Source organism: Tenrec ecaudatus, chromosome 5 (assembly GCF_050624435.1).
Source record: "Tenrec ecaudatus isolate mTenEca1 chromosome 5, mTenEca1.hap1, whole genome shotgun sequence".
In the NCBI taxonomy this organism is placed as follows: Eukaryota; Metazoa; Chordata; class Mammalia; order Afrosoricida; family Tenrecidae; genus Tenrec; species Tenrec ecaudatus.
This window is the reverse complement of record NC_134534.1, coordinates 64,856,494-64,983,563: the sequence shown is the minus strand read 5'-3', so window position 1 is coordinate 64,983,563 and position 127,070 is coordinate 64,856,494. Positions and strand designations below refer to the sequence as shown.

Below are 127,070 nucleotides of genomic sequence, written 5' to 3'. Positions count from 1 at the left end.
TGGTGTGTTCTTCCATGTGGACTTTGTTGCTTCTGAGCTAGATGGCCGCTTGTTTATCTCAAGTTCTTTAATGCTTCCTCCCCCCACTATCATGACCCTAATGCTACCTTCCAAATCCGGCTAGACCAGAGCATGTACATGAGTATATATAAGAGCTAGAAACACAGGGAATCCAGGACAGATACACCCCTCAGGTCCAAAAATGAGAGTAACAATTCCAGGAGGGTAAGGGGAAGGTGGGGGAGAAAGGGGAAACCAATCAAAATGATCTCTATAAAACCCCCTCCCAGGGGGTTATAGAAAAATGGGTGAAACAGCGGTTGATGTAAGACATGAAAAAAAATTGTTATAAATTATCAAGGGTTCATGGGGGAGAGAGGGAGGGGAGGAGGGAAATGAGCTGATAAGGGTTCAAGTAGAAAGAAAATGTTCTGAGCACGATGATAGCAACATATGTACAAATGTGCTTGACACAATGGATGGATATATGGACTGTGATAAGAGCTATAGGAGCCCCCAATAAAATGAATTTTTAAAAACTACCATGGCCTGCTGAAAGGACAAACAAATCATTCTTTGAAGCTACAACCAAAATGCTCTTTGGAGGCATAGATGGTGAGAATTTATCTCCTGTACGTTGGACATGTCAGGAGAGACCAGTCCTTGGAGAAGGACATCATATTTGGTAGAGAATCAGCAAAAAGAGGGGAAGGTAGACTGACACAGTGGCTGTAATAATGGGCTCAAGGTAGGAACAATTGTGAGGATGGTGCAGGACTGGGCAATGCTTCATTTTGTTGTGCACAGGGTCCCTATGGTTGCAACGACAACAACAAACCTTTATGGGAGTGGCATCTTGCTCCCATAGAGTGACTGGGGTTTAGAACAGGGAACCTTGGACTTAGAAGTTCAATGTTTAACCTACAGCACCAACAGGGCTCCTTAAACCCCAAATAGATCCAAAAAATTTAAAGCCATTATCACAGAAGTGGACATTTTTATTGATGTTGTTTTAGCTCAAACCATCACTTCCAATCACTTAAATACATAGCATTCATACATAAGTACTTGCGTTACATAGAACTCCACATGAAAATCTATGGTCTTCTTCGGATTTCTTTTAAAATAGTTGTGTAGAAAGTGAAGTATTAGTTTAAAAGCAGTGAAGGAGCCATCGTGGCACAGTGGTGAGAAACGTGACTGTTAACTGAAAGGTTAACAAAAACCACCAGCTTGGCAGTCTGCTGCGGAGAAGACTGTGTGGCAGTGCTTTTGTCCTATAGTGTCACTATGGGTTGGCATCAACTTGAAGGCAATGGGTTGGGAGGCGGGGAGGGTTGTTCTGATTTAAAGAGCAGTAGGTCTGTTAGCAGCTGATTAAAAACAAGGAACTGATTTCTCAACGCATCTTTTTTAAAAAAATCAATACTGGGGGACTGGCCCAAGTCCCAACTATTACGTGGACACCTCCCCCTTCCCCCAGAAGAATTTATTTCAAAGGACGGAATTGAATCTGCTGCTCTGGGAGAGGGACATATCTGATCAGAGCACACAGAAGCAGATGAAGGGGGAGTAGGAGAGAGTGGAGCACATCCTGGCCCACCAGGCCTTGAGGACGATGACCCCCAATTAGAGCAGCAAGTCCACAGAGAGGACCACATGGCCAGCCCCACTATGAGACGTGATGCCCCTCACTGACCCATAGCCCTGTGGGGGACAGCACTGGAGACACAGTGTGGGAATTGCGCCCGATCTGATCCCGCCACACCGAGGCAAATCACTGGGGGAGTGCAGCGGAACAGCAAGGGAATGGAGTGGCAAGGTCCCCAGGGAATGCTGAAGGTGGACTTTGGGGCCAGGGCGTGGTGCCCCAACAGACTGGACAAGTAAACACTCCTAAAGGCCAACAAACGATCCTTGAACTAAATACAAGCTTTTCTTTCTTGTGTTTTGTTTTGTTATTTGTCAGTGGTTTGTTGTTGTTTTGTTGTATATTGTTGCCTGGTTTTGCTCTGTCTTGTTTTTGTGTATGTTATTATCTCTGCACGTCTGTCTAAATAAGAAAGGCTGGATGAACAATCTGTAGGAAAAACAACGGGACTGTGATCTGCATGGTTGGCAGTTTGAAACCACCAGCAAAAGCAAGGGAGAAAGCCTGGGATTTCTGCTCCAGTAAACAGCTATAGTCTCAGACACTCCCAGGGGGTCACTATGAGTCAGCATTGACTTGATGACTGTGTTTAATTTGGTTTTTATTTTTATTCTGATGTTTGAGTACTCAATTACAATGGTGTTGTTAAAGATGTATTGATTTTTTTATTTGGGATATTCTAAGTTTCTTTTTTTTAAATCGTTTTATTAGGGGCTCATACAACTCTTATCACAGTCCATACATACATCAGCTGTGTAAAGCACATCTGTACATTCATTGCCGTCATCATTCTCAAAACATTTGCTCTCCACTTAAGCTCGTTATCAGGTCCTCATTTTTTCCCCTCCCTCCCCGCTCCCCCCTCCCTCATGAGCCCTTGATAATTTATAAATTATTATTTTGTCCTATCTTGCCTTGTCCGATGTTTCCCTTCACCCACTTTCCTGTTGTCCGTCCCCCAGGGAGGAAGTCACATGTAGATCCATGTAATTGGTTCCCTCTTTCCAACCCACTCTCCCTCTACCCTCCCAGTATTTCCACTCACACCACTGGTCCTGAAGGGATCATCCGCCTGGGATCCCCTGCGTTTCCAGTTCCTGTCTGTACCAGTGCGCATCCTCTGGTCTAGTCAGACTTGCAAGGTAGAATTCGGATCATGATAGTGGGGGAGGCAGGGAGGAAATGTTTAGGAACTAGAGGAAAGTTGTATTTTTCATCGTTGCTGCATCACACCCTTTCTGGCTCGTCTCCTCCACCAGACCCCTCTGAAAGGGGATCTCCAGGGGCCGACAAATAGGCTTTGAGTCTCCACTCTGCACTCGGCCCCACATTCACTATGGGAAGATTTTTTTGTACTAATGATGCCTTATACCTGAGCCCTTCAACACCTCGTGATCACACAGGCTGGTGTGCTTCTTCCATGTGGGGTTTGTTGTTTCTGAGCTAGATGGCCGCTTGTTTACCTTCAAGCCTTTAAGACCCTAGATACTATACCTTTTGATAGCCGGGCACCATCAGCTTTCTTCACCACATTTGCTTATGCATCCAATTGTCGTCAATGATCGTATCATGGAGTTGTGCACCCAATGATATGATTTTTTGTTCTTTGATGCCGGTAACTGATCCCTTTGGGACCACGTGATCACACAGGCTGGTGTATTCTTCCATGTGGGCTTTGTTGCTTCTGAGCTAGATGGCCGTTTGCTTACCCTCAAGCTTTTTTTTTTTTTACCCTCAAGCTTTTAAGACACCAGATGCTATATCTTTTGATAGCCAGGCACCACCAGCTTTCTTCACCACATTTGTTTATTCACCCGCTTTGTCTTCAGTGGTTGTGTTGGGAAAGTGAGCATCATAGAATGTATAACCACTACCCCACCAGGGATCAGAATAAAAAAGGGGCTTTCAAATTCATCATAACTAGAAGTGAGTAAGCAGAAGAAGCACTGGATTTCCAATCCACTTCCCCTCACAATATAACATGGCAGCCCCATATAGTAAGCAGACTGTCTCTGGGTTCCCTGGCTCGGTCAATTCAAGAAAACCCCCTGCTGGCCCCCATAAGAGCTGTAGCTCAGAAATGGTCTTCCTTGACCACTCCACCCCCATGTTAGTGCTTCTTGTCCACTTCCAGTGAGTGACAAGTATCTTTCTTTACCAGAGTACTGGAGCGATGACTATAGATCAACATGTTAACCTGACTTGAACGGTTAAAACCTTGTCACTTGATGCCCCCCTGGGGTACACATTGGACCTGATTTGGTTTTCAACAATTTCTGTTTGTTTTGTTTTTGTTTTTCATATTGGGGTTTATCTCTGATGTATTTTGTCATTGTGGGTCGCCCTCTTGAATCTTCATTATGGCTCTTTGTCTTGGTATATGAAACCCAGGATTGATGAACCTATAGAGACAACACATAGAAAAAGGGCTCCTGGGGGATCCAGTAGGGGAGAGGGGAGTAAAAGGGAGCTGACATCAAGGAGTTCAAGAAGGAAGAAAATGTTTGAAACGGATTGTAGTAGCAATTGTACAATACTGCTTGATGTGATTAAACTATGGATTGATATGACGTCTGTGTGAGTTCCCAATAAAATAATTTTGAAAAAATAAAGCTACTTCAAATAAACCACACAAAAAAGTATCTTTCTCCTCTTTCTTAAAGAACAAAAGAATTTAAAACAGTAGTCACTAGAGCCTATCGGGTCCCCCTTTTCCCAGAACTTTTGCAGCAGCAGGCTCAGTCAGTACTGTCAGATTCATTGTTGCAGCCTCTAAAACCCAGGAAAAAGCTGGACATAGGAAACTTTTACCCTATCAACTTCCAAAGCCCAGACTATAAACAGTACTGATTCAGAACATGATATACCACAATTCTGTATACTCACTGCATCAGGCATTTGTAGATGCGAAAGATAATCAATCTGTTCCCTTTTCCCATTGGAACTTTGAACAGAGAGGACATCTAGGGGGCATGTCTTGGGTTACACCGGCCATGGCCTTTTATTTTTAATATTTATTTTTATGTTGCCATTGTTTGTTTTTTAATTTACACAGTAGAACATACACCAATTCGATAATTGCCGCACAGACAATTCAGAGACATTAACTACATTCTTTGAATCATGTAGCCATACTCACCTCCTTTCCTGAGTCACTTCTCCTCCTTGTTATGAACTCATGTCCCCAAAGCTTCTCACGAAACTTTGAGTGACAGTTGCCTCTTTGATCCCAAACAAATAGTTCTTTCTTAGAGCACAATGCTCAAGATAGACATTTTTCATTAATTCTACCAAACTGCCGTGTTTTTGCTTGTTTTTTTTAAATCATTTTATTGGGGGCTTTACAACTCTTGTTACAATCCATACATCAATTGTATCCGGCATATCAATACACATATACTCCATCATTGTTTTCTAGACATTTACTTTCCATTGAGCCTTTGGGATCAGCTCCTCACTTTTTCCCTCCCTACCTAGTCCCACCCCAACCCTCGTGGCCCCTTGATAGATTGTTAATTATTTTCAAATCTCACACCGTATTTTTTTTTTAAGAAGACTTTTGAGGATATTTTTTGTTTCATGTTTAAAGATTCCCTGAGGATCGTGGTGTCCCGGTTCATCCAGTCTCAATGGCTCAAGAAAGTCTGGATGCCACCCACCCTGGGTCAGGAGGGTTCCATCCCGTCTTTGAGCACACTGCTCGGTCACGGAGCCCAGCACCCCGCGGTGCTTATGGGCTCGTGACCAAGCGGGCAGGGGGCCGTGGAAGCCAGTAAACCTTTCCACGTCCTCCTCCGATTTCTCGCTCTCTCTGCTCCCGGGAAATCAAGACCAATGGTTGTATGTTGGATGATGGCTCGCACGTTTTTACAGCCCCGGGCACTACGCAATGAGCTAGGAGGTCCAACAGCAACTCTGAACACATTCGTAGGCCAGTTAACGGGGAAGGCCCATGGCATCATGACCTTGAACCTCCAAACCAAGGAAGCAAGTCCGCCCAGGCCCGTGGTGGCACAGAGGCTACCTCAGGGACCGCTCTTTCCAGCTGGTGTCGCAAAGTGGGTCTCGAACATTTGCCAACTCATTTTTTTCAACAAGCGTAAAACTTACTGACAAAAATCCCACTAATTAGCTTGCCCACCATTACCTTCAGACAATGTGAATTTTCCACCGCCATAACCTCAAATTCAGTGCCCGTAAGCAATAACTTCCGCTTTCCTGGAAACTATTCCTAAACTTCGGTCTCCAGACGTTTTCCAGTGTTTATGGGTGAGGTCACAGGATGGGTACACTTGTGGGCTCGCCTTGTTGCTTTCAGCGCAGTGAAGTCAAGGCTCCATTCACGTTGTTCACTGGATGGAACTTTGTTTTCTTTCTGGCTGAGTCGTAGTCTCTTGCATCTACTCGCCCGCTCCCTGTCTTATTCATCCATTCATCTGGCGCTGCGCGTGTAGGTAGGTGTCTCTCGCCTGGTGGCTGTGGTGAGGAGCGATGCCTGGCTGCTTTCAAGTTCCTAGCAGCGGAGTCGCTGGCTGGGCCATACGGTAGGTCTATTTTTAGTTTTTTGAGAAAAACCACTACAAAAACTTTCCACAACAGCTGTGCCATTTTGCATTCCCGTCAGCAAGGACTCAGGCTTCCACCTCCCCCACAACCTCGCCAGCATTTGTTACTTGTTTATCCAAGATCTCATAATGCGGGTGCAATGGTATCTTTTTCTGGTTTTCATTTGCATCCCTCAAGTGGCGGAAGACGTGGAGCATTCTTTCATGTGTTCAGTGGCCATTTGAATGTCCTTTTGGGTAAGCTGTCTACTCAAGTCCTCTGCCCATTTTATAATGGGGTTACTTGCCTGTTTTATTGCCCTCCTGGTGTCGTGGATATCTGAGGGAGGAAGAAGGAGCTCTCTGTTCGTGGCATTGACTACATAGAAGGAAGTTTGTTTTTTTTGGGGGGGGGGTTGTTTATTTGTTTTGGCAAGGAGTGGTTGCCAATGTTTTATATATTTTTTAGATTTTTGTTTTATAAGGACTTTCTCAAGATAGTCTCCTAGTTAGCAGTTTGTCCTTTTATTTTGGTAGCCTTGTGATGAACGAAAGGTTGTAATCTTTATAAGGTCCCATTTGCTTATTTTGCCTTTTGTCTCCTTGTGCTTTTAATAGTACAACAGATAACCAAGTGTTAAAAGCTGGCTCCGCAGTCGTGTCCTGTTTTTTCTTCTAAGAATTTTTTGGGGTTTGTTCTCCTCCTTAGGACCCATTTTTAATTTGTTTTCATGGATGGTGTAAGACATGGATCCTGTTTTATTTTTCGGCATGCAGAAATCCAATTTTCCCAAACACTATTTATTGGAGAGACTCTTCTTTCCCCATCAAATGGACGTAGCACCTGTCAAAAATCAGGTAATCAAAAACGAATGGCTTTTGCTGGATTCTCGACTACTCCATGGGCCTGTTATTGTACCAGTACCGGCAAACCATGCTGTCTTCCGTCTCTACATATGCTTCTGAAAGCTGGACTCTAAAACGACTTGATGTGTTTGAGTTATGAGGTGGGCAAACAGTATAAAATATACTGTGAAATGCGAAAGAGCGAACAAACACATTTTATTGTTTCACTTTTGCGACCAAATCCATTTTAGAAGAAATGCTAGCAGAATGGTGCTTGGAAGGGAGGGTGAGGCTGATTCTCTTCCTCTGGGCAAATCGCAGCAAATGGGCCCTCGTGGTGGGTAATGTAGAGGGTTAGCAAACACAAGGAAACCCCCGAATGACAAGAACTGACACAGCATCTGCAACAATGGACTCATGATATGAAAGAGCACGAAGAAGACATGGCGGTCTGTGATACTGACTTCATGAAACGTTAACAAGGCGCAAGGGACCCGGCCTGTAGGTGGAGCTCAAGGCCCAGAGAGGGACTGCAGAAGTCCAGATGACGCAAGAAAGGTCATTTACGTTGCTGATAACATCCATCTTTCATCACCCACTGATAATTTTCTTCTGGCTCTTCAGATCTGTTCTCCGGGAGCTCTGCATTCTTTATTCCAAGCTACAAAACGCCATCCTCTTGAAGACGCATTCAAGATGTAGCAAAAGCACCCCTAAAGATGGATGTTCAACACTGTCTTGAAAAAAAGAGGATCTGATGCTTTAAAGTAGAAGTCAGCAAATCAAGCCTGAGGACCAAATCTGGCCTAAGTCTTAATTTTGTAAATCAAGTTTTATTATAATATAACTACACCCTCGCGTTTATATACTGCGTCTTCCTGATTTAATGCTTTACAGAGTAAAGTCGTTGCGATGCGCTGGAGGGTCTCCAATTTTACCCACATGCACATGTGGAAAGAGTGGCTGATCCCGACTTTAAAGCAAAAGTGAAAGAAACAAAATTAAAGCGCCGTATTGGCTCAGCGGTTAAATACTTCAAGCGCATCACCAGGTCTTCTCTCCCACAGAACCATGGGGTGGGTCCAAATGTTAGCAGGCAAGCACTTCACTATTTAATTTAAATGTTAAATAGATGATCTCTCCATTTAAAACATGACTGGGGGGAGGAGACGAACCAGTCAGGGTGCAGCGTAGCAACGAATAAACATACAACTTTCCTCTAGTTCTTAATACTTCCTCCCCCCACTCACATATCCCAATTCTACCTTAAAAATCTGACTAGACCAGGGGATGTACACTGGTACAGACAGGAACTGGAAAGACAGGGAATCCAGGACAGATGATCCCTTCAGGACCCATGATGAGAGTGTCCATACCGGGAAGGTGGAGGGAAGGTGGGGTAGAAAGGGGGAACAGATTACAAGGATCTATATATAACCTCCTCCCTGGGGGATGAACAACAGAAAAGTGGGTGAAGGGAGACGTCGGACAGAGTAAGATATGACAAAATAATAATAATAATTTCTAAATTATCAAGGGTCCATGAGGGAGGGCAGAACAGGGAGGAAGGTGGTTAAATGAGGAACTGATACCAAGGGCTCAAGCAGAAAGCAAGTGTTTTGAGAATGATGATGGTAACGGGTGTACAAATGTGCTTGACAAAACGGATGTATGTATAGATTGTGAAAAGAGTTGTAAGAGCCCCCAATAAAATTATATTTTTAAAAACATGACCAATTAAAAAAACAAACAAACAAACCATGGCAGTTGATATACCTCAGTAGCCAGAACTAGGAGAGCTCAATGGGGTCACCCTGGAGAACTGAACTGGGATCTGGCACCTATGAAGACAGGGAGCTGAGAACTACTTCCTGGTTTTGTTTTTTTCAAATGTCTTTTAAGATGTTTTCACATTTTAAACTGTACACAGATTATTTTCACAAAAATAAAAAGGTACTTTATAAAAATCACTCTATTTGAGGTCTCTGGAAGGCCTCAAGGGAATGTGGAACTGCAACTGAAACAATGGTAGTAAATTTGGGGTCTCAAAAAAAAAATTTGGGGTCTCCTTTAAAACAAAACTTAACTTTTGGATCACAGTGAAATCTACTTTCTTGCCTGAATATATTTTCTTGACTTAAAGATCTGGGGAGGCTTCGGGAAGAGGAAGCACAAAAGATGGAGATGGTGTTAAGTTAAAGCCCAAACCAAAAAACCAAATTCACTGCCACCAAGCAGACGCCGACTTCTAAAGACGTCGAACAGTGCAAGATATGACAAAATAATAATTTATAAATTATCAAGGGTTCATGAGGGAGGCGAGAGAATGGGGAAGGAGGGGGAAAATGAGGAGCTGATGCCAAGGGCTTAAGTGGAGAGCAAATGTTTTGAGAATGATGAGGGCAATGAATACACAAATATGCTTTACACAATTGATGTATGTATGGATTGTGAAAATTGTTGTATGAGCCCCCAGTAAAATGATTTTTTAAAAAGAAGAGCAGTGTGTATACCAAAGTATATACATCTATTTGGTGTTTTGTTTTGTCTTTCAACAAGTACCTACTCTTGACATTTAAAACAAAAAGTAAATAAACACAGCAAAACATTGTTTTTAACCATTTTCTTTTACTGTCACATGGCAAAACTCATATGAATAATTTTTTTTGCCATTTTGACCAAAATGGATCTCCTGACTGACATTGTGGGCCAAAGCCAATGCTGGCCTGCTTTGAGCTGTGATGTAGTCAGAAACAAATTTCCACTATGAGGCTGCTTATATTTTAGGATTGTAGTTGGTCATCCCTGCGGAAAACATTTTTATATTAAAATAAGGGCCTTTACAAGAATTATTACCTGAGCAAGAAATAGTTCCAGATCTAACAATGGAATTAAGACCAAGAATGACAACTGCTTGTTCAGTTGCTGTAGTTGGTTAATAAGAGTAACCCGGAAGCAGGTCAGAACAATCTGGGCCCTTTCCCTAGCCCCCACCTCCTCCAACCTGTAATGTCTACTGGCAGCAGCTGCCACTGAGTTGATGCTGACCTGTGGCCATCCTATGGTAGCACTGTGCTCCACAGCGTTGTCATCCTTGTGATTTTTAAGATACGGGTCCTGCCTTACTCCCTAGGCACCTCTGGGTGGCTTTCAAACCTTTCAAGTAGCAGCCTAATACTTAACCTTTTGTACACCCATAGTCTCTCTGTAAGGCCTAAGCCCCCAAAACCAAACCTACTGCCATCAAGTTCTTGCTGATTCACAGCAAAGAACTCTACACAACGTGTCTGAGACTAAATCTTTCTGGGAACAGCCAGTCTCACCTTTCTTCCTTGGCATGGCTGGTGGATTTGAACTGTAGATCTTGTAGTCCAACAACTGACCTGCAATGCCACCAGGTCCGGAGGTGACATGTGTTTGTTTTTCTTTAGTCATACCATGGAAGATTGTCCATTCTTGGATTGAAGCCTGACTCTGAATTTATAACTAAAAGATCACACAAACGTAATGCTTTGACCTTTTTTACTGAGAGGTCTTACCCCTTTCTTTAAAGCTAGGTTAACAACAACAACAGAAAGCATCTAGAAGGCTGTCTTAACCTTGAAAGCCAGCTTCTTAGGCAACGTTTTCAGTTCCCCTGTCCCTTCACTGTTAACTTTATAGAGCTCTCTGGGTGATAAATAGCCATGTGATAACGATTATCTCTTCACATAAGCCTTCACAGAAAGTGGTTTCATTAATGGTATTCATGTTTGCTTTTCCACTGCTGCCCTGGATAATGCCTTTGGTCACTGCCTTTGTCGCATTGTTCAGGAACAGAGAGCTACACACGACGGCCCTGCAGAGAAGCCGGGTGTCAGACAGGAAACATAGGTGGGTGAACAAATTTATGAAGCTTTTGGGACATTGAAAGATTCAGGAGATATTTTGCTAGCATTGGCATGGTTAAGCTAACTGGGTGTTTGGGATTTTTGAAGTAAATAAAATCAATGTGCAATGGGTCAGTAATCCCCCCTCCCAAATTCTAAAACTCAAGTAAGTATCCATTTGAATTAGAAATTTCATAGTTATTTTTAATTATGGGTGGTGGGTGAAGCCAGTTTCAATCATAATAGCTGTGGAGAGTATGAGCTGTTACCTGCAGAAACTGATTATCTGATAGGTAAGCCCTCTTCTAATTCACAATAAAAGGTTAAATAATAAAAAAAGGTTAAATAATAATAATGACTGAAAGTTACAGGCCATTAAGCACTATTCATGAGTTCTCTAACTGAAGTCTTACAACTCTGTGAAGACGCAAACTAGCTCTTTCTACTATTTACTACGCAACTGTCCTCAAGTCAGTCTGACGCATGGACACCCTGAGTCGAGCTGAACTGCTCCCTAGGCGGTCGGTCCATGGTTGTAAATCTTTACAGTCTTTCTCAACAGAGCAGCTAGTGGGTTCAAACTGCTGATCTTGTGGTTAGCAGGCCGAAGTGTAACTCACTACGTCACCAGGACTCCTTTCTATAGCTCGGGGGCATTAAGAGAGGTACAAACGTCAAGTAAGTTGGCTAACTTCACCTCATTGCCATCAAGTCAATGGCGACTCCTAGAGACCCTATAGAAAATGGCAGAACTACTCCTGTGGGTATCGAAACTGCAACTCTTTACCGTCGCAGAAAACCTCCAAAGCCAGGCTCCTCACCCGACCTCCCCATGCCAGTCTATCACTGTCTGCTGCTCTAGACGAGAATGTTTGACTTTCGTGGGGATTTTAGAGTTCAAGAATAGCTTTAAGTTAACCGTTTTGTCTGTTTGATTTTAACCCTTTATTCAAAGGTTTAGGTATGTCCCCTGAACACTGCTGAGAGCTGCCATTTTTGTGCCTTTCCTAATATAAGCATACTCACCTTCTGATAGTTTGAACAAAACGGTGTCAAGTCCATTAAAAGTTCGCAAATGGCCAAGCTCAACAGACAAGTGGTCTTTATCGACCTGGAGCATCCTAGGAAGAAAAGGGTCAGGAAGAGGAAGAGGACACGGAATGTGAGACACTGCCTTCTCTGTCACGAGGCCAGAAGAACTGAATGGTGTCCAGCTACCATTACTGAACATTCGACTTAAAAAAATCGACAAAAGAATACCAATCAAAAGTGGGGATGGAAGAACAAAATGTCAAATACTCTTGTAGTTCATGTTTTCTAGAGCCATGGAAACTGGAGCTATTGCCCTGTATAGTCTTTAAACATTAAACAAAAAAAGATCCCCTGACGTGTTCTAAAGTTCAAACAACAGTTTTGCTTAATTAGTACAGAATGTCTTCTTTACACTGGGCATGGTGTTCGATTATAGAAATATCTATATGGGATCAAACTGACAACAGCAACTGAAAAGGTTCACTAGCACCTCCAGGGATGCTGACTGTGAACCCAAGTAAGAGCAAATGCTTGAGAACCTCATTCAATCTTTTATCCATTTATCACTGACGCTGCTTATGATCCAGTTGTGAGGATTTTTGTTTTCTTTTTATTGAGGTGTAATCCATACTGAAGGTTGTCTTTGATCTTCATCAGTAAGTACTTTAAGTCCTCTTTGCTTTCAGCAAGTGAATTGTGTCACCTGAACATCTCAGGTTGTTAATGGGTCTTCCTCCACCCGTGATGCCCCCCTTCTTCTTCACATAGTCCAGCTTCTCGGATTATTTGCCCAGTATACAGATTAAATAAACGTGGTAAAAGGAACAACTCTGACATATACCTCTCCTGATTATAAACCATGCAGCACCCTCTTGTTCTGCTTGAAGACTACCTCTTGGTCTATGCATAGGTTCTATATAAGCACAATTAAGTGTCATGGAATATCCGTTCTTTGCAATGTGATCCATAATTTGTTAGTAGCCACTGTGTTAGACCGGGTTAACCAGAGAAACAAACCAGAGGTACTCATATGTATAGGAAAGAACTTTCTATCAAAGAGTAATTGTATATTAAGAAAACATCCAGTCTTGTCCAGATCAAGTTCATGAGTAAAATACTACTCCATAAGTCTGATACTAGACCATAAAGCCCTCTTTAGACTCAGAGTCACAAACAATGACAGAATGCAGGAGGGTCACAGACAGGTGGGTACGCAATCTTACAGATTCAATAGTAGAGGAAGCATCATAGGGCTCTGGCAGGGCACTGGCGTGGCTCCAGCGGCTCTCTGCGTGACTCAACAGCAGGAAAGTGAAGGGAGGGAGAGTGTGTGGCCAGCCTTCAGGGAGAAAGAGAGAAGGAGGCTAGTCTCGGAAAACCATTTATCTCAGTCACCCTCCAATCAAGCTACAACCTGATTGACAGCCTAAACTCTGCCCACATGTTCCTATGGGAGTCAAGTTGACATAAAAAAAATTAACTCTCACGTCTACATAATCCAGTGCTTTTGCATATCAATGACACACAAGTAAATATTCTTTTAGGTAAATTCAATCGGACAGGTGCAATGATTCCCTTTGTTCCACATTCACTTCTGAATCTACCTTAAATTTATAGTAATTCCTATGTACTATTATTGCAACCACTTATGAATTATCTTCAGCAAAGTTTTACTAACCTGTGATATTTGTATTGCCTATCATTTCTGCATTCTGTGGGGGTCACCTTTCTTTTGAATGGGCACAAATATGGATCTCTTCCAGTCAGTTGGCCAAGTAGTTGTCTTCCAAATTTCTTGGCACAGCTGAATGAGCACTTCCACTGTTGCGTCTGAGAGAACATCTTAACTGGCAATGCTTCAATTCCTGGATCCTTTTTCCCCCCAATGCCTTCAGTTCAATGTGGACTTTCTGATTTAGGATTATTTGGATCAACAATCAATGCCTTTGGAAGCAGCCCTCAAGAAATTACAAAATGTATCCCAATGAGCAAATCTGCTGGCAAAAGACTTTAAGGAGGAAGGTGTGCCTGACCCAAGCCATGTTATTTTCAGTCAACTCATGTGCATAAGAAAGCAGGTTAAGTACTGACGACCAGAAAAAAGTGATGCATTTGAGTTATGGTATTGGTGGGAAATATTGAATTCATCCTGGATAGCCAGAAGAATGAGCCAACTTGTCCTGAGGGAAGCACAGCCAGACAGCCGCTACAAAAACAAGGTGCCGAGACCTTATTTCACGTACTTTAGACCTTAGCAGGAGGGCCCAGTACCTGGAAGGGCATCGTGCATGCCAGATTGTCTGTACAAAACTTTTTAAAAACCCAACTCAAACAAAATTAATTAACACAGCAGCTTCCACAATGGGTTCAAACATAACCATGACGATTGTTGAGGATGGCACGGGAACTGCACGGGATATGACTACTTTTTACACAGAGTTGCTGAGTTCAAACCAACTCGATGGCACCCAACAACCACCACCACTGCAAAACTCAGCTCAGAAGCTTACAGGACAGTGAGTTGATTTGAATGGGCAGGAACAATTCCGGGACAGAGGCTGAGTGTGGTGGCCCAATCTGAAGAATGCCATCAATGTCACTCAATATACATGTGGAACAGATGAATTCGTGTATGTTCTATGTCTAGATTTTCAAAAACTCAATTTTCTAACCTATGTGCCATCTGGTGAACTGCTAACATCTTTATTTTCATTCCTGACTTTGTGTGGTTTTTATCATGAAAGAGAGGGAAAGTGAATATTTTTGGTATAAAAAAAAGGTGCTAAGTAAAGATGATGATGCCTAATTGCCTAATTTAAATAAATTCAATTACCCTAAATAATTTTGTAGGCTTTCTGGTCTCATAAAGCTTTTGTTGTTAATTTTTTTTAATGTATTCATTTTTAGGTGAAGGTTTACAGAGCAGATCATGAGTATTACAGTCAACAGTTCATCCACCTTCTGTTTCAACATATCCAGTGCGATCTCCTCATGGCACCGTCCTTATGATACAGCCTCTCCGTGTTTCTTGTTTTCATTCCTCTTTCTTCCCCAATCCTCTGGACGTTGTCCTTGGGTTAGTGCTGCCCAGAGACCTTAAATGGTTGCAATCTGCTGTCTTTGAACTGTCAAATTCAGCAAAGAAATCCGTTACAACTAATGTAGCATGCTTGTCCTATGCTGCCAGTTTATAATTGGTTTGTATTTTAATATATTTCGGGAACCTCTTATATGGCATTTGAAATCTCAAATCCATTGCTTCACCTAGAGTTATTCTGCAATTTAATATACCATACCATACATGTATATATGCTCCATAACAAACATCAAGGTATTTGTATATAGGAAAGCATGTTTATTACATAGTAGACTTCAAATGAATTGAAGATTAATATTCATACATATTATTCTGTTTCTACAATGCTCTCAAAGATATGTCACTATTATTACTTTCAAAATACATATGTAGAGTTACTCATAACATAAATTGGAAACATAACATGTCTACTTTTGTGAATTTTCTAATATTTAAAATTTTTTTGAATGTTCTAATATTAACTATAACCCATTGCTAATATTAACTAGAAACTTGTATGTCATGAGAAAATTATCTAGAAAATTTCTGAACTTAGACACAGAAACACAGGTATGTGAGCATGACAAAGAATATAAACAACTATGGACTTATCCATGACATCCCTGTGATTAAAAAAAAAAGACAGCCTGGCTAATCTTGGTAAACTAACATTGAGACATAAACGTAAACAAATTTCCTCATCTCTAACCTTGAAGGGAACAGGTGTCATTTGATTATCTCTAACCCTAGAGAAAAACATTTTGGAAATTTCTTTAAAAAGAATTAATGCCAAACTAGTACCAAAACTCATAAAACTTTGAGGAAATGTTTCACATGGTGGTGGGGGATGTTCAGTTCAAAATCTGAAGGCCAGGCAGAGGTGAGCCCAATGCAAGGTCCAGGACCAGAAGCCCAAAATGTCTAAAAGTCCACAGCAGGTCTTCTTGCTTCTACCAAAGCTCAGGCGGTTCTGCTGTGCCAGTGAAGTGATCAGTGTTAGTTAGACCTGTACAGTGGTTCCGTGGAATACCGAAGGAAAATAAAGGATGGAGATTTAAGTCACAGCCTGTACTGAGGTGCGGGGGGCGGGGGGTGTCTTACAAATACCCTCAAGTAAACAAAGATGCCTACCCTTCCCTAAGGTCTGATCTTAATTTCGCCCTCCTCCTGTCGATTAGTAGAGAATGCCCTCCAAATTGGGCCAGTAGCCACAAGTTTACAGAGTTCCGAATTACATCACATAAGGAACTATGGTCATAATTGACTATAACTCAGACAGACATTATATCGGTCTTTATTGTGTGAAAATGAAAGGTGAAAATTTCACAAATAAACTCTGAGTTCCAGCTACTCTTTCTTTTCTTTTTTGGTGGCGGTAAACACAAACACACGCCCGTTCACAATTCCTAAAGGAATACGGTCCGAGAGCATCGTCACATTGCCTCGCTGTATTCTCACTAACTCCGCCCAACCGAAGCACCAACCGAAGCACTCGGTTCCTGGAAGTTCTCCTCTGCACTTTATATTAACTCTATCTTTATATTAACTCTATCTTTATATTAACTCTGTCTTTAAATTAACTCTGTTTTCTGAGAGGACAACACGTGCTCCAGGCAGACAGGAATTTATCGGGCCTGTGTAGTTGAATGATGGCTTCATGGGTTGATTTCAGTTCAAGTTTCAAAGGTTATTTCCTGGCATTAGAGTTAGGAATTCTCCCAGTCTCAACGGATCCATGACATTATGTTCAATGGAACTAGTAAGGGGGAGAGATCAGCAACACTAGACTTACAAGTAAAGCATGTGTGTGCTAAAGGATGGGAAGTTAACGCAACAAAAATTCAAGCACCTTTCACCTCAGTGAAATTTTTAGAAGTTCAATGGCATGGGACCTGTCAAGATAAACATTCTAAGGCAAAGAATAATTTGTTGTATTTGGCACAATATCTGATGGATCTCTTTCGATTTTGGAGACAACGTACCTCTGTTGACCACGTGGCTAGCAAAACTGTTAGCGGTGCGTGGGGGCCAGAACAAGAGCAGGCTTCAGGTTGCCATGCAAGCTGCGCTGCCGCAGAGGCCAGGTGACCCACTGGAGCCTGCAGTGGCAGTGGCAGATAGAGATGCTGTTTGGAGTCTTTGGCAGACCCCTGTTGGTGAATCACAGCACAGACCTGTCGGGTTGCAGAGAAAAATCCTGCAGTTCTCAGCAGATAATGCTCCTCTTTGAGAAACAGCATTTGGCTTGCTACTGGGCCTTAGTAAAGTTTGAACTCTGAACCATAGGCCACAGAGTTACCACGTGACCTAAGCTGTCCACCACAAATTGAGGGTTGTCTGACCCCAAAAGTCATAAAGTTGATGTGCACAACAGCCACATCAATACATGGAAATGGTATGTACATATTTACAAGATATGACTGAGCAAATCCTAAAGGTGCACACAAGTTACATGAGGCAGTGGCCCAAATGCTTAGTCTCCACTCCTGTTACATGACATTCTCTTTCCCAACCTGCACCCAGGACCTCCTGGGGACTTCCTCGTTGCCACCACTAGGAATATGGAGCCCTGCCGGTGTAGTGTGATCCACATAGCTGGCAATTTGAAACCACCGGCAGCTCCGTGGGAGAAAGCTCGCTGGGAGAAAGACTGGACTTTCTCTTGGAAAACCACAGGGGGTCCCTAGGAGTCAGTATTGACTCAATGGCAGTGAGTGAGTGTTAATAAGGGTGAGTATCCTGGAGTAACCCTGCCAATCCACTCCCTCCAAGTGAAAGGGGCAAAGAGAAGGCTTATTAGAAGGTAGCACCAGAGAGGAGGCTGACAGGAAGGCAGGCTATCTTGATGGCATCCTATTGGAAATCAGAACACACAGAAAACATCTTTTTACTTTGGAACTCACACTCTGAGGAAGTCGCATACAGATACTTTACGTTAACTCAGGTTTCAGGATAGCCACAGGTAAGCAAACAGAGTAAGATTCTTTCAGCCCTAGGCCAGTATCCGGATGTCTCTGTTGACTAATGACATAGATCGTGAGACCTGGCCTTGTGGTCACTAGCAGTCAGGAAAATAAGACAAGATTCTCAAGGTTATGTGGCTTTTTTAGGTGATGTCCACACCCAACCTGTATGCCTTTGACAATGTAGCAAGTTATCAACATTCCATGGAGACTGTATTAAATAAAACAATTGAGCCTAATTGCATTAAGTAGTTTAGGTTACATTATGATTACCGGTAGTTGGGGTAAGAGAGGGGGCTTTCTATGCCCATAAAACAGTTACACTCTCACAAACGCACAGGGGAAGTCCTACCCTGTGCTCTAGGGTCGCTATGAGTCAGCATCGACTTCATGGCAGTACGTTTAGTTTGTTTTCTTGGTATGATCAGTTGACTGAGAGAGCGAGCGAGTGCCATGCTTACAGATGGTTCTATCTAATATGTGCATAACATTCAAATGAGGACTGCACCAATATTAAGACCCCTTTCTGGGACTTCCCTAAAGTACAGCAGTAGAGGGAAATCCCCCCATGGGCAGGATTTCAAGCAGTTCACATGGTCCTTTCGTTTTCTTGAAACAAGAAATGGCCAGATATGCAACTGTATACCAATGGTTTGGCTGGGATAGTTAGAAACTCTGAAGGAACATGGTTGGAAAGTTAACATGAAGGCATTGGGTAGAATGTGGCTAGACCTCTCTGAATGGGCCAAAGAGTGGAGAGATTTGCATCTTGTCTATATATTCACCAAATGATGATCTTGACAGAAGAGGATTTTAATAATAATGTGGGTAGGATGTTAACACAAGTCAAGCTCTTTTCCCAGCCACGCCTGTCATTACCCAAGAATTAAGTGACCATGGTGGAGAGATGGAATTCCACTCACAAAGATCAATTCGACCAGACACTGCTTAGAGTCCAATTTGCCTGAGTAGAGACCAGCAGTGAGTTCCTGATATGACATCATTCCTTGGGGTGATCTGCTATTCGCCTGGCATCAGGCTGATTACTTCCTAGATGCCTACTTCCCTGTACAATCAACCAATACACCTGCCATCCGGTCTTCCAACTCATAGTGACTCTATAGGACACGTAAGAACAGCTATTTTAGGTTTCCAAGGCTGTATATATTTACAGGAGTACAAAACCTCATTTATCTCCTCTGGCAACTGGTGGGTTTGAACTGCTGCCCTTGTGGTTAACAGCCCACAGTGAAACACCATCAGAGTGCCTTTAACCCATGTATCCACTAAAGTGGTATCAACAGCATTGCCTTGGATCAAGGTACCCATTTCACATGAAATTAGGTGGGGACATGGGCCCATGCTCATGGAATTCACAGGTTTCACCGTGTTTTCCCTCTTTCAGAAGTAGTTGCCTTAGTGGACTAAGAACAGACTGTGGAGAAGTAATCAGCTGTCACTTTGGAGGAATTCATTGCTGAAAACCTTATGCACAGCATCGAAACACTGTCAGATCCTCAAGGACTACTGCATCGAAGCAGAAGACTGACAGAAGAGGATGACCCTCCTCAGGTCAGAAGGCACTAAACTGAGTAAGAGCTACCTTCTCAAAGTAAGAGTTGACCATCACGATGTGAACTAAATCCTTTAGGACCTTCCTTTGCTGATGAGGCACAACTCAAAAGGAGAACAGCTGCAAAACTCAACTGATAATTTGAACATGGAGAGTATGAAGTATGACTCTAGAAAAACTGGAAGTTGTAAAAAATGAAATGGATGCATAAAGCTTGATATTCTAGATGTTCGTGAGCTAAAATGGACTGGTCCCAGTCATCTTGAAACAGAAGGTCACCTGGTTTGCTATGGCAGGAATGTCACAATCAAGAAGTATGGCATTCCATTCATCATTAAAAGGGACATTTCAAATCTTTAAAAAAAATTCATTCTATTGGGGCTCATACAGCTCTGATCACAATCCATCCATCCATTGTGTCAAGCACATTTGTTGTCATCATCATTTTCAAAACATTTTCTTTCTACTTAAGCCCTTGGTATCAGTTCCTCATCAAAATCTATCTTGAAGTACAATGCTGTCCACATTCAAGGAAATCCAATCAACACAACTATTATTCAAATTTATGGCACCAATTACTAAAGTTAGTGATGAAGAAATTGAAGACTTCTGAACAATCTGAAGGAGAAAACAACGGGACCGACAGTTCCGGGGGGACATGGGAGAGGGGGCAGTGGGAGGAAAGGTAGTGGTGCTAACAAATCTAGGGACAAGGGAACAACAAGTGATCCAAATTGGTGGTGAGTAGAGTGTAGGAGGCCTGGTAGGGTGTGACCATGGGTAATGTAACAAAGAGGAATTACTGAAACCCCAATGAAGGCTGAACATAATAGTGGGACAAGAGGAAGTACAGGAAATAGAGGAAAGAGCTAGGAGGTAAAGGGCATATATAGAGGTCTAAATAAAGGCATGTACATATGTAAATATATTTATATATGAGAATGTGGAAATAGATCAATGTGCATATATGCACAGATTTAGTATTAAGAAAGCAGATGGACATTGGGCCTCCATTCAAGTACTCCCTGACTGTAAGAATACTTTGTTCTATTAAACTGGCATTCCATGATGCTCATCTTCCCGACACAATCACTGAAGACAAAGTGGGCAAATGTGGTGAAGAAAGATAATGGTGCCTGCCTATCAAAAGATATAGCGTCTGGGGTGTTAAAGGCTTGAAGGTAAACAAGCAGCCATCTAGCTCATAAAGCCCACATGGAAGCACACTAGCCTGTGCGATCACAAGGTTTCAAAGGGTTCAGGTATCAGGCATCAACAGAACAAAAAATCGTATCATTGTGAATGAGGGGGAGTGCGGGGTGGAGAACCAAAGCCCATCTGTAGGCAATTGGACATACCCTTACGGAAGGGCTGTGGGGAGGAGACGAGCCAGTCAGGGTGCAGTGTAGCAATGATGAAACATACAACTTTCCTCTAGTTCCTAAATGTATCCTTGCCACCGCCCCCCACCCCCTTATCATGATCCCAATTCTACCTTACAAATCTGACTAGACCAGAGGACGTACACTGGTACAGATAGGAACTTGAAGCACAGGGAATTCAGGGCAGATGATCCCTTCAGGACCAGTGGTGAGAGTAGCGATACTGGGAGGGTGGGTTGGAAAGGGGGAACCGATTACAAGGATCTACATATGACCTCCTCCCTGGGGTATGGCAGAAAAGTGGGTGAAGGGAGACGTTGGACAGTGTAAGATATGACAAAATAACAATTTATAAATTATCAAGGGTTCATGAAGGAGGGGGGAGTGGGGAAGAAGGGGGCTGATGCCAGGGGCTTAAGTGGAGAGCAAATGTTTTGAGAATGATGAGGGCAATTAATGTACAAATGTGTTTTACACAATTGATGTATATGTAGATTGTGATGAGTTGTATGAACCCCTAATAAAATTATGTTTTAAAAAAGAAATGGAAAATTTCTACCAAGGTATCAGTATGAAATTCATCAAACATGCAATCATGATTCATTGATAATTATTGATGATTAAATGCAAAAGTTGAATACAAAGAGGAAGAACAGTTGGAAAATATTATTTTAGTGATAGAAACAAAGCTAAATACAATTTTGCAAGACCAACAACTGGTTCATAGAAAATGCCTTTTTTCAACAAGACAAATGGTGAATATACAGGTGAATTCCTCCAAATGGAATACAAAGTAATCAAACTGACTACATCTGTGTATGATAAAACGGAGCAGCTCAATATCAGCAGCTAAAATCAGGCTAGAATCTGACTGTGGAACAGACCATGAATTGCTGATATGAAGGTTTCCATTTGAAGCTGAAGAAAATTAAAATAAGTCCACAAGAGCCAAATACGGCATTCATTTTATTCCACCTGAATTTTGAGGGCATGTCAAGAACAGGTTTGACACATTGAACATTCATGACAAAATAATGGATGAATAATCAAGAACATTATTCATGAAGAAAGCAAAAGTTCATTTATTTATTTAAACTGCATTGTTTTATTATCATTAAATACTATGATTTTAATATCATGAAATACAAGTACAAAACATTGTACACATTTTTACTACATGAAAATAGTACATTTGTATTTTTACCAGAATGTGTATCATCTAGCATTGGCCACAACATTAACAGACTTACATAGAAACTTATTGATTCTATAAGCTTTATCACAAATAAAAAGCTCACATCTCCTTTCCATCGCAGATTGGCATTCACCTTACTATTCCTGTTAAGCTGCTTTGGAGAACCTTTAATAAATAAAAAACGGCCTGAGCCGTGAGTGCTAAGCAGATTATCTTATTTCACATTGGTTGAAGTCTCCTATGTTGGCATCGCTAAGACACCGTGCACTACTTGGGATAAGAAAATGTGTGGTCTCCGTAGCCCTCTTCCTATTTAGAAAGGCAAATTACTATTTCCTGTAAAGTTCAAAGTTTTATGAGAATTAAAGAGTAATCCATGGACCTTATTTACACAAGGCAAATCCATGGTCACACTATCATACAATTTTACATGCACTGAAGAAAATCAAGCCTGAGTAGTCAAACGATCTTTCCTATCTCAAAATTGGCTTCACCACATAAGGAAAGAGCAAACCGTGCTAGTGCCTAAATTTCAGTCTCGGGTCATTCCAACTCAGTTTTTGTATGACAGGCAAATCCAATGAAGGCAGTATTTATTTTATTGGGAAATATGAAAAAGAAAACAACATACTAATATTTTCATAAAATATTAGAAACTAATTTTATGAATCTTAAAAGTGCCATTTGCCATTTTTAAAAGTTGTAATCCTCATTCTTGCTGCTAAAAATTATTCCAAGTTATGTCAATCTTTAAGAATAAATTTTGGGGTATTTAAAATAATGTATGCTTGGTAAACTGAAACACATTTCCAACTGCCAGCTTTATGCTTTCTTTTTGGGAGAATCATCTTTGTTTCTTCTCTTTACATCCCAATTATAAGCCCTTACCATATTGACTTCTGTGGTAGTAAATTGGTCTGAAGAAAGTCAAGTCTTCCTTGAGAGAATCAAGATTCTTTGTGGCAGTTGCTAAATTCTTTTCAACAGTGCCTGAGCTTCAGCTACATCATATCCCAGCCCTACCTTAGCTGCCGGCCGCAGACACACTATCAGGAGGAGGGACAGAAGCTTTGCAGTGCAGGTTGTCTGCCAATAAGAATCTGGTCTCCAGTGAATTGGTGGACTTGTTTTCTTCCACATGTATTTGAGAATTTCAAAAGTCTGCTTAATTTCTGTAATCTGTCCTTTTAGTCTCTTTTTCTTTTGAACAAGATTGGGTTGCATAAATTTATATGTTTGGTATTATTCATCCAACTTCTTTAGTACTGTATCTGCAATCTCATTCCCAGATGTTTCATGAAAGGTTCTACATCTTCCACAAACACCGCCTCAGGAATTCATTCCCAGGTGGAGCCGCCGCCCGCTCCCTGTGGCCATTTTTCTTCAGTGGTACAACCATCCTTAGCAGCCGCCATCTTGGTGAAGTGAGCCAAAAGTTCATTTAAACACAGGAAAGAAAGAAAAGATTTAAGTGAATGTCAGGATTAAATTATTGATATGATGTATGACATGCAAATAAGGTGCCAATAAAACGGTTGGGGGTGTGGATATCAGAAGAGACTCTGAAGCGTGGCCCTAATTGTAGAGTAACTAATGAAAATGGAAGAAAAATAAAGTAAAAAAGATGAAGAAAAATATGAGGTGGAAGCTCAAGAAGATAAAGCCAAATATTGTAATGAAATGTGAAAAGACCTAGAGTTAGAAAATTCAGAACATACCCAACATATCTTTTTTTAAAAATTATTATTTTTAAGCATTTTATTATGGACTCATACAACTCTTATCACAATCCATACATACATCAATTGTATAAAGCACATCTGTACATTCTTTGCCCTCATCACTTTCAAAGCATTTGCTCTCCACTTAAGCCCTTTGCATCAAGTCCTCTTTTTTTTTCGCCTCCCTCCCCGCTCCCCTCTCCCTCATGAGCCCTTGATAATTTATAAATTATCACTTTGTCATATCTTTCCCTGTCCGGCGTCTCCCTTTACCCCCTTTTCTGTTGTCCCCCAGGAAGGAGGTCACATGTAGATCCTTGTAATTGGTTCCCTCTTTCCAACCTACTCACCCTCTACCCTCTCAGTATCGCCCCTCACACCCCTGGTCCTGAAGGTATCATCAACCCTGGATTCCCTGTGCCTCCAGCTCCTATATGCACCAATGTACAACCTCTGCTCTATCCAGACTTGCAAGGTAGAATTCAGACCATGGTAGTTGGGGGGGAGGAAGCATTTAGGATCTGGAGGAAAGCTGTATTCTTCATCGGTGCTACATTGCACCCTGACTGACTCATCTCCTCCCCTAGACCCCTCTGCGAGGGGATCTCCATTGGCTGACAAATGGGCTTTGGGTCTCCACTCTGCACTTCCCCCCTCATTCACTATGATAAGATTTTTTTTTCTGATGCCTTATACCTGATCCCTTCGACACCTCGTGATCACACAGGCGGGTGTGCTTCTTCCATGTGGGCTTTGTTGCTTCTGAGCTAGATGGCCGCTTGTTTAACCCAACATATCTTAATCTGAAGGAACTCAAGAGAAAACTCAAGCATCAAGTTTCAATCTTGAAAGATTCTGTGGGCAAAATATTGATTGATCCAGAAAGTATCAAAAGATAGAAAGAACACACACAGTCACTGTACCCAAAAGAACTAGTCAACATTCCACCGTTAGAGGCAGTAACACGAGCAAGAAGCAATGCAGTTGAAGGAAGAAGCTCGAGCACCACTGCATGCACTAGCCAAAACAGAGCGCCAGCAACTGATGGACACTAATTGAAATGTTTCAGCAAGCTGAAGAAGCACTGGAAGCACTCACTTCCCTATGCTAAGAAATTTGGAAGAAGCAACTTGGCCAACTGACTGGAAGAGATCCATATTTGTACCCTTTCCAAAGAAAGGTGACCCAACAAAATACTCAAATTATAGAACAGTATTATTGGTAACACATGCAACTAAAAGTCTGCAAAAGATGCTTCAACAAGTGCAGCAGTGTATTGAGAGAAAGCTGCCAGAGGTTCAGGCTAGATTCAGAAGAGGACTTGGAACAAGGTGATATCATTGCTGATGTCAGATGGGTCTTGGCTCAAAGCAGGGGACACGAGAAAAAGGTTTACTTGTGTTTTATTGACTGTGCAAAGGCATGCAACTGTGTGGACCACAACAAACTATGGATAGCCTGGAGAAGAATGGGAATTCCAGAACATTTTACTGTGCTTATGTGGAACTTGTATATGGGTTAAGAGGCAGGTATGCCAAAAGAACAAGGGAATGTTTCATGGTTTAAAAACAGGAAAGGTGTGAGTGATGGCTGTATCCTCTCACTACTCATTCAACCTATATGCTGAGCAAAGAACCACAGAAGTTAGCTTGTATGAAGACTGGGGTATTAGGATTGGAAGAAGGCTGATTAACATGAGATATGCAGATGATACAGCCTTGTCTGCTGAGAGAGAGAGCTTGAGGCACTAGCTGATGAAGAGCAAGGATTGCATTTTTCTGTATGAATTACACTCATAAGGAAGACCAAAATCCTCACTTCTGGAACAATAGGTAACATCATGGCAAATGGAGAAAAAGGTGAAACTGTCATGGACTCTGCTTAGATCTACAATGAATGGTCATGGAAGCAACAGTCAAGAGATCGAAGGACACATTGCACTGGGTAAATGTGCTATACAATACCACTTCAATGTGTTGAAAAGCAAGGTTGTTACTTTGAGGACTAAAATGTGCCAGAACCAAGCCATGGTATTTTCAAATGCCTCATATGCATGTGAAAGTTGGATATGAAGAATGGATGTGTTCGAATTATGGTCTTGGTGAACATCAAAGTACCATGGACAACCAAAAGAATAAACGAATCTGTCTTGGAAGAAGTAGTCCATATTGCTACTTAGAGGCATGGATGATGAGAATTTGTCACGCATACTTTGGACATGTTGTCAGGAAGATCAGTCCCTGGAGAAGGACATCATGATTGTTAACATAGAGAAGCAGTGAAAAGAAGCAGGCCCTCAACAAGATGGACCGACCCAGTGCCTGCAAAAAGACACACTTGTGAACCATTGTGAAGCTGGTGCAGGGCGCAGGGCTGGGAGGTGTTTCAGTCTTTTGTGCATAGTGGGGCTATCAGCTGGAGCCAGAGCGATAGCACCTAACACCCCCCCCACACACACACACAATTCACATGTATTTTCCCTCATTCTGACGCAGCTGGCTCAACAGGATAGGATGGTGTATAGCTTAAAAACTTTTTATTGTGAATTAGGTTTACTAAGCGGATACTATTTTACATTTACTATCCATTTTATTTAAACTCATCCATTCCAACTCTCTCAATGTCCCATCCTTTTTCTTGCCTTCTTCCTGCATTAGGCCTGTTTCCATCCCTCCTTCATTCCTAATCTCTCAACATTGTTGTGGGGTGAAGGCTACCTTTTTCCTCGTAAATTGTCGGTTATTCTACCACAGAGGGAAATTCAGTTCCACATCTGAAAGGTAAAGGTCATTGTCTCAGGGATCTTACCTGTCTCTATCTTACCAGTAAGCCTGGTCTATTTTATGATTTGGAATGGTCTATTAAATTTTCTATTTCAGCACCAGCTAGATGGAAATATCTTGTAGGGTCCAAGCAATGTTCTTCTGAGGGCTCTATTTGTTATCAATGAGCTCCCAATATATGGTGTTGCTTCTTCCATAGCCAGGATTCCTTCAGTCAAGAGGATACATCTACTGGGTAAATCTCCTCCACAATACCTCTTTAATATATCAAGGAGGGTAGTGAGAGTAGTACCACCCACTATTAACCTTAGGGACCCACTTGTAAAACGTTTGTTTGTTGTCCCTTCTATGCTATTTTCTACTTGTGAAGAGATCTTATTTCCAAAGGGAGAAGAGTTCCTCCCAGTAGACACAATACTACCATTTTGAGATCCTCAGGCTTCAGATCAATATGTAAAGTTCCAGGTGAGGCTGCCTGTCTTTTCTAATGCAAATGTGGTGACACTATGGGCTATAGGTAGAGCTCAGCTTTTCCATCTAAGACTCTTAAACGGTTGCTAGGTGCTTACCTAGTGGGCTCCAACCCATAGCAACCCTCTGCACAACAGAACAAAACACTACCCGTTCCTGTGCCCTCCTCACAATTGTTCCTTTGCCTGAGCCCATGGATGCAGCCACTGTGTCAATCCATGTCATTGAAGGCCTTCCCCCTTTTCACTGGCCTTCCACTTTACCAAGCATGATGTCCTTCTGCAGGGACTAGTCTCCTGATACGTTGTCCAAAGTATGAAAGGTGAAGTCTTGCCATCTTTGCCTCTAAGAAGCACCCTAGTCATACTTCTTCCAACAGAGATCAGCTTGCCTTTCTAGCAGTCCCTGGTACTTTTGACTGTTCTCCAGCACCACTTTTCAAATGCACCGATTCTCCACCCCCCCCTTCCTTATTCATTGTCCAACTTTCATGTGCACATGAGGCAATGGAAAGTATCATGGCTTGGGTCAGGTGCACTTAGTCCTCAAAGTGACATCCTTGCTTTTCAAACCTCTAAAGAGATCTTGTGCAGATTTACCTAATATAATACATCTTTTGATCTCTTGTGCTGTTTCCATAAGCATTGATTGTGGATCCAAGCAAGACAAAAATCCATGGCAAATTCAACCTTTTTCCCTTTTATCATGATGTTATCTATTAGTTCAGTTGTGAAAATTTTGGCCTTCCTTACATTGAGTTGTAATCCACAATGAAGATACAATCCTTCATCCTCATCAGCAAGTACTTCAATTCCTACTCACTTTCAGTATGTGTTGTGTCATCTGCATATTGCTAATAAGCCTTCCTTGAATACTAATGCTACACATTCTTCTTTACAGAATCCAGGTTCTCTGATTTGCTTAGCATACAGGTTGAATAAGTATGGGGACAGGATACAACCCTCACCTACACTTGCCTGACTTTAAACCATGCAGTATTCCCTTGTTCTGATGACACAACTGTCTCTTCATCCATGTACAAGACCCACATGAGCACAATGATGTGTTCTGGAATTCCCATTCTTCTCTCAAAGCTATCCGTAGTATGTTGTGGGCCACACCATCTAATGACTTTGCATAGCAAAAATAATTTCTTCTTCACCCATGGTAACTATAGGTGAAGTTTGGTTTCTTTTCTTTTTAGTAGTTTTGATATAATATTCACATATACACTTCCACATATTCTGTACACTTCCATAGTTAAATCACTTCTAAAGAGTTGTTGATACATTATCACAATTAGCTCTAAAGCTCCCTCCCCACTGACATCCCCTCAGGCCTTAGTATTCTATCACTTAGTTTAGCCAGCCTTCTTTTTGCTCCAAGCAATTCCCAAATTGTGGTTTAACATCCCTTACATTCTTTTTAGTCATTACAGGTAAGACCAACCAAAGAAACCATCTAACAATCAAAACTTTCATTTTCTCATATTGCTTTCTTCTTCTCATACAAAATCCCTTGTTTCTATGAGTCTGGGGCCATTGCAATGAATCTCACTTCGGAAGCCACTGAGGAAAAAGACATGGAGCCACATCTGACCCCCTCAGGCTAAATAGCCACACACCAGCACAAAGGCAATTGCACCAAGGCAGAGATCACTTCATTCTCTACCCTCTTTTACCCTATTCTGACACCAACCATTCCTCCTTCCATGGTACTCTACTTCTCTGGTGGGTTCCACAATCCATTGCAATGGCCGTACATAACCCACAGACAATATTCACAATTGTGGGAATTGATAAGGGAAGTTAACATGGTACCAGAAGGCAGGATCAGAATACATTTAGGAGATATTCACTGGTCCACAGCAACCAAGTCTCTCTGGTCCTCAACCTCTCACTCATGTGGTCCCTTGGCCTCTGTCTCCATGGGCCAGGAAGCCCAAGTGCCACTCTGCCTCACCATCTCAGTGCTGTTCCTTTGCTCTGTCTTGGTGTGGCTCTTTTACTCTGTCTCCTGGTCTCTGGGCCATAGACTCTGTTGCCTCCATCACTTCATACAGGGATCTCCCATGTGCTCTACTGATAACTGTTTTTTCTTCCTGGTCCTGGGATTCCCACTTCTTGCTTCTGAGATGGCTCTCATAGCCACAGGAATAGCAAAACTGACCAGTTCTCAAGTTACCATCCTCTACTCTTTATTTGCATGGCCCCACCTAGTCATTTGGTGGGAGTTACAGAGAAATGGTTAGAAAAGCCAATTAAAAACTTGCACTTCACCAAAGTTGGTATGACTGATCATTGATTACTAAGGAAAGTGTTGTTATTAAATAGTGGAGGTAAAGAATATGTGTTTAGGCAGGGTTCTCTAAAGAAACAAAACCAGGACACTAATAATTTTGTATATATTTATATAGCTAGATGACATAAATAAAGTTAATCTATAAAGCAGTATAAATGGTTTAGTGCAACTCACTTCTGTGAGACAGCTAGTACACCAGCAGTCATTTCAAGTCTTGAAGACCGAGGGGTAGTCCTCCGTGGAGCAGTTCAGGCTATCCGACCACAGGCAGCAAACAGCAAGCAGGTCACCAACAGTCCGCCAGATGACAGGGTCCAACAGTCCCCAGTTCGAGATGTTCCTTCCAGTAGCGTGGCAAAGTAGGTCTTGAAGGAACCACAAGTTACAGCGACACAGTCCATGGGTAGGTGTCCCACAGATAGTGTAGCTTGCAAATGGAGGTACAGAACTAGCAAGGCAGCTGCACACTCATCCCACGATCAAAGAGCAAGAGAGAAAGAGGCAACATTCGCTGATCCATTTCTCTCTCCACCCTTCAACTAATTTCACACATGTTCATTGGCTATGTTGGTGCAACAAACCTACCTATCACAGTCTTGAATACAGGATGTCCCTTTCTGTGATGAAAGTCATTAGAAAACTTACAGTCGTCACATAGGACTATTAATGGCCCTAACTTTGGGAATGAAGGTTTGAGAACCATAATCGAGGTCAAAGGGAATTAGGAATTAATGAGTAGGGGAGTAAGGCAGTTCCAACTTCCAGCTACAACCAGGTGACCAAGTGCAGAAATGAAGACTGTTCATGATTCTTTCTTGTTTTGTGTGTGTAAGCCTATCTGTTTTCTTCCTTCCCCTATCTCACTACATTTTATTAAACACAAGATGTAAAGGAAGCTAGTGTATTTTTGCAGAGAATACATGTTAGTTTTATCACATTAGGTACAGTATGTATTTGTTTTATTAGCACTTCATTCACGTTAGACAATTCAATAATCTCAATATTATTACCAATTGTTACCATACTCAATTCTAGAACATTTTCTTCCTTGCACTCATTATTCATGTACTTTTCCCCTAATTGTGGCAAAAATATACACACCTAAAGTCTCCAATTCCACTTTTACTTGTGGAATTCAGTGCCATTGATTATACACATGTTGTATAACCATTAGTGATATCCTTTTTCAAATTATTCTACCACCCTTGAAATAAACTCAAAGCCCCCAAAGCAAGAACTTTCCTCTTCATCCACAGTAACCATTGATCGTTTGGTTTCTTTTTTTGCAGTTTTCTTGATAATAGTACTAGCATAGCATACACTCCTATCGCTAAATTGCTTTTAAAATGAATTGTATATACATAATCACAATCAGTTCTAGGGCTCTCCCCCCTTCCAGGTATAGTATGTCTTTATACAGACATCTGTATAGTGTAAGATGTGTGTAACTGCCAAGTCAACCAGGGGTGGGATGTCATCTTCTTGTCAACTTGACTAGGCTATGATTCTCAGGGGTTTGGCACACACTGGACTTTTTCTGTAATGTCATGTCCTCCATGTTATTGATCAATATGTTGAATGTTTCCTTGGCGCTGTACCCTGCATTCAGTATGTAAATGGATCTTCCTGCAAGGCTCACTCTCACTCCATCCTTCACTCTTCGTCACTGGATCTCTGGTTCTTGGAAGGTAAGGCTGCCATCTGATGTTAAGATTTGGTACCTTTCAGCTCCTACAATGGTCAATTCCTTAGGTCTATGTCTATATTTTCATATACTTCACTGGCTTTTCTCCTCTAGAGAATCTTATCAAATTAAAGATCAAAAAGAGTTGACATTACTTCTTGAAGGGAGGAGGGAAAGGATGTGTTCCAGCAAAATTAGAATTTTTTTTTTCCGTCCTCCCGACCCCACTCCTCCAAAAGCTTCGTTTGTGCGCACGCCCACCCAAAAAGCAGAATGTATTCTTATAGTCTATAACCATTGAAGATTACCTTGAGTAGGTCTATTCTGACTCCTAAACTGGAAATTAAGTCAACTACCCAGCCAAGATGGCCTTGCTGGCCTGTTTTCAAACAACACAAGGAATGAAAAATGCTAACACAGTAAGTATAGCTTGGTGTCCAATGGGATTCTTGATATATACACTCGATGTAAGATATAACTGTTGGATTGGGAGCCTTGATTCTAGGAACTACATATCTTTCCTAAAGGACAAAGCCCCAGCTGAGATTTTGATTCAGTGCATTAAAGCATTCAGGGAGATGATCCTATCTTTGCAGAGTACTGACTCCACATTGATACAGCCATTGTCCCATCAGGAAAGCACTGATTTTTCAGCCCAATTGCTTTTGGATGGCATGTTCCTGTTATGATCTGTTCATCTGATGGCTATGGTCCACGCTCAACACCTGTTGTTTTTCTTTCTACTTGAGCTCATTTACCCCCTCCTTCCCAAATCCTTGATAATTCATAATTTTTTTTCATGTTTTACACTGACCACTGTCTCCCTTCACCCACTTTTCTGTTGTCTGTCCCCCTTGGGAGGAGGTTATATGTCAATCATTGTGATCAGTTTTCCCTTTACTGTCACCTTCCCCTCTCAGTGTTGCTACTCTTATCGGTCCTGAGGGTTTTATCTGTCCTGAATTCCGTTTCCAGCTTTTATCTGCACCAGTGTACATGCTCTGGTCTAGCTGGATTTGTAAGATAGTACTGGGGTCATGATAGTGAAGGAGAGGAAGCATTAAAGAACTAGAGGAAAGTTGTGTTTCATCGGTGCTATACTGCACCCTCACTGGCTCTTCTTTCCGAGCCCTTTGTGAAGGGATGTCCAATTGTCTACAAATGGACTTTGGGTCTCCACCCTGCCCTACCCTTCATTCACATCGATATGATTTTTTTATTCTGGGTCTTTGATGCCAGATACCTGATCACATGGATACCTCAAGACCATACAGGCTGGTGTGTTTCTTCCAAGTGGGCTTTGTTGCTTCTCAGCTAGATGGTCACCAGCGTTTATCTTCAAGCCTTTAAGACTCCAGATGCTATATCTTTTGATAGCCATGCACCATCAGTTTTCTTTACAGTTGCTTATGCACCCATTTTTTGTCTTCTGTGATCCTGTTAGGAAGGTGAGCATCACAGAATGCTGGGTTACTAGAACAAAGGGCTCTTGCATTGAGAGAGTACTTGAACAGAGGCCCAATGTCTGTCTGCTACCTTAATACTTAACATACAAATATATGTGCATAGATCCATTTCCCTATTTACGTATGCACATGCCTATATTTAGACCTCTATGAATGTCTTTTGCTTCCTAGTTCTTTCCTCTATTTTTTACTTTCCTCTTATCCCACTATCATGTTCGATCTTATTTCAACTTTTGTTAATTCTGCTTGGCTACTGTGTTAGACAGGGTTCTCTAAAGAAACAAAACCAGGAAACGATTTTCTATGTATATAAACAGCCCGAAGGAATATAACAGGTTATCAGTCCACACAGCAGTACAGAGGGGCCAGTTCAACTCACTTCCATCAAAGTTAATATACTGAAGTCCTTCAACTCATGAGGGCTGTTACATCTAAGGTCAAGGAAGCGGACAGCTGACTCTTCCCTCAGGCAATGCAGGCAGTCTGGCCACAGGCAGCAAACAGCAGAGCGAGTAACCAACCGACAGAAGCTCAGGAGCTTAGCGAAGCAGGCCCGGATAGGATATGAATCCCAAGCAATATAAGATAGGATCCGACAGCCTCAAGTTCAAGCAATGCAGACACCAGCAGTGTGATGAAGCAGGTCTCAAAGGAACCTCAAACTATAGAGACATAATCTACAGGTTGGTTGTCCCATAGTGTAGCTCATAAGTTGAGGCAGAGAACTAGCTAACGCAGCCACACTTTGGTCCAATCACCAGAGAGCGAGAGAGGGATGGGACTTGCTGAGCCATTTCTCTCTCTGCTCTACAATCGAACTGCAACCTTATTAATCCCACATGTTCCTATTGGCCAGGTTGATACAATAAACCTATGATAGATTCATTGCACTTGATCAAGCCCCACCAGGCATCCTACACCTTTCTCACCATCTATTTTAGATCACTTGTTCCCTCGTCCCTGGATTTCTTGGTTCCCCCCTTCCTTTCCCCTGCCTCCCGCTCTCCTGTGCCCACCCTGGAAGCATTGACCTGTTTTCTCCTCCGGATTTCAACACCTGGCTTTCTGTGTCATGGGTCTCCTGGTAAGATGCTATGCTGTGTGGAATCCATGCTTATTAATCAGGCACTCGTCAGTGATGTTGATTTATATAATCTGTAGGGCAAAAGGTAAATAATACCTCAGTGTTCTGAGAATTACTTGCCCTTACAAAACAGTCCCAATAAAATGAAGTCTATCTCATAAAAACTGGCAATGTTTAGTGCTAATTCTTCCCCTTTGGTGTAATAGGTTACATGTTGGGGTGCCAATAGCAAGATCAGCTTTTCTTCAAGGGACCCTACTCTCATGAAGATTGAGCCTCACAATTTGATAAAATGAAAAACAAAACTTTTAGAAATATTTCATTTCAGAAACCCAAAAGCGGAGTTCTACTTTGTCCTATAGAATCACTGAGTTAGAAACAAATTATTTTTTTTTAACTGAGGCTATAATCTCAGAAACAATTTTTCTTTTAAACTGAGGCTATAATCTATAAATATTTCTTCTTATGTCCCTTGAATTGCAAGCTTTTCTCCTTCGGCTGGTGAGAACACTCTTCACAGGCTCAAGTTGTCTCTGGATAATGCTCCTGGTGCCTCTACACAGCCACGGGTAGTTTCCTCATATGCTGAAGATATGTTGACAACTCTTTTTGTATCATTGGAGCTCCCTTGCTGCAAAGTTCTCAACCCCCAGTACTCTGACCTTGGTTCTCCTGGAAGCTTGGTCTCCTCCACTCAGGCCACTGGGCATCACCTAGTTACTCTTCCCTCTCAAGAGCTGGCCTTATTCAATAAGATGGCTGACTTCAGTGTGTTGCTTAATGTGGATCCCAGTTACACACAACAAGCAGATTACGGCCACAGACACACAGACCATAATAACGCGAATGTTAGTTCAAACCAAACCCCTTGCCATCAAGTTGATTCTTACTCTCTGCAGCTTTACAGGGCAGAGTAGTATACTTCCACAGGGCTTACAAAGCTGTAAACGTTTCAGAGACCCCGCATCTTTCTCCTGCAGAATGACTAGTGGGTTCTGTTGATCTGTTGGCTAGCAGTCAAATTTAACCACTGTCACCAAGGTTCCTTGAATATTGAATAGGTCCAGGACCCTATGGTCTAGCTTACATGTGACCCCCTCTAACAGGGGGAGTTCATTATGACCTTTCAGGTCTCATGTGTTCAAGAATTCTCAGAATGAGCGTTATTCTCATGTAGTCATCTAAGTAAAAGACCGTATGGCCCTTTGGGGAAGAAGCTCAGGGAACTAGTATTGCAGGGTTCTCTGAAAAAGGGATTCTGTTGGTTGGCTACAAGTTCAGGACTTTAAAACCACCAGCCACTCTTCAGGAAAAAGATGAGACTTCCTGTTCTAGTCGGAAAAAAATTATAGCCTTGGAAATCCAAAGGGGCGGAGTGAATCAGTTCAGACAGAATCAGTTGATCTTAAGTAACTCAGTATCACCTTATTGTCCCTGGTGACAGTTGTCCTCTGATGCTAATCTCTTCTGAACTCATATAGCATCCACTCTAGCCCCTTTTACTTCTTTGATCCTTTTATTCCCTTTTAAGGCAATTCAGGCATTTAAATTTAGCTCAGCTATGAGCATTTCCTCTCTGATTCTAAGGTCGATTCTAGCAGGGGCTTGCACCATACCCAATGGTACTTGCCAGGATGTTAAATCATATACCCCTAGTGTGTGTAACCAAGGTAATAAAACTTTCCTATCCAGTTTCTTGCTCCAGCTCTCTTGGCCAAGCATCTACAAATCATGTTCTCCATGTACTCCCTGAATTCCTGCAGGTACATGCTGGTGAGTTAGTGCCTAAAAACAAAGGCACTCCTGACAGAGCCCTTGTTTCATTCCAAGGCTTAAAATTAGTCCAAATGCCATCATGAGTACTCCACACTTTCTGACTGCTAAACTGCCCAAGTAAGTGAAGTCCAAGGAGACAGGAAAGGATAGCAGCCCTGAACAATCTCCTGGGTGACTTAGAAAGCAGGAAGGTGCAGTTGACTTCCACGAAAAGACAGATGAATATATATACATTGACTAGAGGAATAGACAAAGGTGGATAAGGGTAGACACAAGTTCTCCAAGATATGCAAACAGGAGACATTTCTTTTGTCCCCCAATTCAGGCCTATTGGATCAACACACGACCCCTCCTCTCCTCATAAAGCATTTGACAGGTTCTACGGAAAGTACTGTTGATCCCACCTAAGAGCTATCAGCTTTATGGAATAAGAACACATTTTCAGATTCAGTCTGACAGTTTTAATGGTGTGTCAGTTCATTTCCCATGTCTCTTCTCTCTTAGACTCATATGCCACATAAAACTGTTTCCTCCCATTAAATCGTGTGATAATTTCCCCCTAGGACACGGGATAATCCTTGCAGTACGTTTTACCATCCTTCACTTCCCATATGAGGCTCAGCAAGTCCTAGAAATGTTTTGGTGTGACTTAAACCTGTTTAATGACCTGGAGTTTAGCTAGGAAGGCACGTGAAGGGAGAGGAGGACCGCCTTACAGCGCAGCTTCTCATTAAGCGTCATTAGCTGAGAATAAGGACGTACAGAACCCAGGTACACAACATAATCAAATTTCAAACAAAACACTGGAATCTGACCTGATGCATGTGATTTTTGTAAACAAAAGCAGTTCATGCTTTGGTCACTTGACTTGGCATTAGTTGGCGTTGTTGGAAAGCAGTGTTTAAACCTTTTGCAGCTGTGTTTCTAACCTTTATGCTAATTTTCTTAGTTTTTGTGGCTTTTTGTACTGTTTTTAGATAAAAAACATGGGTCCTAAAAAATAATTTTTTGAAAAGAATCATAAGGAACTGGTTAACCGTGTCATTAATATTGTTGACAATTTAGTAAACCCTTTTAGAAAAAAATTAAGGAAATCCCAACAGCAGACCACATTAGATTTTTTTTTTTTAAAGAGAAAGCCAGCCATTAGTGAAAAAAGACAAAGGGGAAAAAGCAGCTACCAAATGATTTTAAGGAAGGGAATTCCCTTTCCAAATAATGACTCTCTCCATACCTCCTCTCCACATGTGTCCACAGACCCAGATCCTCATCGATCTCAAGAGATGGGCCACATTGTAGTTGTTAAAAATGTATTTATTTAAATTATTTAATGCTGAACTTATTTACTTTGAAATTTCTGTGTAATGCTTTGTATAAAAAGGCAAGGTTAGGGTAAAAACTTGGTAGTCGAGAACAGATGAATCTATTTCCAGTTATTTCTTATGGGAAAAATTGATTCAGAACTTGACTGCATCACATCTCGACACTCCTTCTGGAATGGATTAGCGCCCAGGTCCGGGGTTCTACTGTGTGGGTCACTTCTAAAAGCTCTATTTCAGAGGTGGCAAGGGAACCACAAATCTGGCATGAACCATCCAGATTTCTCTAATCATGGTCTATTTCCTACAGTTTGATTCGTTGTGTGCTAGTCATTATTTTTAAGTACTGTGTACACTCCAATATAAGCCAAGGCACCCAGCTATAAAAATATATAGCGCCTGGGGTCTTAAAGGCTTGAAGGTAAACAAGTGGCTTCTTACTCAGAATCAACAAAGCCCACATGGAAGCACACCAGCCTGTGCAATCACGAGGTGTCAAAGGGATCAGGTATCAAAGAACAAAAAATCTTATCATTGCGAATAAGGGGGAGTGCAGATTGGGGACCCAAGGCCCATCTGTAGGCAACTGAACATTCCTTTACAGAAGGGTTGCAGGGAGACAAGCCACTCAGGGTCCAACGTAGCAACGATGAAACACACAACTTTCTTCAGTTCCTAAATGCTTCCTCCCACCCCACTATCATGATCCTAATTCTACCTTACAAATCTGGCTAGACCAGAGGATGTACACTGGTAGATAGGAACTGGAAACACAGGGGATCTAGGACGGATGACTCCTTCAGGACCAGTGGGAAGAGTGGCGATACCAGGAGGGTGGAGGGGAATGGGGGAACCAATTACAAGGCTCTACATATAACCTCCTCTCTGAGGGATGGGCAACAGAAAAGCAAAGTGAGGATGATGGACAGTGTTAAGATATGAAAAAATAATTTATGAATTATCAAGGGTTCATGAGGGAGGGGGAAGGGGGAATGGGGGGGGAATGAGGAGCTGATGCCAAGGGCTTAAGTGGAGGATGAGGGCAACAAATGTATAAAATGTGGTTGACACACAATGGATGGATGCATGAACTGTGATGAGTTGTATGAACCCCCAGTGAAATTATTTTTTTTTAAAGCCAATGAACCTAATTTTACAACAAAAAACTGGGGGGCTTTTTCAGCATAAAAAATGTGCTGAAAATACAAGGCAGTTCCAGCACTAACCCAGGATTTGAATGCTCAACTGAACATAAGCTAAGTCAAGCATCCCAGATGCCCTTGCTAGACTCCATTTGGAATTTTCAGACTCCATCTTTGCCCAACACTGCGCATAGAAACAGGAAAGAGCTCCTGTAACCATGACTGCACAAACTGTACAAACAAGAAAACTTAGTTTATGGGAGACATTGTCATCTAGTGGCATACCTCCTGTGTCTCCTGCAGGTTTCTTTTAATAAATGCTTTAACACAATTTTGACATTCTAGTCTTCAATTTTGACTTTCTTCTTGTCCACACCCATCTTTGAGAACACTAGTCCGAAACTACACCTTAATCCAAGCTCAAGGTTTGATATTCCCAAACCACATAGGGCATAATCAGATTGTAGGGTGCAAGTCTGAACCAGGGTTAGTGTCTTCTCTTTACCTACCTTTACCCTGAGGACACAGCTCCTTTGGGCTCCAGAGTTTTGTTTTTACTAATGGGATTTTAGTTCAGAAACTTCACTGGGGGCTTAGCTTTCTGGGTAGTCCCACACTGCCCAAACAGATCAGCGCTGATACATTTTATAATATTCAGCAACTGAATTGTTTAAGAATGCTGGAATATAAGCACAAATCTAGATGCTAGGTGCTCAGGACACATACACAACTGATACTGTGTCCCTACTGTTAGTGAGCCCTTAGGACCAATGACTGGTAGGGAGATGGGAAAAGGACGGGTACGTATTTAAACTTGACCTTCAGGTAGAAAAGCACGATGATGAACATTTTAGTACCAGGAAAGCATATCAAAGTACAATGAAGTCTTGAGTTATACTACTTTGAAAGCACCAGCTGCTGTGTGGGAGAAAGGCTTTCCACAACAGTCGTCAGTCTAGGAAAGCTGCAGGGGCAGTTCAACACCATAGACAGCAGCGAGGTACCAGGCATGTGGATGACACTACACAGTTGGGCTAGTATAGTGGTAATGGCTGGAGCGCTGGCAAGAGGGAGGCATTTCAGAAATATGTAAAGGGAGAGTCAATTGGATGCAATGATGGAACTATGAGTTGCATGGAGTGGTATCTGGTTTTCCATTTGGATCAACCGAGTAAGTGTGGCATTAGTTGTGAAAGGAAAGGTAAAGATATATAATTTTATTAGCTTAAGTGTGGAAATGGGTAATAAAACTCTTAAAATGCTGAGTGTTGACACTTCCGCAGGATCTATCATCCACCTACATTTGATTTTTGCCTGCAAATATAACCTCTGCCTTCGTTTATTTCAGTGTCCCTTTAGTAAAAGATTCCCATGCTCTCACTTTCACAAATATCTTACCTGAATCAAACACTAAATAGAAATCCCCAAAGCAATTCAGAAACGTCACTAGCAGGCATGCCCAACAGTACCAATATAGAACTGTGGCCTTGTAGCCATGCACAGAAAGCCGCCCTCCATTGGGACATTCAACCCAAATCATTGTTTAAGTTTTGTTGTTTAGGTAATAGGAATAGGAAGTTAAGTAGTATTTCAATAAAATTGCTTAGCCACAAGTAGTTTACAACTAGTGGAGAAAATGATCATCTACTCTGGAAGGAAGAACTTACACACTCTGATAAAGGAAAGGAGTGTCATCACAGTTGAAAGAAAGAATGGGTCATGCATTTACTCAGTCAGTTACTTATCTAGTTGTTTAGGGCTGCAGATAGAATCTGTTGAGATCATATGCATTACAGTAGCAGTCACCCCAACAAGAAGGTGCTCCGGGGTAAACAGGTCCTGTACAGGACAGAAAACTTACAAAACCAGAGGGGTGGTAGACTTCTTCCTGCAAGGAATGTCTGGGATGTAGATTCTCTTCTTCTCTTTCTTTCCATCGGTCTTCTCATAGCTTCTTCTCATAGCTTCGGGAGCCATCAACAGCTGTGTACTCAGAAAGGCATCCCAAAGTCTTTTAACAGTGTGTCCCTGTTATATTAATTGTACAACTCGAAGCTTGGCAACACCAGACTCAAGGTAACTGAGTAGCCAGGTGTCTCTATTTCCATCTTCTCTGAAAACACCAGTCTTGAATCAGTACTTAAAGCACGAGGAAACACTAAAATAAACTACCCACACTATTAAGACAATCTGTTAAATAATAAAAGGCATTAGTGATTATCTTCGATCTGTTGCATTCATTTTGGAAACGAGTATTTTTTAATCTTTTGTAAAGAAAAATAACCACAAAATAAATGTTTACATTGTAAACTATAAAGATTGAATTTAAAACCAAATTTAGTATTCAAGTCTATAGAAAATAACAAATAACAGCTTTATTATTAAAAAGTTAAAGAATTTCATAAAGTACACAGAGCAATTTATATGTAACTAACACATTGATACATATTTTTAAAAATATATAACACAGGTTTGTCTCAATATTAACATTTATATTCTATTTAAAAAGTAGTAACTGCACATATTTTGCAACTTCAATTTATAAAATATATACACCCACCCTACTCAAACCCTCATGTATAAAGATTAAAATACATAACCTGTATTTCTGAATATTGAGAAAAAAATGGTACCCACTAAAAACTCATTTTTACTTGAACATGTACTTTTTGCCCACTAGTTACTAATTATCCATTCAAATTATTACTTGACAGGTCTGACAATTGAGTTGAGTTGCACTTACATAGACAAATCATGGATAGATAAAGTTATTTGCATTTCCATTTCCATGGCACATGAAGGGAACTCTTTAGGAGTCCTGTTTCAAGCTTTACGAGAGGCACAATTATTCCACCTTTCCTTATGTCAGAAAGTCTGACAAGTGATGAAACAACACTAATTCAAAGCCCAGTAAGTTTGGAAATGATGCTCTTACCTTTGGAAAAGTTTCAAATTATTATAGGAGGAACCACCTTCTCAAAATTCAAACAATACAAGCCAAGAAGTACAAGATTTGACTCTTTCTCAGTCAACTAACTATGCACTCAAATGGTAAAAGCTGGAGACGTCCTTTGAGGTATGTTAAAAGCATTCTATCTTCTACTCTGACATTCCTTCCATCTAACAAATGACTTTAGATGCTGTTTTACTGACAAATAGTTCCTCATAAAAAAGATATTCATGGTAAGAACAAATCCAGAGACCAAAAAAAAAAAGATATTCATGTTATCATACTGAAGTATTCAGATTACAATTCACAACTTCCTTGGGATAATAAATAATCCAATAGATTGTGACTTCAAATTGAAGAACACAGAGCACTCTGAGAAATACGTTTAAATTCCATTGGTGACTTTTATATATAATGATATCCACAAATCTTTAAATTAGTATATATGCTGAGAAAGTAAACATTTTTCATAGACCATTTCCATTATCCGAAAATGCTAAAAAATAAATGAGAAAAAAACTTTACTAAACAAATTATTGGGGCAATAATTAGGTTTTTGAAGATAAACCATTGCCACTGAATCAATTCTGAGTGATTAAGACCCTACAAGAGAGAGTTGAACTGTCCCATAGAGTTTCCAAGGCTATAAATATTCATAGAAGCAAATTGTCACAACTTTCTTCCATGGAACAGCTGGTGGATTAGAACTGCTGACCTCAGAACAGCCAAATGCTTAACATTGTTTCAGTAGGATGCCTTTTTGTGAAACTACTAACAACAAAACATAAAAGTCCAGTAATTTTAGTATTTAACAAATAAATTACAGTTACTAGCTCATTTATCAACAATTATTAGTCAGATTTGGTCATCTACTGATGACCTGAAACTGGGTATCAGACACCCCATGCATTTTACTTATAAAGGGCAGTTTTTGTTTCTGCTTGTAAACTGTACTGCAGTCCTAACAGTCTTCCTTCTCTGGATTCCCTAGCCTCCAAAAAAAAGAACCATTGAGATTAAAGATGGGAGAATAACTAAAGACTGCTACATTCAAATCTGAGAAGAAACAAAAGGAAGGTAAAAAATAAACAAGGATGGGGGAGTGGGGTAAGGCGTGTACCTCAACGATTGCCAAGAAAACTGGAACAAGTTGGTACAATTCAAGCCTCCTTCACAGACCTCCTTCACACAAAAGCATCACAGGCATTGGCATAACACAGAAGGGTACAGTAACTGATTTTGAGAACAATGAGTTGTCAGAAAAAGATGGTTAGCCTTAGTTCATTAAAATAAACTTACATAAGTTTAAGAATTCAGCTAAAAAAATGTACCAAAAAAATTGATGAAAGATCGAGAAACAAAAGCAGCAGTAACCATAAAGGCTGAGACCTAGTGACACTGAATTCTTTATTAAAAAAGCTTTTAAACACACAGTACCTCTTCTATTTTTAGCAAGAAATTTTAACAAATTTTAAATATCTCAATGTTCAAAAACAATGTTTTTTAAAAAAATAACTTGATTACCAGTTACACACCATTTCCATTATCACTAGTCATTTTCATTTCCCAATTCATCTTTGATGAAATCTGGGAACAAATTAAGCAGTTACCAGGTCCCTGTTTTAGAATCCAAAGAAATAATTATCCATCACGGGAACCTAATGATATATATCATATATTTGCATATTGTTTGAAATTTCCTAAGGGAAAAAGTAAAAAAACCAAAACTATTCTAAATTACATTATAACAAATATTTATATACCTAGTTAAAACAGTAAGGATTAAAGTCTTTCTCCATCCAGTACAGCAGCTATTTTCAGCATTTTCTTCTGGGGATTAGAAATGCTTTATTTCTTTACTATTTAAAGTAGGGTATTACATATTAAAAGTAAGTACTTTAAAGGTAAATATCAATTCCTTAAGAAAAAGGTCATCAAATGTTATTTAAAATTCTCTTAAAAGAAAAAATAGCTACAATTTCCTTTCAAAAATCTATAGCTTTAGATACCTAACTTGACATTTTTAAAAAAGGACACTGAGTTCATGATCTAAATATACATAAATAAGGAACTGAATGTATCATTGTCTTAATAGAATTTGGCAAACCGGAGGATGGCCTAAAATAAATAAATAAATAAAGGGGAAGAGAGTGCGTCTTATACTAAATATGTAAGCATAATCCTGTAGGCCTGTGTGGCAAACAGTGCCCCAGGGCGGGGAGGCAGGGGAGAGGGAAATGTCTTGTTCCTATGTACAATTTCTTGGTATTCTCACCGTCAGTCAGCAATACAGAGAAACACTCTCGTAACAAACCATTATTCACCCTTCCTAGAGCAATGATTTAGACAAATGGCTTACATCTTTTAATATTTAAAATTAATAACTAAGTGCAAAAGTCTTTCCAGAAATTCCTAAATCCATGAATAAGTTTTGTGTGCTTATGCTTCTGAATAGATAAAATTCCTACATTTTAGATATTTCACTGTATTTTCTTCTCTTTAAGCCATACAACTACCAAAATTATTTGGTTTTCCATTACTTTTGTCTGCTTCATTTTTATCTATTTTATGGTATCTGTAACTAGCGAGAGAGGTATGTTAAAATACGGTCATTCGTAATTTTAAAATTTTTTGTTAATTAAAAAAAGAATCTCAATTGAGTATATCTATGACCTATTAATAGAAAGTAAAGCATTATTAATCTCCGACCTGGTATATTAACTGCTTTGGTGAATAAGCGTCACAGGTAATTTCTTTGTAAAATTATTTTAGTAAGAGGACCATCAGTCTGGAAAATTACTTGGTTTCCTGGAAAATGATCTATCAGCAGTTTTGAACAATTACCTAAAATATGAAAATACATAACTCGCAGCTGTAAATTTCATACTAAAAAGCAGCCAAAATCTAAGAGTAGTTTCAAAGCCGTCTAAAAAATTTCTGTCATGGTTAAACAGGCCAACTAATGCAGCTGAAAGAGACCACTGTGAAACTTAAGCATATCTAGTCATGATGGAACAAAAATGTGTATCCTTTTTAGAAAGAGGGAGTTGTTAACTAGTCGTTTTATAAACAGTGCCCACAATTTGGTGGCTTGACTTGGTTTGTTTTCAAGTTTATTTCTACAGCAGACATATTTTTGAAGTCTACCCACCCCTGAGTTCAGCAATGGTACTTTTTAGAGTGTAAAATTACATGCCCTTAGTTAACAACATGTACAAAGCTATAAAATGTCATATACAGAGATTAAAAACAATACTTTCAAAATTCCGTGCCAATTATTGATTGTATGACTGGGTTAGGATACATGTTTTAAACCTCTCAGGCAATTAGCTTTATTTTTAAGCCCAAATTGATTCATATATTTACTGCAGGATATTTTAAAAAGAGCTCAACAATAAGGCATTAGTAAAAATAACATCGTAGTAGAAACAGAGTTTGCATATGTGAAAAGGTAATTTATAAAATACATTAATAGCTTTTTAAAAAGAGAACCTAGTTGCAGTATCATTAAATTACTTAGTATTGAGAATTGGACCTTTCACCAACTTTTTGTTTTCCTATAGAAAATTTTCTCTAGCTATAAGCAAAGACTTTTAAACAACAAAAACTAAACAAAACAAATCCCACCAGAAAAAAAAAATGATTGTGTGAGACAAATATGCAAACATACCACTTTATAGTGTACTCTTTGCCTAGATTTTAAAGTAAAAATGTCCACACTTTTGTTAAAACATTAAGCCTCTGTCAAAAATGTATTTCTTACTTTAGGGTACAGGATTGAAGACAAGGTGATACTTACAGTAAAGAAAATTTACAAGAAAAAAACTTGACAAGTTTTCAATTAAAGTACTGTAACATTCAAACTTGACTTAAAACATAAGAAACAAGATTGCAAACAAAAAAGTTTATGGATTTTTCGAACATAAATAAATGAAATAGTGTTTAGGCAGTAGGGCTCATGCTGATGGCTAGTAGGAAGTAACAGAGTGTAATCTACTTGGAAAAATCTTTAATGTACAAATTACAAGCCCGAATTACGGACTGCAGCAATTAAGTCATCACTGCCATGTTTCTTACTTCCAAAATAAAGCCTTGATCAAACCATTCATACCCTCTCTTCCTCATACCTTTACTTCAGAAATTCAGAGAACTAGATACAACAATGAATTTATTTTCACCATAGGGATAACATACTGTACCTCTCTGCCAATGTCACTTCACACCCTGTCGTGTCAAAACCAATGGACAGCAGACAGCAACAACTCAATAAATACGCAATGATATTTCATACAGTCTTTTTAGACGCATGTTAATTCATGCTGCTAACCTTAGGATCACAGTGCATAGAATCCAAATATAAACAGTTGGGGTGACTTTCAAAGTATTATTGGATCCCTCACTTTAAGTATAATCCCATTATAACCACTAAGTTCAATTCATAGGTCCTTATCATGCATTCATCTTTTGGTGGCAGAAGTATTGAAAACCTTTCCTCTTACAACGTCCATTGCCGGCAATGAACGTCCCACAACCGTCAAGGAAGTCACTGTTATTGCACAATATGTGAGGACCTGGTACTTTTCCAAAAGCTTAAAAAAATAAAAATAAAAAAATGGAATTATATTTGACATTTCCTGACACCTGCATTAATACTGTATGACTAACAAAAGCATGTCAGTTGCCTGGATTGAACCAGCGATCAACATGCGCCCAGAACGCACACAAGTAAAAATGCAGTAAAAGGAAGTAGTCTTCATTGCCTATAGGTCACTTCCAGTCAAAGGTTAAAGTTCAAAGACTGAATGATCAAAGTGCTCATTTTTTTCTCAGTAGGACTATCTTCTGCTAGGAGGATGATAGCAACAAGTGGCATCAACAAGTATCATCTTTAAGAAAAGGGAAAAAAAAAGAATTAAAAAGTCAAGTAAGCATAAGTTGAAATTATTCTACAAGGTTTACATATATGACTTGCCTCTTCCAACCCCTGGAAATAACAACTCTAATTTGTATTCTATTACGCTATATAATAAACAAATCAATAGTAAGGAAATAGTAGCTCACACAAAGCTTAAAACAATGTGTTATTAGTCTATTCTATTTAAAATTAAATATATAAAACCCCATAATTTTGCGGGGGGGAGCCCTTTTTTGCAAGGGTGAAGAAATTGAATTTGTTTTTATAGAAAGAAAAACTAAAACACTTGTGTATTTCAAAGTTTGTAATGATAATTACAATTACATAATCCTAAGAGAATTATTTTATGGGTAATGGGATAGTTTATTGTGCCAACCTGACTGATAAACACATGTGGGGTTACATGAAGGGCGGAGGGATAAATAGCTTGGTGAGCCTCAGCTAGCCTTGCCTTAGGGTCTCCTGCTTTCTGGTGGTCATACCAGGGTGCAGCTGCCTTAGCCAGTGCCCTGCTTCAGCTGGCAAGGCTCACTTCCTGCAAGACATCCCTGAAGAGAAGCCACATGGACCTACTCCGATGCAGCCCTGGGTGCTGGAGTACAAGTGTGGAGACTGCTGCCAGTGCTGAGATGTTTACACATTCACTGGCTCAGCTTTCCTCCTGCAGTCGGCATCATTCCATCTGTTTTGTGAGACGGAGGCGGACTTTGTGGATTGGTGTTGGGCATATGGGTTAATGTTGGACTTGTGGGCTGGGCAGCACTGGGTTGGAATGTTTTCTTGATGTGCACTAAACTCTCTCATACATGAGTTTCTGTGGGTTTGTTTCTCTAAAGTACCCAGACTAACACAGGTAACAATTTAAAGTTGTCATGTAGATGGAAATAAATTTCCCTGAACTCTGCCATGTTATTGAACATAGGCAGACGAGTAACACATGTGATATCTTTACACTATGAAAGAAATATCTTTACTAATGAAGCAAAGTCTCCAAATCAATTAATCAATAATAAATGTCGTTAACTTCCCATTAGAAAACAAGGTTTTCAGCCTGAATCGATACCAAGCAAAGGAGATAAAATTTTTAAAAATTTTAAAACCACCTCACAGAATTTTAGTAATGCTGTCCGGAAACCTAAGCACATAATATTTAGGTAACAGACAAAACTTTGTGGGGTTCATTACCTATTTTTCAAAGTTTAGTTTCCAAAACATGTCTGGAAGGGTATTTTTGTGGACTGTTTATTCTTTAGCAATAAGACTGCTGACATATCGCTTCTCGGCCTTTTGCCTAAGATCAAGTGTAATAAGACTGCTGACAACTATCCAAGAGTGATAAGAGCTCTTGAGAAAAATTTAAAAACATTTTACATACTATCCCATGTATTGCTTATAAATACATATTAGCAATATATTGCTAATAAAGTTTATTTCCACAAAGACTCAGTAAAAGGAAAAAACTAGTAAATCTGATTCCTCTGGGAAAACTAAAGAATAGTCCATGAACCTATACTGTATGGGTAACCTAAACAATGAACTAAGCTTTAAAAACAAAACCTTTACAAAGAAAGCAAGTCGATAGTTTATAAGATCCATGTAGATGTATTATTACTTTGGAATCTGCAATAGAGGACATGTGTTTGTCATGGGTGTGAAAACTAACAGGAAGATGTGAAGAGCTTTCTCATTGCAGTCATTTCCCCAACAGAGTATTTTATAATACAGGCCCAGAAGTTAATACAAAATTAATGAAATAGAAACCTCTATGTTAAAAGACTGCACTAAAGTCTAGCAACTAAATTATAATGTGCTGAATCACTGAAAATAAAAATGATGATCCACATGGCAATGTAAAAAAATATACTTTTAAATGCAGTATTGCCTATTTAACCACCAAGCTTGTTATCTCCAAAAACATCATGTTTGATACCATAAATATTACACCGAGTAGTATAAATTTGCACTTGGCTAAAAACTGAAAGCTTGGCATTTAATTGAAAATGCCATTCTAGGGGGAACTGATTACAATGAGCTACATGTGACCTCCTCCTCCCTGGGGGACGGACAACAGAAAATGCCATTCTATTGACATATGGGGTTGCCCTGGGTGGAAATGACTTGACAGCAAGAGTTTTTTTTTTCCTTCATTACCACAAATATATCTTTAACAGGTTATTAATGGTTCCATTCAGCACAATAACTTTTCCAAAATATAATACCAATTACTAAAACAATTAAGCTATTCTCTGTAGCCCAATTCTCATCTTAATCAAATAGTTAGAAATTTAGCCTATAACTGATGTAACACCTGAGATAAGCTTACCATATACTTTCTAAAAGTGGAGTCCAATTAACTCTGGTAGCTGGATCTATAACACTTGTAGAATTACAAATAACCAAACTGAAATATTCTGTGACTCACAATATATAGTCAGGAGCATAGAGCACAAATCCTAAGTGCACAGATAAGTATGCAAACCCAAGGCATGTCCATTCTTTCCTTAATATGATGGTCATAATAGTATTTAAGGAGCAAAAACCCATTTGTTAGCAGAAAGAACACAGTTTAGTAGCTAGATGAAGAGAATTATTCAATAACAAAGCTGGCCTACCAAAATTAAAATTCTGTTGGAATAAACAAACTCATTTTGGGTCAAGACAAAGGTAAGGGCATAAGAAGTGGTAAAAGAGCACCAAATGGTGCTCTACTCAATTGATGTATGTACGGATTGTGATAAGAGTTGTATGAGCCCCTAATAAAACAACTGGATTTAGTGTCTTCCCAAAATAATGAGATAAAGACAGAAAAGTAGTTGTGGTAAAATTGCTTGGGGGAGAAAAGTCCCTCATTGTAACAATTTAATTTTTTTTTAAACTGGAAAGTCCCTCCTACAAATTAGTCTCGGATATACCATACAAATTACCAGTTTCAAAGCGGTGACACATCTACCAAGGCTAACTTCACTGGGCTTCTGAGAAACATGAATGAGAGAGAACGCTACTAGAAGATGGTCATTTCGTTCTCTCCAGAGTAAAAGAACTATCACATCATACTGGAAACACGTGCCTGGGCATTCCCAGGGACAGAAGACTAGAAGAAAATGAACACAGCAATAGTTCAGTAGTTATGAAGTTGCATGTCATCTCCAAGAAAGGCAGAATTAATTCCTTTTGTCTTTGAAGAGTTTAGAAAATTTAAGTTTTTCTTCAATGAAACCATTCAAGAAATATCTAAGAGTAGAAACATAATAGAATTGCTATCTATCAAGAAATAGAGGGCAAGGGTTAGAGCGAGTAAAAGCTTCAATCAGTGGTTCTCAAACTTCCTAATGCCGAGACTTTAAAACAGAACTCAAGTTGTAGTGGCCCCCCCCAACCATATAATTATTTTCGTTGCTACTTCCTAACTTTAATTTTGCTACTGTGTTGAATAGGGAGACCCCTGTGAAAGGGCCGTTCGACCCCCAACCGCTGGCTTAGATGAAGGAATTTAAGGGAATGATTTTGTAATCTTAATATGCGGCTTGCATGAAAGGGTTTACAACTATGGAGAGAACTACAGGGCAGGAGAAAGGGACCGATATTAAAAATCTGAAACAATTTTAAGTTCCTGTCTTCACACAGCCCTCTAACCCCAGCTGATTGTCTAGCCGGTTGAAACCAAATTGTAATTTATGTTTTCTTAAAAAAGCATAACCCTCTACTCCTTCCAAAGTTACAGACTATCTAAACCCTAAACTAATGTTTTGTTGTTGTTGCTGTTGTTAATTCTAGGCTAATTTATTTCTTTAGCCAATAATTGATAAAAGCCTTTTTAAGTGTTAGTCTATAACTGACTATTATCAATTCACTACATCTTTTTAAACAATGCTTTAGGAACCAGGGTTTTGTTTTGATCTGTACTTTCCTTTGTGGAAAGCAATCATTTATAAAACTAAAGACCAAGTCCAGGAACTCACTCACTGCCAGGAAATGGATTCCGACTTAAAGCAATCCTCCTGGGCAGGGCAGAACTGCTCCCTTGGGCTTCCCAAGACTCTGAACATAGATGCAAGCAGACAGCCTCCTTTGCGCCTTGGCGCTGTTGCTGGTTTTGAATCACAGACCTCGTGGTTACCAGCTCTGTGTGCCGCCTGTTAACCACCAGGGAACCAAGCCAAGGGAATATGTGGATTCTAGTTGACTATATAAATTTAATTATAATTATAGTTTCAGTAAATAATAATGCCTACTTTGCATCTTTAAAAAATTATTATGGTTGTTCTCTAATACAGAATTCTGAGGTCTCATTTATGCATAGAAATGGATGCAGACTTTTTTTCTAAGGAGATTCTTGACCTGCATCATAAGCTAATTCTTCAATCCATCAGTATACTGAGGTGGACTGTCTATACATTTATATACCATATATACTTGAATATAAGCTGACCCGAGTATCAGCTGAGGCACCAAATTTTATCACAAAAACTGCCTAAAAATGTGCTGAAAAACTCAGCATATACACGAGTATATATAGTAGTTATTTCAGAGCCCAGGTGAAATGTGGCTGAGTGTTCAGTTGCCCTGGTAGGCAGTCCGTGTAGTCATTATGGCCTAGGAAACCCAAAGGGGACGTTGTCCTCTGTCATCCAGGTCGCCGTGAGGAGCTGACTTGAGAGCACATGCCACCGCCACTTACTAACCTGAAGTTTACCTGTTTGCACAATGTCTTTTGACTTCTGTTTTGAAAATAAGGATTTTTCAGGAAAAAATTCTGAAAACTAACTTTTAGAAATGTGCTTTAGAGAAATTTTATATTTCTAATCTTATTGTGTGATATTTCCCTCATTTTTTATTTCCGAGGAGGTAATAAATACTGAAAGTCTTCTTACACAAAAGTCTTCTCATAAATCCTTTCAATTATGAGGGTTTCAGAAAGTACTGATACAAAATTATAGACCTTATTACTCAACAATAATATCAAAATTCAAAGCTACTATTTTACTGACATTGTATCCATCTGGGTCTAAAAGCTTCTGAAGTGCTGTTTACAAAATAATAACCCTCTTCAAAGAAGTATGTGCGCTCAGATTTATACCACATCAAAATGGCAGTTTGGGCATCCTCAAGGGACTTAAGCTGTGGTTCCTTTGAAATGTGTTTTGGTAGCAAAACATCCGGAGGGGCAAAATGAGGACTATACGGTGGAAGGGGTAAAGTTTCCCAGCAAAATTCTCATTGGACAGCCCCTTCTACCCTCAAAGAATGCGTAGATGTGTTTGTTGTCACAATGGGGAAAATGCCTTGGTATAACTTTTCCTGGTCTTTTCCTCACCAATGCAGTCTTAATTTGCTTACAATTTCTTCCTATGAAGTGCCCTGGAATCATCCCGTGCATCCTTCAAGAATATCTGTTATGATTACCCATTAGAGAAAAACAAACAAAAGCAGTTGCCATACTTTCTGGACTGACTTTTCTGCCTTGAATTTAACTGATTCAGTAAATCCTCTGCTCTCTGGATTGTACTGGTAACTTCAAAATTCATTCCCAGTAACAACTTGTTCCATAAAATGCTGTTCAGTAGCACTGATCTTGCTTAAAAAACTGGAAGACAGATTAGCTCTTAGAGCTAGCTGATCTTTACACAATGCTTTCGGCACCAATCATGCTGAATGCTTGAAGCCAAGACATTCACTAAAATTGAAAATGCAGGAGGATGTGAGCTCCCGACTTCAGGAGCCTTTGGATCAATGGGAATTCTACAATCACTTCTGTTAATTTCTGGACTTCACTCAGTTTCTTAAAGGTTGATGGTCTGTCTTCTCTCCGCTCATCCCTGAGGTCTTCCCACCTTCCTCCACAGTGCTGATCCATATAAAAACTGATGTAAAGTTTCAAGGATTCGGAAAGATGTCCATTTAGGTTTTGTTAAAAATGTATATCAATCAGCCCTGACCTCAAATAATTTTCTTACCATGACACAAAAAGTATCTTCTTTCAAGGCACTCAAGTGAGACTAAGACAGGTGTATTAATGAAGAATTTGCCTGATGCCATTCACTCATCACAGAGATATTTTCAACACGCTATGTTTAAAATTTGCTACCATAGTAGCAGTACTTTTTGATTTACCCTCATTTGGGCCAAATTTAGAAGAACTTGGAAGCTAATTACAGCTTTTCAAAATTTCTCTGCTTGGAAGTAAATATAGAAAAAATAGGAATATACTCAAGTGCTGGTTGTGGAATGGGGTAAGAAGAAAAAAAGGGGTGTGTGCATTTATATATGTTTATTTTATAGATTTAAGAACTTAGTATACCAAAATAAAGATGATCTGTGACACCTGAATGTCAAAAACAGAAAAGGCTTTTTTTGTACAAGCATGGTTTGTGTTTTAGAGATGACTTAGCATCTGGTCTAAAGGCAAAAGGATGTGAGAAGAATGAAAACCCAGCATGGTAATTCAAGCAGGGAGTCATTTAATTAAAGTATGGACATGTTCAAATTTTTAGCAGATCCTCAATGCCCAGAAAGGACTCCTTAAGCCTGCTTATCTAAAAATCCTGGAGCACAAGTTTTCAAATAACCAACTACCTCAAAGTTATATGGGCAGCTTTTTAAGCAAAAACAAACAAAAGCAGCATTCCAAGCACAGCAACAAAGTTTATAAGTCCCTCAAAGCAGAGTAACCAACCAAACCTTAGAAGAGAGTTCCCCAAAAGAATGTGTCCTCAAAAGATGGGCACACAGGCACGTGCGTCTGTGTGTATCATGAAGGAATTCATTCCTCATAAATAACATGTGCAGAAATAACAATTTAGAAAGAACGAACAAGAGTAGATTATAGTATAATGATGTCCCATTGAACATTTCCAGCAAAAAACTTTTCTAGTATTAAAATTTTTCTAGAATGAACTCAGAAGTTTACTAACCAAGACAAAGGGTTTGATTCTGAACTTTAAGCTTATTAAACTGCTTTCTCTAAGAATCATAGTACCTTGCCATAACACCAGTCATTATGCAAATACTTTTATTCTTTAGCATTGCATTATAAAACTTCTATTTCAATAATTAAGTTTTAAAATTTATAATTATTTTAATGAATTGATCCTTTTGCCTATTATATTTCATTTATTTTTAATTAAATGATAGCCATGGTCTTTATTTTTAATAAGCTGTCAAGATTCTCTTCTCAATTTACTTTTACCTTTGTATCAACTTGTTTGCCCAATTAAAAAAACCCAGTCTAATTTATAAAATATCTTAAGAAACCTTTTCCATATTTTAAAAATATAACATCTATTATATCTTCCCTTCTTCTTTTCAAGTGTTTAACAAATAGAAATTAAATTGCTTACCATGATACCACCACTTCGTTTTCTTTGGATTCTTGTTACATGTTCGAACATAAAAAGAATTATCAGGTGGACGTCTCTGAAATCAAAGAGTTTAAATAGATAAAGAAGACGTAAAAGTAGAAAAAAATAACATGGGAAGTATTTTAATGAAAGTTTTTTAAAAGTTTAAGCAAATTTTTTAGAGATAGCATATCAAACTATAAGCTGATACAAGAATAAATATATTCTCAGAAACGTACAGACTCTTGATGCCTTTTTTGTTCAAATATATGATTGTATGGGGGTGGGTTTCAGTGAGGACCTAGGGAATACTACCAGCCAAGAGTGGTAGCATCAAGTGGTTCAGATAATTTTAATTGTTTACCTTGTTCATTCCTAGAAATGATTTAATAACTACTATTTGTGGGAAAAAATAAAAAAGGAAATAAAACAGAAAAAAAGAACTAATTTATCTGAGAAACTATAACATAAATCTCTAAAGGATTATTGTGTTATTATGAAAATCTACTATGAAGCAAGGGATTCAGTTTCCAAATAATGTATGAGGAAAAGGGAGAAAAATATATAAGGGTTAATCCCCAAAAACACCGAAATTTCCTCCCCCACAAAGCTATATATTTATTTGTTTTTTACAAAACAACCTTATCACCTTCAAAGTACTTTCCATTACACTTAATACATTCGTCAAATCTGGGATTCCATTCTTGGAAACATTTTCAAACTCATCTATTTGAATGACTGACAGCACCTCTCTATTTATTTTTCTTCACCTCTTCTACATCATCAAATCTGTCCTCTCATGTCCCTCTGCATTGCAAAAACAAAAAGAAGTCGTACAGAGAGAGGTCAGGTGAATAAGGTGGATGGGGCAAGAGAAGAATCCTGGTTTTTTGTCAAAAAGTGGCACACTGAGATGGCTGTGTGAGCAGGTGCACTGCTGTGGTGGCAAAACCAGTCCCCCCTTCTGCCACAAATCAGGTCTTTTTCATCACACACTGTTACACAATGTTCAGAACCTAAAGAGAAAGCTTGATTTAGCAGTCTGACCTGGTGGAACGAACTCCGAATGCATGATTCCCCACATCAAGAAGACAAATGAGCATTGTCTTGATCTTTGGTTTCACTTGATGAGCTTTTTTTGGATGAGGTGACGATGGAGTCTTTCCACTAGCATGACTGATGTTTGGCTTGGGGGTCCTATGCATAGCACCATGTCTCCTCTCCAGTAATCACCTTGGGGGAAAAGCCTGGATCTCTTTGGAGTTGTACTTTCCAAGCACAGCAGGTTTCCACTGGATGCTCTTTTTCCTGGCCAGTCAGGATCCAAGGCACAAAGTTCACAGCAACCCTTCTCATTCTCAAATTTTCTGTTAAAATTCGCTGAACCGAGCTCCAAGTTAGTCCAGATAACTTCCCCATTTCTTCAATGGTCTGTCGTCAGGCTTCATGTACAAGTGCATGAATTTTGTCAACATTTTCATCCATTGGGGAAGTTGACAAATGTCCAAGACGAGGTTTGTTATCAACTGTCATTTCACCTTTGTTGAAATGAGAAAACCACTCGTGCACTACACTTTTCCCCACAGCGCTATCCTTGTAAGCTGTGTTCAAAATCACAACACTTTCTGAAGTATTTTCCCCATCAGGAAATAAAATGTCACAGCCGTGTGCTACTCTCTTAAATCAGCCATCACAAAAACCAGTTCAAGTGAAACTGCTTTTACGAAAAAATTCACTGTGTCTAGAGAGAACCTTCCCAGGAGACGCCCAGGTGCATTAACTCAGAGGGAGTTGCTTGATGCTTTCCTGGGGGGGGGGGTTACTACAAAAACTCCCCCAGGACTTTTTTTCCCCAGTTTTGGGGGGGTACCCGCTCATATATGGGAAGCTTCAGAAAAGTTCATGGAAAAATAGAATTAACAGATACTGTTAAAAGTTCCATAGACTTTTGGAAGTTTCCCTGCATTGGCATTTCTGAGACTCACACGCCGTAGTGGGAAATGTAGGGCAGTAGCTCTAAAAGGGAGCTACATAGACACAGCATCATCATTGACAATACATCTTAAAAGACAATTTTTCTGAAAAACTTAAAAGAACAAATGTGACTCTACAAATTTTCAAAAAATACTAGTGGAGAGCAAATGCTTTGAGAATGATTGGGGCAGGGAATATGCGGATGTGCTTTATACAATTGATGTATGTATATGTATGGATTGTGATAAGAGTTGTATGAGCCCCTAATAAAATGTTTAAGAAAAATACTTAAAATTTATGCTACAGCTACTGAAGGTAGGTGGCTTGTAAACTATATCTCACAATTTTTCCCTTAGCTTTCATTTTGCTTCCTTTCAGAAACACCCTAATAATTTGAATATTCTTATCAATAGAGACTTTAGTGTCTGGTCAAATTATCTCTTCAGACTTAACACTAGTTAACCAAGCAAATGAGATTAGCAGGTAGAAACATTTTTCTATGGAAGACTAGGGAAGAGTAATGAATTTGATAAGGCATCATTTAAGGGAGGTCTGAACAGAAAGTATTACCTCAAGTAGCAAGGAACCCTAGTGATTACCAGTTACTCTGTGATCCACAAAGTCAGAAGTTCAAAACCACCAGGTTGGTCCTGGGGAAAAAGGCGGGGATTTGTACTCTTGTCAAGAGTTAGTCTGAGAAACCCACAGGGGCAATTTCACCCTGTCCCACAGGGTCGCTATGAGCTGGCATTGACCCAGTGGCTATGAGTTTGACCTAAGTAGCATGCAGGAAAATAAGCACTTCCACAAATCATGTCAGACTCATCATCTGAGTTGAGCCTCACAATGTCCTTGTGAGTTAATATGAGTAGCAATTTAACATCAGAGAACAAACAGTAAGTTAAAACAACTACCCCAAGATAACCTTATGACACAAGTTGAGAAAAGAGCCCTAGAAGCTCCCAAGCTGACCACTCAAAGCTGTTAACCAAAAAGCTGGTGGTTCAGATTCACCTACTGATTCCAATGGCCAAAGATCTTCTAATCTGCTCTTGTCAAGGTTACGGCCTTGCAAATCCTAAAAGTGCATTTCTTCTCTTTAACACGGGACCACTCTGAGTCAAAAATCAACTTAATGGCACCTAGCAACAACGATAACAATTCGAAAAAATTCCTGAAAATTTGTGATGATGAAACTAGATGCAGGGCTATTTCAAAGGAGAAAAGATAATCTTCTCTGTTGTCTTTCAAAAGTTATAATTTGTGATCAAGTGGAATAAATCGTTACTATGTTACAGCAAGTAATTTCATAAATTTATTTTAACTATCTATTGATTAGAACCTAAGAACCATCAAAAAATAAGTTTCTGAGAAGGAAAAAATACCTCCTATTTGCTTAGGTAAAAAATATAATCAAACTGGTAGATGATTAGATATATAGGTTTCTTAGATAAAGAAGATTGTTTTAGGTGTGGAATACAAGCTGGAAAAACTGGACAAAGTGTGTTACAAGAGCACTGTTAAAAAAAAAAAGCACTGAAAATTAAGCGTTGTCAAAAAGCTTCCATCTCCACATTAGAAATTACCTTTAATCTACTGACAGACTTGACCTTCAACTTGATAACCACTCTTCATTGTGAAAAAGAAAAGTGAAATAGACTAAACCTCCAAATTCCATATTACAAGTAATTAAAGTTTAAGTTCAAAGAGAGTCAACTACTAAAGTTAAACCAATAGAGCCACGTCCAGCACGGAGTACAATTTACATGTTTTAATAGATATTTAAAGGTAGATATTTAAAGATATTTTAGATAGATATTTTAGGTAGATATTTAAAGATCTTCTTATACCTTAGTTAGATCTCGGGCCCCAAAGCCCATGAACGGCTCCTCTTCATTCGTGTCACCTGGCATTTCAGCCAATAAACAGAGCATACAGTAGACACCTAATTTTAATTATATTTCACAGAACAAATTGCCAGAAATCTGACTTCCAGATTATCACTTTTGATAACCACATTAATATAATTACTTTATTTAAAACATCCCATATCAGTAATTTAAAATGTAATGACTAACCTTATATTCAGTATGCAATAACCACTAGTAGCAGATAACTAAATGTGAGGGGAATGATGAAGGTTAGAAAAGGAGGAAGGTGGCATAGAGCATATTCTCTCGCTTCCAATGGTGAATCCCACATTTACATGAAGAGCGAAGTTAATCATCAAAAGGCAAATGGCAGAATTACATGCAGGCTTCACTGGTGTTCACCCGCATAACTTCTCTATTACACTTTGTGTTACATTCTCAATCTCTATAAGCATTAAATATAATAGTAATATAAAACCCTTGCTTACACAAGCAGTTCTGCTCTACTCTTAAAAGTTTAAAACTTGCGTACGTGCGTGTGTGCGTGTGTGTGTGTGTGTGTGTTGAGGAAAGGAGAAGACATGGAAGTCACAAATAAATACAATTTAACCCACATCTGCCATGCTTTTAAAAAAAGTAACACCAAGAAACCTCTATGGATCAAAGGCCTCAAGAAATGACTTTAGGAAGCAGTGGTTTAGTGTTTCAAATTCTAGATAATCGACCATTAGAAATGGTTTGAGTCTTATATGCTCTTAAAATACTAATTTAATGCAAAAAATGGCAATCTGTCAAAATTGAAGAACTGAGGAAAAACTGCTTGCAAAACAAAAAATCCTAGTTCCCTACTTTCTAAAATAAATGTATTTCTAACAGAAAAGAGACTTTAAAGTGTAGAAACATGAAGAGTATGATCCACTAACCCTCAAACAGGGATAACACAGGACTAGAAATGTGCAAAGAGAAGTCAGGCTTTAAAGAGTATTCTAAATTTACGTCAACTGATTTCTCTATCTTTCTGGGGTTTCTTTCTTTTCTCCCCACCACACACACAATCGATAGTAAAGGAAAACAGAAGAAAGTTCGTTAAAAGACTGCTGCTAAGCTCATCTTCTTCTTTCAACACAGGAAAGTTCTGGTTTCAAGGAAATCCACTAAAAGAAGCTGATAAAGTAGAAGCTAGCAAGGAAAGAAGGGAGCTGTGGGACTTGAGCCTGTGCTCTCCACACATCTGAAAAGTGTCTTGTGTACTTTTGTCCTATGCATGCTACAGAGATAAAACCCCAGATTATTAAACAAAGTCTGTACAAATATCCCGTCTAAGAAAAAAATATATACATATAAAACAATGAGTGACTTCTGGCCAATTTAACATTTAAATTGCTTGGTTAGAATGAAAGATCAAAATGATTTTCCAAAGTATTACTAAGTATAGCATTCCCTACAATTTTATAATCAAATCGTAAATCCTTTCTTAAATACAAATAACTATACATTGAAATAGTTTACCTACCTAAACTAAAGGAAATATTACCTGAAATAATTCTGAAAAGTCCTACCTTCTCTTTGCAGCTGGAAAGCATGCTAATAATGCTAAGACAAACCGACTGGACTGAGAGCGCTGGGGACCAGTCTTCTGTTAGAATGGATAAACAGATATGACCATTGCTATAAACATGAGGATGAACAGGAATATTTTCACCAGTAAACATGACCTAAGAAAGAATAAAATTCCATTAACACTCAATATTCTAGGTTCCTAAAAATGTAAAAATTTTCCACAGGTTTAAGTATTGATTTTTAAAAGCGAAAACAAAACATAGCACCAGGAACAAAGTAAACACCTGTTTTTTCTCATTAACTCAATAAACAGTGATTTTGCTGTCTGAATAACCATATACAAAAGAAAAAAATCTACAGTTACTCCAGAATATTTTATTTCATATTTTAGCTTGTTCAGAAAAATCCCCTTTAGAGTATATTTTTAACATTACTATGCACTTTCATTCTAGAGACAGCTACATTTACAAGAATGGTTCTTCAAAATCTACTTAGTGCTGTGAGCATATAGAAATAAAACACACTGAAATTCCAAAAAAGTATCAATTTTGGGATAATGAGTTACAATTGGAAGGAATAAACCTACCACCTTAAACAATGGTACCACTTAAGGTGCCACTATGCAAAAGGACGTGTTATATATTTCACCTCCATAATAAGCTCATATATTATGATGAACACAAAAGCATTACTACTATTAATCAGCAAATAACTATGTCTCTGGATGGAAAAAATAAGGACAGAGTAAGTCTCCCAACTACTACCGGTCTTTATAGTTTCTTTTGCTTAGTTTTTCTAATATTTTTTTCTTCTTCTTCTTGCCTCAGCACTGTTTCGTAAAGCAAAAAAATCTATTTTTTATTTTACTCTATTAATTCAAATACTCCAAGAGCAGTGTTTCTTAAATATATTCACATAAGCACCTGTAGAGAGTAAATTCACATGCTTTATAATCTGTAATACACACACCAAGGTAGCTCAAAGTAATCACAAGCCTTATGCTTAAGAATTTATACATACAGCTGCTGCTGCTGCTGGGTGCCATGGAGTTAGTTCTGATTCATAGCGCCCCTATATACAACAGAACAAAACTCTGCCTGGTTCTGTGTCACCCTCACAACTGTTCTTCGGCCTCAGTCCACTGTTACAGCCACGCTGCCAATCCATCGTGTGATGTCCTTCCTCTTTTCGCTGTCCCTTCCTTTTACCAAACGTAACGTTCTCTCCTGAGAACATGTTCTAAGTACACGCAGTAATTGAGTTGTCGAACTCATTCCTTCCAACCTCATGTTAGAAGACAAGAAAGTTTGAGAACTGAACATATTTTTCCCATAAAATAATGGGGGGGGGAACTGACCCTGAGGTCCCAGAATTACACTCATAAATTCATTTTTTCAGGAATTAAAATTCACCATGGAGGTTTCTAGCCTTCTCATAAATCACTGTCTCGGACACCTGGTCTCATACACTATTACCATATTAGCTACTTTAATGACATTTTTTTGTTTCCAAAATGTTGCTAATGTTGACCTAGCCGCCAAATCCGACAAGCAGCGACCTATGTTGCAATGACCTTTCTTCTCACAGCTTTTCCTCTTAGCCTTCCTGCTGTTCGCACTTTCTTTGGAGTCATGGGTACGATTTGTAAAATAAAGTGCAAAGAAAAAAAGCACAGTGATAAATGTTTTACTGCACAATCAAGCACTTTATGTTGTCAGGCTGAGAGCAGCGCTGGAACTGAAGTGTCACCCTCTGTGCCCGCAGCTAGAGGCAACTCCAGGTGCCATTCACTCGGGGCTCACACTGATTCGAGCACCACGCACACTTATGAACACCAAGTACACTTTTTTTAATTATGCTGTTTCTGTGGTCGAAAGTTTGAACTTGGAGCCGTGCAACAAGGCAATACTGTATAAGCTACTACTAAAAGTATATATATGCAAATACTCCACGAACAATATATTAATATAAAAACACAAATTGATTTAAATAACATCTTTTAAATCATTTAAATAATTTTAAAGATATGCATTTATTTTGTGATTCAGCACTAATTTCCAAGCTAGCCATGAAAGGAATCAACAGAAAAGGTGCGACTAACTATTGGTCTTTCCTTGTCCAGGGAAAAGAAGATTGAAGAAAATCAAAGGCAAATTAAGACAATTTTTTCAAGGGACCAATACAATAGCCGCACAATCATCAGCCTCCATGACTCTAATACCAAAAGAATGAGATGGTACCTGGCTACCACTAACAACCGCTCTGAAAGGGATCACAGGTGGTTATAAGTAGAATGGTAGAAAAATGCGGAACAAAATTCGCAGTCTTAAAAAAGACCAGTTTTATTGATCACAGAGAGTCAGGAGGATCTCCCAATGCTAAGGCCCTCCGTTGTCATCCTTCAAACCTGGAACTGAACTCACTCTCATGGCTAAATTTTATGGAGGACATGACACAAGGGAGGTATACCCTACATACAGCAACCAACGATTCGGGATGAAGAAGGGCAGCACTTGGTCAGGATAAAGCTCAGAAAGAAGAGCTAGGGAAGAAAGATGGACAGCAATAAGAAACACCCGGAGGGAGAGGATGGGTGCTGTTTTACCAAGTATGAACTTTGGATGGAACATAGATTTGCTTTGTAAACTTTCACATAAATCGAAACAAAAAGAAAATTAAAATCTCCTACAAAACCCTATGGGTCAATTCTACTCTCTCTTAAAAGGTCACTCTAAGTCAATAGTACACAACACAAGAAGGCAAAGTAAAAAAAATAAAACTAAATTAGATTTCAAACAAAATTTAATTGACTGAGGTCCTCAGGAGTTTGTTTTTTTAAAAGATAACACCCGAAGTTCAGGTCTAAAATACAAATTCAATGTGCCCACGTACACTGACGGAGAAGCTATATGTAACTTTTTTCGAAGCTCATTAGATTTAAGCCAGCAGTTACTAAAGCAGACTTACAATATCTCTCCTAGCCTTGCAAACTGCTTCCCCCCCAGGGAGTACAGCAGAATCTCACTAAAGAGAAACATTCTAACCCCTAAGGTATGACAGAATTGATTAAATATATTGCTCTAGTTCAGTGCTTCCCCCAAAATGGCAGTACTGGCCCCTGGAGGGTCGCTGCAACGATTCAGGGAGGCTGCAAAAGCAGACGTCTTTTACTCAGACTATGGGCTATATAGTACCAAAGTTTTTCATTGCCGGGGAGACACCGAGTAATTTTTATTTCAAGGGAGTAGTAGGCCAAATAAGTTTGGGAACTTTTAAGCTCACATAAAATAAGGATGGCCAGACTAAGGTATCTCATAATTGAAAGTGGAATTTTTACAAGGTGGATTTTTTTCTTAAATCTGGCTAATTTTTTTTTACAATTTTAAAATTTAGTAAAGTATTCTTCACACCAGAGGGGCCTTTTCAAATATTTCTAATACTACTAATTTAAGGGACTTAATTTTCTTAGATGAAGCTAATATAAGATGGCAAAATGAATTTTCTTTTTTCAAAGAAATGACTTTATACTCTTTCAATTTTCTTCTTTAAATTCTGGTCATCAACATTTAACCAAACCAACACATACATGCACAAAAGGTAAAATAAAGAGTTGGCAAATAAACGTATCAAGCCTCAAAACAGGAGACTATTGAGCTACTAGCTGTTCTCAATTGTAAGACCTCCTGAAGGAGTTAGACTCCGTTATGGCTGTGTTGTAAGCACTGCACTTATCTCAGTGCCGCTTTCAGGAGTCGTCCAGTGGATCCCAATTCATAGTGACCCCACATGGCATGAGAGAACTGCACCCCTGGGTTGCCTAAGGAGTAAATCTTCAAGTCTTTTTCTCCTGCAGAGCTGCTGGTGGGTTTGCACTGCCTACACCTGTCAGTTAGCACAGACTTTGCCCGCTTATTCACCATACTAAAATATAGCTTTTAAAAAGCACATCGCTTTCTTTGGTCTTATTATTAATGTACGGAAAGGAATTAAGTGTGCTGCCTGTAACGAAGCTGGTCCCTAAGGTATGTAGAAATAAATGGCTGCACAAAGATCTTACACTTCTATCTACATTGTTTAAAATGTCTTTTTTAACAATTATGAAGAATAGCTTATTATATCTTATGAACTTGATATTCCCACAATAGATGTCTAGATCAGGAGTTTATTAATGCCAAAAATCTACTTTGGGATATTCATTTAGCCACAAAAAATCATTAAGTGTCAAAATATGACGCTCTCCTTTGGCAAAGGAAATCATTGTCTCAGTAAATATCAAGAAAAATAACAGACAATAACCAAGACAAAGGTAATTCCAGTGACAAATTTGTTGAGCCAAAGGACAGTATTACAATTTTTCCTGCTCTCCCAAAGTAGAGCATTCCCATGAAATCTTTCACAAATCAAAATGGTGCAAAGTAAAGAAGTAATTGCCATTAATTTATATGAGAGAAAACTTTGAGTCTCAGACCCAAAAGCTAACTTATCAAATCATACCAAATGACACCTGAGACCTAAGACAACTTCAGTAGAGTAAAGGCAGGAATGGGACAAAAGCACTGCCTGTATAAAGCAGAAATAACCTATGTGCAGTGCAGTTCCCGGGGAGGGAGCTTGACCAAGCCATTCCCACCGTGTCTTTAGCAACTGGCTACAAAACAAATGCTAACTGCTTGTTTCCCTTTTTGACTTTTTGTAAAAATGAAAAATAATCTTCTGATTTCTTTCTATTAGTGAAACAGGTACTTTAATATATGCTAAGTGGTACAGAGAAAATCTTTGAAAAGCAGGAGATAACGGGTTTTCGGGGCAGAAAATGGTTACACACGAAATCACTAGACACCGAGTTAAGAATTATGCATAAATCGAAAAGTAAACCAGGCGAGAAAAGGGTTAAGGGTCAACAGCAGAAAACACAAAGCAGACAGTCCATTCACAGAAACGAGAGCCAGAAAATGAAGTAAGGACAGAAAAGGTTTCGCAATCTGGGGGGGATAAAACAAAAATTAAGTCCGATCTCAAAAACCCTTCAAGTGGGACTTTTTATACATGCTGCATGCAAGGCAAATGCACCAGCCTGAAATGTTTAGGGAAGAAAACAAGTTTAATTAGTTGCATATAGTGCCTAACCTTCCACATACAGAATTTTAGAAGTCAGTCTAAACATAGAAAAGCTGCGCTTACATGCCAGAGATGAATTCCTGAAATGAAATAAAAATATTTGTTTGAAGAGTTTATTCACATACACGGCTCGTGAACACAGTTTCCACCAACAGTTTTGGAGTTAACTCTGACATCCTGAGTTCTCTACATGATGTAATGGAAAAAGTAATTAAGGCTGAAGTTCTTCAAGCGTGTGCTTTTACCTATCCTCATTTATTTATTAAATAGTCACTATAAACCAAAGGAGAAAATGAAGATTTCTGTTATTTTAATGCAGTCAGAGAGGTTCTGAAAATATAAGAAATTAAGCTATTTCCAAAAAGTGATATTATAAGACAAATGAATATAATTAATTTGAAGCCATGGGGAATAAAGAATTTTGGAACTTATTCATACTAGTCACATAGCTTGAATGGCTGATGGAAGATTGCACATATTCCGCACTGCATGATCCACGAGTACAAAATAATTAACACATGTTAAACAAGTTCTTTGATGGAAATAAAGATCTGAAAGGAACTTAAATCTAATATATGGGAATCATGCTTGAAATTCTCTGTGTTCGCAGCCCTTAGGGGATCTCTCAACTTCTGAACATCTATCAAAGTGGCTCGTTTTTAAGAACGGGGAGTGTTAAGAGAAAACTAATGCTCAGGATTCCCCACAACTTACAGGGAAATAGCAGATCCCATAGCCAAGCTCCAAATTTCAAGTAGTACAACTTCTGGGTAACTTTGGGGTCAACTTTGTATTGTGAATCTATTCTGTACAAAAGCCTCAGCATTGTTGGCAGGAATAAAATGTAAAGATTAGGCAATGGTTTTTAATATAAAATTCATAGTACAAAGATTTCCAAACATCAAGCCCATTACTGAAAACCTTTCCAACACTGAGGTCTTATCAAAAAGAAGGTTAAGACTATGTTCATACTACTAGTCTGGAGATAGAAAGCCAGACACTTTAGGTACAGTGTCAGACTTGGTCAGAATGTAGTTGAACACAGAATTTTTATCAAAATAATGTGAGTGCTGTTTTTATAAGCCACATTGTTTTCATAAGCTTGCTCTAACAATTATTTTTCACATGCTACTGAAATTCTTTTCCGTTAGCTTGGTTCACTAAGTTTAATGCAAGACTTTGTTTTGGGGCCGACTGGTATGAAGGTTCATTTCCCAGCAGTATACCCTTCCTTATTAGTTTCTCACACAGCCCCTCTCTCTCAGCAGGATTCTCTCCCTGCTCTGTAAACTACTTCACAATGGGGGAAGAAGTCACTGTTCCACACCCAGAAATAGCCTTCACCAGAGCAACTGACTCCTGTGCAAAAAATGCTCATCAGAGAGGTCGCTCAGGTGAAAACAGCAGGCCCAAACCTCTCTAAGGAGGCCCTGGGGGTGTGGCAGTTACACACTGAGTTGTTAAGCACACACCTCCGGGCGTAGTTTGATACTGCCAGCTGCTCCGCAAGAGAAAGGTCTTCCTGTTCCCATACAGAACTCATGGGCTCAGACTCTCCCAAGGACAGTTCTACTCCGCCCTAAAGAGTTGCTGGGTCAGACACGACTGGACGGCAGTAAGCTGAGAGAGCCCAAACTCCACTAATGACTTCCCGATCATGTTTTATACCTTTGTTAGACAAGCACGATCAAAAATAGCATTTTTGGAATATTGCGTGAGGATGAATTCACTTGTGGAAATGTCACTAGATATGAGAGGTGTGCACATAGGTATGTGTTGCCAGAACTTTGGAAACAATTTTGTCATTTCTACTCCTATGTGAATGAGTGTGTTATTTACATGGGAAAAATACAGTACTCATATGAGCAAATGTTTTTCTCTAATAAAAAATGTAATATTACAGGATGAACAACTATAAAAATGAACACATGTTATTATTGTAATAGAAATCAGATATTTGATTATATTTGATATATAATATAAAACCAAACCAAACTCATTGCCATTGAGTTAATCACTCATAGAAACCCTATAGAACAGGGTAGAGCTGCCCCTATGCATTTAAGGCTGTAAGCCTTTACAAGAGAAGAAAGCCTCATCTATCTTCCACAAAGCCACTGATGGCTTTGAAATGCTAACCTTGCAGGGAGCAACCCAATGCATAACCACTCGTGATATACCGTATAGCCTAACATAAATAATAAATGTACCTAGGGGTTACTATTTTAGCATAGTTTTCAATGTTAACCTCCTCTACTAGTATGTGTCAATATCAGGCTTTCCCTGGTTCTTCATAATCAGCACCAGTATGCAAAAAATTCCTGGATATGATGTAATGAATCCGGGCAAATTCCCTAGGGCAGTAACTGTTTTCTCTCCTATACCCTGTGCTGTTCTAGCCTACCAGTCTTCATTTCTTGTCTCCCCTACTAACTATGGCCCCCATTAATTGGGTTCTCAGATTACTGTTGCCTTGACAGATGTCTTAAATGCTAAATAGTTAAGGCAGTAAAATTTGCTTCCATTTTCACCTCCTGCAATAGTCTTCATGTAACCAGACTGAAGCAACTACAGCATATGGACACAAATCTCAGAAAGGCCATATCCTTTCATGTCGTGCCCCATTTTTCAGTTGTGTCCTTTAAGGCCCAGTGCCAGTAGGCTTTTCTCCGCCCTACTTTCATCTAACAGCCTGTTCTACTAGACTGTGCTATAGGGTCACGATGAGTTGGCAATAACTGATTTCTCATTTGCTCCTTAAGCATATAATTCATACTTAAATGTACTGTCTTTATAGTTGCTTAGGCCCAAAACCATGGCCTTTTGATTCTCCATTCATATCCCACATTCAATTCTTTAGCGAATCCTGTTAGTACCTAAAATTTATGTCCCGAATATGACTACCTCTGTAATCTACACACACACACACACACACACACACACACACACACACACACACACACCCCTCCCTTGGATTATGGCGATAAGCTACCTGGTCTCCCTGAGTTGCGCACAGCACTGATACTGAGCAGAATGATTCAATAAGCATTACAAAAGCATTTGGAAAATAAGGGAAGGAAGGGGACTCTTGGTTTGACTGCATTATGCCAATATTAGTGTTTTACAAACTGCACATTTGCAGCGAGCCTTTGTCAAGTTAGTCTATTGCTATCATTTTTCCAACTGTATGTGCTCACTTTGTGTCCGTAGTGTTTTCGTAATTCTCACAAGATTTCAAATTTTTCATACTGCTATCGCACACTTAACATAGTACAGTATTTGTCTACTGGAGTGTAAGCATAACTTTGAAATGCATTGGGAAAAAAACAACATAGAAAACTGATTGTGGGAGCAACTGCACAAAACAGCTTGATGTGACTGACCTAAGGAACGATATATCTGTATTAGCTCCCCACAAAATGATTTTTGGAAATAAAAAATAATTGTATGCCTTGCTTTGTTCTAACATTTGCTTTACTGAGGTGATCTGGATCCCAATACTCAATATCTCCAAGGTATGTCTATGTAAGAGTGGGGAAAAGGGAAGAATTTAAGATGAGCAGTAGACAGTAACTCAAGGGAAAGGAACAAAGATTTTTTTAATCTTGTTATGAAGAAGACTGAGTTGAGATTTATTAAATTTGATATGCTTTTAGGTATTAAAATAGAGCTTCCAATAAAACCAACCCATTGCCATTGAGCTGACTCTGACGCATAGCATCCGTAGAGGACGGAGCAGAACTGCCCTGTGGGGTTTCGAACACTGTAATCTTTTCAGAAGCAGACTGCTTCACCTTTCTCCTTTAAAGTGGTTGGTGGCTTTGCATCACCAACCTTTCAGGTAGCAGACAAGTGCTTAACCACTGCACCAACTGAGTTCCCCGAGTCACCCAAAAGGGGTGCCAAAGTCAGTCCCAGAAAGAAAAGCTTGTACGCCCAGTTGTAGGCCTGGGAGGAGAGGTTTAAAGTGGTTGGAGAGAGTGGAAAGAATAGTGACGAGACGGAGAGAGACGGAGAAAGAACCTGACTAACACAATCAGGAGAGCAGAGGGAAGAAAAAACAAAATCACAAAGAATGACAATGCTCAAACTTAATAAAGAAAAAGTCCAGAGAAAAGTTTGAGGGTACCAAAAGTTTGATGCTTTCAAACATTAATAGTCAAAAATGATGCTGAGAAGAGGGCAACTAAGGAAAATGAAGCTAATTTTCTAGATAGGAGAAAATAGCAGTTTTAGTTTCGATTACAGTACATGGAAGCTAATTACAGAGAAATACAGCAAAGTTAATAAAAACACACGAACTTCCAAAATCTTAGCAATTTTCTGCGCACATTTTACAGCTTAAGGAGTTCATGTGATAGCTAACTCTATGTGTCCACTTGGCTATGCCATGGTGCCCAATTGCTCGGCTAGACACTAGTTTAGGTGTTGCTGTTTGGGTATTTTTATAGATGTGATTAAACAAAAGAGAGTACCCTTGAATGATGTAGGTAGGCCTCACCCACATATACATAAGCATTAATCCTCATATCCAATTTGGTTCGGTTGCTCTAGAGAACCCAGACAGTATCCATTTACTCCTATGCTTTGGAAAATTACCTCTGCATATCTATAGTACAATGCAATATTGACTTTTACTTATGTTCCTACAGTCAAGTAAAAACTGGTTCAAAGTGGTAACGAAATATGATTTTCCTTCAAATAGCAAACTTTATTTAGCATTTAACATATTGAATTTCATTATTTGGAAAATTTCATATCTAAAACATCCCATTACCTAGCAATATAAATAGATAAGCCTTGAAAGCTTTATCATGTTGGCCAACAGAGCTAAAAAGCCTCAAATTCTAAAATCAAAGTACACTTGTCCCGTGACAACCACCAGGGATCAGGGGTGCAGGGGCACAGACAAAGCACCCCCATGCCTTCAAAAATCCTTGTGTATTTTCTGACTCCCCCAAAACCTAGCAACTAATAGCTTATTGTTGATTGGGAGCATTACCATTATAACAATTAACACATTTTTATGTTAGACAAGGAGGTTTCAAAAGTTTTGTGTAAATGAAATGAAAAAAGAATTTAAAATTTCAACAAACCATATGAAGTTCCCTCATATGTATTATATCCTGCACCCACATAAAGACTGCATTTTTAGCATAAGGTAAAATGTTTGTCCCCAAAAGTACAGTTTCCTCGCCTGCTGGTGTAGCTGCAGTAATGGCTTCCTGTTCTTTCTGTACAATGGTCCTTACACTGGATTTCTTTATCTTGAAACAGCAGGTACCCACAACTGCAAACCTCAAGCTATGATAAGTCTGAAGCAATTCAACTTTTCCATGCAGTGTCATGACTTCCAGCATCACTTTGTTATTTCATATGGGTCCCAAGGTGTTATTCAAAGTTTATGGTATTACACTGAGCCCGATAAAAATGAAAGAACCACGAGAGATCACTTTGTACTGCAATAAGCAATTTACTAGAGAGATGAACTGCTCACAGAGATGATCAGAGTCACAAGATTTTTTTCAAAATCAGCATTTAAGTGGACTTATGTGGTTCAAACCCGTGTGGTTCAAGGGTCAATTGTACTTTGTAATAATACTCTGGCCAAAAAGTATTTCTAGTAATTCATCTACCGTATCATCAAGCCAGATGTCTGGAAGTCATCCTAAATTCTCCCTTCCACTAATCCCCAAAGTTTAATAATTTACCATAGTTAAGTAGGACTCAAAAAATGCTCCCCTAACACAATATTACCCCTTGTCCAAGTATTAAGTCATTAACTAATTCGACTGAGCCTCCTATTATAATTATCAAATTTTTGGCTGACATCTTGTAATGTATTCTGAGTCCTCGCTACACTAAAAGACTGCAAAGAGAGCATGTAAATAAAAAATCAAATAACTTTCAGCAGAACATACGCCTCTTCACCATGTCATAATATTACTGCCTTACCTAGGAAGAGCTACCTCCTGTTAATCCAAAATGCAAATGTCCCCACAACCTACAGGCGCAGATTCCCGTTCTCCTTTCAAACTGTATGAAATGCTTTTAAATGCTTCCTGGAAGCATAACAGCAGCAAAGCCTTGATCTCCAAAATTGCAATGTTTCTAAACCTTGATTATACTGCAATTAAAATTATGAAGGAACAAATCCATCTACCTACTTACAATAAACTTTTTTAAAGTTTTTAACTTAGTCAACATTAGTAATTTATCATTTTGCCATAATCTGTAAGTATAATAAGTTAAAGAACAAGATAATTACCTGAGGAGAGTCAAAAGGATATCGACTACTAAATTTAAATAAAAGTTGAAACTTTTCTCCTTCATATAAGGTACCTGGTGCACCTTCCATGTCTACAATCCACCTAGAAAACAAAAATAAATAAATAAAAACTTAACAGTACCGATGGCTAGGGAATAATGAGTACTTCCTTCAACTATGCCAATTATTAGGGCAGGAAACATTCATATTTAATAGCACATTTCTATAATAGGTGGGCATTAATACCCACCCTCTTCGTCTTACGCTCCAGAGTTAAATAACTGCATTAAGGACTGACAGCTGGCAAGGAGTAAATCTAAATTTTTATCTAGGTCTGAAATAAAGCAAAACAAAAACAAAAACCAAACAATGCAAGCTCCAAAGACTGTGAACTTTTCATTTATGCTATTTTAAATTAAGGTAAAAATAGATATAGTACTTGCCAATTCAACATCATTCACATACAATACTCAATATGCGCAATCACCACCACTAGCCATTTTCAAATCATCGCACCAAGACTATCTAACTCAGTGGCCCCTGAGCAATGATTCCACTTCCCCCGTTGTTGTTGTTGTGTTCAATAACAACAGTTAGCTGGTTTCAACTAATAGAGATGTAAGACAGTAGAACTGACCCATATGGTTTCCTAGACTGAAATCCTGACATATTTTCTTATGGGAGCCACAGGGTGAGTTTGAACTATTTATTGACTGGCTTCAGCAACAAACTCAAGAGCCCAAGCAGAGTTCCTTCCCAATCCCTCAAAGTCACTGCTATTGAGCCAATTCCAACTCACAGTGGCCCTAGGGGGCAGAGCAGAACTGCCACTGCAGGTTTCCAAGACCAAATCTTAAGGGAGTGGAAAGCCTCATTTTTCTCTTGTAAAGCAGCTGGTAGTTTTGAACTGCTCACCTTGCAGTTAGCAGCCCAGTGCATAATCCACAGGGCTCACTTTCCAACCCTCAGGGACCATTAATAAACTCTATCTATATATTTGCCTATTCTAGATACTTCATATAGGTATGCTCATATACTATTTCTCCTGTGACTGGTTTCACTCAAAGTATGTTCAAGGTTCATCTACATTGTAGCAAATAACAAGGTTTCATTTCTCTTTATGGCTACTATCCCATCACATTTTTAAAATGCATTCATCTGTTGATAAATATTTGCTGGTTTTCAACTTTTGGCTACTTTTGAGTAGTGTTAGAATGAACAAACACTACCTGGTCTACAAATTTCTGTTTCCTAGTCTAGAAATTTCTGTTTGTGTTGCTTCTTTCAATTCTTTGAGTTCTTAACTGGTTGGTACAGGCAGTTCTCAGGTAATGAATACTTAAACACTCACACTTACTCTTTAATGTGTGGTAAATTTGATAGAATTTTCCAATGGCTGAAACAACCCCATTGGTAGGAAAAGTTTCATCACAATCACCTTTCACTTGCTGCTTGAGAAGCTTTTTAATCACTAAACAGGCTGGGAGCTTTTTCTGGTGCTAAAGTCCCACTGCAATCAAATAGATTTCAGACCCATAAGGAGTCTCCATGGGGTTCCTGAGGCTTTGTAAATCTTTATGGGAGCCAAGAGTCCTATCTTTCCCACTTAGAGCACTGGGGATTGAACAGCTGATCTTACATTAGCAGTCCACCATTTACCCCACCAGGGCTCCTTTTAGAGTAGAACTGCCCTTTTGTTTTCCAGAGGCTGGAAATCTACAGGAGAAGCCTCATCTTTCTCCTGAGGCACAGCTGGTGGGTTTGAAGTGCTGGCCTTATGGTTTAGCAGTCCCACTTGTAACCCACTAGCGGAAATCCACCTTTCTTCGATGTAATGTTAACTATGAACACTATGGACCGCTCCTAACTTATCTACAAATCTGGCTTACAATCTTAAAGACACACATAGGAAGGCTTGTTTGCAACCTGGAGACTGTCTGAGGTAGAGTAACAATGTGAACTGTTTTTTCAAGACTATGTACAAAACAAGAAAGGAAAATGGTAGATAACACCAAATTAATAAATTCCTTTCAGATAGGAATTATTCCAGAAGTAAGTGTTAACAAAGGCTTAGGAACTGTAACTGTCAGATCTATTCTTCTATCAGTATTTTAGAAGAAAAAAAGAGAGATCAGAAATAGGAAGTTAAGCTGTGTGAGGGCTACTCGGGGCTCTGAACCCCATTTTCAATTTCTGTTTAAATTATTTTTAAAAGCCCAAAATAGACTTCTTGGCATCTCTGCAAGCTTGCACAGTTTCCATAGGTAACAATCGCAAATACAGATTTATATTCATATTCTGTACACTATCTTTAAAAGGTGGGAAGTGGGGAGGAGAAAGTCAATCATGGCAAAGTTGTCAGGGGCAACTTTTAAAAACAAAAGTGAACTGATGAGTTTCTAATTAGGGCTGCCAATTAGAATCACTATTCTTGCAACCTCATATTTTGCATGTATATGTTAATGACTTTAAGTACAGAGGGGAAAAAAGGAGAGACTTCAATCTTGAGGATTCAATTCATCACCCCATCCACATACTAAGCAAGTGAAATAATATATGTACCTAGTCCTTGAAGCTATGAGCAAAAGCACACAGACTATTAAGAGTAAGGCTAACTGTTTCCGATTGAATGTTAAGTGCCATCAGTGGTAAAAAGATATGATGATAAACCCAAAAGGAATTACTTTTTAGTGAAAATAAATACCTGGCCCAGCGTCAGCTGTTTGCCCCCACCAATTTAAACTTCCTCGATTGCAATGTACAGACATTCATAGTGCTCTTAAGGAAGACTGATGCCGTTACATAAATAAAAGACCGAGCACATTCACGACATGAAAACTAGTTGACAGGAAGTTACAGACGAGGGGTTTCAAAATGTCTATGGAAAATAGTGTTAAACAGAATTTATAATTTTAAAAAGTTTTTAAAGACTGTATGACACTAATTGAATGTAGTATTTAGAGCAGAATGTATCTGAGAATGGTAACGGTCACTCCATATTGGGGGGGGGGGTGAGGAATGACAACAATAATAATAGTAATATTAATAATAAATACAATAACAAGAGTTCTTAGGGGAGGGCAGGGTTAAAGGGGAGCATTTACCAAATAGTGCAAGAAAGAAAATGTGTTTAAAATGATGGTGACAACATTTGTACAATCATGCTTGATCTAAATGAACTATGGGTTGTTATAATATCTGTGGAGCTCCCAATAAAATGAAAAATGAGAAAGCAGTCACTCCAGTTCAGCCAGAATAAAAAGTTAAATGAAACTCATGTATTTTTTTTTTAACTCATGTATTTTAAAACTGACTTTCTATCCCAAATCACTGTCAAACTGATTAATCATTTGGGGGCATATTTTGATATTTGGGGCCATATTTTTAATGCTCTCAGAAAATATCTTACTGGTACCTTTATTGAAAAACATGTTGAAAGCAAGTGCTCTGGGGCACGCTGTGCAATTGGTAATGACAAAGTCTTGGGTTTACTACCTGAAACCTGCAAAGCACCGTTAATTTCCTAATGCTCTATCATTAGATGTATCATGTTCATGTTTTGTCTTTTTAAATAGCTTCAATCATGAGTTCATAAAAGAAAAAGATGTTTGCATACACAGCACACAACTCTCCAGGTATAACTGCCTATAATGTTAATCTTTGTTCTGAAAATATTTTTCCTATGTTAATCTTTGTTCTGAAAATATTTTTCCAGTACCAAAATATTAAATGTGACAAGTAAAACAAAACAAAATGAACTACACAAAACCAGAAGATAAAGAAAAAATTCTGTGAGCCCTTTCTAGACTCCTCATAAGATGCTAACACTGCACTGGAAAATCAAACCCAACAAACAACCCATCTGATGCTCTTTAGAAGCACGCTTAAAGGCCTCCAAAAATGCCTTTTATTTTCTTCCCTGAATATCATTCAGGGAAAACATAAGGACATCTTTATAGCTCCATTTAAAAGATACCATTTAGGACACAAAATGCACCACAAAGTTTTGAAGTATGACTTATGTATCCAGGCATAGCTTTAAAATAAAAGTAAAGCAAGCATCTCTTTACTGTTCGCACAACCTTTTACTAATTAAAAATTAACATACACATTGTAGAAAAATCTCTTAAAGTGCAAATAAAAACGCCCATTAAGGTCTCACTGCTGTTTGGAGTGGGCGTAGTGACTCTGCAGTTTCCTATGGCACTAAAGAGGCCGCATGGAGTGAACGGTTGCACACTGGGCTCAAACTCACCAGTCGCTCCATCCAAAAAAGACGAGCCTTACTCCTCCAGGGAAGATTTAATTTAGTCTTAGAAACCATAGGGAAGAAAAAGAAAAGGAAGGAAGGAAGGAAGGAAAACCACAGATCGCACTGTCCCATAGAGTCGATGTCAGTCAGAATCAATTTGATGGCAGTGGATCTTTTGGTGTATGTCACTAAACACATTTTGAAAATATGGTTTATGGTTACATAAACTAGAAGTCCAATAGGTCTGCATGTGTACACATTAAAAAAACACATTCAAACCAGTACTGTCTGATTCTAATAGTTGACGATTTAATGGGCTTCAGAAAGTTCACAGAAAATTCCCTGATCTTTACATTCCATTCTCCATAAAAATTTGTGAAGCCCTCTTGCAGGTCCCAGAGTAAGGAAGAGTTGGGAGAAGTGAATGGGCTGTAATCTCAGTCACTCTCAGTTCATAATTCTTTTTTAACAGCTTTATTAGCACTTTATCACATGTCATACAATTCAATAATTCAATCATAGTAAGAAGAGTGGTATAAGTATCACCACATTCGATTCTAGAACATTTTCTTCTGCCTTGTACTCATTGTTATTCATGTAATTATTTGTTTTCTAACTGGCAAAAATATACATAACAAAGCATTCTCGAATTCAACAACCTCTACATGTATTAATTCAGTGCCAGTGATTATACCCTTCGCTTTGTACAACCATTATTGCGCAACCTGTTCCATATTATTCCACCATCATTGACATAAACCCAATGCCCCCTAAGCAACATCTTTCTCCTTCTCTTTCACCCACTGTAAACATAGGCCAAGTTTGGTTTCATTGGTTTTTTTCTTTTAATAATTTTCTTGATCTAGTATTCACGTATCATACACTTTCAATGTTAAATTACTTTTCAAATGAGTTGTATATACATCATCACAATCAGGTCTAGTGCTCCTCCACCCTAATTCTTATAATTATCTATTATCTCTGTGACTCTCTCATTGACAGAAGTACTTTTCACACATAATGTCTCCTAATCACAAAAATGGTCATCTGCTTTCCCCTGGAGGAAAATGCTTGTTTTGTTTTTGCTTATTTTATTAAGGCAAGGTACATTCCAATAGTCTTCTTAGGGGAATCATGACTATACACATTTTTTTTTTTGCTTCAACACAGGACTATAAGTGATAAATTCAAGTGATGCCTTTTGACTATTATCTTGACAAACATTTCTCTATTTCAAATTAAGATCATATATTCATATATCACTTTGGTAAAAAGAGAAACAAAAATAAGAACTTTTAAAAACGTAATGCTTACTGCGTGATTGAATTCTGAACACTCTTTTCATTCAATGTCATCCCAGGAGGCGGGTCATTTTGCAGAGCCAACAGCTCTTTCTGCAGTCGTTTCTAGAAAAAAAGAGCAAATAGCAATTTGAACTTAATTTTTTTACAACGTAACATCCCACTGAACAGTGTAAAATCCTCCAATAAAATTTTATCTAAATAGTCATGCCTATTTCTTCATGCCTTCTATATATTTGATGTGCTTCATATTCAAAATTTTCACGTTGTCTTAAAATGCAATTTGTCAAATGTTAAAATATTTCTAAATACTCTAAATGAGTCATTCAACACCCATTCCTTCAGACCACGTATCTATTTGTCTGACGACATACATATGTGGGTGCTCCCCCCAAGACAAGTATTTTTAAAGTTATATATTTAAATTTTCTTACAAAACATCCTGAACACATTCAAAGTACTCTCCATTACACTTAATAAATACATCTGTCAAATCTGCGATTCCATTCTTGGAAACATTTTTCAAACTCTTCTGTTTAGATGGATGACAGCCCCTCCCTAATGTTTTCTTCACCTCGTCTACATAGTCAAATTGCTGTCCTTTCATGTCCCTCTTCATTTGCAGAAGCAAAAAGTCACATAAAGTGAGATCAGGTGAGTAAGGTCTGTGGGACAAGAGAGGCATGCTGTTTTTTGCCCAAAAACTGGTGCACTGAGATGACTGTGTGAGCAGGTACATTGTTGTGGTGGCAAAACCAGTCCCCCTTCTGCCATCAATCAGATCTTTTTGGTGGTACACTGTTATGCAATCTTTTCAGAACCTCTTAATAGGAAGCTTGATTAACAGTCTGACCTGGTGGAATAAACTCCAAATGCACTATCCCCTTCACTTCAAAAAACAAATATGCATTGTCTTGATCTTTGATTTCACTTAACGAGTTTTAGGGGTGAGGTGACAATGGTATCTGCCACTGGCTTGATTGGTGTTTGGTCTGGGGATCCTAAGAATAGCACCATGTCTTGTCACCAGTAATGATCTTGGGGAAAAAGTCTGGGTCGCTTCGGAGCTGTTCTTTCAAAGCACAGCATGTTTTCCAGGTGACGCCCTTTTTCCTGGTCAGTCAGAACCGGAGGCACAAATTTCCCAGCAACCCTTCTCATTCCAAATCTTCTGTCAAAATTCGCTAAACCAAGCTCCAAGATAGTCCAGATAACCTCCCCATCTCTTCAATCGTCTGACACTGATCTTCGAACACAAGTGCACGAATTTTGTTAACATTTTCATCATTAAAGAAGTTAGCAGATATCCAGACCAAGGTTTGTCATCAATCAACACTTCACTTTTAAACAAGAAAACCACTTGTACAATTCAATTTTCCCCCTAGTGCTGTCCTTGTAAGCTGTGTTCAACATCACAGTTTCTGCAGCATTTTCCCAAAGCAGGAAACAAGATTTCACAGCTGTACGCTGTTCTCTTAAATCAGCCATCACAAAAAACGAGGTACAAGAAAACTGCTTTTATGAAAAATTCACTGTGACCACAGAGCTCCTTCCCAGGCAAAGCCACTGTGTGCACTAACTCAGTGAGTTGCTGGATGCTCGCCTAACAGGAAAAATGGGTACTATGAAAGCTCAACCCAGCAGAGCTTTTTCCTGGTTTTGGGGAGTATTCCTTTGTATTTCTAGTCCCAGAAAGTTTTTGTTTTTTAGGTTTTTTAAGGAAAAGAGTTCTTTATTATTTTCCTCTAATGGTCTTTAATGAGAAAATAATAGCGAAGCTTGATTATATGAAGATGTGGCATCAGGAGAGGAAGAAGTCTTATTAAAAACTTGTAACAATCTTAGTTGCTTCAAATTAAGTACTTGAAGTACCAGCTGATGAAGATCAAGGATTACAGTCTTCAGAACGGATTACAACTCAATGTAAAGAAAACAATAATACTCACAAATAAACCAACAGTATGGAGATAAAAGTAAAGTTGCGAAGGATTTTATGTTGTTTGGATCCAAAACAGAGCTCATAGAAGCAGTGTTCAAGAAATCAAGCAACATATTACATTGGGTAAATCTGCTAGACAAGACCTTTTTTAAAGGGTTGAAAAGCAAGGAAGTTACTTTGAGGATTAAAGACACGCCTGACCCAGGCCATTGTATTTTCAATTGGCTCAAAAGCACGTGAAGGTTGGACAAGGAATAAGGAAGACCAAGCCAGAACCGATGCTTTTCAATATGGATGGTGCTGGTGAAGACTACTCAAAGTACCAAGGACCGTCCAAAGAACCACCAGGTTGCCTTGGAAGAAGTAGAATCTGAATATTCTAGGCAAGGACACTGAAGCTTGTCTCACACACTTTGAACATATTATCAAGGTTCCCTCCAAATAATGAAACTGTAAAATCTCTCTGTGTAACACATCTCAAGAGAAGCATTAGTCCAACGACCACACATTTAGGAAACTGCTAAGGAATTTCTTTAGATCTTGGGAATTATGCTATGCCATGGAAGACAGCCAGTTTCAGTTGAGAGGGTGAAAAGGAGGACCAGGGACATAGCGAAGCAAAGAAGGGTCTATTGCTGCCATTATTCTGAGATCTCCTGAACATAGAGATGAAGGGTGCTAGAGAAAGAGAAATGCTGTCCTCACCTTCCCATTGTTTTCTTAAATGTTATAGCTAATCGTAACTCAACTCCAGCTCCTGGTAGCCACACATCTTGAGTGATTCCCTCTCACACTGCTCCAAGGCTGGTCTTGGAGACCAATAGAACACAAGAGAAATGCCTGTCACTCCTTGGTCTTAAAGCAAGCAACCAAGGCCACAGGGGTCCTATAACTTCTCTAAGAAACAAGTTTTCTGAATGTGAACATAGAAGAGTTAAAAGCATCTAAAAAGAACTCAATGTTAGCATTCTGTGATGCTCACCTTCCCAACAAGATAGCTGAAGACAAAATGGGTGCACATAAGCTAATGTGGTGAAGGAACATGATGGTGCCTGGCTATTAAAAGATATAACGTCTGGAGTCTTAAAGGGTTTAAGTTAAACAAGGAGCCATCTAGTGAGGAAGCAACAAAACCCACATGAAAGAAGCACACCAACCCTTATGATCATGAGGTGTCGATGGGGTCAGGTATCAGGCATCAGAAGACCCAAACCAAACCACCATTTCAATACAAATGAGGGTGCTTGGAATAGAGACCTAAAACCCTTCTGTAAACAATTGGACATCCCCTCACAGAAGTGTCACAAAGATGGGATGAACCAGCTAATACACCAACATTGCTCTAGTTCTTTTTTTTTTTTTTTTGCCGTTTTGCTAATTGCTTTATAACCACAAAGGAGTACAGAGGAGGTCCTGTACCAAACAACACAAAAAGGTTCAAAGGTGGAGGTGTTCGCTTAGCAAGGCTGAAGAGTCCAGTCTCTGGTATTTGGAATTTAGGCGGCAGTCCTTGGTTTTGGATGGATCACTGGGTGTGTGGGCACAATCCATGCTTTAACCAGATTTGAACAGAAGGATGGCCACTTGGCCCAGGTAGAAGTAACTGAAGTGCTTAGTTTCATGTGTCACATAACTACCAAAGTTTCTGCCCACAATGCAGTGCCAAGTGTGATTGTACTTCTTGTCAAACTACTTCTTGATGTGGCCGCAATGTCCTTCTCTATGTTGTATTTCTCCAGCGCCTGAGTCGCGCACTCCACCGAGTCCTGTCGCATCTCCTCCGACATGTCGGCATTTTTGATCACGGCCTTTCGGTCGCACATGGTTACCGTGAAGCTAGCCGACTGCGACGGTCCTCGGGGAGGGGGTTAGAGCGGCTCAAACACAGCGAGAGCCGTCGCTACCGAAGCCGTGGCGCATCTAACTGCTCTAGTTCTTTAATACTTCTTCCATCCCCCACTATCATGACCCCAGCTCTATCTTACAAATCCAGCTAGACTAGAGCATGTATGTACACTGATAAGAGATAAGAGTTCTTGACACACAGAATCCAGGACAGATAAACCTCTCACATTCAATAATGAGAGTATCGATACTATAATAGGAGAAAGGTGGAGGAGGAAGGGGGAACCAGATGGTAATGATCAATGTATACCCTCCTCCCCCTCCCCCATCCTCATCCCAGGGACAAACAGAAACGTAGGCGAAGAGAGACAGTGGATGGTATAAGATATGAAAATTTAAATAATTTATAAATTATCAAGGGTTCACGAGGGTCGGAGAGGGAAGAGCTGACATTAAGGACTCAAGTAGAAAGAAAATGTTTCAGAAATGATGATGGAAACATATGTACAAATGTGCTTGATACAACTGATGTATGGATTGTTATAAAAGTTCTAAGAACCCCAATATAATGATTTTTTTTAAAAAAAGAACTCATGTAAAGACTTCAAAAATTAAACTTCTTATTCATTTGAAGATCTGAAGAACTGGTATAACCATGCAGCATCAATCACCAGGAAACATGAACACATGAGGCATGTGCCTCTCAACGTTGTGGACGAAGTGTTACCAAGATAGATGAGAAGGCAACTGGTAAGAGAAACAGTACCACTAGGTTGCAAGACCATGTCAACACTTGCTTACTTTCCCAGAAAGTGGCGAAAACAGCAGGTAAAGAATGCGATAACTGCAAGAGGTGGGATTAAATAGAAGAGCTAACTATTAAAACACCTAAAGAGCATGAACCATGCATAAATCATGGAAAGGGAAGTGTTGATGAAATTAGTTGAGGGGGATGGAGAGACCAATTCATACATCATGTTTATTTGTTCCATAGTTAGTGAGGCACAGGTAAATGAACTGCATATATAGCCAGACCCCAATTTACTATAGGGTTCTATTCTGACCACTTTGTTGTAAGTCGCTGTGACCAAGTCAAATATCTCATTCTATGAGGCCAGCAGCACTGATACCAAAGCAAGATCACCAACAAGAAAAAAGGAACTACACGGTAAAAACTATGATCTATAACAAAGTAAACAGACACAGAAGGTAACTTAGATAACTGAAACCTACTAAAAAGAAGACATTTTGTGTACATCAAAAGATTTCCTCAAGTAAAAAGAGAAACCACAGACTAGGAAAATCTTTTTGGCAGACACAGCAGAGAAGGAACTAAAATGTAAAACCTATAGAAAACTGCAACATCTCGATAAGAAAAAGATGAATAATTCAGTTTAAGAGTGAGCAAAGGACATAACAGCGAGTTCACCAAAGATGATATTCAAATGACTAACAAACACCAAAAAAAAGGTCATGATCATTTGTCATCCGGGAGATGCAAATCAAAGCAACTATGTGATATCACAGACATAAGAGTCAAATGAGAAAAAAACAACAGTGAAAAACAAATGCTGAAGAAGGTGCAGAGATTGGAACTCTCTGAGTGCTGGTGGGACTGCTAATAAGTACAACATCTGTGGAAAGTGATAATGCACTACCTCAAACAACTGTGATGAGAAAAATCCATATAATCCAGTTAGACGCTTGTTGGATACACACCTGAAAGAGTAGAGAGGCACCATTCTAACAGACATAGGCACATCATGTTCACTGAGGAACAACTGCACAACTGCACAAACTGAAAAAAGACAACCTAGATAAATGTCCACCAAAACAGATAAGGAAGCTTTGATACATACACACCATGCATCCATACTGTGCATGGCAAAGAGACTGATGAAAACAGGAAGCACATCATATCACAGCTGGACCTGGAGTACACTAGTCGACCATAAAATATTGTATGAGACCACTATTCTAATAACAAAGACTTGTACACCAAAGACAAGACTATGGAGTTCACGGGAGAGGGGTGTTAAACTGCATTAGAAGGATGACAAGTATTGAGTGAAAGGGAGTCCGGAGTGCACAAGAAGAAGAACAGTAAGGGGAGAGGAATGGGGAAAACTACTGAGGACAGGGGAAGAGCAATTTGACCTGCTGAATGTAAACAAAAGTGAATGTAAACACCCCACGTGTAAAGACAAACAAAAAACTACATATACATCTTTATGAGTATTAATACAAAAATTCTCAACAAAACCGGATGCTGATATTATATGTGGTCAAGTCAATTCAAACTCAGTGATCCCACAGTACAAAGTAGATGCCCACAGGAGTTTTCTTTAAACTTTAAAAGTGAAGATTTTTAGTTTTTTTTCCTCCCATTAAGTATTCATGGGATGCCTTCAACCTACTGACCTTTTTGAGTTTGCAGCTAAGTACTTAAGCCATTTCACCCCAGAGCGCCCAAAGAAATACTACCAAACAGAATCTAACAGCATATTAAAAATTATTATAACCAGGACCAAGTGGGATTTATCTCAAAATTTCAAAGCTTGGTTCAACTAAGAAAATCCCTATGAACCAGCACACAGTTCAAAATAATCAAAAACACCTTTAATAAAATGGTGCTTCATCCTGGCCCAATCAGGCCTGCTCCGAACAGCCAATGCACAGAGTGGACCATACAGCTGATCCCACTACGAGACACGCCTTCCCTTGCTGACCCATGGTCCTACGTGGGAAAACACTGGAGACTGTGTCGGGATTGGCCTGGTCTCACCCCACTACACCAAGGCAAAACACTAAGGTCATGAGGACAGACTTTGGGGCCAGAGCATTGCTACCCCATAGGACTTAACTGGAGGACACTCGTAGGGGTTAAAATACAAACCTTGAACTTCTTACACGGTTTTTGTTTATTTTTATTATTTATTTGGTCATTGGTTTTCTTTGTTGTTGTTGATGTGTTCTCTTTTGTCACTTTGTCTTGCTATGCCTTGTTTTTTGGTGCATATTATTATCTCTGCAGGTCTAGCTAGATAAAATAGGCTGGATGAACAGTCTGGAGGAGAAAACAACGGGACTGATGGTTTGGGGGAGACATGGGAGAGGAGGTGGGGAAAAGGAGGTAGTGTTGATCAAGCCAGGGGTAAGGGATTAACACGTGACCGAAAATTAGTGGCAAGGAAGGTGTGAGAGACCTGGTAGGGATTCATCAAGGGCAACGTAACTGAGAGAAATGACTGAAACCCAAATAAAGATTGAGCATGACAGTGGGACTAGCAGAAAGTAAAAGGAAATAGAAGAAAAACTAGGAGGCAAAGGGCATTTATAGAGGTCTAAATACAGGCATGTCCATAGGTAAATATATTTATATATGATGGAGAAATAGACCTACATGCATACATTTATAGGTTTAATATTAAGGCAGCAAGATGGACATTGGACCTCCACTCAAGTACTTCCTCAATGCAAGCACACTTTGTTCTACTAAATTGGTATTCCATGATACACACCTTCCTGACACGATCGCTGAAGACAAATGTGTGCATAAGCAAATGTGAAGAAAGCTGATGTTGCCCGTTTATCAAAAGATAAAGCATCTGGGGTCTTAAAGGCTTGAAGGTAAACAAGCGGCCATCTAGCTCAGAAGCAACAAAGCCCACATGGAAGATGTACACCAGCCTGTGTGACCACGAGGTGTCGATGGGATCATGTATTGGGCATCAAAGAACAAAAAATCCTATCATTGTAAATGAGGGGGAATGCAAAGTGGAGACCCAAAGACCATTTGTAGGTAACAGACACCCCCTTACACAAGGGTCATGGGGAGAGACGAGCCAGTCAGGGTGCAGTATAGCAACAATGAAACACACAACTTTCTCTAATTCTTAAATGTTTCCCCCCCCCCCAACAATGATGGTCCCAATTCTACCTTATAAATCGGGCTAGACCAGAGGATGTACACTGGTACAGATAGGAACTAGAAACACAGGGAATCCAGGACAGATGATCCCTTTGGGACCAGGGGGAGAGCGACGATACCAGGAGGGTGGAGGTAAGGTCGGGTAGAAACAGGGAACCAATTATAAGGATCTACATATAACCTCCTCCCCAGGGGAAGGACAACAGAAAAGTGGGTGAAGGGAGACATCAGACAGTATAACATAACAAAATAATAATAATTTATAAATTATCAAGAGTTGATGAGGAAGGGGGAAGTGAGGAGGGGGAAAAATGAGGAGCTGATACCATGAGCTTAAGTGGAGAGCAAATATTTTGAGAATGATGAGGGCAATGAATGTACAAATGTGCTTTACACAATTGATATACGTACGGATTGTGATGAGTTGTATGAGCCTCCAATAAAATGATTCTTTTAATAAATAAAAGGGTGCTCATATCCTGATTTCAAAATGATCAGGGAATCCACAGCTCTCAAAATAATCTGGTACTGGTTTAAGGACAGAAATATAGACCAATAGAATAGAACTGAGACCAGAAATAAGCCAAGTTATCTATGGTCACCTGACTTACAAGGTTGCCAAATCTATCCAAGGGGGATAGAATAATCTAACAAATACAGCAGTAGTATACACAATGGCCAAAAGGTGGAAATAGCCTAAACACCCACCAATATATAAGGAAATAAACAAATGACAATATATGCAGTATTTTTCTCATAAAGGGAAATGAAGTTCTGATACATGAAAAACATACCATATATACATGTGCATAAGCTGAGTTTTTCAGCAAAAAAAAATGTGCTGAAAAACTGGGGCTCGACAGCCTGGCCCACCAGGCCGTGAGGATGATGTTCCTGAGTAGAGCAGCCAGTCCACAGAGAGAACAACATGGCTGGCCTACTATGAGACATGATGCCCCTCAGTGACTAAGGGCGATACAGGGGACAGCACCGGAGACACAGTGTGGGAATTGCACCTGACCTGATCCCACCACACCGAGGCAAATCACTGGGGGAGTGCAGTGGAACAGCAAGGGAATGGAGTGGCAAGGTCCCCAGGGAATGCTGAAAGTGGACTTTGGGGCCAGGGCGTGGTGCCCCAACAGACTGGACTGGAAAACGCTCCTAAGGGCCAGCAAACGATCCCTGAACTAACTACAAGCTTTTCTCTTGTGAAATGTTTTGTTCTGTTCTTTGTCAGTGGTTTGTTTTTGTTGTTTTGTTGTCTGGTTGTATACTGTTGCTTTGTTTTCCTCTGTCTTGTTTTCGTGCATGTTAGTGACTCCACAGGTCTGTCTGAATAGGACAGGCTGGATGAACTATCTGGAGGAAAAACAACGGGACCGACAGTTCCGGGGGGACTTGGGGTGGGGGGGTAGGGGGGGGTAAGGAAGTGGTGTTAACAAATCCAGGGACAAGGGAAAAACATGGGACCCCAAATGGTAGAGAAGGGGGAGTGGCAGGCCTGGTGGGAAATGATCAAGGGTAAGGTTGCTTAGAGAAGAGGTATACTCTAGCCCAGGTGGCGATGAAGCATGGTAGTAGGGCAGGAGGAAAGTCAAGGGAGATGGAGGAAAGAGCTAGGAGTCAAAGGGCATTCATGGAGGTCTAGACAAAGACATGTACATGCAAATATATAGAGGAGGATGGGGAAATAGATCTGTGTGTCTATATTTATAGGTCAAGTATTAAGGTGGCGGAAGGACCTTGGGCCTCTACTCAAACACTCCCTCAATGTATGAATACCTTCTTTTATTAAATTGGAACTCTATGATGCTCACTCTCCCGACACAACGGCTGGAGCCAAAGTGGGTGAACAAGTAAATGTGGTGAAGAAAGCTGATGGTACCCGGCTATCAAAAGATAGTGACTGAGGTCTTAAAGGCTTGAAGATAAACAAGCGGCCATCTAACTCAGAAGCAACAAAGTCCACATGGAAGAACACACCAGCCTGTGTGATCGAGTGGTCCCAAAGGGATCAGTTACCAGACATCAAAGAACAAAAAATCATATCACTGACTGCACACCTCCATGATAGGATCGCTGAAGACAAATGGGTGCATAAGCAAATGTGGTGAAGAAAGCTGATGGTGCCCGGCTATCAAAAGAGATAGTGTCTGGGGTCTTAAAGGCTTGAAGGTGAACAAGCGGCCATCTAGCTCAGAAGCAAAAAAGCCCACATGGAAGAAGCACACCGGCCAGTGCGATCACGAGGTGCCAAGGGACCAGGTATAAGGCATCATGCAAAAAAAAACAACAACGATATAAGTGAGTGTATATATGTGTATATGTATATATATACCATATTAAATGAAGGGGGAAGTGCAGAGTGGAGACCCAAGGCCCAAGTGTCGGCCAATGGAGATGCCCTCATAGAGGGGTTTAGGAGAGGAGATGGGTTAATTAGGGTGCGAGGTAGTATCGATGAAGAACACAGCTTTCCCCCAGATCCTGGATGCTTCCTCCCCCCAACTACCATGATCCGAATTCTACCTTGCAGGGCTGGATAGGACAGAGGCTGTACACTGGTACATATGAGGGCTGGAGGTACAGGGAATCCAGGGTGGATGATACCACCTTCAGGACCAAGGGTGTGAGGGACGATGCTGGGAGAGTGGAGGGTGAGTGGGTTGGAAAGGGGGAACTGATTACAAGGATCCACATGTGACCTCTTCCCTGGGAGAGCGACAGCAGAGAAGGGGGGAAGGGAGACTCCGGAAAAGGGCAAGATATGACAAAATAACGAGGTATAAATTACCAAGGGCACATGAAGGAGGGGGGAAAGGGGAGGGAGGGGAAAAAAAAAAGAGGACCTGATGCAAGGGGCTTAAGTGGAGAGCAAATGCCTTGAGAATGATTGGGGCAGGGAATGTATGGATGTGCTTTATACAATTGATGTATGTATATGTATGGATGGTGATAAGAGTTGTATGAGTCCCTAATAAAATGTAAAAAAAGAAAAGAGGAGAAAAAAATGATTAGGGCAAAGACTGTACAGATGTGCTTTATACAATTGATGTATGTATATGTATGGATGGTGATAAGAATTGTATGAGCCCCTAATAAATTGTTAAAATTTAAAAAAAAAAACATCAAACATGTGGTGAAAGAAATAAAGGGAGAGATTGTCAATAAAAAAAACAAACAAAAAACTGGGGCTCGGCTTATACAACTCGTAGTACCCCAGTGAGGTGTAACATCTCGTGGGTGATTGCCGTTCCTCCGCTGTTCATTCAAACCCCTGCTGACACTACAGGGCTTTGAATGTTTGTTGACTCACATCTAACTAATCAGAGCCGTCCTATGACATGGACAGCTTCAATTCGCAGAAGCACCCTTAGTGATTCACTTACGCTGGCAGCTGAACTGGTAAGGACGTGTCTGTGGCTGCGCTCTGTCTCTCCCCTCTGGTCTCTGTGTTAATTCACATCCTGCATTTCCCACCCTACGCTTATACTCGAGTCAATCAGTTTTTTTCTGGTTTCCCAGGTAATAATTATTTACCTCGGCTTATACTCGGGTCGGCTTATATTCGAGTATATACAGTAATTACCTTGAAGACACTAGGCTAAATGAAACAAATTAGACACAAGTCAACAAATATTGTATGATCTTGTTTATATGAACTATATAGAACAGGCAGATGCATAGACACAAATCTTTATCATTAATATCGAGTACTATTGCTAACATTAGGTGTTGGTGAGCCAGTTCCAATTCACAGAAACTCTATGGAACAAAAGAAATACTGCCTGGTCCTTTGCCATCCTCACAACTGTAGCCAATGTGTCTGTCAAATCCATGTAATTGAAGGTCTTCCCCTTTTCATGCTGACTCTCTACCAAGCAGGATTTCCTTCTCTAGGGACTGGCCTCTCCTGATAACACATCCACAGCACTTACAGTAAGTTTTGTCTCTTCATCCTCACTGCCTAAGAGCATTCTGGCTATAATTTTTTCAAGGCAGATTTGTCTGCTCTTCTGGTTCACCCACAGTTCTTTCAATATTCTTTACCAACACCATCATTCAAATGCATCAATTTTGTTTGGTCTTATTTACTGTACAGCTTTTATATGCATAAGAGGTGAAAATACCATTGACTGGGTCAGGTGCACCTTAATCTTCAAAGTGACATCTTTGTTCTTTAACATTTCAAAGTTTTGTGCAACAGATTTGCCCAATGCAATACATCCTTTGATTTCTTGACTGCTGCTTCCATGAGCACTGACAGGATCCAAGTAAAATGAAATCTTTGACAACTTAAAATTTTCCCCCATTTATCACAATGTTGTCCAGTTATGAGAATTTCTTTACAACCTTGAGTTATATATCCATGCTGAAAGCTGTGCCACCCTTACAATGATTAATACATGTCTGAACCCAGTATTGGAGCCAATGTGTTATCCATCTAGCTAAAGGGTATTTTTTTTGCTGACCCAATCAACATTTTCAACTGCCTTATATGCATGTGAAACCGGGACAGTGAATAAGAAAGATCAAACAAAGTTGATGCCTGTGAATGATGGTGTTGGTGACTATGAAGGGACCATGGTCTATAAGAACAAACAAATCTGGTTCTTTATCAGCAAGTGTCGGGAAACCTCATTTTCAGCAAAAATGGCTGTCATCTGCATATGAAAGGTTAATCTGCCAATCTTGATGTTATGTGCAGCTTGGACTTCTTCAGTATCATTGGTTGTTTGTTTGGTTTTATTTCAAATCATTTTATTAGGGGCTCGTACAACTTTTATCACAATCCATACATACATCAATTGTGTCAAGCACATTTGTACATTTGTTGCCATCGTCATTCTCAAAGCTTTTGCTTTGTGCTTGAGCCCTTGGTGTCAGCTCATTTCCCCCCCTTCTTTCCCACTCCCCCTTCCCTCATGAACCCGTGATAATTTATAAATTATTATTTTGTCATATCTTACATTGTCCTACACCCCCCCCCTCCTCCACTTTTCTGTGTTCCGTCCCCCAGGCAGGAGGTTATATGTAGATCCTTATCATCGGTTCCCCCTCTCTATCCCACCTTCCCTCCACCCATTTGGTATCGCCACTCTCACCACTGGTCCTGAAGGGATCATCTGTCCTGAATTCCCTGTTTCCAGTTCCTATCTGTACCAATGTACATCCTCTGGTTTAGCCAGATTTGTAAGGTAGAATTGGGATCATGACAGTGTGTGTGGGGGTGGGGTAGGGGAAGAACAGAGGTAGGAAGCATTTAGGAACTACAGGAAAGTTGTGTTTCATCATTGCTACACTGCACCCAACACTGTACCTCTTTCCTGTGATTCTTCTGTAAGGGGATGTCCAGTTGCTTACGGATGGGGCTTGGGTCCCCAATCTGCACTCCCCCTCATTCACAACGATTTGATTGGTATCGTTGGTTCTTGATTTTGTGCTACCTCTGGAAAAGGCTAAGTGGTACCCAATTCATTTCAATATAGTAACTATGAGGTTCTTCCATTTTGTTTTCTCTTGCAACATTCAACATTTTCATCACAGAATCCTTTTGTTTCATTCACTTTAGCTGTTTTATATAAACAAGTTTCAACCAAGAATTCTATACCCAGCAAAACCCCCACCCAAAAAATGAGGGCGAAAGTAAGATGTTCTTGTTATCATGACACTTACCCTACAAGAAATGCTAGAGTCCAGGAAACTCTTCAGGATGAAATAAAAGGGCACTGTTACTCAGGGGTACACAATTTGGGGTGGGGGTGGGGAACCAGCAAAGGTAATTTTTAGGGGGAAATATAGTTTTATGGTAATTTTGGTTTACAAGTTTAGTTGTGTTCTACATAAAGACCAATGTATAAAAGACACAAATGTGTTACAGACTAGGCAGTACATTGTTAGGTGCAATCCAGATTCATAACAACCTTATGTACAAAAGAATGAAATGCCCAGTCCTGCCTCATCTGCATAACTGTTGCTATGTGTGAATTCTATTGTTGCAATTGCTCTGTCAATCTTTCTTAATGAGGACGTTCCTCTTTTCCTTTGACCCTCTACAGAGTATGATGTCCGTTTATAGGGATTGGTCCTTCCTGGTACGTCCAAAATACATGAGACAAGGTTTCATTATCTGCCCTTCTCAGGAACATTTTGGCTGTACTTTTTTTTTTTTTGGCTGTACTTTTTATGACAAATTTATTCATTCTTCTGACAGTTCGGGATAGATTTGAAGTTTTCACTGACTGCATTACACAAAGGCATAAATTCTTCAGTCGTCTTTATTCACTGCCTCACTTTTGCATGCACAAGGAGACTGAAAATATCACAGCTTGATTCAGGCACAGCTTAATTCTCAAAGTAACACCTTCATTTTTTTAATACTTTAAAGAGGTCTTCTGCAACAGATTTGTCAAATTTAGTAAGTCATGCGATATCTTGACTTCAGTTTCCTTGGGTGTTGATTGTGGATCCAAGCAAAATGAAATCCTGGACAACTTCAATATTTTGTCTGTTTATCGTGATCTATTGCTTTTTAAATTTTTTCCTTATGTTTAGTATAATACATACTGGAGGCTTTTAATCTTCATCAACAAGTGCTTCACATCCTCTTCACTTCCCGCAAATAAGGTTATGTCATCTGCAAATCACATGCTGTTCACTAATGTTCTTCTAATCCTGATGCCACATTCTTCTTCATATAGTCCAATTCTCGGGTCATCTACTTAGCAGACAAATGTACAGCAAACATGTATCAAAGGGCATAAATGACACAATTTTTGGGAATAGCATAAAAGTTAAAAACATGATACAAAAATTTTTTTGTTATTGAAGTTAAATTGTTACCAATTTGAAATAGGTTCATTTATTTATGATGATAAATACCATCTGAAAACACATGAAAAGGAGAGGGAAATGAAAGTGGCACAATATAAAAAATATAATGATAAAGTAGGTCAATTATGTATATTTAAGGGGACAACATATATGAAGCAAATACTAACAGAAGTGAAGGGGAAAATGTTCACTTCTACAATAGACTTCAATTCATGTCTTCCATAAAGAGAACATGTACAAGAGGACAAATAGAAAACAAATTAGTTGAACAACATGGTAAGTCAACAAAAATAAGAGACAGCTATAGAACACTCCATCTTTTTCAAGGTGAATGGCTCATTTTCAAGGACACACTGTACAAAAGGCTAAGTAAAAAAGTATTCCCAATAGATGTAAAAATCCTCAGAACAAAATATTAGCAACCTAAACCCAAAACCACATTAGAAATACTATAAACCATAATCAAGAAACACTAAAAAAAACAAACTGACTGCCAAAGAGTCAGTATTGACTTATAGTGAACCTGAAGGACAGGGTAGAATTGTCTACGTGGGTTTCCAAGACTCTAACTCTTTGCAAAAGTAGAAAGCCTCCTCTTTTTCCTGCACTTGGAGTGGCTGGTGGTTCTGAACTGCCCTTGACACTAAGAAATTAATACAATACAGTAGGAAGGTGAAAAATCAATCAATGTAATACATAATAAAAGGAAGAAAATGAACCACATAATCATTTCAATGAATGCAAAAAAGTATTTTTTAAAAAACACAACATAAATGCTCACTAAATTAAAACAGAAGGGAAATCCCTTAATATGGAGCATTTATGAAAACCCCAAAAGTAATATCTCCCTTAATAGGGAGAGAATGAAAGCTTTCCCCATAAGACCAAGAACAAGACAAGTATTGTAACTGAAGCTCTAGTCAAAGTAGACAGGCATGATTAAAAAAAACAGAAGGCATCCAAACTGGAAAAGGACGTCATATATATTTACTGATGACAAACCCAACATATAGAAAATCCCAAACAATCTACACGAAGGCTACTAGGGCTAATGAGGGAATTTAGTAAAGCTCCAGGAACCACAAAAAAATCAGTTGGTTGGACTATACAGCAGTATGAACAATCAGAAAAGGAAATTAAGAGTACAATTTCAAATGCAACAACACATAAAAAGCTTGTAGAGTAAAAACGATAAAACATTGCTTAAAAAACCCCAGCAACTTTAGTAAATGAAAAGCCATCTCTAATAATGTACAAGACAACATTATAGCAATACTGCCCAGGGGAATCTACAGATTCAATGCAATCCATAGCAAATCCTTTATTTGAAGAAATAGAAAAGGCAATCCTAAAATTGCTATGGAAACACACAGGACTTCAAATAGCTAAAATAAGTTTTGAAAAACAAAATAGGATTCATGCATTCCAATTTCAAAACCTATAAAAGCTTCAATTATCAATACATTGTAGTACTAGAACAGTGGTTCTCAACCTACCTCATGCCGCGATCCTTTAATACAGTTCCTCATGTTGTGGTTGTGACCCCCAACCATAAAGTTATTTTCGTTGCTACTTCATAACTGTAATTTTTGCTAGTTATGAATCGTCATGTAAATATTTGATATGCAAGATATATTTTTGTTACAAATTGAACATAATGAAAGCATAGTGATTGATCACAAAGCAAGTTGTAATTATATATTGTGAAATATTTATTTCTAATTACAAGTAAAGGAAAATTTTGTCTTGAAGCCTGGTGTAGCCTGGGTCTTCACACCAGGTACTCACTGACCTGTGTGGGCCTATCTGCATGTGGGAGGTCCCACCTGGAGACAGACAGAGGTGTGGGTCTCAGTTCCTAAGACCATCGTAAATGTTTTCCAGTGGTCTTAGGTAACCCCTGTGAAACGGTCGTTCGAAACCCAAAGGGGTCACGAACCACAGGGTGAAAACCGTTGTACTAAAAGATATATATATATATAAATATAAAACAATGGACTAGAACTGAGATATAGTGAGCACAGAAATAAACCCATACATCAATTGCCAGGTTGTTGTTTTTTTTTCCCAACAATGTCGTTCATTTTATAGGTAAAGAATATTCTCTTCAATAAATGGGACTGGAACAACTGGACCTCCATACATAAAATAATGAAGTTGGACCCATACCCAATTCTCTATATAAATATAGGAAAACTACAAGTTGAGCTGCAATCTGAAAGACCAGCAGTTTGAAACCACGAGCTGCTCCTTGGGGGAAAGATGGGCTTTCTCCTCTTTTATAAGCAGTTAACAATCTCAGAAACTCACAGGGAAATTAAACTCTGTCCTGTAAGGTTGCTATGAAACAGCATCAACTCACTGGCAGTGAGTTCAGTTTTGAGAAAATCATAAAACTCTTAGAAGAAAACTTAGAGGTAAAAGTTTGAGACCTAGTTCAGAACTACCATATGGACCCACAAATTCTAATCCTAGATATACCCAAAAGACTTGAAGAGATCAAAGAAAGTCTTACTATATCAATACTCACTGCTCCACTACTTTCAATAGTCAAAGGTAGAAACAACCTACCTATTCATCAGATGAATAAAAATGTCATCATACACTCCCTCAACGCAAGAACACTGTTCTAATAATCCGGCATTCTGAGATGATCACTTTCCCGACACAGTCACTGAAGACAATGGGTGCATAAGCAAATGTGGTGAAGAAAGCTGATAGTGCCCGGCTATCAAAAGATATAGCATTTGGGGTCTTAAAAGCTTGAAGATAAACAAGTGGCCATCTAGTTCAGAAGCAACAAAGCCCACATGGAAGAAGCACACCGGCCTGTGTGATCACAAAGTGCAAATAGGATCAGGTATCAGGCATCAAAGACCCAGAGCAAAAAAGTATGTCAATGTGAACTGGAGGGGGCGGAGGGAGTAGTGCGGAATGGAAACTCAAAGCCAATCTGTAGACAATTGGATATTCCCTTATAGAAGGGTCACAGGGAGGAGACAAGCCAGTCAGGGTGCAGTTATAACATCACAGCTTTCCTCTGGTTTTTTAATGCTTCCTCCAACGTTACAAATCTGGCTAGACCAGAGCACGTACATGGGTACATATAAAAGCTGGAAACACAGGGAATATAGGACAAATAAAACTCCTTGGGGTCAATATTGAGAGTAGACATACCAGGAGGGGAAGGGGAAGGTGGGGGGAGAAAGAAGAACCACTAACGATGATCTACATATAACCTTCTCCCAGGGGATGGATAACAAATAAGGGGGTAAAAGGAGATATCGGACAGTGCAAGACATGAAAAAAATAATAATTTACAAATTATCAAGGGTTAATAAGGGAGGGAAGCAGGGAGAGGGAGGAGAAAAACTGAGCTGATACCAAGGACACAAGTAGTAAAATGTTTTGAAAATGATGATAGCAACAAATGTACAAATGTGCTTGACACAGTGGATGTATGTATGGATTTTGATGAGAGTTGTACAAGCTCCCAATACAATAATTTATTAAAAAAATTAGAGTAAAAATGTGGTTCAAACATACAATACTATCCAGGCAGTAGGCGAAATGAAGTTTTGATACATGCTATATGGATGGAGCTTGAAGGTACAGTGTGAATTAAGCCAAATTTTATAACAAATATACCTCTACATAAAAAGGCAGAGAAATGTGTAGACAGCAAAGTTCATTTGTATTTAGTTATCAGGAGTAGGTGAGGAGGTGAAAGGAGGGGCTCATGTTAATAGAAAAGGTGCACTGATTAAAGTAGGGGCTGCATGGCCAATCACTGTAACTGCTGGTATAAGTTATACACCTGCCGAAAATGTTTAGCAAACGTTATGTGATAAAATGTTAATAACAACAAAGTAGCTACTGAGGTTACTAATATACAATCAGAAACCTCATGAAATTTGTTTGGTTCCTTGCTCTGGAGCAGTGGTTCTCAACCTTCCTAATGCTGTGACCTTTTAATGCAGTTCCTCATGTTGTGGTGACCCCCAACCATAAAACTTCTTTCTTTTTTTAATCGTTTTATTGGGGTTATTTTTTAAAAAATCATTTTGGTAGGGGTTCATACAACTCTTATCACAATCCATACATACATCAATTGTGTAAAGCACATTTGTACATTCATTGGTCTCATCATTCTCAAAACATTTGCTCTCCACGTAAGCCCCTGGCATAAAATTATTTTCATTGCTACCTCATAACTGTAATTTTGCTAGTTATGAATCATAATGTAAATATCTGATAGGCAGGATGAATTAGGCGACCCCTGTGAAAGGGTTGTTCAACCTCCAAAGGGGTCACAGCCCTCAGGCTGAGAACCGCTGCTCGAGGGCATTCCCACGAAAGACACGGGTGCCATTATAGAGTGGGGCTTGAGCTCTAACACAAGAATGTTTTCTTTCTGATAGGAACTCAGATGACCTACCAGATGTTTAAAAACCAGAACTACATGATGTTTCTTTGAAGGAAATGTTGTGGGACCTCAACTAAGCCAACTACCATTTGTCAAAAGTAAGACTTGCAGCTGTCAAAAAAAAATTCAAGGTTTCTAAAAGAAGAATGCAGAAGAAACAAAAGTTACTCAGACATAATTACTATTAATGTGAGGGGTCTTTAAACGGCTTACAGAAATTCTGCTACCCACTTTTCCACACACTCTGAAGCCGTCTCATGTTTTAGCATTTTTCTTTTACATGCTGCTTTTTCCCATTATTAAATTTCTAATATTTTCTATATTACTACCTCCACTTAGTTTAAATAAACATCCTGATGATAGGTAACAGTAAACCTACTTTATTTTCCAATGTCCAGTGCATCAATTGAAAGTGCCCTTCCTTTTACTAAGTAAGACAGTGCCTGTTGAGATAGTGAAAGTCCTAAGCGTGCTGGGATAGCGATCACTAGGCTGTCAGACCACATGTTTTATCTTTGTGTGCCGGGGAGAGTATAGAAGACATTCCACAGGAAAAGCTGACAGAATGTGCACACCTTGTGAAAGTCAATAGTACCCGATGTCAGTTTTCCTACAGGTGTTTTCAGAAGCCCCGACTTCTCAGTCTTAAATGGATTATATTTAAGAGCTAAGGTTATTGTTGTCGTCAAAGGAATAACATGTAGCTTGTCTTTGTCTTGGCCTTTGAGATAGCAGTTTGGGTACGCAGTGTATATCCTTGAGTATAAGCCAGCCCAAATATAAGCCGAGGAACCTAATTTTATGACGAAAACTTTTTGACTAGAGTATAAGGCTAGGTTGGGAAATGCAGCAGTTACTGGTAAATTTCCAAATAAAAACAGATACCAATATAATTATATTAATTGAGGCATCAGTAGGTTGAATGTTTTTGAATATTTATTTCAAAGAAAATCAGTAAACTAGCTCTATAAGTGGAAAAGTGGGTAAAAAAAACCCCAATGTGGTACCAACAATAACTTTAAAAGTACAAAAACCTTAGCTCAATCAGCAACCAAGCTAAAACACAGGAGTTAAAATCCGTCAAAACTGGATTCCTCCTCATCTGTATGTCCAGCTTTAGCTGGTGTGAGCTTATCAGCATAGACACTGTCCTCATCACTGAGTTCGCAGTCATCACCATCACTGCTGTCGTTCTCACACAAAGCGCTGTCTCCACTGCCATCCATAGCATGACTAATATCACATTTCTCAAAGGCACACTACACCATGTTCTCTGGAATCTCTTCCCATGCATCATGAACCCATGCTGCTATCAATTCTATGTCTGGTTTCATCAGATGTCGACTTTTGTCAGTCGGGCTTGACCAGATGACATCCATTCATGCCACATCTTTTGCACATAGTCGTTGAAAGGTTTACTTAAACACACATCTAGGGGCTGCAATACAGATATAAGCCCACCTGGAATAACAGCCAAAGTCATAAGCACAGTCAACCCTGGGTCCAGTTAGAGGTTAATAAGAAAATAACAAATAGCAGACTAAGTACTATAAATAAACATACTGTATATCCAAGACCAGAGATATGCCAGTACTTGTATTCAGCAATGCCTGTAGGGAGCAAGGGGGCATGACCAATGACTGTAAAGGCTACGTCATTGGTGACAGCACTGGAGAAGAGCGGCCATATCAGACATTCATCTGACAAAGAAGCAGTGCACCCCAGGTACCAGCACACAGAAATGGGCAGGTTCTTGCCCAGTATGGCACGGACAACAGAGGCTCCTGGCACCCTCAGATAAGCAGGAGAGACCTAAGAACACCTGCACTGCACCGGAGGACAGGTAAGTGGAACCCTCACTTGAATATAAGCTGATGGGGCTTTTTCAGCATTAAAAAATGTGTTTTAAAAACTCAGCTTATACATGAGTATCTACAGTATTAAGTAAGTAAAAGCTAACCACCATCCCTGGTTTTCGTGGTGCTGAGTTTCAGCCCTTTACTCCGGTTTCCTTACATTGAGAGGATGCTGTCTAGACAGATTCCCTCCCCTCCATCCTGCAAAGTGTTTACATAAAGACTTTTGGAAATTAGGTTGTATTAATAGATAAGCAAGAGACATTTGTCTTTGATGTCTTTGTTTCCATAATTTCCATAATGTTTCCATCTTTAGATTATAGTACTCAAGTCTCTAAGCCATTCATTATCCTACGCCTCCTTCCTTTTCTTCCTGTACATATTTTTCTCTCTTTAAGTTGAGGTGCGTGGTATCAGGTCAGTTGATCTTGCCATCCTTTCCACTTTTGATCCAAATCAGGGATTTATCAGTGTGAGGTTTGTGATTTCAACTGAGAGCATGTTTAAACCCCAGCACAGCAGTTCTCAACCTGTGGGTCGGGACCCCTTCTGGGGTCAAACAATCTTTTCTGATGGTCACCTAAGACATATTTCTGATGGTCTTAGGAAGAGACACTCTACCTGTCTCCAGGTGGGTCTGCCCACGTGTAGATACACCCACAGTCGTGTACCCGGTGTGAAGATTGTTTGTTACCCATACTACATCATGCTTCAAAACAAAATTTCATTTATATGTAAGTAGAAATAAATATTTCCCATTATATAATTACATATTGTTTGCGTGAATTACTATACTTTAATAATGCTCATTTTGTAACAATGAAAATACATCCTGCATATCAGATATATTTACTTATGATTCATAACAATAGCAAAATTAAAGTTATGAAGCAGAAAGGAAAATAATTTTATGGTAGGTTCACCACAATCTGAGGAACTGTATTAAAGGGTCGTGCAATAGGAAGGTTGAGAGCCACTGGCCCAGCAGCTCAGGTGATCTCTGAGGATTAGTGATTAAGTAAAAACAATTCCAGGAGACTGGAAGGTGTAGATAGGGTTGACAACAATTTGCCAACGAGTTTTAGGATTGGGCCTGCTTGGTGCTCATTTATGTCTACTGTGCCAGACTGAAATTGTGCTAAGAGGCTTTAGGTACAGGATACAAGCATAGATAGGGTAGAGGTAAATTTGGTTTGATGGTGAAGTTGAAGGATAATCCAGAGGCTTGGAAAGAAAAACTATTTTGATGGAAGTTAAAGATGAGTAAACAGGTGACCGATCACAGGTACCAGATGTTGGTGGATCATGAGACAAGCACTGGGCATTGTTTTTTTTAAAAAACCATTACTTAGACAAGTGGTTCTCAATCTTCCTAATGCTGCAACCCTTTAACATAGTTCCTCATGTTGTTGTGACATCCCCAACCATAAAATTATTTTCGTGGCTACTTCATGACTGTAATTTTGCTACTGCTATGAATCGGGCGACCCCTGGGAAAGGGTTGTTCAGCCCCCGGCCAAAGGGGTTGTGACCCACAGGTTGAGAATTGCTGGTCTGGAGGTTTAGGGGTCTGGTTTTATGGAGCAGACCCAACACAAGAATGTCAATTAATCAATACCATTGACTTGTATGTAGAAACTGTTAAATTGGTGTTTTGGTGCATATGTCTCAACAAAATAAAATTTTTGAAAAATTTAAAAGGCAAAACATACAAATTGGACTTCAGAAGTAACAAAACATTGCTCATTAAATGTTTTCAATTAAGTGAAGAGACAACATAGAGCATAAGATAAAATATTTAGTAATAATACAGCTGATAAAAGTTTATTACTCTATAAAGAACTCATACATCAAAAGGCAAAAAAAATGTTTTCTTTAAGAAACATGGGTAAGAGACTTAAGTAAATATGAAGGAGTGCCAAAAAGTTTTTGGGAAAATGGAATTTTCCCTCAAAACTTTCTCAAACTCCCTGAGATTTCTCCTAAGACACACAAATAGCCAATAACACATGAAAAGATATTCGGAAGTCAATTTAAAAAACAAAGAAACTCTTTGCTATCAAGTCAATTTCGATTTATAACAACCCTCTAGGGCAGGGTAGAACTGCTCTTGTGTTTCTGAGATGTTTCCAGGGAGGAAGCCTCCTCTTTCTCCCATGAGGTGGCTGGTGGTCTCAAACTGCTGACCCTGTGGCTAGCAGCTTAATGTGTAACCATGATGCCACGAGGGCTCCTTTAGAGACATGCAATCTAAAACCACAATGAGAGTTTGCTTCATATCACTAAAAGGCTGTTATCAGAAAAGACGTGCTGGTATGGTTGGGAGCATACTTGGAACTCTCATCAGTGGCTGGTGGATTGTGAAGAGTGCTACAGTGGCTGTGGGAAACAAAACTGGCAATTTCTCCCAAAAAATTAATCAAGGAATTACCATGTTGTTGTTGCTATTGTAAGGTAAGGACCCACTACGAAATGCTATACACAACATAATGAAACACTACCCAGTTCAGTGGCCACTGTGTCACTCTATCTCACTGAGGGCCTCCCTCTTTTTCAATGCCATGCTACTTCACCAACCAAGGATGATGTCCTTCTCCAGGGACAGGGCTCTCCTGACAACATGTCCAACGTAAGTCTCATCATCCTTGCCTATAAGGAGCACTCTAACTGTGCTTCTAAGATAGCTCTGTTTGTCCTTTTAGCAATCCATGGTCCTTTGAATATTCTTCGTCAGCATGACAATTCAAACACATCAATTCTTAGGTCTTCCTTATTCACTGTTTTTAACTTTCACGTGCATATGAGGCATGCTTCCCAGTATAATTCCACTCCTAGTTACATACCCAAGACACGAGAGGTGGGACTCAAACTGATTCTTGGACACCAATGTTCATTGCAGCATTATTCACATTAGCCCAAAAGGAAGCAGAATCCAATGTCCATTAACAGATCAATGTATAAACAAAATGAATGTACATAATTGAACTTAAAAATTTTTAAAGAAACAGAAAGCTTTAACAAAAATGCTAAAATGTGTAGCTATTGTTTTTCAACATATCCTCCAAGTCTTATATACTTTTGAACGTGGTGTATCCAAAGCTCTCTTAAAAACTTCCCTGAAGAATTCTGTACTTATTCTATGTTTGGCATTCTCAACAGACTCAAATTGTGTTCCTTTTAAATGTTGAGTTTGGGGAACAAATTAAGTTTGAAGGAGCAAGGTTAGGGCTGAAGGGTAGGTGGGATAAGGTTTCCCAAATGACATTTCTAATATAGCCTGGCTACCAGTAAGAAGGTACATTCTCTTGTGCATTATCTTGATGTGTGTGGGGCGAGGCAGGGGAGGGGGGGAGGACATGATCAGCCTTTTTCTCATTCATTCAGTTTTCAATTTTCTTTGAACTTCTTCCTAATAAGCTCCCTGACTGTCCTGTGTTCTCCATGAAAATCTATCAAGATTATCTTTTTGAATTCCAAAAAAAAGGTCACCAATAACCCGGTTTTTAATGTACTGTAATGAGGGGACTTGTGTTACCACACATTTCACACAATAAAATACATGTTAAGAACAAACAATTGAACAAATGCCTTTTTTGTATGCCTCATCCCACCTAGTTTGGTGGAAAATTATATGTTCCATAAAGTATTTGTTTATCAAACTCTAACGTATACCTTACAAAACGGTCACGATTCAATGGTTACCATGAAAAATCTTATGTCATCAAATCTAAAACACAAAATAACTCAACCATGACAGGACTAGGGAAGAATTACACTAACTGGGCATAGGTCACAAGCTCAAAAGTCATTTCACAAAGGCTTCAGTCACTCCAAAAACCACTCCCTAAGGCCTGCCTACTCCACTTGAACTGGCCAGTGTTGTGTCCTTTACAGATGTTGCACATCTAAACTAAATCTACTGCTATTGAACTGACTCCAACTCATAGTAGTGACCATATATTTGAGATGGTTTCTGAACGATAAATCTTCATATGAACAGACAGTCTCAACTTTCTCCCACAGAGCCGCTAGGGGGTTTGAAACACCAACTTTTTGGTTATCAGCCCAACATCTAGCCTACACTGCCTCTAGGAACCCTTGTGATGGCGCACATAACTTCTTTGACATAACTAAACACCTTGAAGGACTGCGTTATTGGGCCTAGGGCTCAAATTCAATGAGCACCAACACATTCCACATAATGTTCTATACATTGTTGAGTATGGACTGGAGTCTTAAAAGTTTGTGAGTGGCCAACTAATATGCAACTATTGTTCTCTACCTATCCAAAAGAAAGGAGAGTGGGGCCTCCGGCAAGATAGCAACTGAGTAACACATACCAGAGGGACTCCGCAGAAATCAGTGCAGGAAAGTTACAAAGAGAGAAATTCCACACTGTTGGGTCACAAGAGGAGCATCATAAAGATAAGTTGGCACAACTCCACTAGGTTTTGAGGGGCTGGGGGCTTTTGGCTTACCACAATGGAGGCCGGCTAGGGTTTGACCTTAGCCCTGGCACTGTCTCGGCCAGATCTGCGATCATTTGGAGCCTGCCCAAGGGTTTTATCTCAACACAGCCACAGCTTGCTGCCTGAGCAGGGTTTAAACCTCTCCAGCCCCATGGTCAGGGACCCGAGCTCAGCTACATTGTTACTTTTCCCTCTCTTCTCTCTTTCCCCCCACAATCTCAGCAAGCTGTTATTTTTTTCTTTTTCTCTACCCTTTCTCACACAAACCACTACCCACCTGCAATCCGCTCCACTTAGTCTAGGGCACTTACACTCGCCCTCCACTCAGCTGGGGAAGCTCCACCTTCTGTAGTGTAACCCCAGGCTGGGAATCCCTTCTGGGATTCACCTTCCTCTGGGGAAAACCCTGCCCACCTGGGCTCTGCAGCATTTATCATATGGCTGGGGAAATCCTTCCCAACTTCTTCTGGACAAAATCCTGCTTGCATAGCTGGGGAAGCTCCTACCTATCCTCCATGGTACCACGTGACTAAGGGAACTTCCTCCGACCTGCCATAGTGCCTCCCACGGCCCAAGGCAACTCTGCCAACACTCACCAACACTCCACATTGCCGCAGGAATCTCTGCCCAACCTCCACAGCAATCTCGCTGACCAGGGCAATTCCGCCCACCATTCGCAGTGCTCTATAAGGAGGGCACACCCACCTGCCTCTGTGGCACTCCCGTTGCAGTAGGCAGCCCCACACGCCCTCTGTGGCGCCCCAGGCTGCCATGGGCCACACCATCAGGGCTTTTAGTACTCTTCAACTCTCTAGAAAATGGCACCTGGCTCCACTAAAACAAACCAACGCAAACAGCAATCAGCCCCAATGACACTACCGAAAAACCAAGAGTAACTAAAGGCAATGTCAAAGAAATTCTGAATCTAACATGAATAGAAGAAACAGACAGTGATCTGCCACAGAAAGAAATTTTCAGAATGCTGCTTGGAGTCAAACAGGATATGAGGGAAGCAATACAGAAAAAGGATGAGGGTGCCCACCTGGGCGGCCCGGCCCAGCCATGATCAAGGCTATCCTCATCTTCAACAACCATGGCAAGCCGGGCTCTCCATGTTCTACCAGCCCTACAGTGAAGATACACAACAACAAATCATCAGGGGGATATTCCATTTGGTATCTAAGAGAGATGAAAATGTTTGTAGTTTCCTAGGAGGAGGATTGTTACTAGGAGGCTCTGACAACAAACATATATAGACATTATGCAACATTATATTTTGTCTTCTGTGTGGATTCTTCAGAAAGTGAACTTGGCGTTTTAGATCTAATTCAAGTATCCGTGGAAATATTAAACAAGTGTTTTGAAAATGTCTGTGAACTGGATTTAATTTTCCATGTAGATAAGGTTCACAATATTCTTGCATAAATGGTGATGGGGGGAATGGTATTGGAGACCAACATGAATGAGAGTGTTACACAAATTGATACACAAAATAAACTGGAGAAATCTGAGGCTGGCGCAGCAGGAGCTCCAGCCCGTGCGGTATCACTGTAAAGAATATGAATCTTCCTGAGACCCCAAGCAACATTGGTGACATCAGCAGAAAAGTGCCAAACCTGCCCTCTTTTAAATAACAAAATTAAAAGGCTACTCTCAGGTAAAATCCCGGGGGTGGGGAGGGGGGTGTCATCCAAGTTCACCACGCAGTTGTTTACCAAAAATAGAAGAGTCTTAACTTTTGTTCTTGGATTTAAGTCAAGGTACTGTATAGAAATTGTACAAAATCAGTATGTGAAATTCAATGTTGCTTTTCTTGCTCCATGATTTTAAAACAATTGAATAGTTTTTGTGTTTTTGATGTTGTTTTTCCTTTTTTAAACTGCATTCCTATGCCCACCTAAAGGCATGCCTCTATGTATTGGCTATTACAGTATTTTGAAAAGTGTTTGAGATATTTCCCTAATTTATGTACAACCCAAATGTTGGTGTTTTGTATGGATCACAAGTACAGCATTCCTTAACTCCTTCTGCTCTTCATCATCATTGTTATTTAAAGAACCGAGTATGCATTGCATGAAAACATATGACCTTTTCTCTTAGTTTAAAAAAACTCCAAGGTAACTGGACTAATAAAACACCTTTCTGTTTGCTTGATATCTACTTTAGCAATAATTTTTTAAGCTCTTCGGATTCAACAAAGTAAATAAAAGTATATTTAATCACTGTTAAAAAAAAGAAAAGGATGAAATGATGGAGGAGATAATGACCATACACCAAGGGGAAATACAAGAGCTTAGGGACGAGATAACAAAAACCAGTAGCAGACTCACGGACTTCACCAACCAACGGGAGGAGGAAGAGAACCACACCAGTGAACTGGAGGACAGCCAAGCAGATTTTAACAAACGCCAACAAAATATCCCACAAGAATCAAGAACTACAGAGCAATATCCCTAAATGAACACTGACACAAAAATCTTTAACAAAATACTGGCCAATATAATCTAAAAGTACATAAAACAAACAACCGACCATGACCAAGTGGGATTCGTACCAGGGATGCAGGGATGGTTCAACATACAAAAGACCATTAATATCATTCGCCACATTTACATGAAAACTATAAGAACCACATGATAATATTGATACATGTGGAAAAAGCATTTGACAACATGCAATACCAATTCCTGTTTAACACACTCAAGAAGATAGGGGTGGAAGGAAAATTCCTCAATATATACGACAAGCTATATAAGAAAAACCAACAGCCAATATGGTAGTCAATGGAGAAAAGATCAACACAATGCCACTGAAAAAGGGGACCAGATAAGGATGGCCCTTGCCCCCACTCTTATTTAACATCGTATTAGAGAGGTCTTAGCTAACATCATAAGGCAAAGAAAACACATCAAAAGTATTTGCCTGGAGAAGGAAGAGGGAAAACTATCATTATTTACAGATGATATGATTTTTATATATGGAAAATCCCAAAAGCTCCACAAGGAGAGTACTGGAAGCAATAGAGGAGTTTGGCAGAGTGGCTGGATACATGCTATACACATCAAATAAGACTACAGAACAGGAGATCAAAAAGGTGGTACCCTACACAACAGCCAAGCACAAACAAATATCTACGGATATACCAGACTTAAAATATATATATATTTGCATGAGGAAAACTAAATAACACTATTACAAGAAACCAAGAGTGACCTCAACAAATGGAAGAATATCCCATGCTCGTAGATTGGGAGACTCAATATAGTAAAGATGTCAGTTCTGCCCAAGGCACTATAAAAGTTTAATGCAATTCCAATACAATTACCATCATCTTTCTTCAAAGAATTAGAAATACTGGTTACCAACTTCATATGGAAAGGGAAGAAGTCCAGAATTAGCAGGGAACTCCTCAAGAAGGATAGAGTGAAAAGGCTTGCTTTACCTGACTTTAGCACATATTATACAGTCAAAATGGTCAAAACAAAACGGTATTGGTATAATGACAGAGAGACCAATGGAAAAGAACTGAAAACCCAGAAAAAAAATCATCACCATAAAGACAACTGATCTTTGATAAGGGACCAAAAAAAATCAAACGTTAAGCAGATACTCTCTTCAACAAGTGGTGCTGGAAGAAATGGACATATACCTGCAGAAAAATGAAGCAAGATCCTTATCTCACCCTACACAGATTAAAATCAAGGTAGATCACAGACCTCAAAGTAAAACCACAAACTATTAGGGACATTAATGAGGGAATTGGGACCAACCTGAGAACTTTGACACAGGGGATACATAGGCTATTGAAGATAAAATACCTGTGTAGATCGAAAGAATTCGCAAAGAGAGTGATAAGCCATGGACTGGGAAAACATCTTTAGCAATGACACATCAGACAAAAGCCTTATTACTAAAATCTACAGTACTCTGCTGGCTTCCAAAAAGAAAAAGAAAAACTAACTGCCCACTGAGGAGGTGGGCAAAGGACCTGAACAGAAGTTTCACAGAGTCTGAAATCCGAATGACCAATAAACATCTGAGAAAATGTTTCCGATCACTAGCCATAAGAGAAATGCAAATTAAAACAACAATGAGCTACCACCTAACACCCTCAAAGATAACCCAATTAAAAAAATCAGAAAGCAACAAGTGTTGGAGGGGCTGTGGTAAGATAGGAACTCTCATCCACTGCTGATGGACCTGTAGGTATGTACAGCCACTATGGAAATCGATCTGGTAATATCTAAAACAGATGGAAATTGAGCTACCGTGTGACACAGCAATCCGCCTATTGGGCATTTACCCAGAGGAGGCAAGAAACAAAACATGGCCAGACATCTGTGCTCCAGTGTTCATCGTGGCACAGTTCACAATTGCAAGGAGTTGGAAACAATTCAAATTTCCATCAACAGATGAGTTCATTAAAAAACTTTAGTACACAAAATAACAATCTATAAATTATCAAGGGCTCGTGAGGGAGGGGGGAGCAGGGAGGGAGGGGGAAAAAAAGAGGACCTAATGTAAAGGGCTTAAGTGGAAAGCAAATGCTTTGAAAATGATTAGGGAAAAGAATGTACGGATGTGCTTTATACAATTGATGTATGTATATGTATGAATTGTGATAAGAGTTGTATGAGCCCCTAATAAAATGTAAAAAAAAAAACTGTAGTACATACATACAATGGAGTACTACACATTGCTAAAAAGCAGTGATGAACGCATGAATCACATCAACACTTGGGAAGAACTGGAGGAAATTATGCTAAGCGAAGCTAAGCACAAGAGGACATGTACCACATGAGCCTGCTGAGGTAAGCTTAAAAATGCAAAGGGGGCATAGGGACAAAGCTACTGTAGTACAAACATTCCTGAGGTGAGGTCCAGGTAGTATGGCAGGGGTCAAACCAAACCCAGGGATACATATGGTAACCAACTAAAATGGAGGGGGGAATAGGGGGGGAGGTATGGGTAGCAGGGGAACAAGGCACTATCTCCACAAGGAAAGAGGGATCAGACTTCAACCTGGTGTTCCACGATGGGAATGTAACAGATCAGCATAAAGCAGGGAACCAAGTGAGGTCTGAGGGATTGGTCCCAATCGCAACTAGGAGGACAGCCCCATCTCCCACAGAAGAATTCACTTCAGAGGACAGTACTGAAGCTACAGCTCAGGAAGAGGAATGTCTGATCAGAGCACAAAGGAGCAAATGAAGGGGGAGGAAGTAAGAGTGGAACACATCCTAGCCCACCAAGCCCTGAGGATAATATTCCTGCTCAGAGCAGCCAAAGCACAGAGAGGACCACAGGGCCGGCCCCACTACATCCCTCACTGACCCAAAGAACTATGGGGGACAACACTGGAAACCAGTGCAGGAATTGCACCTGATCTGACCCCACCACACTGAGGCGAAACACTAAGGGTATGCAACAGAACAGAATAGGGAACAGAGCAATGAAGACCCCCAAGGAATACCAAAAATAGACTTTGGGGCCAAGACGCGATAACCCATCAGACTCAACCAGAAAACATTCCTAAAAGTCAACAAACTGATCTTGAACTATTTACAGGCTTTTCTTTTGTTTGTGGTTGGGTTTTTTATTGTTGTTTTGTTTTCGTGCTTTGCGGTCTTATTTTGCATGTATATTATTATCTCTGCAAGATTAGCTAGATAAGATAGGTGGGATAAACAATATGGAGGAGAAAACAATGGGACCGATGGTTCCAGGGATACATGGGAGAGGAGGAGGCGGGAGAAAGCAAGTGGTGTTAACAAACCCAGGGACAAGGGAACAACAAGTGATCCAAACTCAATGGCAAGGAGGGTGTAGGAAGCCTGGTAGGGCTTGATCAAGGGCAATGTAACTGAGAGGAATTACTCAAACCCAAATGAAGGCTGAACATGATAAAGGAACAAGAGGAAAATTAAAGGAAATAGAGGAAAGAACTAGTAGGCAAAGGGTACTTACAGAGGTCTAAATACAGGCATGTACAAATGTAAATATATTTATATATGAGGATGGGGAAATAGATCTATATGAATATATTTCTGTTTAGTATTAAGGTAGCGGATGGACAGTGGGCCTCTACTCAAGTACTTCCTCTCAAGGCAAGAACACTTTTTTCTATTAAACTGGCATTCCATGATGCTCACCTTCTGGACATGATCACTGAAGACAAATTGGGTGCATAAGCAAATATGGTGAAGATAGCTGATGGTGCCCAGCTAACAAAAGATAAAGCACATGGAGTTTTAAAGGCTTAAAGATAAACAAGCGGCCATCTTGCTCAGAAGCAACAAAGCCCACATGGAAGAACACACCAGCCTGTGTGATCACGAGGTGTCGCTAGGATCAGGTATCAGGCATAAAGGAACAAAAAATCCTATCTTGTGAATGAGGGGGAGTGCAGACTGGAGACCCAAAGCCCATCTGTAGGCAACTGGACATACCTTTACAGAAGGGTCGCGATGAGGAGATGATCCAGTCAGGGTGCAGTGCAACAACAATGAAACATACAACTTTCCTCTATTTCTTTAATGCTTTTTCCCTCCCACTATCATGATCTCAATTCTACTTATAAATCCAACTAGACCAGAGGATGTACATTGGTACAGATAAGAGCTGGAAACACAGGGAATTCAGGACAGACAAACCCCTCATGACCAATAACAAGAGTAGCGATACCAGGAAGGGAAGGGGAAAGTGGGGGAGAAAGGGGGGAGAGGGAGAACCGATCACAATGATCTACATATAATCCCCTCCCTGGGGGAAGGACAACAGAAAAGAGGGTGAAGGGAGACATCAGCCAGTGTGAGGCATGAAAAAATATTAATTTATAAATTATCAAGGGGGCGTGAGGGAGGGAGAGAAGGGAAAAAACAAGGAACTGATACCAAAGGCTCAAGTATAAAGAAAATGTGTTGAGGGTGATGGCAACAAATATAAAAAATGTGCTCGACAAATGGATGTATGTATGGATTGTGATAAGAGTTGTATGAGCCCCAATAAAGTGATTTTAAAAAGAGAGAGTGTGAGGAGAATTAAAGATGCATGGAACCCATCAGTCCAGAGGACTAATGGACCTTGGAAACATCAGCCTCTTTAACTCAGAGTAGATCTAGATGGGATTCAGAATGCACTACCTACTGTCCTAAAAGCAACTGTATTTGAATGACTTGGGATAGAGTAAGAGAAATATGGCATGAAACTCAAAATTATAAAAATGACCAGGGTTACTGCTTGGACAGACTGGTGGACAACCAAGACTATGGCTTTTAGTCACCCTTCAGATCTGAAAATGAAAACACTAGAGAAGGAAGCAAACCTTACAGTAATAAACCACTGGAAATCAAAAGGATACATTTTAGGAGAGGAGGAGGAACAGAAATGGGAAACGAGAGGAGGAAGTGGGCTAAGTGGTGTTACATTGTGGATTCTGCAATCAATGATATGAAAAAACATGTTTATGAATTGCCTAATGAAACATGGATTTGCTATGTGAACACTCACCAACATTTTTTTAAGTTCTTTTTTGAAGACATCTTAAGGAGACAAAGCTATGTGTGCTGCTGAGAGAACTTGGTTCTAGCCATCCACGGACGTGTTTAAACATACTGTGTTTGGAATAAACCCATGCCTGTGTGAACTGGAACCCCTACAGCAATACCTCTTGACTTACTTTCACACAAAGGAATATTATGCAGCCACAAAGAGAAATGAACTTCTGATACACGCTATGAAACACATGAAACTTGAAAACATGCTATGTGAAATAAGTCAGACCCAAAAGTACAAAAAGTGTGCAATCTTAGTTTCATGAAATATCTACAATAGTCATACGGATATATGCAAAATATTATTATTTTTTACCAGAGTCTGATTAAGTGGATCTGCATTTCTTTTGATAAAACCTTGAAAATAGTGGTGATGGTGAGTGCAATTAATGTCATTTAGTTATACACTTTAAAATAGTTAGAATGGAAAAAAATAGAATGGCAAATTTTCATATATATTATATATGTATATACATTTTTTATTACCCAAAGAAAATAAAAACTACTGACAAGGATTTAAGCAAACCTGAACCTTCATATATTGGCGGTGCGAATATAAAATGGTGCAGCTGCTTGTTGATTCGTTTGGAGGTTCCTCAGAAAGTTAAATATAAAAGTTATCATTTGAGTTAGCAATTACACTCAAGAGAACTTAAAGCACATGTTCCATTAAAACATGTATGGAATAGACTTGACACCAAAAGGGTTGTTTGTTTTGAAGCTATAACTGATGACAGTGATTAAATGCTCAGCTGCTGACAGGTTGGTGGTTTAACCCACATGTCATTCTGTGAAAGATTCACAGCTTTAGAAACCCCATGGCACAGTTCTTCTCTGCTGTAGAAAATCATTGAGTTGGAACAAACTCTAGTAATGAGTTTTTAGTATGAAGTCACAGAATGCTGCCCTGTTTGCAACTAAGTTAATCACAAGGCTGGAGGTTCAACCCCACCCAGCAGCTCTGCAGGAGAAAGACCAGGCAATCTGCTTACAAAACATTACAGTCTAAGAAAACCCTATCGGGTGGTTCTGCATTATCAAATGGAGCTACTATGAGTTAAATTCAAGTGGGTGGCACCTAACAAGAAGCCCTGGAGTAACGCAAAAGCCCTAACGGAAAGGATGGCTGCTGGACCCATTCAGAGGCATTATGAAGTAAGTCGTGGCAATATGCCCCTTCCTCAAAGATCCTAATAAACCATATGAAATGCCACAGTACTTGCAGTCACTATGACTGGAACTGATCAGTGTCAACGGGTACTGGTAGGCTCTAGCAACAATTTTGGGCTAACTTCCGAGTAAAACAGAGGATAAAGTAACATCGCTTGACGTTACCTTGAAAAGTATCAGACTAATAGGATGAAAAACGACAATTAAAGGGTTAAGGGCAGAAGTAGGGAATCCAGTTCATTGCTAAGAATGACTACGTGAATCAGGGTATTCAGAAAAGAAGACAGCTGAGTTCTGGATATATTCTGCAGACACAGCTGATGAAATCTGCTGATCACCTGACTGTGGAGTGGGATAAATCCGTCGTTCTGAGTAAATGGAGGAATGGAGTTACCACGTACATGAATTCCAGAGAAAGGAAAAGTTTGAGGAAGATAAATCAAAACAGCAAATTTATATAGCTTTCTGGTTAAACTGAACTGCCTTTGTCTTAACTGTTGCAATATACACCAAGTTTCATGAAGCACATCATTTGTGAAACAGAACCTGAAACCAGGTCTTTTCATTACAAACCCTATGCTTTTTTTCCAATGAAATTTAAAATGAATCAGTCAGTTTTTGTCAGAATAAAACAACTCAAAGGCATGCACTACTTGGGGACCCCAAAACTACACACACAAATAAAAACTATAAAATTAGGAAAAATTTTATTCAAAATACCCGACGCTAAGCACAAGCAAATGTTTTGCAAACATTATTTGTAATGAAGCAGACAGTAATAATCTTTGAACAGTAAAAAAGTGCCACCATTTACCTAATGCAACAATACAGGCATAAATAATTTCTTCTTTTAAATGGATCCATAAGTAAAATGTGGATATTTTTCCAATTTTCTTAACTACAGAATGCTTTTGCAAATGCTTAACTCTTGACTGAAAATGTAAATAATTACCCTAGTGATTTCTTTACAATGTCAAACTTGTTAATATGTCCATTACCTATAAATTCACAGCATCAGTTTTCAAAGCCTACTCTAATCTTAGCTACACTACTCAGACACTGTGTAATTTTAGGAAGTCACTTGCCAGAAAATGTTACTGCTTACTCAAAGTTATTTTGTCTCTTTCCACTAGAATGAAACAAGGTTATCTGACTTTCCGTATATAAAGTTGGAAAGAGAATTCAGAAGGAAAGAACATCAAATACTTTGGAAAACACTAAAGTTACAATAAATACATCAAGAAATAAAACAACTTTCAAGGAAATGTATGCAATATAAACATGAATTTTAAGTTACTCCATTATAGGTAACCAATTATCCTAGTACAGAATTGCTTCATAGAGTTCTCTAAAAGTAGAACAAAACGAACGTACAATTTACTATTTAAGAATGTTTTTGGAAATGTCAGGTGACAAACAAGTCTTTTCTGTAGTCACTATGTACATATTTAAGAGACAGCTAAAAACACTTTCCTACGCTCATCGAGTCTATGGTGCAGGAGAGAAGAGCCTGAAACGGGCAAAATAAGCACTGTAAGGCAAAAATGGAAAAGGCTCACCGAGCAGTATTTAACAGCAAAAACAAGGCACAATAACTGTTTTGAGAATTAAACTCTGAAAAACCAGTCTTAGGCTTTCTTTCACATGTGGTCTACCATGTACTTATGTTTATCTCTCTCTCTCTCTCTCACACACACTCACACACACACACACACACACACACACACACACAAACACACCGTCACTATTAGTCTAGGCTATTATCCTCATGCTTGGCCTTTGCAACAAAAGCTCCCAAACAGCCCTATTCCTAGCCAGAGTATCAACCCAACTTTCTCAAATTTCTAACTTCTGATTATGCTGTAACCCTTCATAATGACAAACAAGTAGGCATATGATATCTAAGCGTCAAGGTTATGAACATGACTACCATAACAGCAATGTCAGTAAGGGCACATATCTCACTTGCCGATCGCTACAACAAATTACTTGAATAAAGATCAACATGGAGTTGTGAACAGTTCACAACATAAATTTGCATGCCATTTGAAAATAAGAAATAAGCAACACTTATACTCCACTGCAAAATCTCAACATCCTTCCATTTAGTCAGATCAATAGGCAATAAGCTAAAACCCAGCTAAGTAAAAGAAAAGAATCCATTAAAAAGTGGCTCAATTGACTATTTCTTTCAACTAAATAATTAACTATTTCTTACTGCTTGTAAGGCTGACAAATATCAGCTATTAGACACTGATGCTTTTAAATTTTAGGACACAACACATGAAACCAAGAATGACAACTAACAACAACAATGAAAGGAGAGTCTAGTGAAAAACTGTTCATATCTCAAAATCAATAAACCTAGGTGGTCAAATTATAAAAGTATGGCTAATGAAACAATTGAATTCTAAAATCAGAAAATATATCCAAGAGGCCAAATTAAGTATAATGTAAAATGAGTTACTAGAAAAAATGTAAATATTAAGCACAAAAAATAGCTTTATAATTTGCATGAAAGCAGATACTCCAATACTGTTACAATTTTAAACAATTTTTAGAATTTTAAAAAAAAACATACTTTCTCTAAGCAATGCTTATAATTCAAGGCCAAAAAAGTTGAAGCAAATAATCAGGATTCCTGTAATGTTAATACTAAAAATGTGTTACAGCTTTTAATTTAATAATTTCAAATTCCCAAAATTAAATGTAGATCTATTTCTTTAATCAAACTGATGTCAACTTTAAGTATCCTCAGGCGCATTTAAGAATGATGTCTTCCGGGAGGGAAGTGGGTGTAGAAAGGGAGAACCGATCTCGGGGATCTATGTGTAACCTCCTCTCTGGGAGATGGGCAAGGGGGAGGCAGGTGAGGGGAGACGCCGGGGAGTGTAAGATAAGATAAAATAATTTATAAATTAGTAAGGGTTCATGGGGGAGGGGGGAGCGGGGAGAGTTGGGAGGTGGGGAAAAAAGGAAAACGAGCTGATTCTAGGAATCCAAGTGGAAGGTGAATTTTAAGAATGACGAGGGCAACAAATGTATAAGGGTGCATTACTCAATTGATGTATGTATGGATTGTGATAGAATAGTATGAGCCCCAATAAAATGATTTATTAAATTAAAAAAAAAAGAATGATGTCTTAAACATGATCTAACCATAAACTTACATGGTGATTCATGTGTTTGGTCACAAGAAGACACAATAGGAAGATAAAGGAAAAAGGAAGAAGCCTTTAAAAGAGCTCCCATAAGTTTTAAACGTAGAACTTGAAGGTGTACATTATTGTGCATACAGAGTTGTATGTATAGTACAACTCAAGCAATTTAACTCAGAGTAGTACTTCACCACACGAGAGAATATGGATCCTTTGAGGCCCTGGGGTCCTGGTGGCACCGTAGTTAAGCAATCTGAAGCTAGCTAAAGTGAATGGACTGTTCCCTAACGATTTAGTCATGGAAATCCCATGGGGTGCTATGAATGGGAATCATAGCAGGGTGGGTTTGATTTGACTCCATCCTCCATGCCCTTCTATACACCCCACCCACCAAAAAAAAAAAATAGCCTGGCCAGGAGCTTGCTGCCTTCTACCTCAGTCATCTCCATGTGCTAGTCAAAACTTATCATCATTGTGTGCCATGACTCGAAAATAAGTTGGGAAGCACTCAAAAAGAATATATTTTTTTAAAAGAATTTATTTAAAAGTAGTCACAATTTCTCTAAAATATGAGTACATATTCTCCAATGACATGTTCAAAGCCATTCCTTAATTTTCAGTGCACTCTTCCTAAACTCAGAAGACAGGGCTCTCTACTTCCATTGAGTCTCAGAAACTCATGAGGCAGTTCTACCCTATAGTGTAAGTTCCTAATCTCAATTTCTCATTATCAATTCAAGTTATCAATGCACATGCAACATTTATATAACATGCCTATTTTAAAAATACAGTTCTTACAATTTGTGTATCCCTTTCAGCACCAATAACATCCTGATGTGGGTAAAATAATCAGAAATCTCAACAGTTCTTAAATAAAGTAACAGAGCAGCATTGTGTTATGGTATACTTTTTCCTTATCACCCTAAAAATATCTACGTCTAAATCTCCATCAACCTCCCACCTCCACCCTACAAGGGACGAACAGCAGAAATGTGGGTAAAGGGAGATAGCCGTCGGTATGATATGAAAATAATAATTCAAATGATAGCAACATATGTACAAATATTCTTGATACACTTGATGTACGGATTATTATCAGAGCTGTAAGAGCCCCCAATAAAATGCTCTTAATAAATCTCTCTCAAATCTTTCCTTTTCACCATATCACTTATTATCTTCTAATTTAATACACAGTTGCTAAACATTTTGTTACTATCTAGCTCCCCTCAACTAGATCTATTGTATCTAGAAAGAAAGACCTTGCTTGCTTTTGTTCACTGATAGATCCGTAGCCATCTATGTGAGTGCTAGGAATACAAAATGGAGCACAAGAATTATTTTTAAAACTCAATGAATGAGTTAATAATTGGGTTACTGCTTTTCTGTATAATTTAGTTATTTTAAAGAGTTTTAACCTTTTCATCTGGAGGGGAAAAAAAGCTTGACAGTCTAAAGTAGTACTTGTGACACAGAAAAAACGTAATACTGCCCTGGGGGAAGTATTTTTGCCTATCACTTAAATAACAAGATGAAAACAAAACCGAAAATGAAGCCAAAAAGTTAACTAGTCTACTCTAACTCATAGTGATCCTATAGGACAGAGTAAAATCCCCTTGGTTTCCAAAATGAAGCTTTACAGGAAAAGATTGCCACAGCCCTTCTCCATTTAAATCACCTTTCTCTATTGAATCACCATTGATTGCGTTAGCAGTCAAGTGTATAATAACCCCCGTACCACCAAGGGTCCTTCTTAAGGCAGCCACGTACAATTTAAGTGCATCAAGTTCTCCCTTGCCCAGATAGATGAAGTCTAAATCTAACTAGCTTACTATCCCTATGACACTATATCTACTTGTCAAATATAATCATGCAATACTGTAGAATTTAACCTTAAATGTTTAGTTTTAAAACAGATGTTTTAATCTTACTTAATACAGTCTTAAAAACTAGCTAGAGCTGGTAACCACAAGCCGGGCAGCTCAAACCCAGCAGCCACTGCTAACGAGAAAATGAAGGCTGTTTGCTCTCTAAAGCAATTGAATAATAGGATCAACTGGGTGACAGTGGTTTGGGGGTGGGGAGGTGGTGGTGGTGGTGGGGTAGTGTTACCACTCAATTTTAAAATGTTACAGTTCCTTTTTTGGGCCCCAAATGACGAAACTTCTCCAACGTCTCTTGGGTAGCTATTGTATAAAGTACTGTGTTTCCTGAAATTGTTCTTGTTTTTTCCCTCCACGGCTTGGTGGCATCTCTTCAACCAAAAATGTTACATGTAATTTCTTTTCTGTTCCACAAGGCAGTCCAGAGGGAGAAACAAAGGTAGGTGGTCTATTTTAAGAAGAACACAGTGAACAGAATAAAGTGAAAACCAAAGCAAATGTGATACCAAAAAAATGATGCGCACAAAAGAGTAAGAGGCAGGAAAGAGAAGAAAGACACCACGCCTGCCTAGAAGAGAATGAACAAACCGCCAGGGTTTAGGTATACTTGCTCTTCTAGAAGCAAACAAAATCCTTCTAAGAAAAACATGGTTTCTTTAACCACCTAAGGACATGCTTTTAAAACTCTACATTTCTAATGAGAGCTCCACCTTCTCTCCCGATGTTTTGGCTGAGCTCTATATTGTGAACTAAACGCAGGCAACAGATAATGCAGAGTCAACCTCTACAAACTACACTCGTGGTTGCCATCTTTGCCTGAAAAACCAAACTCCTCCTTGAATGGGGGGGGGGGAGGGGACGACGAGTAAATTGGGTTAGAAAGCCAGAAAATCACGCAGGGCAAGTCCAGTGGCTAGGGCACAGGTTACCAACTCCTCCTCCCAAACTAGGGTCCCACGAAGGATCAGGAGAATAAGGGCAAAGGGCTGTCGCCTTAGCGCGACCGCAAGGGTGGGGCACGAGACAAAAAAATCACTCTTAAGAGGGCCAGTCATCCCGCGAGGCAAGGGGTCTAGGCGATTCTCGGGTTTCGGAGAGATGTGACATTAGGCTGTAGATGCTGTGAACACACTGGGCGCAGCTTGGGCCTGGGGGTGGAAGAGGAGGCTGCGGGAGGCACGTTCCCGGAGTGCTCAGACTCCTGGGAGAAGGTACCCAAAGGGCAAAGGCTTACGAGTCAAAGGGAGGGGAGGGGAGCGGAGCTGCAGAGCGTCAGAGAACCCGGGCGTGGGAGGCCGGAGCAGAGGCCGCCAGCCGCCTTCTGCAGGAGTGCCTTTCCAGCTCCCCCACTCCGCCCCTCGGGGGCCACGGCCGCCTCGGCCACCACAGCGACAGCAGCTGTTTCCGCCGGTCGGCGGGGACCACAGAGGCACGGCATCCCTGGGGCCGGCTTAGGCCCTTTGGGCACCGAGGGTGGCCTCCGACGCCGCTGTCAGGGACTCACGGCCAAACTTCAACCTCCCTTCCCTGGCCCTTGTTTATCCTCCACCCCCGCCCCGCAACTTAGCGACCGACTGGTGTCCGCTTCGACCGAGACCCTCCCCCCACCCCGCCCGCCCTTCCCCTCGCCGCCTCTCACTCCTCCTCAACGCCTGGAAACTAGGGACCGACTGGCTACTCAGACTGCTCCTGAGCCCCTCCCGGACACCCCTGATTCCGAGACGCCCACCCGGGCCGAACACTCTCACCGCTCAGCGGCTCCCTCGCCTGCCCAGCTGCAGCAAACTCCCCTCACCTGCATTGACGCCATGATGGAACCATCCCCCCCAGGCCGGCGAGGCCAAAGACGCAGGGGGCGGAGCTGTCGTGCTCGCGTCACGCCGCGGGGGCTGGACATCCCGGGCGAGGGGGCGGGGCCCCTGTGGGAAGGAGACGGCGCGAGGCGATTGGCTGATGCGTTGGGGGCGGGGTGAATCGCCCCGTAGGTAGCGAGGAGGGTAACGCGCCCCTGCGGTGTCCTCCCTGTTGTCGCCTCCTGCCCCAGGCGCTGAAGTAGCTCGGGAGAGAGGCCTCCAGTTCCGAGCAGACCACGTCACACTCTACCATCTCTATCATAAACTCCTGAGAGGTGCTTCATCTTTAGTTTTCCTTCTGTTTCGTTTTGTTGTTACAAGCACAGGTGTATATGGTCTTGAGTTCTTCCTTTCAACTGTCCCCGCCTTCTTTCCCTAGGCTTCACCAAGCGAGGACTTCTGGGCTTCGCCGCCCAACACCACTTTTCATAGTCCTACTTTGACCAACACAGGTTGATCGCCGACAACAAGTGGATATTTATAGGCAAAGTTGTTTGGATTTGTAATGCCGAGATTTGCCTCGAAGGAAGAGATTTTCTGATGTGGTCGAGGGATAACTACTCCCTTACCCCATAGTCTCAGTTCCATAGTTGATAGTGCTGGCCGTTGTAGAAGTTGTCCAGAGATTTCGCCCTAGATGTGATTATTTTAATGTACCCGTATTTTGGTATAATATGCATCTAATACCTTTTGTCGGGTCCAGCCTTCTCTTCAACCCATTTTGTGATAGGCTTTGCGTCAGGGTCATCCAACCTAAAGATGAGTGGGCAAGGAAAGTTGAGCATTAGGAATTTATTCAAGAAATGTACTAGTTGTGCCAACATTCATCAGAAGCTGTGTTTTGAAGAGCTAGTCCAGAACTAAAAATGTCTTGGGTGTTTTTAATAGGAAAAAAAAGGCAAGATCTTGCACCTAGTGTTCTCTCACAAAAAAATTAAGTTGGCTGGTATGTTAGGTACAAAGTTTTGACTCTAGAAAGCTTAAAGTCTGCCATCTTATTGGTTTTCTCTTTAGAAATTTCACTCAGTTACGATTTAAATATAAAACAACGTGGATCTAAAGGACATTGTGCCAAGTGAAATAAGCCAGTCACAAAAGGATAGATATTATATGAAACCAGAATTTTGAAAAGTCAAGAAGAGGTTTGACAAAAACAAACAAACTCACTGCCATTGAGTGGATGCGGACTCATTGATGTCATAGAGCAGACTAGACCTACCTCCTTCAATGTCCAAGCCTCGAGACTGTTTACAGGAGTAGAGAGCCCTGTGTTTCTCTCAAGGGATGAGAGGGGAAAGGAGAATTACTAGCTAGAAGACATGTGAATTCTGGTGAGGGGAAAAACAATACACAGGATTGGATCAAGACAAAGGAAGAAGCATACAAGAAAAAGGGCGACTGTGCTAACTACTGAAACATACAAGCCTCAACAGTAATAACAAACAGTATTTTGTGAACGGATTACATAAGTAGATACATTGCTAGTAGAAGTGAGAGGGTCTTAGAGGACTATACATGCCCATAGATAAGTGTAACCCACTGTCATTGAGTCTATTCCAACTCAGGGTCTCTAAAAGATGCAGAGTAACTAGAAAGTTTCTGAATTTTTTTTTTACGTTAGGGGCTCATACAACTCTTATCACAATCCATACATATACATACATCAATTGTATAAAGCACATCCGTACATTCTTTGCCCTCATCATTTTCAAAGCATTTGCTCTCCACTTAAGCCCTTTGCATCAGGTCTCTTTTTTTTCCCCTCCCTCCCCACTTCCCCCTCCCTCGTGAGCCCTTGATAATTTATAGATTGTTATTTTGCCATATCTTGCCCTATCCGGAGTCTCCCTCCCCCCCCCTTCTTGCCGTCCGTCTCCCAGGGAGGAGGTCACACATGGATCCTTGTAATCGGTTCCACCTTTCCAACCCACTCACCCTCTACTCTCCCAGTATCTCCCCTCACGCCCCTCATCCACCCTGGATTCCCTGTGCCACCAGCTCCCATATGCACCAGTGTACAACCTCTGCCCTATCCAGTCCTGCAAGAGAGTTTCTGAATCTTTATGGGAACAGTCTCATCTTCCACAGAGTGGCTAGGTTTGGAGCTGCTGCTGGAATTAAACCACAACTTCAAGGTTAGCAGCCCAACATTTAACCCACAGCACCCTAGGGCTCCGTATATATAGATACAGCTATGACAGTTTTTATGTGACTATTTATATATATGTAGGTATATATGTGTGTGTGTTCCATGTATATTCATATACTTAATAGAGCACATAGCAGGTACAGTTATGAAAACTTCTATATAAGTAAACACCCCTCTAGACTGAATTAATGGATTTAAAGACTTAGGGTTAGAGTCCTATTCCATCTTATTGCCAGAACTGAGCCTGGTTTTGTACAAGTTGATTGCCCTCAAAAATGCTTTTGGCAACCATGACTATCCACAGGCATATCACATCAACTCAGTTATAAAACTCATATGTTCCTATGAAAAAAGAAAGCTTATAGAAAGTTTCCAAGTATATAAATAATTTTAGATATCTTTGTCTTTATTATATCATAATTGCTCTCCAAATCAGGTTTTGCAACCCAAGGTTCAACTTTGTTTAAAAACCTATTCTTAAACACATAAGTGATGTCAGATGACTCCACAAACAAAGCATTATGGCATCATAGGAGTTGACAACCCACTATGACAAGGATTAATGAGGAAGAAAGAAATCCTAGGAATACTGACATTACTCAAAATACTTAATTTAGGATACAGGGTTCACAGATCCACGGAGTTGCAGTTGTATGTTTGGGGGCATAGGTTTACAGTGGCTTGACATGCCCTTTGGATACTTATTAGCAGCCCTGAAACAACTTTATAACATATCTTGACTGTATAACTCTATCTTGAGTGTTTCCATCTGAATTGTAACCAGTTCATTTCCACAATAAATTGTAATTGTGAGCATTGACTCTGTATTTGGTGTGACCATTGCAATGCATTATAGAATCTAGAGGAAAAAGAGAGAATGGTGTGCGATAGAGAACAAATATATACAAAACAAGGGGGTTAGATGCTGTTTCTACCAAGTAATGTCAGTATTCCCAGAATTTCTTTTCTTCACATCAATGGGATCAGGTATCATGCATCAGAAGACCCAAAACAAGCAACCATTTCAATGTGAATGAGGGGGGTCAGTATGGAGACCCAAAGCCCATCTTTAGACAGTTGGACATCACCTCATAGAAGGGTCACAAGAAAAGGAACCCTAGTGACAGGCATGGTGGTTATGCATTGGGCTGCAGTCCTCAAAGAAGGGTCACAAGAAGGGATAAGCCAGCCAGGGTACAGTATAGCACTAATGAAACACACAACATTCCTCTAGTTCTTTGATGCTCTTCTCCCCCACCCCCATTATCATGAGCCCAGTTCTACCTTAAAAATCTGGCTAGACCAGAGCATGCACATTGGTACAGATAAGAGCTCTCAACACATGAAATCCAGGACAGATAAACCCCTAAGAACCAATAATGAGAGTAGAAATAACATGAGGGTAGGGAGAAGGTGGGAGGAGAAGGGGGATAAAGAGGGACCTGATCTCAATGATACATGTATAAACACCCCCCAGGGGAACGAACAACATAAATGTGGGTGAACAGAGACAGCAGATGGTGTGAAATATGAAAATTAAAATCATTTATAAATTATCAAGGGTTCACAAGGGCGGGAAGGGAGGAGGAAAAAGAGGAGCTGATACCAAGGGTTCAAGTAGAAAGAAAATGTTTTGGAAATGATAATGGTAAAATATGTACAAATGTGCTTGATACAATTGGTGTATGGATTATTATAAGAGTCCCCAATAAAATGATGTATTAAAAATTTTTTTAAGGACATTTCAAGATCTATCTTGAGGGACAGTGCTGTCAGTGATAGGATACTATCTATCTGAATACAAGGAAATATAGTCAATGCAAGTATCCTTTAAATTTATACACCAACAACTTAAGCTAATAATGAGGAAATTGAAGAATTCTGCCAACATCTTTGGTCAGAAATTGAAGAATTCTGCCAACATCTTTGGTCAGAAATTGAATTCTGCCAACATCTTTAGTTAGAAATTGATTGATGATAGTTGATTGGAATGCAAAAGTAGAAAAGAACAGCAGTTGAAAAATATGGCTTTGGTGATAGAAATGTAGGGATCACATGATAGAATTGTGCAAGATCAACACCTTCTTCATTGCAAATACCTTTTATTTTTCCCAACGATACAAAAGGTGACTATACATGTGGCCTTCTCCAGATGAAATACACAGAAATCAAATTGATTACATCTGTGGGAAGAGACCCCAGAGAGGCTCGATATCAGCAACTAAATCCAGGCCAGGGGCTGCCTGTGGAACAGAGCATCAATTACTTATACGTAAGTTCAGGTTGAAACTGAAAAAATTTAAAACAAATCCACAAGAGCCAAAATAGGACCTTGAGTGTATCCCACCTGAAAATTTCAAGAGCAGATTTGACACATTGAAAACCAATGAAGGAAGATCTGATGGATGTGGGATGGCATCATACATGAAGAAAGCAAATGGGCCAGGAAAGAAAGAAAAGATCAAACTGGATGTCGGAAGAGACTCTGAAACTTGGCCACCAGTTTAGATATCAAATATCTAAATTGCCTGTTCCTACCAACACCTAACATGGCACCTAATAACAACAACACAGTACTCTGAGGAGACAAGAATGTTTCTTTCTTTCTTTTTTAATCATTTTATCAGGGGTTCCTATAATGCTTATCACAATCCTTACATATATCCACTGTGTCAAGCACATTTGTATATTTGTTGCCATCATCATTCTCAAAACATTTGCTTTCTATTTGAGCCCTTGATATCAGCTCCTCATTTTTACCCCTAACAATGTTTCTTAATGTGAATAATCTTCATTTTGGTTGAAACTTTGGCCATCTTTATCTATAAGCAACATCCGTTCCATAGGATATTACCACCTTTCAGCAGTTCACACCCGTGCACAGTATCAAACACCTCTCTTTTCCTTTATTCTCTTCATTTGTTTCGGTTCGGATTATCTCAAGCGAAGCCATCCACACTAGGTCAGTTGAGTACCAGTGTGTTAGACAAGGTTCTCTAGAGAGACAAAACCAGATTGCTAATAATTTTTCATTTATTTATTTATTTACACAGATAGATATATAACACAAGAAATGAATGGTTAAAATATAAACAGATAGATATATAATACAAGAAATGAACAGTTAAATTATAAAGCAGTACAAATGGCTCAGTGCAACTCACTCCCATGAGAGAGTTGTGAGACACTGGCAGTTCTTCAAGTCTTGAGGGCTGCCAGGTAGTCAGTCCTCTGTAGAGAGATTCAGGCTATCCCAGCACAGGCAGCAAACAGCAAGGCAGGTCACCAACAGGCAGCCAGATGACAGGGTCTGATAGTCCCCAGTTCAAGAGATGTAAATTCCAATTGTGTGGTGAAGCTGGTCTTGAAGGAACCTCAAATTACAGCGACACAGTCCACAAGTTAGGTGTCCCACAAGTAGTGTAGCTTGCAAATTGAGGCACCGAACAAGCAAGGCAGCCGCACACTGGTCCCATGATCAAAGAGCGAGAGACAAGAAAGGTGAGGTTCACCAAGCCATTTATCTCTCCACCCTTCAATTAATCCCAGATGTGCTTATTGGCCAGGCTGGCACAATAAACTACCTCAATAACAGCAACAAGCCTGGGAGTGCAGACACACCTTACTACATGTCACACTTTACTACATGTCATATACACTCATCAGCTCTAGCTCTCTGTGCCTAACTCATGGCCAGAAGGTCAGTATCCACACTACTCTCTAAACTTTGGACCAGCTAGCCCTTCCTCTTCTCTCATATCTAGCCTCTGTGGACCAGGTCAATGGATGCCAAATAACATGTCCAAATCAGCCCCCTTCATCCCTGCATGTTTTCTCACCACCATGGCCACTAACAAGTGGATCCAGGTGGTTCTCATAAGCCCACCAGGCTCACCTCACTGACTCGCTTTAACTATCAGCCCTAGAAGGGCATTCTATGTGGGGCACAGGCTTTTTCTGCATTTATTCATCCAATGGCCAACTGCTTGCTCAAATGTTAAAAATTCAAATGATCTTTTTATTTTTCCTCCCCACAGGATTTCTTCAGGTTTCCACATAAGCCCTACTAGCTTAAAAGAAAGCCCGTTCCTTTTGGCAATGTCTAACTCCCTATTTAGCTTATCTGGAGCTTGAAGCTCTTTGTAATCATAATCACCAATTGCCTTCACACAATACCAGGTAGGAGAAGCATTCAATATCCATAGAGCAAATAAACACAAAACCTTTAACTCTTTTAATAAATAAATAATCAACAAAACACAGCCATTGAGTCTGTTCTGACCCATAGCAACCCTGTAGGGCAGGGTAAACAGGCTCCTTTGGCTTTCTAAGATGATGACTCTTTAGTGGTTGGTGATTTTTAACCTTTGCCACTTAACCACTGTGCCGTCAGAGCTCCTTAAGCCTTTCAATGCCCCAATGTATGGTTTTTTCTTCTCTACCCCTGGATCGTATCTCTATGTATATAAGGCCTTGGGCCCCTGCTGAAATGGGTCCAGTAGATCCTGCCCCCAAGAATCATGCTCTGCTTAATTAGCCTGGCTTTGCCTCAGGGCACACCAGAATTTGCTTTTCTCTCTCAGCTGCAGTGAATCATTTCTTACCGTTATGAGTAACAATCAAAGTAACTATTTAAGAATCAAAAGTTTTACTTCCCATTCCTTCTTGGTTCCTTCTCTTACAAAACCCCATATTTCCATGAGTCCTGAACCAATGCAATGAATCCTACTTCTTCTTCCTTCTTTTCTTCTTCTTCTTTTAATATTTAAGCACATTGTAGGAAATAGTTTTCTTTTTAAAAAATTAAATAATAATTTTACTGACATGTCATGCTCATTCCAATATATCCCTTCCCATACAGATCTTTTGTTCAGTCCCATTGCGTGGGGGTCCTACTGCTGATACCAAAATGTTCTGCCTCACATAACACTCTTTAATGTTCCTCTAGGTTCTAGAATTCATTGTGGTGACCACACAGACCTCAAGACAAGGCTCATTATCATAGGGTTAATGTGGAAATTAACAGGTTACAATCTAGATGGAAATGCTCAAGATAGAGTTGTTCAGTCAGGACATGTTGCAAAATTATTTCAGATCTTCTAATGCATGTCCACGGGACATTCACTGTAAACCTCAGTCCATAAGCATTCAGCTTCAACTTCATAGGTCAGCCAGATTAAGCACCCAGAGCAACCCACTCCAAAAGCCAGCATCCTACCAAAAAGCATCTTTTGATGTGTTCTGTGGGCTGGGAGACCTGCTGCTGTCTCATGCCCTGGCTCCTAGCTTGGCTGCTGCTACTGGTTTTCTGCCACTCTTGTGATGTCACAGCTATCTTCTGGATCAATGGGATTCAATGCACACGGTTCTCAGGGACCAGGGGACACACTCCACTCTTGTCTTTTTCTGATGGTGAGATTTCCCCTCTTGCTTCTGAAAGGGCTCATTTGCTATGCACCAGAATGGCAATCACAATGAATCCTGTGAACAAGCACAAACAGCTGCATCCTAACAGGGTCTTCTCCCACCTTCCTACCCAGACGCAAGGGTGCTTTGGTGGAGTTAACAGAGTGTGGCTGGAAGAGCCACATAAAATAATTCACTGCCCTGCAGTGTCAGCAGGAGATTCATAGGAGATTTTTTTTAAAAAAAAAACACACAAAAAAGCTAGTGCCAACATCTCTTTCTTAAGCCAATTTCCATCAAGTCAATTCTGACCCATGTCATGATGACCACCTGTGTGCTCCACAGGCTTTGCAGTGGCTGAGATCTTCCAGAAGCAGATTGTGAGATACTTCTTCCGAGCCATTGCTGCATGGATTTGACCCAGCCTTTTGGTTAATAGCAAAGTGTTCCACACTTTATGTGACCCAAGGAGTCCTGGGAAATACTAACCAGCACGCAATGACCTGCCGCCTTTGTCCTTTCCTACATAGTAGAAACAGCCACTTACTAGAATGGGGTTCGATCATGAGCTCCATAGCACCAAGCTAGACGCCTCAGTATCCTCGGGGGGAGAGAAGACTCACTGTCAACATCACCCCAGGCTGATTTCTCTGAGAGGAGGTTGGACATTATCTCCACTCCCCAGCCTTTGAATCCATTGTTTGACACCTCCCAGCACTCCTCAGCTGAGTTTGAATTTGCTGCAATGGCCACTACAGGTTTATTAAGGAAATAACAGGTTACAATTAAGGTCTGGGATCAACAAGTAAGTAACTGGGAGGATCTGGAAGGATTTGTGAGACAGGCTATGGTGAGTCAGTCAATCATGGCAGTTTTTTTTTTTAAATCATTTTATTGGGGGCTCATACAACTCATCACAGTCCATACATACTTCCATGATCTCAAGCACATTGCACATATGTTGCCATCATCGTTTTCAAAGCATTTACTTTCTGCTTGAGTCCTTGGTATCAGCTCCTAATTTTTCCCCTCCCTCAACCACCCTCCCTCATGAACCCTCTTGATAATTTACAAATTATCTTTTTCATGTCTTGCACTGTCCAATTTCTCCCCTCACCCCCTTGTCTATTGTCCATCCCCCTGAGAGAGGGTTAAATGTTGGTCATTGTGATCGGTTCCTCCTTTCTCCCCCACCTTCCCCTTACCCTAATGGTACGGCTACTCTCAATATTGGTCAAACAGGCTTCCAACATTAGGCTGCCATCCTGTATCTAGGATCCGCCCATCTTGCCACATGTATACCCCCAATCCCTCCTCTTCCTATTGAGTGGATACCCCTAGATCACCCCCTCCCATTACTGTATTATCTATAGCACAGCCCCTTCCTGTGACATATGTCTTCACCTGTAATTAGGGGGCTTGCATGTCTCCAGAGAATATAAAAGCCTTTGTTAGCATTAAAGATTCTCTCGCTCTCTCCACGTGGACCACCAAGCGGGGCTGAGGTGAGCACGTTACCATGAAAAAAAATATATATATTGGTCCTGAGGAATTTATCTGTCCTGTATTCCCTGTGTTTCCAGCTCTTATCTGTACCCGTATAAATGCTCTGGTCTAGCCAGATCTGTAAGGTAGAATTGGATCATGATTTTGGCGGGGAGAAAGCATTAAAGAACCAGAGGAAAGCTGTATTTTTCATTGGTGCTATACTGTCCCCTTACTTCTCCCCCCCAACCCTTCTGTAAGGGGATGTCCAATTGCTTACAGATTGGCTTTGGGCCTCACTCTGCACTCCCCGCTTCATTCACATTATGATTTTTTTGCTCTGAGTCTTTGATGCCTGATACCTGATCTCATAGACACCTCATGATCATCCAGACTGGTGTGCTTCTTCCATGTGGGCATTTAACCATGCCCACAAGCAGAGTTCTCAACCCTGTGTCCTGGCCTCTGCCCTTCGTGGGCAAGTGTTACTAGGCTCTTTAGTACCACCAAAAGTTCCTGAAGAAACCCCACTCTACTAGCAAACCTCCTGCCCAGAGGCAATCATCTCTTTTGCTCTGAATCAGGTGAGTGAGCCCAGACTACCATGCTGCCATCTCATTTGATATTCAGTGTTACTTTTACTCTTGCATTTAAGAGAGGGAGGTCGTTAGTTTATTGTGACAACCTGGCCGATAAACACATATGGGGTTAATTGAAGGATGGAGGGATAAATGGCTCAGTGAGCCTCACCTTTCTCAAGTTCTTGGGTTTCTTGCTTTGTGATGGTCAGACCAGGGTGCAGCTGTCTTAACCAGTTCTCTGCTTCCGCTGGCAAGGCTCACTTCCTGCGAGACATCCCTGAGGAGAAGCCACATGGATCTACCCCAATGCAGCCCTGGGTGCTGGAACAGCTGTGTGGAGACCCCTGCCAGTGCTGAGATGCTTACATGTTCACTCATTCGGCTTTCCTCCTGCAGTCGGCATCATTGCGTCTGTTTTGTGAGATGGAGGAGGACTTTGTGGATTGGTGTCAGACATATGGGTTAATGTTGGACTTGTGGGCTTGGGCAGCACTGGGTTGGGATGTTTTCTTGATGTGCACTTAGCCTTTATATAAAATTTTCTCTTATACATGAGTTTCTGTGGATTTATTTCTCTAAAGTACCCAGACTAACACAGAGAGTCTGAGAAGATGTACTCTGATTCAAAGTATGTAGTTCACTCCTGGGTCTTCTTCTGAGATCCCCTCTTAGACTCTGGGATTGGCTCCCTTGATGCTAGCAAAGTGGCAAAACTGATCAAGTCAATACAAATCTTCCATGCACCTGTTTATTTAACCTCATAGTCCCACCCAATCGTTTAAGGGATGCTGCAAGACCTATGGCAAGAAAGGCCATATGATAATAATAACTCATAACCTTATAGCATGAATAGCTTATCTTTATCTAAAGCATTAAATATGCATTGCTTGATTATGCTCATATTCCTTTTTTTGTTTTAACAGAGTGGAGCAAAGTATAAATGACATTACCAAAAGTAGGAGAGGACGATGCTTTTATAAACTCAGAGTGAAATTGGCACAATCACTTTGGGAAACAGTTCAACGATAGTGAAGTGAAAGTATCCCATATCCTTCCAGAATCTTTTTAACAGCATCATTTATGAAAAACAAAACAACTAAAGGACATA

General features: G+C 39.9%; 1 protein-coding gene and 3 pseudogenes across 2 annotated transcripts; 1 reads left to right on the top strand and 3 right to left on the bottom strand.

Moving 5' to 3' along the window:
* Positions 1-21,857: 21,857 nt before the first annotated feature.
* Positions 21,858-23,546, bottom strand: LOC142448075 (prefoldin subunit 3 pseudogene; annotated as a pseudogene).
* Positions 23,328-116,385, bottom strand: UBE2W (ubiquitin conjugating enzyme E2 W). 2 transcript variants are annotated; one of them, XM_075549563.1, is made up of 7 exons: positions 116,284-116,385; positions 75,438-75,529; positions 69,872-69,974; positions 58,485-58,640; positions 53,081-53,156; positions 39,740-45,714; positions 23,328-23,546 (listed from the first exon to the last, which is right to left on the bottom strand). In XM_075549563.1, the coding sequence occupies exons 1-6, from the start codon at positions 116,383-116,385 to the stop codon at positions 45,701-45,703; spliced, it is 543 nt and encodes a 180-aa protein (XP_075405678.1). In that variant the 3' UTR covers positions 23,328-23,546; positions 39,740-45,700. The 2 variants fall into 2 exon arrangements, with proteins under 2 accessions (XP_075405678.1, XP_075405679.1); XM_075549564.1 differs by lacking the exon at positions 39,740-45,714.
* Positions 78,734-79,193, bottom strand: LOC142448762 (dynein light chain 1, cytoplasmic pseudogene; annotated as a pseudogene).
* Positions 101,790-102,361, top strand: LOC142448761 (AP-3 complex subunit sigma-1-like; annotated as a pseudogene).
* Positions 116,386-127,070: the final 10,685 nt, after the last annotated feature.

What these genes read in the sequence shown, in the direction of transcription:
- UBE2W (XM_075549563.1), bottom strand. Translation starts at nt 116,385, where the DNA reads ATGTCCAGCCCCCGCGGCGTGACGCGAGCACGACAGCTCCGCCCCCTG. An exon ending in GTTCAGAATTCAATCACGCA is followed by an intron (nt 69,975 to 75,437) that starts GTAAGCATTACG and finishes TTTGTTTTCTAG; the next exon opens with GTGGATTGTAGACATGGAAG. An exon ending in TTTCCAGCTGCAAAGAGAAG is followed by an intron (nt 53,157 to 58,484) that starts GTAGGACTTTTC and finishes CTTTGATTTCAG; the next exon opens with AGACGTCCACCTGATAATTC.